General features: G+C 33.7%; 4 protein-coding genes and 1 pseudogene across 4 annotated transcripts; 3 read left to right on the top strand and 2 right to left on the bottom strand.

Moving 5' to 3' along the window:
* Window positions 1-17,968: 17,968 nt before the first annotated feature.
* On the top strand, window positions 17,969-27,943 carry LOC148629661 (protein rolling stone-like). Its single transcript, XM_088555095.1, has 5 exons — window positions 17,969-17,981; window positions 20,405-20,511; window positions 23,784-24,015; window positions 24,740-24,850; window positions 27,016-27,943. Exons 2-5 carry the CDS (start codon window positions 20,422-20,424, stop codon window positions 27,363-27,365), a joined length of 783 nt encoding a protein of 260 aa, XP_088411221.1. The 5' UTR covers window positions 17,969-17,981; window positions 20,405-20,421; the 3' UTR covers window positions 27,366-27,943.
* A 6,151-nt stretch (window positions 27,944-34,094) lies between these two features.
* Window positions 34,095-49,478, top strand: LOC148629660 (protein rolling stone-like). The gene is made up of 5 exons (XM_088555071.1): window positions 34,095-34,233; window positions 40,026-40,139; window positions 48,035-48,275; window positions 48,572-48,685; window positions 48,953-49,478. Exons 2-5 carry the CDS (start codon window positions 40,050-40,052, stop codon window positions 49,351-49,353), a joined length of 846 nt encoding a protein of 281 aa, XP_088411197.1. The 5' UTR covers window positions 34,095-34,233; window positions 40,026-40,049; the 3' UTR covers window positions 49,354-49,478.
* An 11,970-nt stretch (window positions 49,479-61,448) lies between these two features.
* On the bottom strand, window positions 61,449-69,496 carry LOC148629659 (uncharacterized; annotated as a pseudogene).
* A 759-nt stretch (window positions 69,497-70,255) lies between these two features.
* LOC148629658 (uncharacterized) lies at window positions 70,256-86,323 on the top strand. Its single transcript, XM_088555057.1, has 21 exons — window positions 70,256-70,414; window positions 70,970-71,144; window positions 71,360-71,426; window positions 72,322-72,397; window positions 72,574-72,669; window positions 73,058-73,133; window positions 74,098-74,281; window positions 74,544-74,610; window positions 75,087-75,153; window positions 76,671-76,748; window positions 77,070-77,168; window positions 77,606-77,708; window positions 78,262-78,315; window positions 79,780-79,847; window positions 80,353-80,537; window positions 80,864-80,920; window positions 81,720-81,780; window positions 83,195-83,323; window positions 84,044-84,151; window positions 84,661-84,738; window positions 85,629-86,323. Exons 1-21 carry the CDS (start codon window positions 70,355-70,357, stop codon window positions 85,706-85,708), a joined length of 1,968 nt encoding a protein of 655 aa, XP_088411183.1. The 5' UTR covers window positions 70,256-70,354; the 3' UTR covers window positions 85,709-86,323.
* A 4,568-nt stretch (window positions 86,324-90,891) lies between these two features.
* Window positions 90,892-108,000, bottom strand: LOC148629657 (rho GTPase-activating protein 100F-like). The gene is made up of 5 exons (XM_088555055.1): window positions 106,425-108,000; window positions 97,917-99,023; window positions 97,273-97,433; window positions 94,928-95,129; window positions 90,892-94,815 (listed from the first exon to the last, which is right to left on the bottom strand). Exons 1-5 carry the CDS (start codon window positions 107,845-107,847, stop codon window positions 94,766-94,768), a joined length of 2,943 nt encoding a protein of 980 aa, XP_088411181.1. The 5' UTR covers window positions 107,848-108,000; the 3' UTR covers window positions 90,892-94,765.
* Between the last annotated feature and the right edge of the window lie 5,743 nt (window positions 108,001-113,743).

The raw sequence follows: 113,743 nt of genomic DNA, 5'->3' as shown, positions 1-113,743 counted from the left end.
GTAAGTTATTTGGATAGACCAATGTAAATAATGTTGAAATTTAGAGTATTCAGATATAATTGAAGGACAAGGCTGCTCACTGTTCCTTTTAAGCTCACCCGGCCGAAAGCCAAGGGAGCTATTGCTATCACTTGGCGACTGTCGTCGTCGTCTGTCGTCGTTAACAATTTTTCAAAATTCTTCTCCTATTACACTGCTTGACCAACTGGAACCAAACTTGGTATGAATGTTTCTTAGTATCTTGCATAGAACTGATGTGGGAATTTTTGATACGCCGAAAGATATGACCGCCATTACTATATGCGTAAAATTTGCATGAATTTGTGATGCATTGATGGTAATGCATCTGTACACCAAATATCATTGACATAACATAAGGGGTTCATGTTTACATAAACTTGTCAGAAAACGTAACGTTAAGTTTGTGGACGCCGCCGCCGACGGCGGCGAAAGCAAAACCTATGTCTCGCCTTCGGCGACTTTCGTCGCAGGCGAGACAATAAAACAGAAATATAATTATTACACATTTTTCACCTCTATGGATTAACACTTTAACAGCATTATATAACTATATGCATTGAAGTCATGGCCCATGAATTCTACACAGGTAGAATATTTCAAACTAAGAGGTACAGCTTTTGACTAAACTAATTTTGCGTTAAATCAGATGTTTTTGGATTATCAGAATATAGTAGTACATTGGCCCAACAGATTCCGATTGTGTTTATTCGGACCCTTTTTACACTGGTTTATCTCGTCTTGTGTTTCATCTCCCGCTCTATGTTTTGTTGCTTACTTAACACTGAATTGTGTATATCCTTTCTTAACATTTATAATACATCTTGGAATAAGGGGAGATTCAAATAGTATCACTGAGGCCGATATTCAACACAACGTTCTAGACAACACAAATTGAAATATCAATACCATAACGCATACACTGTGTCAGTGCAATACCAATATAATAATTTTTTTTCTTATATATATCATGAATCTATGAATTTTTCATGTTATTTCTATTAATCATTCAACAGTCCATAAAATTCACTTTGGAGATCATAACATAACTTTACTTTAAAATAATGTAAAGCTGTATCCAAGTCGATGTAGCATGTCACTAAGACTTGTATGAATGAAAAACATACTAGTACAATCTCAATAACTTTTTTATTACATTCTAAACGAACTTTATGCATACATGTACATGTGCGATCACTTCTAACATCTTTTCGAAGAAGAGTTTCTGACACATTCTTACAGTCATTAGTCTCTAGAATACTTCTCTGGCTGGATTACATACAGCACATGTACATGATTACGAAAAAAAGGCGTGGCACCCGAATCCCGATTCGTACGACGGGAAGGAAGCCGTGCTATGTTTAAACTTGATTCTTTCAATTTTTACCCGACTTTTATGTATGGCATGCAGCACCAACAAAAATTATTGCCTGCCGTACTTGCTAGGCCCTTACTTTAAAGAATTTGGACTGAATTCTTTTTGGCTGCAGATCTAGACACCGGTATGATGCAGATTACCTATATATATATTGACATTTTTAAACAGTTTATACAGAAATTTTAGACCTTTATGGAACTTTAAAGTGTTCACACTCATACAATTTGAAAGAATAGGAACATTTTGAAGAATTTTGACCGAAATATATTAGTCGCAGTCATCCACATGGTAGTTATATTACAAAAAATAGCATTTGAGTCAATAATTTTATACCCTCAAGCAAATTAAAAGTGTGCGCACTCATACATATGCTGGAATACGACATTTTTGTAGAAATTTGACAGAAATATATGTCACAGTCATTCACATGATAGTTGTATTGAAAAAATAAGCATTTTAGTCAATAGTTGTAGACCCCATGAAAAATAAAACACTCATACATTTTACAAACTTTTTACTGAAATAATGATGTCACAGTAACTAATATGAAACTAACATTTTTAGTTTATGCATTTTCTACATATGAGACTACGTAGGGAAATTAGAAGTGTTAACACTCATATTCGTTGCTAAAAGTGGCATTTTGAAGAATTTTGACCGAAATATTTAGGTATCCGTCACCCATTTAATGCAAAATTGTCAATTTTAACATTTTAGAATGATTTGTGACCCTTATGTTATTAAAAGTAGCCTTCACTCAAAAAAATACTTTGTCAATCTTGAACTTCTGAAAGTTATTTGTTACAACTTTTACACTTAGAACAGAAACATAGACCTTTACTTTTACAATTAAATAATTTGATTTAATTAATATCACAGGTGTATGATAGAATGTAAAAAAAATTATACATGTAAACAATGATAATTTTTGAACGATGAGACTGGATCGTGATCGACGAAATTGGAACATGAACAACGATCGAGTGATTGTGGGATGATGGTCACGACGAGCTCTCTATATATAATAGGAAATTCAATGTAAATTTTGAAATCAAGATTTGTTTCCTAATCGGGTTATAGTTAGCTTATTTACATTAGTCACACAGTTTCATTTATTAATCGCGGACTTCCTGTTCTAAATTACGTTACACAGAATAAAAAGATTTAGTGTCAGGAACTGTCCAGGGGTATGACAGTTTATAACAGCTTTTCGTATTTTCTTTGTCACGACCCAGGACAGTTTCTGTCAGGATCTGTCAGGGAATAGGGCAAAATGTGTCCTGACCCAGGACAGCGCCTGTCAGACCCTGTCAGGATCTGTCAAGATTTTTGTGTTCTGTCTGGTGTCGTAGAGCAGAAATCCTGACAGATTCTGACAGGATTTAAGGGAGGTCAGAAGTGATCGCAACTGTAGATAGCTTAGTTAATCTATAGCTAAATAGTAAACTTCCGGGAATTTCATCACGCAAATACATGCACATGCATGTAAACCATAGTCGAATCCATGGAAGGCAGCCCGTCACATCCTAGAAAATATTGTAATTTACTGTAAATCTCTGAAACCCCCTTCCGTTTTTGGGATCTGCCCACTGTGCACACGCGACAATTGTTCTGAAAAAAAAGTAAAATTCATAAAAGTAGCATTAATTCAATATTATTTGATCATACCAGCGAACCTTGGTGAATGATACTAATACTTAACACATCAGACTGTGTACCTATTCGCTGACAGTTAAAACTTCGGACATCTTAAAAAAGAATGGCATTATTTTTAGGAAAAAGTTAACCTCACATATAATATTGCATCGTGACAGTGCGCTAATGTGTGTAAGAGTAATCAAGGGAACCAAGATTCTAGATTCTGCCCTGTTCCAGAGGGCTTTATTGTAAGAAGTCTAACGCGGTATAAATAGCCTGCGTAGTTACGGCAAGCTCTGGCATAACGTATGAGTTGTGACATGAAAAGTCCATAGGCAGGTGCTGGAACATTGTTGCCATAGATGAAAGTAAAGATGACAAAGCGGAATGAAAAGTCATCGCGTTGTCGTATATTTTTGTTAATATATTTCCTCTACCATCGATATCGAAGTGCAGGTTAAGATATGAGACTGACTTCGCAGTGTCTGTAGTATTCTTTATCTCAAGTTCTTTGGGGTAGATACGATGTATCAATCCCCGAAACTAGGATTGTTTATCTATGTAGCGGCAACTGATATCAAAGGATCTGGCTAAACGATGTTCCTTCTTTTGGATCAGATCAGCTATGAAGTCAGCCTTATAAGTGTAAAGGAATAGGTTAGCGAGTAAAGGGGCACAATTGGTTCCCATTAGAATGCCGACCGTTTGTTGGAAAACGCTCCCACCACACTGGATAAATATGTTGTCGATCAAAGATTCCAGCATTTTGAAAACATTTTCTGCGGTATATTTGTAATATATACTCAAATTTAGATCCATTTTGCATTTTCTCAGTTACTGTACATGTTTCCGCCCGATTCCTTTACATTGAAAGTGTGGGGCGGTTCAGGTGCTGACGGCTTTCCAATTGCCAGGATCTTAATACTCATACAGGATTATCACAGAAATAGAGTAGCCCACACTTAGATCATATCGAACGGGTTCGTTGTTTCTATCTTGAATTTGCCACAAGCTGAATCTGTATCCGTTTGCCAAAAATATTAAATTTCTAAAATCAATTTAAATTCATAGTTAGGTTCATTATGTTCGCCTTTTAAATGGGAACACTTACTCATTATAGCGCCTAATTTGAAATACTTTTTTTCTCGAAATTAAGTTAAAATCTGCATACCATTTTCCTGTCTCCAAAAGTGTATTTTTCCAGGGCGTATCCAGGATTTAAGTTCGTGGGGCGTCAGTAACACTTAAGGCCGAGAAAAATATTTGAGGGTTTAAGGCCGAGAAAAATATATGTTGGTAGAATAAATGAAAAATAAAGATTTCAACGAAAAAAAATCGCACCGGCTTTCATTTAATTTGGCCAATTGCGTGCTTAAATAGATGTTTATACATACAATTATAAAAATGATATCATGTTGCAGCTTGTTACGATTGTTTGGCAAGTGTGGTTCAATTTCAAAAAGATCCAATCACTTGTAGTCATCATCATGAATAGACTCAATTCTTATCCTTTTTGACCACTTGCAACACGATTCAAGTCCCGGAATAACTATCAGCCTTTCTTTCGTGGTATTTTACCTTGTATGATATAGTGGCAGAGATGCCAGCATCCAATAAAGTTCCTAGAGTATAATTCATAAAGATCTACACATAAGTATAAGTAGCCTGACTCTCCGGACACCCAATGTCTTCGCTTTACATTAACATGTATTTATTTTTTTTTAAATTTATTATTCCACATTACAGTACATTTTAACTCATTTTATGAATACCTCATTACCTATATCATCTATGTGACACTAAGTGGAAAAAAGCCTTAATGTATAAACTATATGTATTAGGTGCTAGAGGTAAAATTCGGTCAATAATAGATGCCTGTCATTGTAGTACGAAGAGTGCAGTCATATTGCATCGATGTGAATCAGAATTCTTTGATGTAATGGAGGGGTAAGACAAGGTGGAGTACTATCTGATCTTCTGTTTTTTGATTTTTAATAAGATTTGTTGTCAGATATAGTAAATGGTAATTACAAATCTGAAAATTTTCATGTAACAAGCTGCTGTCCGACTCTAGCTGGCGATATCTTATGCATCAGCACTCATGACTCCGGTACGTCTTCAAAGAGTAATCAAGGGAACCAAGGTTATAGCGGTAATTAATAGAATGTAATCCAGGGACAAAGACCAGATATGGAAAACAGACATATACAACAAAGAACATAAAGTAACTAAAATCATACATAAAAAGTAACAAAAGCAAATGAGCAACTCGGGCGCCACTAAAAACTAGGAGCATGGACCAGGTGCACCGGTAATGTTAAAAGACACTTATTTGTCTAAACAAATTTTCATGGTAAGACTTATTTCATTTTTTATGGACCCGGGACGTAAGCAACGTCGATTTACTCCAGATAATATTAATATTTTATACAAATATGACTTGCATTCGTACATTTTGGACTTTATTACCAAAGAACTATGGAAAAAATATTGTTAGGAACGCCCTTAACGACCACCAAATTTTAACATGGAAACAAAGAATCACAATGGACTCAGATTTTGAACTTTTCAGAAACATTCAAAACAGTGTTAATCTTGTCTATTTTTAGAAAAACCCTGTTTCAAAAAGGAAGGTTTGTAACTCATATCTAATTACTAAGTTTATTAGAGTAATAATTAGCAAGAATACCGGCGTTAACAAAAGTCCCCCAAGACTCATTGCAAAACTGTTGATCAAAAAATATAGTAATTATTTTGATAACACGTGACAAAGGCTATTAACAGTTAATTGCCGGAATAGATTCCTGCTTGTTGTCCGAGTTTATGCATTGTAGGAATGTTCAATTCGGCTTACATTTCAATATTTTAGAAAAAGTAGCTATTCTATAAAATACATAGTGACAACTTGATTTTTTGTTATTGCATTTTAAATTTACAAGTAATTTAGAGAGTAATTAGGAGAAGAAAAACCTACAATGAACACGATAACCAATTAAGTTAAAGGCACGTTCAATTTGATGCTTCGGGTTTAAATCTTGAACTTGCTCAATTATTAGACTTTTAATTTTTTTTACCTGATATTTCTTATAAAAAATAATCTTGAATTGAGAAATTAGGTATACTATTCCTAAGACATTCATCAATACACAAGTGTTATTTTGAAAAACTTTTGTATGTTTGAATCTTTGAAATGGCAGACCCTAGCAGTCCAATTAAACTAAGACCAAGCTCTACCAAACGCAGCAAAGTATCATTAAAACGGGAAGAATGCATACTATGCCAAACAAAAACTCCAGAAAATTTGTGCATATTTGCCAATAAAAGTAAATACACATTAATTTTTGCTCTGGAAACTCGAAAGGACGATATGATTTCCTTGATTTGACAAGAGGTACCATCAGTTCATTGTTTAAAAGCCATCAGCTCTGACATTTTTTACCACCGTTCTTGCTTAAAATCTTATTCTAGCAAGCGAAATTTACGTTCTACAAAATTTAATTATGACAAATACGACGGGGACCAAAAATACAATGAAACAGAAGAAAGAGATATAAATATTTCCTCAGTTGGTGTGATAATAAGGTCTGCCTGGAGCAAATGTTTCTTGTGAAAGAACAAGTCTTACTAAAAAAAGATCCACAAAGTAGAATCACAGGAGAGAATTTAAGATATATTGCTTACAACAAACAGACTTCGTTAATAGAGTCGATTGTTTTACATGAGCACTTTAGAGACAGTGCAATATATCATTCTGGGTGTATGACCAAGTGTTTACTTAAAACTCAAAACGATAAAATCAAGGACGAAACTGTTGATGACTTATGTGACCATAATCAGACATTTAAGGCCCTGATATCAGAGATTTCAAGAGATCTGGTAGACAATAAAAGGCATTTTTACTTTCATTTACTTTTATTGGAAACATGCAGCGGTGTTTATATACCAAATGGTCTAACAAATGTTACTTCAAGCGGTTATTTGATACAAGAAGTGTCCAATAACATTAACATTAACCGTTGATGGATAAGACACATTCCGTTCAATAGCTTAAGTCGTCTTCCAAGTTAGAAATGTTGTCCAGACTACTCAAACCAAAATCGAACGTGAAAGTTATAGGTCCTTACCAGTGAATAAACAAGTTATAGAAAGTCAGCCAATACTATTTTGGACTGGTTTCAACAGTGTGATATCAGAAAATAAGGCAATTTGTTCAACAATTACGTACGCACGAGTAGTCGATACCAAACCAAGTGATATGGCAACTATTTTTCCCACGATGAAACGATGTTTCGATATGTCACGAAAGCTTCGTCAAGTAAATTTTATTCAAACATCTGACCAACAGTTATATGCAATAGGCCAGCACGTAAAATGGTCTTCTTCACATACATTTAGTTCTCACATCTTTAGACACGGTGGTTTTCACACAACCTCCTGTTACATATCATCGATTGGTAAATTGCGAGGTAATGGAGGATTGCGCGACCTTCTAAATGATTCTAGAGTGTTTGCTGTCAACATATTCGATCAAGCGATTTCAGGTAAACAGTTAAATAGGGCCGTTCGAGGATTAATCTTGGGATATGAGGCATTTACTTTTGTCTTTTTGTCGCATTCTTTAACTGGTGGTCAGCTGAAAATCATATTGATAATATATCGGTTGAAGTGTAGGAAAACTTACTGGTATGGCATGCTGAATTTAATGAAAACTGTTATGAGAGTTGCAGACCTAAAAGCTGTTTTTGAATTACATGTATCACCAATTTTATCAAATTTTAAGAAATGGGGTATAGAGAAGTCGCCTACATTAAAGTACTGGATTATGTTTATTGATGCCGTAGGGGCGATGCTTTAAAACATTCGCGCCGAACGCAATGAATTATTGACTGTGCACCTTTAAAGGGCTTGTAGCGTGCTTCCTCACTGTTTTATAACAAGCAGAATCAACTATTCACGTTGGACGCAAGTCTATATTTAAGACATGCTGACTATGCCACGAAGTATTACTACTGCTTTATAAAATGATTTTATAAAATTTACCATTCGTCAAAAGACTAGCAAGTTCAACGCATTTGGTCAGATATGGCAACCGAAAAAAAACCACTATTATGAATTCAAAATGCGAGGGTGGAACTAACCCGCAAGAAATCTGCATTGATTAGATGGGCGCTGACTGGACAGGTTCTTGGAAGCTTTAGCGCTACAATGCGTGAAAGATGTAGATCAGTTATTGAAAGTGACTCATCACACGAAGAGTCCATGCCATACGCCATCTTCTCATCAAGATAGCAACAGGAATGCATGCATCTAAAGAAGTAGAAGATGCGTTGTTATCATGTGTAACTGAAGGCTCAAAATGGCAAAATCATTTATTGATAGGTCACTGACGATGGGTCAGCACACGAAGAGTCTAAGCCATCCGCCATGTTCTCATCAAAATAGCAACAGGAATGTGTTGTGAAATACGTTTTCACATATATTAATTATCCTGAAGTATTTTGGGAAGACAAAAATATACTTAGGGATAATGGTTTAGCATTGTCTTACCATTTAAGTTATTAATTATTATCATTTTAACAGAAGTCTGTCGCTGTTTTGACGTCTACATTTTCCGCCAAAGAAGAGTTATCGTTCTTTTGGCGTATATTAATTTTATACCAGGACTGGTTAGATGCGGGTTTAAATTCCGTGTTTTGAGTAAATTAGTCTTGTTATAGAATATTGTTGTATATAGTTATGTTTTATTCGTTCTGCATATTTGTCAGTCGCGTCAGGGTTGTGAAGGTCTTTTATTCCGCGAAATTAGTGTATTGCGGGAAATTTCATGCGTTGTCGTCAACAATCTGACGTTGGTGTTTCTACTGAAAACAAAGTTGGGAATTCGAAATTCGACTGTCCCAGGGATCGGCTGTGTCGTTCCCTTGACCTGTTTATTTGCCACGTTTGGACTTGTGGATATTTATATAGTCAACGGTAAGCTTTATAGCTCTTTTTATACACATCTTCCTGTATTTCAAGTGTTTTTAGACGGTGAATTCCGTAACGCTTTTACTTGAAGGTGCTGTTTTTGTTAGCCCAACCCCGGCCTAGATTTGATATTTTATTATTATCACTGATAATTATTTAGTGTTATATTTATACTTTTGTCTAAATTACTGACATTATACAGGTTCTTTGACTTGGTAACGGAATTTGTATATTATTTTTGGATTGTCAAAATTATATTCCTGCATAATAAACTATTCATTTTTATACGTGTTACATGCAGCTTCTACGCCCATCAGTTTCTGATTATTTCGTAGATTTCCGCTCGGTTTCCTAGTTTTACAATAAATGCATGCATCTAAAGAAATAGAAGATGCGTTGTTATCATGTGTAACTGAAGGCTCAAAAATGGCAAATCATTTATTGATAGATCACTGGCGATGGGTCAGACCACAAGTTTATATGGCCCAATTAAAAAATCTAAACTTTTGAAACATGACGAAAAAGACAAACCTTAAGTACATATCTGGATATGTTGTAAGTGTTTACGTAAATCCTGAGCTGATCTTCAAAAAGAGTAATCAAGGGAACCAAGATTCTAGCGGAAATCAAAAGAATGTAATCCAGGGACAAAGACCAGACATGGAAAACAAACACGACAATACATACAAAGTAACAAAAGTAAATGAGCAACTCGGACGTGTACTCGCGCAGGCAAATGCACGCGACGATGTAACGGTTGAAACGGTTCTGTCATATACGGTCAGCCCAACACCAACTTCGCTATTTCATGAGGACGGGACGATGCGAAAGACTAGCAAGTCGGGACTTGAGTCATTATCTGGAAGAACTTGTGTTTTCTTCCCAGACTCTTCCATTGTATGATGCAGGTAATTCAACCTTGATTAGAGATGGTATGGCTCTACTACAATCCTTGGATGCGAAAAAAATTCAAAACATTTGGTGACTTAGCAGAAGATTACGTAAAAAATCAGATGAATCTTCTATTGTTTGCATCAACCATTGTCGATGTGTTTGATCGATACGACTTTCAACACTCAATCATCAAAAGTGCTGAAAGGGTTCGAAGATCAATTCAAATTTAATTTGAGTCTTTTAGGTATAGAAGGCCGACCTATGCCCGACTGAAAAAAATGTTTATGCTCCAACAAAAATAAGCAGTCCCTTATAAAATTTCTTGTCGATTTTTCTCTCAACCATATTCAGAAAAAAAGGAGTATGCTTCAAAGGCAAAATATATATATTTTGTCGGCATGACTGAATGTCCTAATAATATAATGAAGGCTAACTGTGATGGAGTAACTACATGTGATCATCTATCATGTAACCACAAAGAGGCGGATACAACAATTATTTTGCATGCACTATTTGCTTATAGTTTGCTATAAGGCAGGACATTTTTTGTCAAACCTTCGTAAGTGTTGTTAAAACGTGTTTAAACATCTGGAATCCTGTATACAATGAGGCAATTTATTCCATAATTTAATGGCGGACGATACGAAATATTCTGAATAAAAAATTGTGAGGGTACGAATCTCAGTTATATTCGAGATTAACGCGTGTTATGGGTATGCCGATCTGCGACTAAGTTTGGTATAATATTACGTATATAAGCCGGTGTATTATTTGTCAAAATCTTTTGAAGTAATTGTAATCTATGCCGTTCTCTACTTACGGAAAGTTTTTTCTCAACCAGTCTCCTTATATACAATGTATTCTATCGATTGAGGTAAGTTACAATTCTAGTGGCGTCCAGTTGAACTTTTTCAACTTTATCGATGAGGGACTGGTTGTGACAATCCCAGATTACATGCCCATATTCCAAAATAGGTCGAATAAAACTCATGTATATTCTCTGCCAAGTATATCTATCGACAGAGAATTTGAGCTTTCTAATTATGTTTAGTCGCTTATATGCTTTCTAACGATATAATCAATATGATCGTGCCATAATCCATTGTTAACGGCGGGTGAAGTGGTTTGATTTGTTTACGTGAAATGACCATTGACTCAGTTTTTTGCGGATTAAATTTTACTGACCACCTTTCTGACCATTGATGAATTTTATCGATATCCCTACTCAGTATCTCTGCCGATTCAGCTGCATCATCTATCTCTAGATGAACACTTGTATCGTCAGCAAAAGGTTTAATAGATGCATCGATTTCGTCCACAATATCATTAATAAATATCAAAAAGAAAAGAGGTCCCAAAATAGAACCCTGTGGAACACCAGCATTTATTTCCCTCAAATCGGACTTTTTCCCGTTAAGGGCTGCTATCTGTCTCCTACCTTGAGGTATTTTAACCCAATTTAATAAATTGTCAGATATTCCATATTTTTCTATCTTAAATAATAACCCCTTATGCCAAACACGTTCAAAAGCTTTGCTAATATCGCAAAATACTACACGAACTCCCCCCCCCCCGCTGTCTAATGCCCTACTAAACTCATCTGTAATATAAAAAAGTTGGTTGATCAATGAGTCACCGCAACTAAAGCTTACTGGTTAGGAGTAATAACATATAGTTGTTTATTACTAGCATAAGTCAGTCAAATAAAAAAGTTATTTTATGCTGTCTTTTGATACATGTATCTGTTTTGATATTTGCTTTAGTTTCGTTTTCACACTTTAAACTTTACTATTTATCAGATGCTGATTTTGTTTGTCTTTATAATTTATGGTGCTTTTCTGTTACATGTATGCAGCTTTTCATAACTTTGATAAATTTATTTTGCATGTTTGTAATGTATGTCATTCGCATTAGTTTTGTTTTATGAGATTTAGCTTTATACATCATTACTGTTGTTAAACTCTATTTTCGCTTGTTAGTGAATAATACTTTAATTTGTAAATAGATTATCCTGGATATGTGTAGCCAGCCACAGGGCAACCGATGCGTCCGCAGGTGGGGGATAGGGGATCCCATGTTATTGTGCGTTGGCAGGTTATACGATATGAAAAAAAAAAAAAAATCTGACGGCGCGTACTAATGTGTGCTATGCATTATGAAAAATCCTTAACTAGTACACAGTAATTTATTCATACATGGAAATAACATGTTTTAGTCTTAATTTTGAATCCTGATAAAATAGACTCATTGTATATAATGTAGTAATTTAGATTAATAATTGTTATACATATTACACATATAGGTATGACAACACCTATCAAAATAATATTTTGTTCCTCATTTATACCTCTTTTTTTTCTATTTTAGTTTAGGTATACCTTAATACAGAATATGTCACAGCAAGTATAAAGACCACGAACTTTTTTTTTCATTAATTTCTATACTCATTCCTTGATATGTTCTAAATTGTCAAACTTGGTGAAACAGGGATCTTGTAAAAAAATGAAAAATTTTAACAATTCTATCGACTAAGTCCTTTAATTTGTTGTTAAACAAAACAAATACAGAATAAGCATTCACATCCATTACCTTTTACAACCATTTGACGTAGATAAAAACGAATGCTTATAGTTAAAAAAAAATTACTATTTTGAGTGGTGTCGAAAAACGTCATACGACGTTATATTACGTCATATATAAAACATTGAATATTGCATTCAATTCCCAATAGTAGTTGTGTACGATTATTAAAGAAGGACATTTTCTTGCTCTTTCATTGTTTTGGAAATTATATCTAAAAAAGCATTTCATTTGTTCATGAAACTACTCCTCCCAATTTTACCTCCATTTTTCGTAAAACTGGACAACCTCCCACTTTTATGATAAGTTTTACTTTAAAGTAGACACATTTTTCTTTCAAATGATGTATAAATTAGGTGTGTGTTTTTCGGGTCCATTAAAATCTTATTTTTCACGCTTAAACCGCTCCTCTAATGGGAGATATGTCTGTGCCATGTGCAGGATATCTTAGTAGTTATACATTAATTATTATTAAGTTGTAAATATTCATAACTTTTGACTAAATGTTTATCGTTGAGTACGACATGTTCCATGTGTTTTTATACCGTAGTTAAAAGCATTTGAAAAAGAATTCGTCTAAAATTCTTTACGACTTAGGTTTGAATTATATGCGGAGTGAATTTGTAAAGCAGTGTTTTTATTGTTGGTGACAAGACAAAACATGATTCTCCTTTTCATGTTCTTTAGTTAATCGCCGGATGCAGTGTATTAATGCAGTTAAAAGATTGTAATACAAAATTAACAATTTCAATCACTTTCTGTTAAAAATTTTAAAAAGGCGAATTTAGCTTTTTTGTAGGTTTATCACCCTTTGTTCTTTACCTAGTAATCATTTTGCATACATTTGGTAAACACTTTTTGTATTGAGTTACATTGATTTTATTGCTACTCGATGAATACTTCAATAAACACAAAATCAAACTTCACCATATAAATAAGTATAAGACCAAAAAACCCTTTAAAATGATTATTTTAATATTTGCATGCTGTTCACTAACCCCTTCCCCTAAAAAAACACACACAAGCCGCTAAAGTAGGTTCAATTTTTGTCTCATTTTTTACGCACCGTTGGGCGTGTTGTATGCATCGTTGTCCGCAAGTCGGAGGATATACTTACATTTTTCCATTAAATTCATTTTCAGGTCACGGTAAGTGTGGTTTTACCTATAAGCTACCAGCGCACAATAATTATATCTGTTTATCATGGATCATTTGCTATAACTCCTGAGGCATAACTTATTGTCAAACACTTCAGAGGTGAATTTTGTTTACGTTTTAAATGTACATTTGTATATGCAATTAATATAAAATCAACAAACTGTTCAGAAGCATGGGAAGATAGATGATTATAACCTTGGGAATTTCTTGTTTTCCGATTGCCGTCACTGTGGGAGGAGTCTTAGGAAGGGAGACGTTTCTTTCACCAACGTGGGCGATAAGTTTTCATATTCCAACTAAAAACTAGTGTATATTCTTAACAGACAAATACATCGAATTTGAGGAGTGGCAGATCTGATAAGTAACTAAAGGTAGAGTATGTTTGAATTGTTATATAAATAGAAATATTACGGCTTCATTCAAAAATATTATCATATACTAAAGTGAATCTAGCCGTCAATACCAGCCCACATGAAAGCCAGTCGTCAATGATATTCATGAGCGGTGCGTTCAAAAACTGAATTAAGTTATTCATATAATAAGAACGTTAAATAGGAATAAAAATTAGTAGATTTTTCTAAAATACTGTTATATTTTTTGTTTTCATAGTATATCAAGATCGGGAAGGGTTCAGGAATTTTGAAAAAGGGAGTTCTAGATGGTTTTCCGAAAAAGGGGATTCCATGCTATTTGGTCATTTTTAGCCAAATTGTCCTCGAAATTAAAAAACTTGTCCAACATAATGGGGATCCGACCCCCACCCGGTGGATCTACCACTGACTATAAAATCTTATTTCCCTTGTTTTGGTTACTATTGTTACTTGCCGTAATACAAATCAAGTGTATTAACAAAGTTGTGCAGAACTATTTTTAGTATTTTTTAATCAAACCTTCCATGCTTTCGGATAGTACACAAAATTTGCCATTATTAGGTATATTAGAAATCCGTATTGATGTTCATATGTATATAGTGTACTAGCAAATTGTATTAGTGCTTTATGTTGTCCGTATGAGATATAAGTAAGTGACGTTTTAATCACTTGTGTCGTAGAAGAAAAATTCCTGTTATTTCCGAGTTTTTTACACAATATACGTGAATAATCAAACTAGACCAGACCACAGCGAGAAGCTGTTGTTTTGAAGCATACCATTAAATTAGATATCCATATAGAAAACGGTAACTTGTTAATTAAGTTATTTGAAGGTCTATTTAAGATAACAAACCCATGTCTAACAAATACCTTTAAATAATGTAAATTCCTTACAATTATTCTCAAATCTTTGTGGAAATTAGGAACTTCAAGAGTGATTCACTTTTAGTTGTGTTCTTAACAATTATTAGTTACAATTTCTACAGTAACGGGTTTTTTGTTTTTTGTTTTTTTTTTTTTCAATGAAAAGTTCATTCATACAAATTAATTGTCTTTACATGGTTAAATAAAATACAATTTTGAAAAATGCACAGGGTATTCATGTTGTTTATCAATAGTAAACGAAATCAAGCTAACAAACAATTGGCGGTCGTATGATGTTATGGCGCACTCGTCGCGTAGTGGTCTTCGTTGTTTGGGAACATTTCTTTTCCGTGCGATACTTTTAGGTGTGGTTGGTCAATTGTTCTGAAATTTTCATATGATATTACTTACCACTAATGCAAGATTCATAATTAATTTGGACTTTGTGTCCCCTACCGTTTTAGAAAAAGGAGCCAAAAAGTGTAAAAAAAAATGGGGGGGGGGTATTAAAAGCCATGTTGAATGTTTCTTTCCGATTTCAATTATTATTCTTTGTTGTGTTCCTCATTTTATTCTGGGAAACAAATATTTCTGCTGATTTTATGTGTTTTGCATCATTTTCTAGTTATGGAGGGTCGGTCAAAGTATGGCAACGCCCCCCCCCCCCCCAAAAAAAAAAAACTCTTTTTTTTTCTTTGATCCGATTTTAAAAAATCTTTTTTATTGCATTCCCCATAAAAAAATCCCTGCCTGTTTATCAATCAGATTTCAGATATCGCTTAGGGTTTTTAAGTGATAAGAGGCCTAAGAGGTAACATAAAAAAATCGTCTATTTTACTTCTTGTCCGATTAAAAAAAATAATAATTGGATTCCTCATAAAAATAACTGCCTACATTTACAATCAAATTTCTTACAATTTTAGTTATAAGGGATCAAAGGGGCCACACCAAAAAAATCAACTTTTTTAAATTCTTGGTCTAATTTTTGTAATGGATTCCTCATATATTTTTATTAAAAAAAATCGCTGCCTGAATTTTTCATCCAGATTTTAGACAAACTACGAATTTTGGTTTATTTTTTATGGTTATGACATGATTCGAATTATGTGAAGACAGGTTTCACATTATATTTCGATAATTTCAACTGTTTTTTCTTCAATTTTATGTGGTCGACATTATGGTAAGCAACAAGAAATTCTCATTAAAAATATCATACAACCAAACAAATCAGTTAGTTTATGCCGTGAACGGTTCGTTTTACTTACATGTAATTATGTTGTATTGTAAAATAATGATAATTTTAAGATGTCCTGTGCGTCACCATGGATTCTTAACTCAAGATTTACATATGAATATTGTAGGTCAATATTGTCGTTCTTTAAGAGAATACTGCATGTGAATGAATTATTATAATTTTTCGAGGAGTACTGATTTTGTTTTTTTTTTTTTGTTTTTGTTTTTGTTTTTTTTTGTGATGCTGTCAAACCATGAATTTAACTTTCTAACGAAATGTTAAATCTCCCTTGAAATCTTTGATAGTGAAATTTGTAACCAACGAATTATAAAGCACTAAATGATTCCCAGGGGAAAAAATATAGTAATTGTGTAGAAAAAAAATGATAAAATAAAGTGCGTTTATATGTATGATATGTACTAGTCAACCTTATTGAAAATAGCAAAAATATAGAAGTGAAACAAAACTAAGAGAAATTTTTAAAGACACCATTAAAGATGATATGTCTAATGGATTGAGCAAACGTTGCTAACGAATTGAGCAAAGGTTGCTAACGAATTGAGCAAAGGTTGCTATGAATTGAACAAACAAATGTTGCTGACGGATTGAAAGAATAGAAAAATCACCAGTCAGATGAAGAGTTGAACGCAGCTTAAGATAATATGAAACGAGTAATGCGCATTCAGAACGATTTTTAACAAACGATTAATAAACATGAAAACAGTACGGAACGAATCCCAACTTTCTGTATATATATCGCGTACGATTTATTAATAAACGCATTGAAAACGGATAGTTAACGAATGGAAACAACGCATAGCAAATGTGCAACGAATTTGATTAAATTACATTGTATTTTCGAAATACATTGCATTAAAACAGTACGTTCTTCCAAAAAATGACGCGATATGAAAGAATGGAAACTGCATGGCTTTATTTTCCTATGAAAATGTTAATAAGGTTAAGAAAATTGCAGAATCTTCAATGCATGTCGCACTTGTGCGAAATCTTTTAAAAAAAAAAAACGGGTGACTATTTTTTATACTGGATTATCATACTGGTTTGCCATCGTTTATTATTTTTCTGTTAAAATAGCCTGTAACTATGGTCACAACAGTCCTACTCATGTTGATTCTTGAAAGGGCCTTTTTTAGACATTGTTTTTTTTAATATATAATTATTGACAGCTATAAACATTAATTTTCTCTAGTATCTTGTTGTTATAACTTTCACTGAAACTTTGGCATCACTCTCTTACAAGAATATCAGATCAACTACACTTATATATACATATTTATATATTATAATTTCTGAAGAAACACGCTTTCTGATTGGATAAAAAAAATGTTCATCGTCGCATAGACCAAATTTTGTATATGATTGTGACGTGATCAACCTTTTCCGACGGTTTATTTGTTGAATTTTGGTACTAAAATTAAATCATTAGGAATGTCTGTAATATTTTATCGGTCTTTTTTAAATAGCCTCAATGCTCGTGGTGCACACTTGAAAATAACCTGGTAGGCTGGTTAATTGGTGTGTTACGCAGGTTATTTAGTGCGCTACGCAAATTATTTAGTGTGCACCACTTGATATTCAGGTTATTTCTTCATAGACCAAAATATGTCACAGTCATTCTTTAAACACTCTGATTAACATTTGTTGGTAGTTGCTTTTAAATCGAATGAAGGGATAAATCGAAAAAAAACTTGCTTTTTAAACCAATGATCCAAATTTGAATATAAAATATAAAATGAAAAGATTCGTCATTGGAATGTTTGATAGTCTATTTCCGCTGCAAGTCTCACCAAATTGCGAATTAAGTAAGTTTCACTAACTTATTTTCTCAAAAGATGTTATGAGAAATCAGAAGACAACCGTAAGTACAATATTAGCTTTTTCTTAAATTTCTAGGTTGCTTTCGATTACTCAGATAGAAATGCTAAACATAAAACATGTAGTTACCTTAATAAATATTTGTAAAAGACTTACTCTGCAAGTGAAACATTAACGAATAAAGTTAGAAAGAAACTCGTATATTTAAAAAAAATATTTTATTCTTACCAGAGTGGAAACGAATGGTAATAATGTTGAAAGCGATCTGTATATAAACGGGCCTTGCTTTTTCATAACGGGTACCTAATGAGCACAATGAACAGAAATCGTTTTGATAATTTGCTATACGATTGCCGAATGTGTTCTGAATTTAGGTTACAGACCACCATGCACCATCAATTTGGAACGTACGCGTAAAAAGTCCTTCGCCAAGGTACAAAGTAGTCCGTTTAGCATGCCATTATAAAAAAAGTTGACAATATAAAAAATGAATGAACTTTTTTCAAAAAGGGAATTTTATTCTGATAATTTTGAGCCCAAAGTATGCTGCCTCAAACTTAAATAAACTAATTTGGTGGAATTATAAACAAAGGTTGTCTAAATAAAGAATTTTTATGATCCCCTAGGCTATTTTAGGGTAGATGAGTTCCAAGTGTCAGTTCTTCACTGCAAGGTAGTAAACCCCTTGTGAAATTCTGAGTGACATAGCAGTACATGTGTATGTCTCAAGTGATATATGATTTTGGTTAGGTTAAACTTAAAGTAAACTACTGAGGACCCCTTGAAAATGAGCAAATTAACATAGAGAGTAATGGGATTCTGAATTAGTGGTTTGTAGCCTGAACGTTTTCGGAAATTCGTTAGCTTTCGTCTAAATATTTTATGCTTGCACAATGCACAAAAATTCTGAAAGTTCGGAATAAATACGAATAACAACGATTAAGAACGAAAGAAAACGAATGGCAGACGAACTTGTGCGTTTCCTTGACGTCCCCAGAGCGTTAAAACAAAATTGCAGTTTGATCACAATTCATTACAGTGTAAGAGCCCTTTAAGGCCAGACTGGATATTTAGTAACCTGGTTCGGGAAATGTGTCCGTCCTTGGTGAAAGGAAACTGTTAACCAATTGTGACGGAAATAAATTGTACATAAACAACTGTTATTTTGACCTAATAAGCATTTATTTAATTGTTTGTGTCGACAAGTTTCCGAGGGTCGTCTTTGTTATGTGTGGTAAGACTACTTTAATGTACTTGTAACCTTATTTTGTGGTATTGCATATTTTTTTTTTTATATTCTGTTTCATTTAACATTCTTCTCATTGTTATCGTCTGAATATAGCTGAAATATTGCTGCTCGGACGTTAAACACCAACAAACAAACAAAATCTTCTCATTGTTAACTTTAATCATTGAACTTTGACCAGGACGCAGCTGCTCCCCTTTTTAGAATTTTCCCTGATTGAAAACTAATGTAAATCACACGATACTTATGTATATGTTGTTCTAGTCACTTCGTGAAATACTACTTATACTATCGTTTATTGTTGCCTTCGATTATTATCTTCACTGTAAAGTTGTCCTTTGTTAATGTACCAATATCAGTAGAAGTACTATTTGCACTTGGCAGTCCATACTAATAAAGATGTAAGTATACTTCTGCTTCTGCCAGATAATGACCACAATAATCGTGTCGATTATACTGTCATGATGTGGTACGCATGCCCTTCCCCTTCCCCACCCCAGAAATAAATAATTTAGTTCAGCTTTGTCAGAGAGGGTTTGAATGCCTCAACTGAGAGTCCTGACACCATACACGAAGGAAGATGGTTGTCTGAGGGAAGATATATTCGGACTGAAATACATTGTAGTATAGGGTTATTGCATGAATACTGGGGAATAATATCTCTAGTAGAATTTTATATAGCACGACTTTACGAGTGGAATATACATTTTACGAGGGATAATATTCCCCAGTATTCATGCAACAATCCTTTTATTGCATGGCGATATAATTCAATATTGTTTAAAATGAACTTTTTTCACTGATAACGCCACTTCACTATATTTGCACTAGTGCAATATGGGAATGTTTTGCACGCTGACGTTGCACTGTCAATAAATTGAATTATGACGAATGTTTCTAATATTTGAGTTGGTTATACAAGATAATCTGTTAGGCCACTTGATACTTTATTTATAAATCGCTTTGATTACTTCATATGATACTATATTTTTAAACTGATGTATCATACATTCTTTGAAACATTTTAAATACAAATTGAAAATGTGGGTTCACATTATCATTCTAATTTATGATGTTTAATTAAGGGTACAGGAGGTAACCGATCTAAAGCTATTTTCATAGACAATGATCTCTGGAATGGATCTAAAATAAATAATTAAGAAGTCATACGTTTGTATGTACATGTATTTATTGCTTGACGCAATATTTTATTGTTTCAGACAACAAGCATTTTACAATGTCATGTCTTAGTGAACTGAAGAAAGAGTTTCTGTGTGGAAACTTCGGAACCGGTTATAAGTTGCCCAGCAAGTTCGTACTAGCCCAGGTAAATTGTACATTGAGAATTTTATATGAAATGATACATTGGACGACATATCACAGGAAATCACAATTAAATCTGTAGACCAGTACACAATCTGAGGAACTTTTTTTCTCAAAAATTCATAAATTCAGTATGAAGCGGGGGTAACCTGTAGGAGGACGAGGTTGAATATATTGATATTTATTTTAAAAAAATTAATGCCTTTTACAGTATTACATCTAGGATTTATGTTCTTTATAATTTAGCAAAACCTTAAGACACGAGCTAAAACATTTAACGATGTTAAAAGATATGAAAATAAATATAATTCTTCCTTTGTATTATTACCCCTGGTAATTCATTTGTAAAAAACATTTCATTAAAATATATATATATAATGTGACGACTCAATTCGCTACACTGCTCCATCGGATCAAATTGATACAGGGAAGGTAATGTAAGTATAGAAAAATCTGAAAAATTCCTAAATATTCTAGAACTCAAATTTGCGAAGCAAATGTTTGGTCGTTCCCTCCGCGGGACTCGAACTCGTACCGCTGTGACATCTATGGCAATAGCGCCTGTACAAAGTCCAACGCCCTAAACCACTCGGCCAGCTAGGCTATATAAAAATATAGCTTTCGCTGGCCGGGTTATTCATCCTTGTAGCGTTAATCTATAGGGCTGTACCTTAGTACACGATGTATGGTAGTACGGGACAGCTCATCTAGGTGTTATTACGTGTATGTAGGATAGAGGATCAAATTAACGATACATGTCACAACAAATCAATATTATACAAGCGTCTCAGAATGTGACGACTATATTCGTTACACTGCTCCATCGGATCAAATTAACACAGGGAAGATAATGTTAGCATAGAGAGGTCTCACTGAAAAAATTCTCAACGAAGCAAATTTTGGTCGTTTCCTCCGCGGGACTCGAAGTCATACCGCTGTGACATCTATGGCAACACCGCCTGCGCAAAATCCAGCGTCCTAGACCACTCGACCAGCTAGGCTGTATAAAATAAAGCTTTTGCTTGCCGGGAAATTCCTCATCGTAGGATTAGTCTGAGGCTGTAGCTTAGTACACGATGTATGGTAGCACAGGACAGCTCACCTAGGTGTTGTTATGTACGATAGAGGATCAAATTAACGATGTTTTGCTTTGTTGCCATATGACTAAACCTCACCAAGATTCTAGCGGAAAGCAAAAGACTGTAATCGAGAGAACAAGACCAGACATGGAAAACAGACACACACATCAAAGAATATAAAATAGATAACAAAAATTAAATGAGCAACTCGACGCAACTAAAACTGGGAGCATGGACAAGGTGAACCTGTAGACAAAGCATTCTCTGCTTTTCTAGAAACATCCGCTGAGTTGCTTATAAAAAGTCAAGTCCAGGGTAGACGAAAGAGGAAAGGAAAACTATGACACGTTGAACAAATTAGTGTTCGTGGTGCAGATGGGTACACCATAACGATCAACGAGTTCATGATGACGACCATAACACTTCTGTAGTGATGACTTCAAATCTTATAGCAACATAACCCTGTTCAAGAAGCCTATTTGTTAGAGTTCTAGCGCGATACAAAAAGTCTGTGTAGTTACGACAAGCTCTGGCATGACATATGAGTTGTGATATGAGATCTCCATACACAGGTTCTGGATGGATGAAAGGAAAGTTGACAATACGGAATGAAAAGTCATCGCGTTGGTCAATAGTTTTCCTTTACCATCGATCTCTAAATGTAGGTCAAGATAATAGGCCGACTTCACAGTGTCTGTAGTATCCTTTATCTCAAGTTCTTTGGGGTAGACGCGATGTATCAAATCCCCGAAACTAGGATTGTTTATCGATAGTACGTCATCTATATAGCGGAAACTGAGATCAAAGGATCTAGCTAAACGATGTTCCTTCTTTTTGGATCAGATTAGCTATAAAGCCAGCCTCATAAGAGTGAAGGAGAACATGTCAGCGAGCAGAGGAGCACAATTTGTTTCCATAGGAATGTCGATCGTTTGTTGAAAAACGCGTCCACCTCACTGGACAAACATGCACAAAAATTCCAGCATTTTGAAGACATTTTCTGTATATTTGAAAAATGATTTGGATTATTTTTTACAAAGTATGGGGAATCTCTACCAAGAACTACATATTTGTATCTATATGGACCGTCTTTTTGGAGTAACAAAGATGTATAATGTTTTTGTTTCTTGATTTGTTCTGAGTATCTGGAATAGAAGTATAAAGAGTTGAAAAATCATAGGTTTTATCCATTTTCTTGCGTAGTCCTCCACGGCATCCATAAGGACTTTAAAGATGCAATTCCAATTTATGGAGCGTGGTTCACGGACGACATTGATTACAATATGACTTTCTCATAATGTAAACAATTGTACGTACTTCCAGTCCTCTTAATTTTTAGAGGCTCAAGCAATCAAGCATTCGTTTCGGTTTTTAGAATAATTATTGGAGACGCTCATTGTTATTTTACATTCTCTCAGCGACATATCACTTCCGGACGATGAACCTTTGCTCTCATCATTCTACATTCCAAGCAGTTTATTTTGTAAAAGGAGACAGTTTCTAGGCAATGTTAGAGTTTGTACAGCAATAACGTGCGCAACGTGGCTGCTCTCCGCTAATTCTCACGTGCATGTTGTTGTAGAGCTCTCCGCTCTCGCTGAGGCTTCACTGCAGCTTGATCTGTGTTCGTTATATATAAAAATGTAGTTTTATTCAAACTATGCTCATTAATCTGATGCTCGTGCAAGAGTACCAAGAGTTCTTAATAGGACACCTACAGTAGCAATGTTAGATCAAATGTTTCTCTATAGGTTTACTTTCTATCCCCCTTTTCAATCTATTTACAGGATAACAAAACAATACATTGAGCAAATGCCATTTTAACCAAATAAAAGTCGAGCACCATGTTTCTCTTTCAGAGCGACGTGTTCATACTACGTTTCCATTTCTTTTTACCCAAACTGATGTACTGTAACTGTTATACGTACCTAGAAGAAGTTGCTCATCGACTTTACTTTGTCCTTTTTATAGCAGACCTTTTTATTAAGTATGATCGTAACCATGTTATAAGAATAAACATATGTTCCAACATTTTTAGATTAATAACAGGTCTGTAAGTTCGTTCAAAGTTATACACAGAAAGCTCTTGGGAAGATTTGTGTATGTCATGTGTAATGTTGGCATTGACACCTATTGATGTACAGACGTTATGCTGTCAGCAAACAAATTAAACTTCTCTATATATTTCTGTTTTCAGTGTGGACCACGAATATTTTATCCAATATGGACATCGCTGTGGATCTTATATCATCTAGCGTGGATAAGTTATGATATATACGACAAATTTGAAGGCGACAAGAATGGTGATTCTGAGTATTTTTCCAAGCTAACTAACTGGGGCTATAACTTGCTGGTTATAACAAATTTTCTTGACGCTGTTATAGTTTTGTACATACACATTACAAAACAGGATATATTCGCAGACAAAGGTATTATTCTGGTATTCTGTTAACTAGATCTTATAAAGACAATATTCTATTATATGCAGCTTTATGTATTTTCTTAGGTTGTACCTTTGTGTATTGCTTGTTTGTTTATTTTGTTATTGGTTGTTTACTACTAAATGTTCGAGAAAATAAGTCATTCGAAGTTTGGAAGTGAAATAAATTGAATTACTTCCCTTTTGACAAATTGGTCATTTACAGTAATACTTAATTTTCAGTAGTCACCATATGGACACAAGTTGTGTCCCTCTTCCTGCAGATTAATTTCTTTATCTCTATGGATTAAATGCCAAGGAAACAACGCAGCGATTTCTATTCGGTGATTCTTTCCAATAAGAAGAATGGGTCTTGTAGAATTACCTCCGCGTCATTTAACTTCGAGTGTGGAATGAACTCCATGCAAAAATGTTGAATAAATCTACAGATTTTGTTTTCAAATTTATCATAAACCTTCATTGAAGCATTTTTTCAATACCAGTTTTAAGTAGGAAATCAACTACTGATTTGAAGTCACTAGCAGATATTTCATCGCATTTCAAAACTTGATAATTGCTATAGTGTTGATATTTCTTTGTTTATCAAATATGTAAGCGACAGTCGGTACGGTTCTTAATCTTTTACCCAAAGAACAGTCTTTTGAATACCACATCATAAGAATTTTTGTCTGATTTGTGTTTTTTTATTATTATTATTTATCGAACATTTTTAGACATGGACCAGAGCACACCATGGTACTTACAAATGAACTGGATTCTGTTTGAAATTATGAATACAACAGGAATCATTATAACCATTCTTTATTATGGACTCTTGGTTCCGAGTAAGTATAGACGTAAACCATTATTCCGGTATTGGTGTGGACATCTAAACTGTAGATATTTGAATCACAGAACCATGGTCTATGATTTACTGTGATAAAATATCATGAAAAAATAGTATAAAATGTCAACTCTAAAAATTTTTTTTTTTTTGGTATGTAGAGGGGTAAAAGCATTACACTATTTTTTTTTAAATTCTTAATAAAACATATTGCATAGATTTCTCTGGTTTCATATGAATGGAAAAACACTATTAGCGCAATGACTGCCTCGTCGGTCTCTGAATTAAAAGCTTTGGCGTTCGTTGATTGGAGTTTTGAAGATTCCCCGTCGTTATCTCTGCATTGGCTCGAATTAAAGTCTTTTAATCAAAGCGCCGATGGCGTTGAACCTCGGAAGTCATGAGATATTTTTAGGTATTTAAAAACTGCATAATCCGCTAATGGTAAATTTCAATTTAAATTCCGTTTCCTTTTTTTTTTGTTTCGTTTCATTTCGTTTTTATTTTGTTTCTCAATGTGTAATCTTGAAATTTTTTTTTAGTTTTAAAGAGTAATCAAGGGAACCAAGGTTATAGCGGTAATCAAAAGAATGTAATCCAGGGACAAAGACCAGACATGGAAAACAGACATACACAACAAAGAACATAAAGTAACTAAAATCATACATACAAAGTAACAAAAGCAAATGAGCAACTCGGACTCCACTAAAAACTGGGAGCATGGACCAGGTGCACCGGTAGGGTAAGCGTCCTCTGCTTTTCTAGAAACACCCGCCGAGTAGCTCATTAAAAGTCAAGTCCGGGGTAGACAAACGAGGAAAGGAAAACTATGACACGTTGAATAAATCAGTTTTCATGATGCAGATGGATACACCATAACGATCCACGAGTTCATGATGACGACCATAAAACTTCTGTAGTGATGACTGTGATGACTTCAATCTTGTAGCACCATAACCCTGTTCCAGAAGCCTATTTGTTAGAGTTCTAGCGCGATACAAAAAGTCTGCGTTGTTTCGGCAAGCTCTGGCATAACGTATGAGTGATATGAACACTCCATACGCAGGTGCCGAAGGGGTTTTGATACAGATGAAAGGAAAGTTGACAATTCTGAATGAAAATTCATCACGTTTGTCGAAAAGTTTGGTCAACAGTTTTCCAATACCATCGATTTCTAAGTGTAGGTCAAGATATGAGGCTGACTTCACAGTGTCTATAGTATCCTTTATCTCAGGTTCTTTTGGGTAGATGCGATGTATCAAATCACCGAAATTAGAATTGTTTAAAGATAATACGTCATCTATATAGCGGAAACTTTAGATTGAAGGATCTAGCCAAACGATATTCTTTCTTTCTGTTCAGATCAGTGATAAAGTCAGCCTCATAAGAGTGAAGGAATAGGTCAGCAAGTAAAGGAACACAATTTATTCCCATTGGAATGCCGACCGTTTGTTGAAAAACACGTCCATCACACTGGACAAATATGTTGTCGATTAAAAATTCCAGCATTTTGTAAACATCTTCCTCTGTATATATGGAAGATGATTTGGAATTATTTCTTACAAAGTATGAGGAATCTCTACCAAGAGCTATATATTTGTATCTAGGTGTACCATCTTTTTTGGAAAAACGATGTAAAATGTTTTTAAGTCGGGATTTTAACTAAGTATGGGGAATAGAAGTATACAGTGTTGAAAAATCATAGGCTTTAATGCTATTATATTCAGATATTAGTCTTGAACTGATTGTCTCCAAAAGATCTTTCGAATTTTTCAGGATTCACATTGAATTAATACTACTACGGGAGTAACAAGTGTTGTGGTAGGACTGCAGACCCTCTTTGACAGTTGTGAGTATAGAAGTTAAAGGTTTTGAAAGAGGTTTGGTAGCCAATCACGTGGAATCCATATATGGATATCAATATTGATACACGTACTTTCAAAAGTACCAGTCCATATAAAAGTATGACAGTGTCAATGGCAGAGTCATTCATGGTACAGCAACTGAAGAAAAACAAGACTGATTATGCGGTCCGTAACTGTTTTGAATAAAAGAAAATGATGTCTTTGGGTTTTTGACATGCATGAATCACCTTTCTGATATTTATTAAGACTTCTATATAATTATATGCATAACTCAAGTAAAAGTTACTATGTATTATTTCAGAGTCAGATCCATTGAGTATTGAATACCACGCAATCAACGTCGTGTATATCATCCTCAATTTCTTTCTTTGTGCCAAGCCTGTCCGTATACTTCATTTTATATATCCGTCAATTTTCGGGGTCTTGTTTTCAATTTGGAGTGCGATAGATCAACACTATGTGAACAAGACCTTAATGTACGGAGATTTTCTGAACTGGATTGATAAACCAGGAACTGCGGTTGGATTTTGTTTGGCTTTAGTATTTGTAGTGGTACCTATTGTACATTTCTCATTTTTTGGTTTCTACAAACTTCGAGTTTTTGTATCAGAAAAATGTTGCAGCAGGGAAGAATACGCACTACAGAACTAAGACATACCATAAAGACTTGTTTTATACATGTATTTATTTGATATTATTCTACGACAGGGTCATGTGATACTTTTTCTGTTATACACTACTTGTAATATAATTCCGGGAACGTTGAATAAAATACTCTCAGACAAATAACGATGTCATGTATATTTGATATTTCATTAAAGCGGTAAGGGACAACAAAGGATAATGTGATTAAAAATAAAAACAAATCTAGTCCTGGGGAAAATTCAATGAAAACGGAGACATTAATTACGATCAATGTAAAGAAATCTCAGAATACCTTAAGCTGTTTTAAAATGTCGATGAAACATGGCTGCATGAAAACACAGACAGCTTATACGCATACCAATCGTTCGAATTTTATTAAAATGTTAAAGAGTGCAAAGTTAAATTTTAGCTTAGTGCTTGAACACGAAAATAGACTAATCTCGTTAAGCGATTATGGGATTCGTGGTTATTAAGACCAAGTTTCGTTGGAAGTCCATGTATTTCTTTAGATTATTTTAAAACAGGTGTTTAGAATTAACCTATCGTTTTATAAAGGAACGATATTAAATGGAGTTGAATCGGTATGTGTTGTGTTTTGTATTTATTTTCTAATACTAGTACTGCCTACATCTATAACACCGTCATCACGGTCATGCGCTACGATATGAAATATTCATTTGCAATGTATTTAAAGACCTCTTGTCCGCTCATAAAACTTCCGCGAGGAAAGTTTCTGACTGTTGTGTTTCGGGGTCTTATAGGGGAATATGCTTTATTTTATTGTTTCTGTTTATCTCGACTTCATATTTTCTTTTCTGTTGGGGAACTCGCTTACGCAGGTGTTACTTTGCGAGGTACAGGGACTCGGCGAGAGGGACCTTAAACAAACCAAGTTCAATTTATAGTTCACATCTTTACTCTTGTCACCAGCTAAGTGACAAGAGTCCCTTTCGTTGAACTTAAATAGTGAAATGGTCAGCTGCCTTAAGCCAAAGTGTACATTGTCCGAAATATTGAATATCCATATTAAAACTTTCCAACAAGTATTTTATTTCCTGAAGAAGTTTAAGTCAATAAGAATAAAACTTTTTGCCCTTAAGAATTATGTAACATTGTTTTGATTTAGCAATACTTATTCTATATACCCTGACGTTATCTTTAAGACATCTCCGATGAGTATTCTGTTCTTAATTATCACTTTTATGATTATCACTTTTGCCAATAAACAATATGAATCTTATTAATACATAAAACTGACATTTGTCATCGAAAGAAATCAAATCTAAAATATTAACGAATATGTAAATTAAAAATAAAAAAATATTTCTTGACTTTGATATTCTAATTTAAACCAATCTTTCATTTAAATGCTAGGAATCTTTCAATTCATTTAATTCGTAATTTATACCCAAATTCCAACCTTAAAATTTACCCAAAGCCCTATCTCGCAGAAATATATGTTACTCATTTTCATCGACTGACCCACATGTGGTGAGACTCAAATAAACTATTGAACTCACAGTTAAAACAAAAGGATCTACTATTGATTATGTACCTTATTTTTTAGATTTATTTCTTACTTTTATAATTAATCGTTATATAATTGATATTGATTGATTATTGTACATGTATAACGTCCTAAAGTAGATATATTATTTATCGGAAGACGACAACAACTGGTCAAAACAACAAACTGTACGTACTAGTGCGACACCTAAAGTCGGATCTTTATTGTGATAGGTCACAGAAGCAACAGTCCGAGTGTAAGCATTCCACCGACTCCGGCATATTATTCTGTATCTGAGTCAACCAGTCATCGCTATATCCCATGCATACCACGTGTTTGGTGGAGATGCAGTGACTACCAGTTTTTAAGTTTTTGTTGTGACTCAGGGATCGAACCCATGACCTTCCGCACTCAAGGCGAGTTAACTACCCAAGGCGGTTCATAAAGCTTTAGGAAATTTAGTGAACACACTGTTGGACAACTACGTCCATCTCCATAGTAACTTCAGACCATTAATCAACGTATGTCGTTCAGCCCCATAGTAACTTGAGACCCTTAATCCACGTATGTCGTTCAGCCCCATAGTAACTTGAGACCCTTAATCCACGCATGTCTAAAGATTTTGATTTATTGGGTTACTGGGAACAAAATATCAAAGACGGAGCTAAAAAACCGTTGATTTGTGAAAAATTACGATAGCTTAGTTCTTGACTCTGACATGAAGGTGCAGAGAAAAAAATATATTAAGTAAGTTGTCAACTTGGTAAAAAGTGCTTGGATACAGTAGCTCGTCTGTTAGAATAAACAAGTTTTATGGTATCCTTGATTTTCCTCTTCATAAAAATCCATCGAAGCATCTTTATCTTTTTAACTTTTAATCAAGGGATGGCTTGGGCCTGGAAAAAAACAACTAAAAAATGGGGAAAGGGATATTAGATAAGACGTGAGGTTTCTCTAAAGTGAAATAAGATGATATAGTAAATTTTTATAAGATTAAAAAGACCAGTAAAATCAATGTGCTGGGTATGGCATATCAGATGTAGTGATCACAGAACTTGCGTTGTGATAGAACATATTAAATAAGGTAAGATTTTATTCCTTAATTTTGTTTTTCTTTCGGAGAGTAAACCGTTCTAATACTTATAAGTAGATTCAATTATAATTTTTCCGACACTGTCAATTTTAGAAGAATGCAAAAGAAACGCACAGTCCGTTGCATTTTTTCTTCCAGAAAGCAATTAATGTAATTTTACAAAGTAAAATGAAATGTTTAAGTGAGATGAATGTTTACATTCAAGGCTTGTTCTTGTGCTGTTCGAAATGTCTTCATCGGCTATGTCCAGGTTGGAGTGTTCCAAACTGGACTCGCTCGAACTAAAAACATAAATCGGAACACAATCTTGCGCCTATGGAGCGAACTCCGACAGACTGATTGTACTTATGGTCGCCCGAGGAGCTGACGACATCGCATAACGCCTCCCGGACAAGATCGCTACATTCGGGTCATGTACGAAATCGAACCGTTGCAGTTACAGTTACTACAGAATACACTCACAAACAGTATGCAACCAAATTCAACACAATGACATTAGACTGAGAAGCCCACGTTTTGGTTCAGTTTTGGCACTGTTACAATCACGAAAGTCTGGTGATGCAACAGACTCAGGAACTGGACACTCTATAACTGACGAAGAATATGGTTCAGTGATGAGCCTCATTTTCTGCTGCAGATCTAGAATTAATTACTCCAACAAGATAATACTAGGCCTACACAGCACGTTTATGTAAAAAAACAGACTACCTTGATCAGAAGAACATCAATGTGTTACCATGACCTTCAAATTCACCGGACCTAATTAAGTCCGAATGAACAAGCTGGATAAACGTGCGTTCATGTACAAACCTCTCCACCTCCTTACCTCAGTAACTCGATAATCTCCCCAATTATTACAACAGAAATGGCGAAAAAAATTCACATAAGAACAGTCAGGATTGAGTACATGCAAAATGTTGGCGGTATCAACTTCTAAGTCACTGGAAGAAGTATTCTTAATTATGATCAACCGATGACTATTTGCTAATAATCAGAAAGAATTTACTTTACTTTTTCTCAATTAAAAAAATCAGGTGAAAATCTATCATTGTGACTGTAAAATCTTCGCCTTTGCTCAGTTACGTTTATTTCTTTTATGTGTTATTTTTGTTATATCATGTTTTTGTGTGCGTGTCTATTTGCCTTGTCTACTCATTTTCTCTGGATTATATTCTTTTCGATTATTGTAAAAACCCTGGTTCCCTTGATTTACCTTCCGGTATGTATGTATTAAAATTGCTTAAAATCCATTATGTGTTTCTAACTTCCCAGAATGTATCTTGACTTCTCAAGGAATTGGGCATTGGAAATAACCCTCCCAGATAATGTCACATACAAACCTACTACTTTTGAAAAAGATGAAATCCTAAATAACCATATTAAGTCCTTCATGTCTTCTCACAACACCGAAGCAAAATGTGAGGACTTGCCTTACTTGTATGGGATTCCCAAACTTCATAAGAATCCATACAAAGAAAGGTATATAGCTGGATCTGCCTGCTCTACGATACACCTTGCAAAGATATTGTCCGCAGTGAAAGATGGACACAAGCTAGTGTACTAGTAGTTACAATAAAACTTACTCGCGTAGAGGCATTAATCATATATGGATGCTTAAACATTCTAAAGAGTTACTTGGAAACCTAAAATCCAGTAGTTTTTCGGAAATAAGTTCTCTTCAAACTTTTGACTTCTCAACACTTTATACTACGTTACCTAATGATAAATTGAGATCTCGTTTAAAATGATTAATTCGTAAATCTTTTGCTAATTCGAGAAACTATGTTATTCTAGGTTATAAATCTACAGATTTCTCCACAACATCTCAAAAAGGGTAAAGTGTACTACTCAGAAAAGCAGGTTTGCAGCATGCTTGATTTTCTTGATAACATATTTGTCACATTTGGAGGCGCTATTTTTCAGCAACAAGTTTGCAATTCAATGGACACTAATTGTGCTCCTCTCCTAACCGACTTGTTTTTGTATTCATACGAGACTGATTTTTTTTTTCAGAATCTCGTAAAGAATAAAAATATAGAATCCTTTAATTTCATATATTGATGAGGTATTGTCCATTTGGTAAATGGTTACTTTCAATGTATTCATCAGAGCTCGAGATAAAGGAAACTACAGAAACAGTCATCTTTTCTTGACCTACATCTCGAATTCGACAACAGTTTTTTTTATGATAAAAGAGACGACTTTAATTTTTAGTTGTAAATTTTCCTTACCTGTGCAGCGATATATATTCATCTCCTGCATATGGTGTTTATATTTCACAATTGATTTGCTACGCTAGATCAAGCACTAACTACTGTGATTTCCTTAAACGTCATAAATATCTGCATAACAGACTTCTGAATCGGGGGTATGAAGGAATGCGTCTCAAAAGGTTTTTTTCAGATATCTGTTCTTGGTTTAAAAATACTCAGTTTCTCCTAAAACAACGAGTAATGATTGCTTTTTGTAAATTATTTTTTTGTGCTGATGTGACTACCGATTTACCGTTTTGACACTCTAGCATGCAAATGTTATTTAATCACCACCGGTGTATTCACGCCGCAATGGAAGAGAGAGGTTTGACGCGCTGTAAAACCTAGATTTGATCCAGTCAGGACCATTGTGGTACCAGCTTCTAGATCCAGTGGTGTAATATATATTTTGTCCGATTTAATTTGGACTTCACTTGATCACGGATCGGGTTTTGGCGTTACCCTTACTTTTTAAAGTGTCTCGTATAGACAAGTTTTTAAGGGTTTGTTTTAGACAGGTTTAATTCACTATGATGTGATTTGGGATTTGGAATTTAGAATTTGGAATATCATATTTCTAATTTCAGTATATATTGAATGAATATCGCGATTTAAAACAACATTTTTTTTGTCAACAAACTGATTTGCATAGTTTGGTTATAGGAACTGTTGCGGCGTCATCCAGTATCATATTTTACTATCATTAATTTTGCGTACGCCTACTTTCAATTGGAGGGATAATGTTCACTGCACGGTCCACAACAATTATATGCTGTAGACGACTTATATGTATTTTATTTAAGTACCATGTGGTGTAAAACTTTGATGTTGGTCCATACAAGGTAACTTGGGAACACGTTAAAACATTTTTAAAGGTATTTTGTCAACTTAGTCCATCCTAGGGAACAGCCACTGAGTAAATAGGATATTGGAAATTATATGTGTGTGAAAAACAAACATGACAGTACAGCTTTGTTAAACTGTCGTTAAGTAATTTATAAGAGCAAAAACTTCGTCATTAGAAACGTACAAGAACTATATTAAAGTTCAGAAAGTAAAATGTCCGACATATTTTTACATCGGCAGTAGAATCGATCAAATCCTCCATGCAAGGTTACGTATGGACAGTAGTTCCTTGAATGCGCATTAATTTACGCCAAACCTTATAAATAACCCATACTGCATATGCGGTCAGTCGGATAAAACGGCACATTGTATGCAGCTATTCGATAAACGAATTTTTTTCCCTTGATCTTCCTATTCCATTAATTTCCAAAATCTTTCTTCATGGGTCAGATGCTCTAACTTTAGACCAAAACATACAACTTTTTACAAATGTGCAAAAGTATGTAACAGACGGGTAAAGATTTGTGAACACCCAAAAACAACCATTGTACCTATAATGCATTTCAATCTTCTGTTATTTTTTTTTCTCTCCATATAACATATTCTACATAAAAACATATTTTAAAAAAACTTGTGAGCGTGCCGAAGTACTCCATGTACGTTAATTCAGCAGGTCGTTGTTTTAAGGAGACTGTCTTTGTATAAGCTCTGCTTGTTTCCGAATCCTTGTCATATAATTATTGTTTTAATTGTATAATTATTGTAATTGTATTATTACTAAATAGATATATTTAAGAGCAAAATTAGTCCTTTTTAAGCTTGAACGGTATTCTAACGTTGCTATTGTTTTATTTCTTGTTACTGGCCGTTGAGCATTACCCCCCCCCCCCCCATTGCCCCTTTATTACGAAAACAAATTATAGCCGTGTTGTGTTATTAAAAACGGTTAACTACATAATCATGTATTGTGTTAGATATCTATCTATCCACCGATAATAATTTAACCATTAATAAGATTATCAAATTATTGAATGATAAAACTAACATGTTACATATACTAAACAAGTAGGATGTTCAGCTTAATACATTTCATATGGTTTAAAAACTAGAAACTGAGTACAACTCTAATTCCAGTTCAGTGAGAATCGGTCATAGTGGATATTTAATCGGTAAACGGTAAGTTCAGTAATTTGACGAATCGACAACATCATAACCTGAAGAGAGACCGTGTACCTTTTAGGAAAATCATAATTACTCTCATGACCACATGTACATACAAAAACCCGTGAGTAGTCTAATACACGACTCAGTATTGGGACTAGTCTTACATTTATTATTTCAATATTACAACGTTCTATATGATTTTTTTTCACTCAATATCGTTGAATTTATCTAGTTTGCGACTATTGTGGATGGATTAAGTGTTGTCCGAATTTGTTTAAAGAAGGCAGAGGAGATTAATGTAATTGAAGACATAATTTTGTCATATTAATCACAGTCCGAAACCAAAATTATCAATTCAGAAGTGTTTATTTGCTTTTAAACTATCAGCATGCCAATGTGGTATGTAATAAAAAGAAACTTGAATTCGTGTCATGTAGAAATCAAATTACTCATGTGCCGAGTCAATCAAGGACTATTGAAAAGGTATTTCATATAACTGGAAAATGCTATAACGAATACTTGCTTACAATGAAAAGAGCAATATTTCCAGCAAAAACATATTTAGGAAATGGAGAACAGTGAACCCATATATATAATCGTCTAAATAATAGTCAGCAATCACTCTTACGGGGTGATGGATCGTTAAAAACGATGCGAAACATAACAATAAATACAATAAACGTCTAAATATGATTAACATCACCAGAAGATGGTAAAATTTAAATTGAATATTTCGGATAACAGATATCCTTCCTCAGCATAAAACTCATAAAACTATATGAGCATAAAACTCACCAAGTTCAAAGGCTCACATAAGCAACTTATGTGAGCCTTTGATAAAGGTACAATCACCCACAGCGTACGCGATTCAGCTTCTGAATCTGTTTTGATCTTGAACTTGGTGAGTTTTATGCTCGTTAAGTTTTGTGAGTTTTATGCTCATATAGTTTTATGAGTTTTATGCTGAGGAAGGATATCTGTTATCCGAAATATTCAATTTAAATTTTACCATCTTCTGGTGATGTTAAACATATTTAGACGTTTATATATATACATATATATACACACACACACACACACACACAACAATAAGTATGGCAAATTTAATAGCTTGGTATCCCATAGCAAACAACCCCTCCTAATTACAAACATGCCCCCTGCATTGATAAACAGATACAGTCCAGAAAAAAGTCCAGTATTACATTAATACATAACACCAGAATGCAAGCTAAATATGCAAAACCCAATACCCTTAGTAATGCTACTGGGAGGTTGGGTAGGAAGCTGACAAGAGCAGCGTGTCGCCATTAACAAATTTTTGCACTAGCAGCGTGGCTCATCAAAACGAGACTGCGGGGTCGTATGGAGGCCCAGCGAAAAACCCCAAAGCATGCGCGGCAAGGTCAAACATTGTGCTAATAAAACAATTTACAAATGAATTCAATGTGGTGCACGCGTCTATGAAGTAAGTAAGAGAAAACCTGTACAAATGTGACAAGGAATGACATCAGCGGTGCAGCTAAGCTGAAGTAGGAAAACTTGACTGACAAAAACATTGGAAGTGCTTCAATATTAACCCTTTGGACGGATTTATATTGATTTTCACTACCGAAGGGTTGATCGGGCTGATTGACGTTGTCTTTGACTATCAGAAAGTTGATATATGGGTGCTGTCATCTATCATTTGAGCCGTTTTGCATATCAATCTTACTTCAAGTCCATGTATGTGTGTTGTCTGTTTACGTCTCCAAATCGATCTTCAAATAAATGTGCGTTCACTCAGCTTACGTCATTTTTTGCAGTCATGCATTTTTTTCTATAAACGTTGAGTCTTTTTGGCTTGCATGGATTTTTTACCACCCAAAGACGGCCTGGCAGCTAATAATTGAGTAATAGACAACGTCTTAACCCCACGCGGACAGAACTAATCAGGATAACAAAGGAGGGCAAAATAATAAGGTTTCTTTTATTAATTACTTTCTAATATAAATCGTGTGTTGATTTCATTAACTGTTTCCAAATATTTTATATATCCAGAAACTTTATGTTTATTTGCTTTTCGACACAGCATGGTGTGCCATTAACCAAATCATGTAGAAATCAAAGTACTCATGTGCCGAGTCAATCAAGATTCAACGACACGCTCTTGCATTTTAACCATTTTCGTTCCTAGGCTTTTCCTCCATTTTGTCAAGGTACATTTTGCGATTTTTATGCAACTGTACTGCTTATGACGTCGACAATATACTAACATCATGTACAGAGGGATACCGTGGTAGGTCAGTCGAATACAGTAAAAATGGGAACGCAAATCGGGCATCATTTGAATTGATTATTCTACAGATGCATATTTGGGATTTGTGTCTAATTTTCAAATTGACTCTCCTTGTAAAACAAAATGAAAAGATCTGCTCACTTCAAAATAATTCATACCTACATAAAATTAACATTCTGAGAAGAATGTACAGTAAAGTGTTACATTTTATCTGAAATCAACAATAAAAACGTTGTGGAGATGAAGTTTTTTTTTGTTGTTCATGGGTTCATGGTTTCACGTATAGAGTAAATCGCCTCTCTTGCAAATCTCGATACAAGTAACTACATATATTTGTTTGTTATGTATTTTCATTTTGATAATCGAAGACAACCATGAAATTTAAGTACATCTTATTTACTTGACTGTGTTTATCAATAAATTTTAGTTAAAATCTTGTTATTAACAAAATAACATAAGTTTCTGGAACCTATTTAGCGTTTAGTGAGACTGATAGTGGACATTGACTATCCAAATCTAGGATAACCACGGGCACTTGTTTCCACTATCAAATATGCTGACCGATGATGATTGGGGTTTTTTACGACCTTGAATACCCATACAATAGTACAATGTTAGAACCAACTAAATAGTGTTGGTAGCGGAGCCAAGCCTTTGGGATACCTAACCGACGAACTGATGTCCTACTAGCGGCTGGGTTATCTCATATTTCGTGTTTATATACCAGTTGGGCTGCATACATGTGTATTTGTTTGTGAGGTAACTTTTTTTTTATTCTGAATAAGTTCTTTTATTGGTAAGGCTATGTTTCATCCAAAATTTTTCAAATACATGTTTACAAGGGTAATCAATGCATACATAAAAGTCAAATAAATAAATATATTAAGCAGTATAACCCACTTGTCCGCTGATCTTTCATTATTACTTACGTAAGACACAGTGCTCACGACAGAGTCTATAAAGGATTAATGGATTTATTGCTTATTTTATTTTTTCTTTATTTTGATAGTAGGACTTTCTGTAATTGGAATATTTATACAAGTACTTAGTTTAATACCAGGGTTTTTACACTTGCATGATATTATAATAACATGCGGAGTTTTGGAAAGGAAGATTTTATTTACGTGGTAATCATACGCATTATTCTGGCTCTAGGCAAACGAGGCTTCTTCATATTTCTTGCAGGTATATTACCAGATGTATTTTTATGTGGAATATGCATTAAAGTATAAGGATAGAAAAAAGAGTGGTCAGTGTAGAATTGTTGCATCGGTGAGCAGCGGGGAATGTTTTTAAGTCGTTAAGTGGCTAAAATTGTTAGCGACTTTTTTTTTTTTTTTTTTTTTTTTCTTTGCACTCGTAATATCATTACTTTATATTTATATTCGCCTATGATTTGCATAATTAAATAATTAAATATTTATACTCCACATAATGCTTCTAACTTCATACGAGATAAAAAAAAAATGTACCTCTTAAATATCATACACGTGTGTTCGACGTATCTTTCTTGCTTGAGAACAGAAAGTTTACATGAAATGATCAGTTAGTCAGTTTCCAGATTCAGGCACAGGGGCTCGTTAAACAACTATATAGATCATATATATTAGCACGGCCCGATATCTATGAATTATCATTACCAGTTGTTTAATCTGGTTCCTAATCGGGTTCCCTGTATCATAAGCGACCCAAAGATCGCTACAACGTACCTCTTTTAAAACAAAGACTGAAGTCTTCAAAGTCGCTAATCGTCAAATATTATCTGTCACTGATTCAACATCCGAAATGGCACGAATGCGATATGCTGTAAAATAATCTATAACACAGAGGAAATATGTACTAAACATAGGGGTATAGGGAAAATATGTTAGTAATTTACCCTCAAAGTTGATGATCCGATGTGGCAACGTTTTACATGTATAACTTTAATTTGTTCCAACACCCACGTGTACTCGGTTATTATTGAATTAGGATACTATAGTTTCTAAAAAGTTGTACAACAACAAAAACTAGAGTGAAGAAAAGAAATCCTAAAATTTTCGAGGGCCTTTATTACCCATTGGAGAATAAGTAAACGCCAATATTATATACCCTAGGCTCGAACTACATCACACTCGAAAGGTGGTACCTGACAGCGTCGAGTATCATAAGTGGTTCTTCAAAAAGTTATTCACTAGTTTTATTCTTTGTATGAATAAATATTTCTATGGCATAGGAAGGTGGCACGCAATAGCAACTTAATTCATTTGTTAATCGAAGTTATTTTTAAACAGCATCATTATTATCTTGTCCACCGTAATCAATGAGTGATGATGATAGTTATTTTCTTGTCCACCGATATCATTTAGTGATGAGTACGGTTATTTGATTGTCCATCGATATCAGAGAGCGGTGAAGATCATTATGTTCTTGATAACCGATATCAGTGAGTGGAGAGATAACTATTTTCTTGTCAACCAATATCAGTGAGTGATGAGTAATTATTTTCTTGATAACTGATATCATTGAGTGGTCAACTGATATCAATGATAAAGGGAATGATTTTCTTGTCCACCGATATAAAGGATAAAGAGAATAATTCTGTTCTTCATCGGTATCAGTGAGAGATAATTGTATCCTTGTTCACCGATATCAGTGAGTTATTATTTCCTTGTCCACCCATATCAGTGAGTGGTAACTATTTCCTTGTTCACCGATATCAGTGAATGATAATTACTTCCTTGTCCATCGATATCAATGAGTGAGGAAAGATTGTACTCGTCCTTAATTGTTTCTACGACTTGAAATTAAATAGTTTCTCGAAAATTAAATGAACTATGTTTACATTAACAATAACGCAGTCACTATATTTGGGTAGAAGGTGACGTCTTGATTGATTATTAACTTTCTTTGTGGTTGTATTGTTTTTGGGTTAAGTCTCTATCTTTTTAGTGTGTGTGTTTTTTTTACCTCCGATTTTTTGCATTGCTGTACGTTTTCGTATTATTTTGTTAGTACTAAAACTGATAAAAGTTGGGCAACGTAACGAGTAGTTTATTATGTACTTTATTGTGACATAAGAATTGCAATGAAGTACCATTAAAAAATTCACGATGTACGCCTACCATTTAAAGTACAGGGTGGCTATAGACCAATACATGTAATTAATACTATCCTCTTCTCTACTTACACAAATACTAGTATTTGCTTAGTCATCTATAATCCTTGCGGCCACGAACTCCAGCTGGTGAAGAATTTTATGTAAGAAAGTAACAAGATATGGTCAAAAATTTATTTAGTTGACCTAATTGAACAGTGAAATAGGCCCATTAAATTATCTAAATTGGAATAGTTCTGAAATAGGACCGTTTTAATTTAAACGTTGAGTGTGGAATTACGTCACTGGAAACAAATACAATGAAAACAAAGTCATATTTAAATTCCGTATGTAAATATAAAGTCTTTACGCATTCAACTGAAAACTGTCCGATATGGGTGCTTTATGGTTTTGAATTTAAACTCATTCATTCTTATGCTTAATGTTTTGTAGATTTGGACTCGCTCTACGTGTAGGATGTCAAAATGTGAGGATCTGAAACAGGAATTCCGATGTCGGTCATTTTGTTTACAACATTCCTCCCCTGGAATCTTTGTACTTTCTGAGGTATGTCAAATTTTCTGTTTTGTTATTATAGATATTTTCTGTATAAACCAGATCTAAACTTGTTTTGCTTAAATTCATCATATTGTTAAACAAGATGTACATGGATATTACTATTAGACACATAGATTTCTCAGTTTCTTTGATTCTAGAATAATTATTGTCATAATTACATGGATGAAACTGGCTTCAGTGTTTAAACTAAAATGTAACCATACAGTTGAATCTATAGACAACATTTTCATTGGTTAAAGATCTTATGCTATCTTCAAGTTTTATCAGCAATATCTTAGTATTTTATATATATATATATATATATATATATATATATATATATATATATATATATATATATATAGATAGATAGATAGATAGATAGATAGATAGATAGATAGATATATATATATATATATATATATATATATATATATATATATATATATATATATATATATATATATAAAACCCACAATTAAGTGATTGCTTTTATTTTATCAATTGACAAAAACCATTGTATGATTCATATTTTTCTTTTCTTTAAAATGCTGAAAAACGGCATTCCAGTTCCAGATGTTCGTCATCGATGTAGTTGTAGGCAGCTCGAAATAAATTGTAGATTTTTTGGTTGCAAGCGTGTTAGTTCTGCCACTATCATCGTACATGTATATATTCCATTAACATTCAAAGAGCGAGAAAAAAAGTGTTAAAAGAAACCGACTCATTAAGATTTTCATCAAACTTGAGGTCGTTTTCCAAAATTAAAGTACTTCACTAAACAGAATGATACATTTTGTCATTCTAACTTTAAAGTAATAAGATGTGTTTCATCAATCGAGTTCAATGTTCAGCTCCCGAAATGTGTAATGTTTTCATATATTTTTTTTAAGTATAATTGTATTACATATTAAGATTAAATGATATAATAACAAAAACAATGGACATTATTTGTATCTATATATATATTTTTTTTACATTCATGCACTTACTTCATATGTAGGTAAGTTTTTAATTCGATTTGCTTATAAAAACTGCCCTTTGGGACTCTGGTTTTGAAGCGCATTTGAGTTGAGTTGTTATAATATTTGTTATACCATTACAATCAAAATAAAATAAGCTCATAATGTTGGCATCTCTCTATGTCAGAATGTAAGCATCTCTCTCTCAGAATGTAGACATCTCTCTCTCAGAATGCAGGCATCTCTCTCTCAGAATGTAAGCATCTCTCTCTCAGAATGCAGGCATCTCTCATTCAGAATGTAGGCATCTCTCTCTCAGAATGTAAGCATCTCTCTCTCAGAATGTAGGCATCTCTCATTCAGAATGTAGGCATCTCTCTCTCAGAATGTAAGCATCTCTCTCTCAGAATGTAGGCATCTCTCTCTTTTAACTCTACTGTACCAAGACTTCATCACAAATTTTTACTTTCCATAACTAAATACGTAGCTTGTAAAAATGTAGCGTCCCTATAAATATGTATTAACAAAAGAAGAGCAATAAATATTACTGCTATTTCTGTTGTAATATGATCTGTTTCAGATTGCAGTCTTATTGTATTAACTGCATTGTACATAAATATGTCATTTTTTTATTTTTAATTTTGCAATATGATTCGACTAAAATATCGGAAACATATAGCATGTGGCTAATATAAATTTTATTTCTATTACTGTGTATAGTAAACAGATGAATATTATGTTTTTTATCATTGGATCTTTTGTTCATAATTTTAAAAAATAATAAATCGAGAAACAGTAGCTCTTCCCCCATTCCTCATTTCACAGTATATTTTTTATTATATAAGTTGAGTGCAAAAACGGTTATTCGAAAATGGGAATAATCCAACTGTGATTAAATTGAAATATTGCATTCTTGGTAACTGCTAACTAATCACAGGTTACCTTACTATCAAAATATAATAAAAGACTGAAGTCTTCAAAGTCGCTAATCGTCATATTCTATGCCACTGATTTTGGCTTGCTTTCAACATCCGAAAATGCACGAATACGATATGCTCTAAAATCGGGGACTTCCGCTAGAATGTTGGTTTCCTTGATATGATTATTTTTTCATAACCCTGATTACCCGAATGTTTCTCAACCTATATAGTCAATTGTAATGAGCCCCTGTCTGAATCGAAAACTGGGTAATATTCAATGATAACCGATTATTTCATCTTTTTTATGTAAACTTCCCGTTCTCGTTCAAGCAAAAAACACACGTAAAACACGTGTATGATATTTAAGAGGTTCATTTTGACCTCGTAAGAAGCTAGAATTGACGGTTTTACGGCACCGATCAGCAGCATTATATGATGTAGTAATATACAATTATGCACATAGTATACGAATGAAAAGTACTGAAATTACGAGTGCAAAAAGTACCAGTAACCAGTATTCAATGGCTACATTTAAATTGGTAAATGAACTGCTATGACCAACATACCGTTAGTCAAATAAATCGTACAATTATGCTATATTGATTGGCTTGATTATGTACATTTCTTTTTGTTTGGACTTGAAAATTATGCTGTGTATGATAATCGGAAAAAATAAACTGTCCATCAGAATGGCAAAAGGGTGCTAATTCAAGAATAAATAAACCAACTACATGTATAAATTTACCATATATAGTTAAATATATCCATTAAACGCTAAAACAACTATTTTTTATTTGAAATTTCACTTACGCTTATTTGGATTAAACCTTATTTTCCATGCGACGCTTAAACTAAAGAGTGATGAACCTACTGCAATCCTCGGTTTCATATTCAACCTTTTAAGGTTAGTCACCGTAATAAATAAATTAAGACAATTAAGGTGGTTTTATATTAGAAAAAATAAACAAAAAAACTACATATTTTTAATATAAAAATTTACATAATACATGTATGTAAATCTATAATACGTGTCACAGTGGTTGTACCCCAATAGTTAAATGATAAAATAAAAGACAGTCAGCCTTATCCGTGTTAACCTTAAGCCCTGCTCTTATGAAACATTTAACACGACAGCCACCATATTTCACACAACGATAATGTTCAAAGCACTACTTTGTAATACATTTTTTTTTATTAAAATCTGATTTAAATGGAGATTAGGTTTTAAGTTTACTTTAATTAGAATTCAACTGATATGATCTTAAAAAATCTAATTGGATTATATTAAAACTTTAAAACTACACCAAACATGATTGCAAGTTAATCGTATACATGGCGCCATGACATTGAACACAAGCATAACAAACGTTTTTGAAAATAAATGCTCACAAAACAAGCAACAAGAATTTGAACGATAACGGGGAAGCTTGGACTATGTTCTGCGATTGGGTCGAAATCGTTTTCAGCTTTTCTTTTTGCAATACAGTCAAGAATTAGAGGTAGCCCAGAGATTCTAGTATATGACCGATAAAGATCTACTGCTATTGAAATATCGAAGTTCCTGTTGATGCCTAGTTAAACCAGTTTTTACATACGAGTTTCTAATGAGAAGTAACAATGGTAAAATTGAGCTGGACTTTTTGTCTTGTTTGACATTATTTTATGTTTGAAGCCACTTTTAAGGATTACATCACGGGTTTTTAGACTACTATAAAAAAAACCTTTATCACATGTATTTTATTATTTAGTCTGGAAGGTAATAGGTTTTAATTATAAAGTATTAAGGGGTTGCCTGTACATAACCTTTTTCTGTACTATTTAATAATTCACAAAAAGAGTCAAAACAAGCTTTTTTCAGTACCCGACCTTAAGTTTATGGAGAAAAGGTCAGTAAAGTGTAGTATTATGACTATTATCTCTTTACAAGACAGTACGTACATATACTTAACTTATATAATCATTTTATGTACGGTACGTTTTTTTACATGTGCATTACAGTAACCAACTCGTTCACAGAGACATCAAGTTCCTGTTAGTATTTCACCACTTGACATGCTTTGTAGATAACCTTGAGACTGTATGTTAATCAAAGTTTTCGAGTGGTTTATGGATGCAAATTTGAACCCACTGGGTAACGACATGCATGTAATCGTTTTACAGTACCCTAAATCTGTACATGTTAGTCTGCTTAAGCGGTCTTTAACTGCCCAACAACAAATATTGTTGATCCTTTCTATGTGTTTATCTCATGGTTTTATGTCCTCATTTACTTCATAAATGACCTCTACGTGTCCCTCCTCTGAACCGAATACATATAAAGCATGTTGATGTCTCCTTTTTACTCTTTTTATCGAGTCAAAGTTGATTCACGTTATCTTAATCTCTCAAACTGAAGTTCTTAATCATAAAAACTAACTTATCAAGATTTAAAACATTCTTGAAAACGGTCAGAAAATACACAGAAATAATAATCGAAATCTAGAAAATCTAAAAGTACAATAAATTAAATTAAACGATGAATCAAAACAAAAAAATGTAAATTTTAGACTAGGTGCCACGGTTGAGTTATATCTGTCTTCCCGATCCTTCAGCAATAAAAAGAACAACCTACACAAAGAAATTATGGTATGGCGGAATAAGTTATAGCATGGTACACGTCGGCAGCCATAGAACGCCTGTAGTCTTGGATTCTGTCTAGAAATTAATTTGCCCATCCCCAAAAGCTTATTTGTAAAATGTTTTGCACTCTCGAATAAATCGAACGATTTTTTTAATTTGAAATATGAAAACTTCAAACACAGAATCTGCAGCTGATTGAATGTTGAAATGAATATAAAATGGAAAACTCATGTGGTACGAAATAAGAACTAAAACTGAATTCTTTTGTTACACTAGTATAGAGTTTAGAAGTTGTCGATTTCCAACATTCTACAAATTAACCTCTTTTTCTTAACTTTTTTCTGAATTTAACACACTACGACTTAGGATTTCGATTCAGGTATTGTGTTAATTATTTAGCTAAAATAAATTCAACTCGTTAAGGCCATGAAAGGTCATCTCAAAGGAAAGTTCGTACGCATTTGGTAGTTTCAAGACACGTGTACACAATTCTTTCAAGTAGATACCTTTTTTAAACCCCCATATGTGGAATATTTTTACTTAGTATATATAAAAGTCAATATAACATCTAAAGGGTTTCTCCTATAATTTATGCGTAACCCTAGTAGGTACACTGACAACGGTACTTTATCTTCAAACTATATTTAAAAAGGATATTTTTTCATAAGGTCGAAACTTCGAAACTTCGAGAGTCTGTTTTCGGATTTACAATACCAGTGGGCGTAATAATATAGTGTATTCAATGTTGGAACTATCACTTTGGTACATGTACCTGCATATATATATATATGAGGCAAGCCAGTTTTAACAAATAACATTAAAATGTCCCTTTTAATCAACTTTATTGTCAAGCACCTGTTTGTTTGTAATAAACATATCTTTAGAATTAAATTATACGATAAAAAATTCTGTTGTAAATGCACCTTAAGGTACCACCCAGTAAACAAAGTGTTAATGATAAATCTAATGAAATTTTGTAGGTATCCTTGTTCAATCATCTTTTTAAATATTACAGTTATCACACAACTAAAACATTTTAAAAGGTAATAGTAACACTTCTTAAATGTATAAGGATGATGATAAAATATTGAGATTGTGTTAAACTGATGTTGCAGTGATACAAAATTCGTGTTGACGATTATGATGATGGATTTCTTTGATAAATCGTGATTTTGTGATTGCTAAATAGCCAGCTTGAACGTATAGTACTAAACATACTATATGTCTTACCTGTATGTAAATTAGATATTTTTTTTTCGATATCTTTTAATTCTAAAAAACACATGAAATTTAATATCTAAATAATTGTGGTTATTGTACACACACTCAGACTGTAGAATTGGTATAAGTACTCACCCTAAGGGTTGAGACAGACCGATATTCAAAATTATATTTAGATTATGTTAGTATTGTTCATTACTTAAAGTTGAGGATGAAAAACACTTTATAATTGAATGCCCATTATATGAGCTAATTATGACTAACCATGGAAATTTTCAGAAATTTTGATATCAATTTCAAATTCTATTGGAATTATTTGTAACTTCTATAAAATGGGGATAAAATAATAGCTTATGGGTTAGAATTAAAAAGATCCTCAGATATAGTTGTGCTAAATAGCTCACTTATATCACTTTTATATATAAGATCAAAATTCTGCGTGACCAGTCCCTATATTTATGATCAAATACACTGGCTCTGTCCCAGCTCATAATTGTTGTTATTTGATGTCATTTATCTATCACACTGCGTCCATATCTCTTAAGCAGTAAAGTCAATTCCATGCTCTTTCAAAGGAACTTATAATGAATAAATCTTATCATAGTCTAGAATCTCCGCGTAGCGGTGGACGTTCGTTAACTGTTGTCTTAAGATTGAATTGGAGACAAGCCAATTTAAATTCTCAAGACAATACAAGACAATACTTTATTTGATAAACCTCAGACACACAGGTGTACAAGAGGACATATACACACATTCAAACATAGTCACAACAAACAACTATTTTATAAACTACACTCAATATATTCACAATTGTTACAAATACATAAAATTACATCACATAAAAGTTTGAAATCTTTTGATGAAATGAGCGAGGTCTTTGTACACTTTAGTATGACATAGTTAATAAATTGATAAATTTGTGTTCAGTTGGATATTGTAAAAAGTAACTAGGTATATATTTTTGCTTAAGTTCTACAATTTCTCTTTTCTGACAAATGAACAGGTAATGAAATTCATCGCCTGTTCCATTTCTACATAATTGGCATGTTCGTTCATCTCGTAGGATTCCTGACCATCTCCCGGTTTCAATAGGGATTTTCAGATTTGAGCATCGGAATATAGAGATAAACAGTCTATCTGCTTGTCGTAAACGGAAATTTATCAAATCAAATCAAGATCATAGTCTTAATTTCTGATTAAGGACCCTCAAGTGGCAATAACAAATACGACATAAATGATTGAAATAATTATAGACATAATAGAACATTCAAATACGTCATATAATTATAACCATCAAATGAAGGCTCTGACGTTACAGTACCCATATATAGTTACACGTGCTAAAATGAGTCTGCATATGAACACCAATTAATAACTATAGCATACATGGATTTCCAGCAGATTGTTTTAATTGTACGTAGGTTGGATGGGTTGTAATTGCGAGAGTTAAATCAAAAGCTGATACTGACAAACATGGAAATGACTTACTCCTCAGAGTTAACTAATACTGACAAACATGGAAATGACTTGCTCCTCAGAGTTACCTTATACTGACAAACATGGAAATGACTTGCTCCTCAGAGTTACCTTATACTGACAAACATGGAAATGACTTGCTTCTCAGAGTTAACTAATACTGACAAACATGGAAATGACTTACTCCTCAGAGCTGATACTGACAAACATGGAAATGACTTGCTCCTCAGAGTGAACTAATACTGACAAACATGGAAATGACTTGCTCCTCAGAGTGAACTAATACTGACAAACATGGAAATGACTTGCTCCTCAGAGTGAGCTAATACTGACAAACATGGAAATGACTTGCTCCTCAGAGTTACCTAATACTGACAAACATGGAAATGACTTGCTTCTCAGAGTTAACTAATACTGACAAACATGGAAATGACTTCCTCCTCAGATTTAATTAGAAAACAATCAGAATAATCTCTAATAAAGAGACAACTAAACACGTCAAAAAATAAGACCAGTCTGATACAAATACTAGCGGACTCAATTAAAATTGTTACCGTCGAACCCCAAAAGAATGATGAAATGTGATAATTTAAAATTCTCCATAAAGTGATGGATACCAGGCTGACTGTCGAGGGAAAACGCTAAATAAATCCTCGACGTTTTCAAAAAAATAAGTACACGCAATAAATGTGTTATATTTCAGTGTGGACCAAGGTTACTTTACCCAGTATGGACGGGTGTTTGGTTGATGTACCACATAGCATGGTTCTGTTATGACTTTTATAATGGCTTTAAAGGTGACAATAATGGTGATCCATACTATTTAATTTATCTAACAAACTGGGGATATGTTGTGCTTGGGACGTATAATTTGGTAGACTTCATCGTTACGTTGTATGTTCACTGTAGGAGAAGCGATCTGATTCATGGATCTCAGAAGTCAGGTAATATCAGAAACTTATAATCATATGTATTTATAGTCATGTTCAATTCATTATGTATTTATCATGCCGATTTGACTCTAGAAACTCTCCAGCGTCTCAACAAAACATTGTAAAAGGCAAGCTTTAAGAAAAGGGAAATATTTTAAAAACCGCATTATATGGAAAAGTATAGACTACTCATAACAGAAAAAACAGTAGCGTTTCTAATATTGTTTGCCGGAAGTTTGCAACCAGTTTATATATTTATGAAAGGTTTTATTAGATTTGCCATCTTAATAGTTCATCCAATATTGTAGATGATGACGAGGATAAAATGCCTTGGTATATCAAGTTTCTCTGGATTATGTTTGAGATAACCAATCCAATATGTTTGCTAATCACTATAGCTTATTACGGTCTTCTTACACCGAGTACGTATACCCAAATTAATGGAATATATTTAAGTTTTACCAATATCTTAGTTAATTTTGTAAATGTTGCGTCACTTTATTTATATCATTATTTTTTAAGACGCTCTTTAATGCACGTGAGTTCGTCGTTGAGTACATGTAGCTCTTCCACTAAATTTGGTTGACGGTTATCTTGTCTCTATCAGTAAGGGCAATTTTATCTGTATTCAATATTAAGGACGAGATTTATTTCCATTATTTGTTACTTCTCATTTTCTTTCATTTCAGATAACTCGCCGTCTAGTGTTGAGAAACATGCCATAAATTCTGTTTATATTTTGCTTAATCTGTTCGTCTGTGCCAAAACTGTACGACTTTTGCATGTAATATATCCAGTTATATTTGGGATAACTTATATCGTGTTTTCTGTGATCTATCAGGTTGCAGGCAATGGTAGTGCAATTTATCCTGTTTTGGACTGGGACAAAGCAGGATCTACAATTATATATGTGGTTATCTTAGTTCTAATTGGTGTTCCAATAGTACAAGTAGTTTTATTCGCCTTATGCAAGCTACGCATTTTTGTGCATGACAAATGCTGTGAACACAGAGCTGTTCGTGAACAAACTGAGAGAACCGCTTTTACTGTTAAAAAATCTAATGAAAATGGTACAACTTCATACATGTAATAGGTTCTTAAAGGTTTTACTCCTGTCTATACAAAGAGCTAACTGTCTGCGCATGCATTAATTTCAGAGCATTTTTCTGTTGCTTACATACTGTATTTTTTTATTAAATTATTTTATTTTTTTAAGATTTTGTGACTTCTTTTCGGAAAAACCAGGGTTAATCTGCTATAAAATAAAATTGGATCTTAACAGAAACAAAGCCTGACAATGACATCCTTTCTGTGATAGCCATGTTCCCATTAAATTACTTCAGATTCTTCGGCCTGACAAAGGCTGGGTGACTGAAGTAGGGAAATTGTTGAACGGAACAAAGTCAGGAAGGATGTACATATAGTGACACCATTCCTAACCCTCTATACTACATATTAATAATATAACCCTGATGTATTATCCCTATGCCTACTTCAGTCATATCCAGAATATACCCCTCATTACCTCACACTCTTCGTATCTCAACGCAGAATTGCCTATTTCCCAATGCCAATTACAATTCCCAGCCCAACATTTCTCATTGTGTATTCAGTTACAAATTACCATTCATTGCAGCCCATTCCTCAATTATTATCCCCTAAATTGTTCCAAACTTCTCATTCCAACTAATCATTCCTTTCCCCAAGTCTTCGTTTTTGCGTTGCCTTTAAAGTATTTCAACCCCCCACGTTGTCACTTCCTATTCCCTGTTTATTCGTTCCCATTGAATTGTCCCTGCCACTTAGTCATCATTGACTTTAGCCTGGATTGAATGAAGACAATATTTTGATTTATATATGATATTCTGGCTGACGCGAAAATAAGCATTACAAAAATAACACATATGCAATACACAGTGCACGAAATGACAATATAAGAAAATGCTATATACACGATATGAATTATAACAAACAGAAATGGCAACTTGATGGTCGGCCTAAAATTTAGAAAAAATCGTTCGAAAAGCCCGCCAAACAAAGAACAAATAAGCAATAATACAACTTAATACGAAGGCCCAAAGGACGTACTACTCCTTTAGACACTGCTGCAAGCCAACGGAATACTTAAGGAATAGATACTTCCTTCAAGATCGGAACCCTAAAAGGTTAAACTACTCCTTTTCAAAGGCTACACCTTCAACTGGCAAAACCGAAAGATCAAAATAGAACACAGCCACCTTTTAATTCCAATTTATTATCTTGGTCAAATGACGTGAACTGCAACTACATCAGGTAGGCATCCAATCGCCATGAAGTTTTATTAGCTCTGAGGGTACTTCCGAGCGAAAGCTAAATTAGCAACAAATTACAAAAGAGCAAAAAGGCCCTTCAAAGTACTTTGAGATTTTTTTTCTTGCACCGTGAGGGAACGTGGGTGTTGAAAATAATTGTATATCTTCCCTTAAAGCTTATAGTACTTGATCTGAAACATTGAAACAACGAGACACAAAAGTAAGTCAATTCCAATGTAACATCCGCAGCATTCAATTCGGTAAGACGAAACGACTGGTCTTGCACATCACATAAAACGGAGACTGAAATTTTGAGTCCAAATGCCACCTAGACAAATAACCTGGGACTCTGTTTTCGCAGCCACGAATATGAACAGCACGAATTTCGAACTTGTGAACTAACGCAAGTTCACGTGTTTCTCTCAATTTTGCATGAATAAATTGCGGGCTTTGCCGGTATTTATTACTAACACTGAAACGGCATTATCACAAAACAGCTTAATTTTTGTGTTTCAAATTCTAGTATCACGTTTTAAGGCAAACCATGATGGTCAAAAGGTCTTAAAACATTAATATGCAGAATCAAACTAATTATGAAATTGGGTAATTTTCTATGAAAGAAGTCGCATCTACACCATGCATTCGATGCCAATTTGAAATCCGGATTGCACCACTCCTCGATTTGGGACACCATTGTACAGGGGTAAGAATGTATGCTGCCATTTGGAATCTTTCTTCACTTCCGATGGCACTTCTATTTCACCAACTTGCTCATAAACTGAACGAGACCAATTCAAAATTCTTGACATAAAACTTCGACCTGGTCCGACACAAGAAGATAAGAATTTTAATTTCCCTATTTTTTTCAGGACTGAATTAAGAGGGGAAATAATAACGTGAGAAAAAGGGTTTTGAAGAAACGGACTTCAATGACTCCCATTGAGCGTTCTTTTCTGACGAAAGCGTCTATTTCACTAGGGAATTGATCGGCACCTTAATGTCATTCCGCTTTGTTGAATATGCACTGGCGGCATCCGAAGGAGATGTGAATGACGACATTAGGAATGTCGAAAATATTATGCACAACAACGCATGTCATATTTCAATTCCCAAGTCTAGAAAAGGAGTAAAAATGAAAACAACTCGGAAGTCAGCCTGGAACAAGAATATAGATAGTGCATCAAAGCAGGTTAAGACAAACCATTCTGTCAGAAAAAAATGTCAGAAGGATAATGCCACAATATCAGCCTTAAGGTTGCTCAGAAAAGCTCAAACGCAAGCTTACGCTTCACAAAGGAACTCATGGGCTAAGAAAATCATGACCGCGTCATCTTCAGACACTAGACTCTTCCATAGACTAATCAAACGCGGAAGGGCCGTTGATGCGCAATTTACAAAGACACTTTGGCAAGGAGAAGAAGTATCAGAAAACAGCTGAGATATACTTAGACTCTGGAAACAGCACTTTGAAGTCCTGTGTAAACCAGATTATTAACAAGACTTTGACTATGAAAATTATGGTCTATCAAAATGGCATCCGAGGTTATAGTTGAAGCACGTGAAGGAAAGGATTTATAACTACCTCTAACACTTGATGGAGAGAAAACATTTGACAAGCTCAATCACGAAATACTATTCAACACGCTTTACTATTATGGCATCACTAGTGACACATGGATGTTTCTGAGAAACATGTATAGAGAGCTAAACATACAAGTTACTGTTAAATAGGAAAGTCAACTTTCAGACAAATTTCATATTAACTAAGGAATTCAACAAGGAGTAGAGCTATCTACCACACTGTATAAATGTTACAAGAACGCAATACTTGATAGTGTTGCACAAAGTGGGCTCGGCTGTCATGTACGTGTAGGTACCACTAACGTAGCAACGCCAACATCTGCCGACGACATTCTAGAACTAGCAAAATCGGAACATGAAATGCAGGGAATAATCGATATTATTAACCATCATACTCAAAGAGACATGGTAAGAATAAATACACAAAAATTATATATGTTACAATGCAAAAAAAAACATCAAAAGAGGAGAGGTTTAACATCGGTGAAATTCAAGTTATAAAACAAAGCACTTAGGGATAGTTCGTCATAATTTGTGGAAAATATATGCACTAGCAAGAATGACTTATGGGATAGGGATGCTGCAAATAAAAAAAACGCGAAATGGAACAACTAAAAATAGCGCAAAGGAAGCTACTCAGACAGATCCAATGACTACCAACACCGAAGTCGACGTTTTAATCGGGCTGTACCATTACAAATGGTAGTAGAACGAAATACATTTACGCTCTCGCTCCTGATGAAGGTTTTGAGATATGAATCATCCAACGACAACTAGCCATGGTAAAGAGTAAGGGAATCTTGTTTGTCAACCGAATACAGGAAGTGTTAGAAAAGTATAAAGTGGAAACTATAAAGGAGCTGATGCAGCATCCAAGATCGGAAACCCAATGAAAAAAGGAAGTAAACACTAAGCAAGAACAATACTGGTTACACCAGTGTATTATATGTAAAGATCAAGCGGCAAAGAAATCTCTGCAACATCTACAAATCCAGAACAACCCTTTGTCTACACCACAAAATATTTGGAAATGTTGGAAATTCGAGCGAGCTAGGTGAAGGCTAGGCTGAATACGCAGACGTACTGGTTACAAACAACCAAAGCCATGTACAAGAAGGCTGAAAAGATATCTGGATATGGTCCGAGTTGGCTTGTTCCAAGATGTACTTAGAAGTGGAAACATTCAACTGACGGGTTGTACAAGCGAGAACATTTCATACAAAATTGAAATGAAAAAGGTACACCACAAAAATATCGAAAGGCTAACCAGAAACTTATGCCACAATCTACACATTGAAGTTATTGAAGGAGGTTGAAAGGGGGATGGACTGACAGTGATTTTGTGTTACTTTCTATTATATGCGGTTTCATTCGGTGATTTTGTATGTGCTTCGTGTTTCCCTCGACTCCGCGACAGTAGATCGGTATATAAGTTCGGACACCAGTGGGTATGGGATTTTCTAGGATTTTTTTTGTGGGAAGACATTATAAATAATACTATTGTAAATACCACGTCGGAGCTTTTCAAATAATACCACTGCACATACATAATCATCGAGATAACTCATTGAGAAGTAGGAGTGCACAAAAATAGAACGACGGTTCATACCAGAAAACAGAACAGAATAGAAAGCAAGGGATTGTGCATGTCGATATATAGCACCAAGGGGAAACCCAAACTCAATAATCCTACATTGAGGAGTAGGAGTGCGCCAAAATAGAACGGCGGTTACATGTATGTTAGATAAACCAATTTCCTTACCCTTTATAATCGGATGGGAAAAAATTAAAGTAGTCAATATTCAAATAATAGTAAACTGGAAGGCGAAGGAATTTATTTCGTGCTCAGTAATGCATCGGAGGTGGAAAAAGCGACTTTAATCGTCATCTGCACATATATCTTTAGAGGAACTAGTTCTCAAAATTATCATTTATTAGGTCAGGATCAAACTAAGCTCCTAACCGAAATTGAGTTAATAGCGCTAACTTTAGCCTTGAAGTTTTTGAGCATGTATTCCGGGTAAAATTCGGTAGCTTCCGGATGAAGATATTTTTGGGTTAGTCACTTAAGTAACAGTCTATATCAAATTCAGACACTGCCTATGGTAAGGTGGTTCATTGTGTAGAAAAACCCACGGAGCAGACGATGCTTTTTTTGGTCTACATATGCTATATTTTATGTTACAATATTTCTATATTTAGATCTGTACTTTTGAGAAAACCACACCTTAACCTCCCACTAAAATCAACCAAAATAAAACCAAATCATGAGTGATAACTCTCGCTAAGTGATAACTTCATGTACAATCTATATAAATTATTTCTCAAAAGCGCAACGTCCAAATGGAAAACTAAGACTGCTCATGTTGTAGGTATCTTATTCTGAATAAATAAAAATGAAATCGTTAAGATTTTGACATGCACGAATCACCTAATGTCTGATAAATACTACTACTTAAGTTGGGGAAAGATTGGACATGCTTCTACACACTTGGGGTGATTTAACTGATTCTCATTGTGCCTCTAGCGAACTGCACAAAAATGCTCTACCATCCGACCCTGACCCCTGAATCACGGCGGAATTGGAAGATGCTTTATGCACACACCTGTTTTTTTATTTCGATTGAATAGTGTACAGAACCAAATATCTTCTGATCTTGAATTACTGGGAATCTTCTTGGGAGCCCAGTCCTGTTTAGATATATGATCTACATAGGAAGCCAGAACCGGTACGGGATCGTCCGACCAATCTTTCCTAACCACACGGCATAGAAAACTATTAGACCCTTCCAACTGTACAATTTGCTGTGATGCATTATCTTCTTAAGCAATTGTAGCCTACCCTGACGTTCTATTTCGTTGATGTTATCGCTCACTAGAATGATCTCCAGCTCTCCGGCGACACATCTTAAGATAAAGATCATTAACTCTTTATTCTCGTTTACAAACACATATTGCAAGGCCGATTGAGGCCACAACTGCTTCTTTACCTTGGATTTGATGCCAAACTTAACTTTACAAAAAACTACACTGAACTAAATAACTTGCAATTTGAAGTCCCACGAAATACCATGGCATCGGTTGCACTAGGAGGATTGGTATGTCAAGCTCCGTCAGCTGCATTCGTCACATTGTTTATACATGTAAAATTCGATAAGCATAAAGAGGGGTTAGTTGTCAATCCGGGGAGAAGTAAATAATATTGAATCATCTGTGAGACAGAAAATTCATATCAGTCAATAAAACTAGTGTAGTGAGGGTAGCAATAAAGAAACATGTTATGTACACCTGTCTTAAATGTGTATTGGACAGTGTCCTCGCTCTATAAAAAAGTCAATTTGCTATTCCGTGTAAAGCATATGCACAACAGTAATTGATCAACTGTGAAATGTAAACTTCAAATGACGAAGATAATGATATGTCGCCACTGAGAAAGGGGAATTCAACCATTGGAAAGTCTAAAGCATAACATTTGTCACAGTTACATGTAAACGTCCTGTGTCATCTACATGTATAAGTATATAGTAGGTTAATATCTAAGTATCAAATAGATGAAAGTGTTTCACTATTCTGATTAGTTCTCTCTACTTTCAAGTTTACAAGTGTAAATAAAATGCAAGTTAAAAATCAACTGAAATTGAAAGACTGGGATGGTGGCTTCCCTTTCTCGGCAGTATTCCTTGTAAAAAATTAGTTTCATACGAATGTAGAAACAGACTGACCAAGAGTGGGGCACAGTTTGTTCCAATAGGAATTCCATAGTCCAGGAGAAGTATCAAGATCAAGAGGCTCCCAGAAGCCTAAACCGCTCACCTTGTTAAATTTTTGCCTGTCAAAAATATCTTTAATAAGGAGATAATTTTAATTCAAAGAAGACTTTGGGAGGACTTATCATAAGGATCATCTCATCAATTGAACGTTTCATTCCATCTATTATAGTTTTCTAGATATATTTGCTGAAACTGCTAAAAACATAATTTTTTGCCTTTCAAGGTGTCATTCGAAAATTTTGATCTCCACATTTTTTGGTAGGCCTTATCATAAGGATCATGTCAGCAACTGAAAGTTTCATTCTGTATATCATAATAAGATATTGGCTGAAAACTGTAAAAATATTCTATGTTCTACTTTTGGTAAGGACAGCCATGTTTTTTGACAGAGCAAAAATCCCAACATCAGTTCTATGCAGGATACCCCAAGAAAGATTCATACCAAGTTTAGTTCTATTGGTCAAGTACTGTCAGAGAAGATTTTTTAAAGAAACAACATAAACAAGAGGCTCCCAGGAGCCTAGATCGCTCACCTTGATCAATTTTACCTTTCAAGGGAAATAAATTTAATAAGGTGTTACTTAGTTGTCCAACAATTTTGACTCATGAAGTCATAAGGATCAATCCAGCAACTGAAAGTTTCTTTCTATCATAGTTTCTAAGGTATTGGCTGAAAACTAAAACAAAACCATCTTTTATTACATTTCAGTGGCAATAACTCTTTCAAGGAGTAGTCTGACAACTTTGATCCTTTGGAGACTTTTCTAGACCATGTTCTATTTTGAGTAACGGCGGCCATGTGTTTTGAGGAATCAAAAATCCTCACACAAGTTCTATGCAGGATACCCCAAGCTGGTCCAGTAGTGTCAGAGAAGATTTTTCAAAGAAATAACATTGAAAACAGCAATAAAACGTTGAAAAATGATAATTACTCCAACATTGCTTATCAGATTAAAACGAAAATTTGACTACAGGTTGATCACATCATGCTGAACACTTTAACCTATGTTAGAATTGGGATAAACCCAACGGTTTTGGAGATGTATTCGAAAAACTACTGTCTGACCCCTATGTTCTATCTTGAGTAACGGCGGCCATATTTTTTGACGAATCAAAAATCCCCATATTGGTTCTATGCAGGATATCCCAAGGAACATTCATAACAAGTTTGGTTCCAGCTGGTCAAGTAGTGTCAGAGAAGATTTTTCAAAGAAATAACATTGAAAACAGCAATAAAACGTTGAAAAGGGCAATTACTCCAACATTGCATATCACATTAACACGAAAATTTAACTATTGGTACATCAAATCATGCTGAACACTTTTACCTATGTCAGAATTGTGCAAATCCTAATGGTTTTAGAGATATATGCCATGTTTCTTGACGGATCAAAAATCCCCACAACAGTTCTTTGCAGGATACCCAAAAAGACGTTCATACCAAGTTTGGTTTCAGTTGGTAATGACTTTTCAGAGAAGAGTTTTGAAAAATTGTTAACGACGGACAATGACGACGATCATATGAGCTAAAAATAGCAAAAACGCGTCAACAAAGATAGTAACTCCAACATGGCTTAACAGATTAAAACGAAAATTTTACCACAGATAAATCTCATCATGCTGAACTCTTTTCCCTTATGTCAGAATTTGACTGAACCTAACAGTTTTGGAGACATAATATGCGAAAAACTACTGTCTGACCCCTGTGTTCTATTTTAGTAAACGCCATGTTTTTTTTGACGGATCAAAAGTCCCCACATCAGTTCTTTGCAGGATACCCCAAGGAACATTCATGCCAATTTTCGTCCCAATTGGTGAAGTAGTTTCAAAGAAAAAGATTTTGGAAAGAAATAACATTAAAAATAGCCAAAAAAAAAAAACGTCGAAAGCGAGCAATAACTCATCATGCTGAACACTTTTACTCAGTCAGAATTTGACTATCATAGAATTTTGACTAACAGTTTTCGAGATAAATACGAAAAACCGCCCTCTGACCGCTATGTTCTATTTTTAGTGATGACTGTCATGTTTTTCGACGGATTAAAAATTCCCACTTCAGTTCTATGCAGGTTACCCCAAGGAACATTCATACCAAGTTTCGTTCCGATTGGGCAAGTAGTGTCAGTGGAGAAGAGTTTTGAAAAATTGTTAACGACGGACGACAACGACGGACGCTAAGTGATGGCAATAGATCACAAAATGTGCTAAAATGCTATAAATTATACTAGTAAACTTCCCAGGAGACATTTTAAAAATCACACACAGAAATTATCAGGACATAGTATTACTGAATTGAAACTGAAGAGGTCAAAATATTTTTTAGTGTAAACATATTTTATTTCTAAGTATAATTTTTCTATCAGTCTATATAACATTATATGAACCAACTGGATTCTCGACAAAGAGAGATATGAAATCATATAAGAGTAGTGCATCCACAATTGATAACTGACTCTCAATTGGAAAAAGTACCAGTGTAGTATGATATGAAATCATATAAGAGTAGTGCATCCACAATTGATAACTGACTCTCAATTGGAAAAAGTACCAATGTAGTATGTAATGGATTGATTATAGTGAAATGATTGAGTTCGAAAGAAAGCAATCTATCAATTTAATGAAGTAAAAGCAATGAGATAAAAATTATAGTTAGGAATAGAATATTACATGTATCAGTAATTCAGGGATGAAAACTACCAAAAAAGATAAAACACTGTAAATAATACAAATTTTAAAACTAAGAAAATCCAAATAGAAACTACAGAATAAATACATGTATAAAACGAACTTTGACTCAAACAAAGACAGGGAGCAGAGACCCTATAGGAGCACCAACAGGGTAAATCATTTAAAAAAAATGTGAAACAATACATGTAAATGATTAAGTGAGCAGAGACCCTATAGGAGCACCAACAGGGTAAATCATTTAAAAAAAAATGTGAAACAATACATGTAAATGATTAAGTTAACAAGTAAACAAAACTTCAACTTTATCTTTAATTAGACCTGAAAATTGAGCCCAAAATGGAAATTAATGATCTGAGGGAAATTATAATTGAATAACTACTCTACTTATCCCAGGTCATCTCAATAACAATTGTCTTGATAAAATTAATGACACTTTAAAAGCAGATAAAATTAATGTGTAGTCCATGCTAAGTGACACTGTTAAATATTCATTAATACAACCAGATTTTATTTTATTCTAATTGCAAGATATGAAAAGTTAATAATGACAATGTGAAATAAAAACCAACATAACTAATATGCATCTTATAAGTATATAAAATACATGTATAAACAACTTGGCAACGAGGAACTTAAATAGAATAAACAACTTCTGTGACCAAAGGGTGATAACTCTATCTACTTCTTGAGACTTGAAATGTGGGAAGTAGTATTGTGGTCTCAGTATCGTATTAATTTTCCCATAGACTTCTATAGTGAAGTGCATATTTTTCGGATTTTTTAAAAAATATGTAAATTGATTCAATAAAACTTTCACTTATGTAGCATTTCTAAGGACATGTGCAAAAATAATTTCCCGCAAAGAAAATAGGGTGAGTCCACGAAGATTGGACAGAAAAGTAGTCTTGAACTATAAATAGCCATTTTCCCAACTTTCACTTTCGTTTTGCACTCACCAAACCAACCTTTTCAGTGGAACATTTTTATGATATTATGTTAGATTTTCTTTTAAAAAAAGTTCTTCATCTTACAGTGTGATGTTTGCTCTATTTTTTAAGTCATTGTTCATGTCTTTTGACAAAACATTAGTTTGTAGAGAGGCAAAAAGAAATTGCACTATATTTTTATGGCATCCATGTTTTGACGTACACCCGCTCAGGGATATGCAATACGATACTGGTACCTTGTGTCAAAAGGTGGGGGGGGGTGAACTTTATGACAGTAAGGATACTAAAAAGGGAGTTGAGTATGATATGATACTACATGTATACATCAAAAGGGGGGTGGGAGTTAAAGGACTAACCATAAATAAACAGAGTGTTAAAGGAAACTATGAAAACTGGACTTTTCCATATGCTACCATGATTTGGAAGGGGAAATCAACTTTAATCATCAGATAGGTAAACATGGTGTGAAAATAAAGACCATACATTTTCATACAAATATGTAGATACACATTACAGGTCTACAGATGTACACAAGCATAGTGTTCAAAATTAGAACAGTAAAAAATAAAAGAAATTAAAATCATACGCACATGTACCGGAACAAGGGACTTTATATACACTCCCTGCCAGTACATTGTAAGTATGGTATTTATACTGTGTAGACAAATAAATGTAATTACATGTATAAGGAATAATCGATACGATTGGAGACATGAACAAGTGGGTATTAATTACAAGTCATAAACTAGAGTTATGACTCGGACCGGCAAAGTTGAGTCCAAGAAGTGTATATTAAGTCCCTGGGAAGTTAATTTTTTGTGTGAAAATTCTTATTAATTTATGTAAATTAGTCAAGAAAGCAGAGTCGTTCTTTGACCCCATGAATGTTGGGCCTAGGCTAGATCCATATCTCAATTTCAACAAAAAAAAAAATCTTTTTATGACCAAACAAGTAATTTAAAAATTCATTACCGACTTCATGGATATTCCTAAATTAATTATCATTTTATCATCACTTGATTTAAACCAACAAAAACACGGAGAAAAATAAATGATTACATGAATGAATTGGAAAAGATTTCAGAGCTCATGCCATTGTATTATTTTAAACATCGATGAAATGCATTTCATGGCATAACTTGAAACAACTGCTAAGTTGGACAAGTATGGACACCTCGTCAATGCTTGATATAGATTTGAATTTTTAATTGCAATTCGACATCTAACACAGGATAAGAGTTTGACCAGAATCCAAGTGGCCCCTTTTTGGCCCTTAAAAGTATCTAAATGGTTCCAGTCACAACCTTCAAATTCAATCAAAACTTTCCTTTTGGGTATGGCACCTTATGGAACAATTGCAAAGATCCATTCACTTACATGTATTGTCCACACATCAGGAAAAGCATTTTCTTGGCCCAGTAAAATTATGTGAAAGTAAACAAACTTATATTCAAGTTCCAGCACAAAGTATCTACGCACAACAACCACATGAATGACCACAAAGACAACAGTACATACCATTATGTGACACTTATTTTTTGCAGCCATATAAAAAGTACTATGAATGTTAACAGAGAAGCTTGCTTTAAACCTGTAATCAGGATTCCATTTAGATAATAGTTACGTTCACTTCAAATAGTTATGATTATACAAAAACTTGCAAACCAGCATGACCCCTTCCTCAAAGTTCAGGCAAAAAAAAACCAAAGCTTAGAACCTTATGGGAACAAATGGGCATACTTTCCAGATTTAATCCCAGAGGCAACAGCATAACTCTAAACTTTTTGGCAAAAGAGAATGAGAAGATTTGTGCAATCCCACCAGGACATGCAAGGAATAGTTTTCTTTGCTAAGCATGAGTCCTGATAGAACTTCTAAATCACCTTCAATTCTACAATTTTCAATGATTTATGGTGGGATTTTGCCCTCAGGAATCTGTCGTGAACCTAATGTTCATATAAACCATAAAAGCACTCACCACACCCTTCATTTGTGTTTTTGCACCCTCCCTAACCAAGAACCCTGCACTAGTGTGACCCACACAAAATGAAACAGAAGGACTACATATATATATATATATATATATATATATATATATATATATATATATATATATATATATATATATATATATATATATATATATCCCTAATTTCTCTGTGAATATAACATAACATAACATAACATAGAAACCTGTAATTGATAGTAAGCCAAGATATGAGAATGGCAACATCATCAAAATGATATTCATCTGGACCTGATGCCTGAAACAAAGGTATGTGTGAACTTTCTAAGATGACATCATACTCTGAATCATATAACATAACAATCATTGTAGACTTTCCTACTCCGATGCATGGAGTTAAAATCTGTTCTTTTTCTGGGTTAAGTCTTTTTTGAAGAAAAGAAAAAAACTATAGTCTGACCAATAATCTGTGGATTTATTGAATGAACATTTTATTTCACTTTTACTTCAAGAGGTTCTTTTTCTCCTGCACTACTGGGACCATCCTCAAAAGGTTGCACAATCATATCATTGTTAATAATTATGTCCAAATTTCCATGCAAAACGTCTTCATTTCCTTCAAAATGAAAGATTAAGTACATGTATTTACAAATGCTATATATATATATATATATATATATATATATATATATATATATATATATATATATATATATATATATATATATATATTACTTTAAGAAACAATAAATAAAGAACGTGCCTGATAGAGACACCAATAATTGCAAGACCCATATGGACTAACGATAAGTGTCCTTCCAATGTGTACAGACTATATACATGCACATGCTTGCCTGAAAAATTTAATAGGACACACTTTTTGATGAATAACAAAATTTTAAAATGCAATTAAATATCATCCACCACTGATTTTCACACCTCACTTCAAATACTTTTATAGTCTCAATCCTGAATAAGGTAAATTCCATCTCATTTCTTGCAAAAAAGTTGAATCCCAAATTCTACATCTTGCATGGTACCAAAGTAGAAATCATACAACAAGAATAAGAAGAAACAAAGTTTGTAGGGCATATCAACCACCTACATTGGTTGATGCTGTTTCTGATTGAAACATGTTATATTTGTATTGGACAATTAACAGTTATTGTAATTTTTTTACAAGTCATTGAATCCACTTAGTCAGTATTCGTATTAAGCCACTAGCCCAAAGCCTATGGCTAGTAAAAATTGATTTATGCTAGTGAAATATGTACTTTTCTTGTATTCAGGCTAGTCCAATCCTATACAGTCATCTGATATTTGGGCTAGTCGTTGAGAATTTTGAATAAAAGGACAACTTTGTGGAAAATCACAGATTAGACCGACATACAGACAATAAAGCTGACAGATGGAAGACGAAAAACCTTTAACGATTCAAAAGTGCTGAAAACAAAAAAATGCTCATACATGTACCTATACTTATATCTCCATATTGACCAGTCATCTTACAAGATTTATCATTGCCAAACCACCGATCTCTTCTTTCACCAGCGTGAGACTTGTCAACTTTGTAGCAGCATGATAATGCCAGTTTCCCAATGGTTTGCCAATAGCACACTGAGTTCTGTTTAAGTTAATTTTAGTGGATTAAACTTTACTTTTCCTTCTGAAACAGAAAAATCAAACAAATGTTCAGTAATAGTAAATTTTTCTATGATCAAATTAAGAGGAAAGAGAACATGTATTTTTACATATGATGCATGTACATGTATAAATGTAGCATGCATTTGTAAAACAGGCATTCAACTTACAAGTGTAGTAATGATACAGTCATAAAAATAAACAATATGTTGCACCCTACACCATGCCAAGGATACACAAAATTGACCTGTGTAAGGAAAACATGGTACAAGTTATCATGCAAAATCAATACACCAAATATCTAAGCATTGTCTCCAGTTGAAGCTGAGAAATATGTTACTAAAATTCCTATAATGCTACACAAAAAAACTGATAAGTCAATTGGTAAACAGGCAGTAGACAATCCTGAAATGGGGAGACACGGTGCAAGTCATCATGCAAAAGCAATATGCAAACTATCTAAGCATTCCATCCAATGGAAGCTGAGAAATCTGTTTACAGTTAAGTAGATAAACAGGAAGTAGATGAGAGCATGGAACCTGAAAAGGGGAGACACAGTACACATCATCATGCAAAAGCAATTTACCATTACTTTAGATTTCCCTCCAAAAGAAGTTGAGAAATCTGTTACTAAAATTTCCAAATATGCATCACTTGAAAAACTATTTAATCAACTGGTAAACAGGAATTAGATGAGTGAGGAAATGGGAGACTCGGTACAAGCCATCATGCAAAAGCAATATACCAATATTTAAGCATTCCTCCAAATAGAAGCTGAAATATTTTGCTTCAGAAAAGTTACAGGTGGACTAACTGACAGACAGATAAGGTGGTTGCAATATAGCCTCCATTAGAGTGGGGCTATAATTAGGTTATTATGACTTAAAAAATGCTGTAACTCAGTATCTCTCTGGCAAAACAGTTTTTGAATCAATAATACAGATCCAATCTTAATTACTTAATAAAGAGTAATCAAGGTAACCAGTAACCAAGGTTATAGCGGTAATCAAAAGAATGTAATCCAGGGACAAAGACCAGACATGGACAACTGACATACACAACAAAGAACATAAAGTAACTAAAATCATACATACAAAGTAACAAAAGAAATAAGCAACTCGGACTTCACTAAAAACTGGGAGCATGGACCAGGTGCACTGGTAGGGTAAGCGTCCTCTGCTTTTCTAGAAACACCCGCCGAGTTGCTCATAAAAAGTCAAGTCCGGGGTAGACGAAAGAGGAAAGGAAAACTATGACACGTTGAACAAATCAGTTTTCATGGCGTAGATGGATACACCGTAACGATCCACGAGTTCATGATGACGGCCATGAAACCTTTGTAGTGATGACTTTAATCTTGTAGTAACATAACCCTGCTCTAGAAGCTTATTTGTTAGAGTCCTAGCGCGATACAAAAAGTCTGCGTAGTCTCGGCAAGCTCTGGCATAACGTATGAGTTGTGAAATGAACACTCCATACGCAGGTGCTGAAGGGATGTTGCCACAGATGAAAGGAAAGTTGACATTTTTGAATGAAAAGTCATTACCTTTGTCGTAAAGTTTGGTCAATAGTTTTCCTTTACCATCGGTTCACGGTACTTGGGACCTCTAGAAAGGATATTACGCAGAGATTCGTTTTCGATGATGGACAAATCTCTCGTAACGACGTGACCGGAAGGACCATATTTGAATGGTGAGTTGTTGCAAGAACAGTCAGGTGGTTTAGCCTAGAAGTCCTCAATCTCGAGGTTCTGCAATAGCCTCTTATAATTGAAAACTTTGAATGCAATGGGTGAAGTACAGGAATATGAAATAACTGGTATGGATTTGTCTTTGAAATATGGGGGAATTTTGTTGGTAACGTAAAATACTATATATGATTTTATTGTGAAATGCACTCCCCTGGATTTTCATTTGTTTCATAGGTTCTAATCAAATCATTTTCACGTTAAAAATGACGGGTAACATCAAAATTATCAAACTGATAAACTGCAACAATGGTCCTTACTCGATTCGGGAATTTCAGATAAAAATGGTGGGTTAAACCAGGTTTTATGGCCCGCTAAACCTCTCGATTCCATTACAGTAAATTATCCTTAGTACATTACAACACAAAATCGGTTGTCAAAGCAGTAATAAAGAGATCAATAAAGTTTGGTATATACATGTACTGGAATGTAATGCAATACCTACAATGTATATTTTACCAATAACCAGTTGAGATCACTATATATACATGTATCACATATTAAGAAATGACTACCATGAAAAGACATTCTTCTAATTCTTTTCAGTCTGTCTGTGTTTATCAATATAGAGCTACAAAATTATAAAGTTTTTGTAGTTACATGTACATGTGCAAATGTATAGGAAAAGTGCATTTTTTCTGAACTTATCGTGTATTTTTAGTATCATAAGATAAATGGTCCTTCAATATCTAAAGACTTCATCTTTATTTTTGATATACATTTATTTCAAATTTATTTTAACAACCCCCACACCATTCAGAACAATGTTTGTGGTACACTAATACATGTACATGTATAGTTTAACAGGAACCACGCTGTACATGTGTGACTGTTTGTTAGTCTGTCTATTCCTTAGTCCACATTTCTAGTAAGCCCAACTCCACCTAAACCACTCAAGGTATTTTGATGAAATTTTATAGGAAGATTGGGCATCATAGTTAGATGTGCAAGAGGGAAAACCCGGTATTAGAATTGTCAGACGAATACAAAGGGAGACAATCCAATTAAAGGGTTTTAGTAAAATCTCATAAGCACAACTCCTTCTATAGCACTCAAAGAAATTCAGTGATATCTTTTGGAAGGTTGGACAACACACAATGTACATTGTACATGCATGTGCATTTTTGTAGATGTACATGAAGGAATATCATTTTTGTCAGAGGAACCCAGAGGAAGAAAAATGTAAAAGGAATTGGAACGTGAAACCTTGTAAACCCAATTCTCAAATACTGCTCAAAAAATTTCTACAAAACTATATCCTAAAGGTCGGCATCATTTGTAGATGTGCATGAATGAACACAATTATTGTCTCATATTTTTGTTTATCAGATGACTACTGTTAAAACCCTTGCTCTGAAGTTTTACAGAGCTAGACAGAGTGTCCACACAATTACGACTTTCACACTACATACAATACTGTTTAAGATTAAGGATTTTATATTTAAAACACCATATTGAAGTTAAGATATGGTACATTCATGTGCTTCGTTTCACAAATCTATGGAACAGCGATGAAAAATATCAATAAAGATATAGGAAAACGTCTTCATCAGGTTATTTTTTCCATAGTATTTTAATATAATTTCTGTGAATTGAGCCTATTTTCACTTTCATTATATCATGGATGTAACATTGCTCAAAAACATAAATGTAAGCCGCACGGACATGGATTCAAATATTGTATGTAATCTTTCATTAGTGTTTTTGTAAAAACTAAAGATGCATTTTGTATAACTGCATTAAAAGTGGGGACACTCCTTGCATGCATATATATCTAGTTTTATTTATGCATTCCAATTCTACATGTCAGTCAGCGACTTAATACTTATATAGATTTTAGTGGCTTTACATTTTTCGTTTTTGAGTTTACAAGTACCTCACTGTATACTCAGCACTTGCCTTCGGTGATGAATTCTACGAGTTTTCGAATTAATAAATTACATGTCTTATCAACAGGTATCATTCTTTTGTACAAATATTCCGTAAGAATAGTTATGCCTTGGTGAAAAACTCGAGGTGGAATTCCTCTGTGGAACAAAACGCCTTTGAAAAGTTGACACCGCCCTCAACTGCAGCGTTGCTTCGTTCAATCTTATGTGGTGAAATCTTTGCTGCATCTGAAAACTTTTGATTTGCAATACACAACGTATGCGTAGCATTTGCAACTTTTAACACGCTATTTTCGATACGATTCCGGGTGTCAAAAGAATAGGCCTGCAGCACCGCTAAGCTTGTCGTCAAATGCAACTAAATAGTGCTCAGAAACCTAGCCGGGGGCTAGGCGCTCTGCCTACAGAGCAACAGGGATGTTTGCCCCAGGTAGTGGAATGGGGTACTCCTGGCGTGTTACATGCTGGGGTTGTCAGGCTATAATACGGAAAACCTGACCGCAAATCATAGAGGTGCCATGTTCCTCGCACGTTAAAGAACCCTGCTGTGGTATTCGATAGGAGTAGGAACCTTTGCGCTTTTCCACAGGTGGCTAAATTGCCCGACCCTACCCATCCCTCCCTTTTATCTTGTGGCAATCAAAATTTGTTGACCCTATTATCCTTGTGTCCCATCCATTTTTTTTCATTTCATCATCATCATCACGAAATTTACTTACTATACTTCGGAATGAATGGGAATACAGAAAAATGATGAAATTTGTAGAAATGTGTTATTCTTAAGCACCGAAAGATTCTTTCAAGGCGAAGATAAATTATGGGGAAAATCTGTTCTTTAGAAATTTAGGTTTTTTGAAAGTTGATAGCCAAAATAACCGGACGCAAATTGCTTTGTTTTATTTTTTGCGCCATTGTGAATATAATATCAAATAAATCCTAGCTGTACTGAACTTTTGAGTGTCTGGTTCTGTTAATTATAACTGTGACTTAAAATTAAGGAGAAAATCCAAAGTTAAGACTATAGGGAGTGTTTTGATTACTTTTTAGATATTAGCACGCGGCTTTTGATTCTGTGTAGTATACGTAATTCTTTTAACCTTTATTTCAGAAAATGGGATAATCACTCTCAGCGTACGTACCAGCAGACAAAGCTCCCAACAACACAGTATTTGTACATTAACATTCTAATATAGGAAATAGGTGTTGACAGTTCACGTGGCAACCCATATTCAGCGCTTCTACTAAAAACAGAAGACTTACAGTATTGTCGTTCTTTTGATATAATTACTTTTTGTAATGGTAATAAAAACTTTTCATCCTTGTACGCCACACTTCCACGTGGCTAATTAAGGTCAATTCTGTGTAATCTTACCAATCACCAATGTTATTATAAACAAAACACGGGACAAGAAGATATGCTTGTGTAGTATTAAAGGTAAAGAAAATAACTTATTTTGAAAAATCACACTGGTTTTAACAAGAAGTACATTGTACTATGATGTTACTAAACTGCAAGAATTTCTGTTCGACAGTTAGAATACCTATGGAAGTAAACCGCAAGTGCGCCACCCTTAACCGATCTGATTCTATATGCACATTGAAGGTTTTTACCACGGCTACAACAGAAAGAAAAGAAAAGAGAATTGTACAGTCTGCTAACAAGTTTCCGTATTACAGATGATGTGTTATTTCTGGGTAATCCTAATGTCATGGATCTACAAAACTAGCCTGAAATTAAAGAAAACTGGCACATCTTCTTCTTCGTACCTAAACCTCAATCTATACAAAGATGACACAGGACGTTTAAAATCGAAACTTTATTTCTAATATGACGTCTTCATGTCGTCAAACAGTATATGTCGGTACAACCCCACCTTTAGCACCTGCGCACTGTCTCTTTTTTTTCGCTGTCGCTTCGAGACACAACACTCATTTAAAAAAGTTAACGCGATGATTTAACGGCTGAGAGGTTATATGATAATTTACTGATACTGATACATATACTTATTTAATAGATGGTTTACTTGGATATGTGGTTTATTTCTTAGTTCATCCAACTTCCATACGGGGAGGTTAAACGGAACAGCCGTTATTTTGGCTACATCTAGGGAAATTTTTGTCACAAAAACTACCGTATTTGTCATATTAGAAAAGAAATAATTCCTTCCGGGGTAGATTTGTACTCATTTTAACATGGATTAGCATTTATATTCTCATTTAACATCCGTTATCGCTCGGTGTTAAATAATCGAATATAAATGTAAAAATGAGTACAAATCTACCCCCTCCATGAATTATTTCTTAAATGACCAACGTGATGACTTACTATAATGTAAACATTTTTTTTTCTAAGTGGCAATATACCATCATCTCTAGCCTATAAGTATACATTTCATATTTTGTTCGTTTCTGTCGGATATATATACATGTGGTTTATACACAGACTTTCTTATTAGAGCGAGGATATTGTCAAATACGTTTCTAAAACACGAGAACATTGTACTTGTTCACACAAAATTTGTTGATATCATCATTATAAACGTTTCGTAGTCGTCATCACAACTTGAATGACCGGTGTACAGTTTCTATCTCACAGATTTCTCTATTTACTGAAGTGACAAACCACTGAACTTGAAGCTTACCAGGATTTACTCACTTGCATTGTAGCGGATGCCGCTAGCGGGGCAGGATATACTTGACCCTTCTGGAGCATCCTTTTTGCTCATATCAGAAGTTTATGTGTGCTGTCTTGTTTTTCTTCAGTTTTCATGTGTGATTGTATTTTTTTATTGAGTATGTGGATCGTCTCTATTGCAAATGTCCTGTTTTCACATTTGTAGCCATGTTTTTGGACTCTGATGACCCTGACTCTACTATATTTCCGTATTGATGCCAAATAGTATTTTCTACCGAATTTGAAGGACACTTCATTATTCCTTTGAAAACTGGAATATTTCATAGTTAATATAGTTCTTGACAAGCAGAAAAATCAGATAAATGACTTTTAAGTCAATTGCCTATAATAAAAGCATATTTTCTAGATTTCTTCCAGCGACTAAAAAATGGGTTTTCATGCATGAATCACCTTCTGTCTGATTTTAGGTGGATTTTTGACATGCATGAATCACCTTCTGTCTGATTTTTATTATGACTGCTACTTAAGTCAAGTACTAAGCACTAAAATTATTATAGAATAAGATCATAATGAGTCTTAATAATCTGATGATACTATTACACATGTTGACATATAACATGCTGTGGGGAGGTTAGCTACATTGTACGACTAAATATGTCTTCTTAAATCTAATACTCTCAAGTACATATCGTGAACTGTTTTTATATTTACCTCACCAACGAAATAAAATGTTAATTTCTATACAATTAATGTAAAGTCAACTATTACAATACTTCGTTTTACGTTTTATAGATGAACTGAATATTTATAGGACAAAAATAGACTATTAAATATATAACGTTATATGCATGGTTATCTAAACCACTCTTACAAGTAAATGTGACACTCCGGTTGTAACTTCCGCGTAGCTCCAGGTGAAATGTACATGGCTGTATAATGGGGAAAGACGGAGAATTGATTAAAGCAGTGAAATATAACGATCAACAAAAATTACAGGTAAATATCCTTCATTCATATAAATTTCAAACAGTTTAGTTTGAAGCATTATAGGACGCCAAGTTTTATTGTTTCTCTGTAGTGTATAAGGCAGTTTTTTTGATCGATAGCCTTTTTCCTTAATGGTCTCGTAGAACTATATAACAAATATTCATCCTAATCATTACACATCCGAGAACAATACTACAAATGGACAAACCGAAAATGTTGTTTTAATTCAATCTAAATTTATACACAATACATGGATTTTCTACAATCATTCAAATATAAATACATGTATCTCATACATCGCCATTTAAACTGATATTATCAATCAAAGAGATGTTTCTATAGTGAAGTGCCCCATATACAACAATAAACTCATTGTTTGTCCCATTTTGTAGTATAACAATCTAGCTGTCTTTTAGAATAGCCCACGTGAACCACTAAAATGTAGGTGGAATTAACAATATAAATGGAAGAAATCTTTGATGTTAAAAGAAAATAGCAATAAGAATTGCCTGATGACATACATGTGTACCTAGAAACTGATATCACTTTTTTTCTACTTCAAAGAAACTTCTGGTACCAGAAACACCAAACTATAGCATACGACGTATTTCCCGCGGGGATGAACCTAAGTCACCTTCCTCTCCTGGAGGCAGGATCAGAGTACAACTTGATCACATCAATATTAACTGTTCAGAGAAGGAAACTGGTTATACCCCACTTATCATAGCAATACTGAATGGTAGGATACTCAGAATAAATAGTGAAGAAAATCAGTGGATAAAAAAATCTGTCTAATTTTCTCAACTCTTAGTTCTCAGTTTAAGGGTAAAAATTTCTTCCTGGCATATAAAGATGCCCTCAAATGCTTGAAGTCTAAGTTTTTCCTGCTTAAAAAAAACAATCCTTTTATTTCATATATATATATTATTGCAGTATACTTCCTTCTTATTGCAGAAAATAAAGATATTGCAGATACACTGATTTTTCATTGTGCAGATGTAAATATTGCTGACCAGAAAGGGTAATGATTCTCCCATATATCATATTTCCATTTGCGTTAAATTGATTCATTACTCAACTTAAGGGAGAAAACTGTTATTTTTCATGGATAGGGATTTAATTTGCAATAACAATACAGAACGACATTATTGATAAAAATCAATTACAAGTTCATTGGTCTTTATACAATAACTAAGGTTACAATGGTGGGGGTGGGGGGGGGGTGGGGTGGTGAATGGTAAAATAATATCTAAATACTACAACGACTTTGTATCAGGAAGTAATATCTCTATATATACTTTACATCTAAGTACAATAAATATGTATGAAGTATAACTATGGTAAATGATTGTTAAAAAGACATTCGAAATAATTGAACACATAAATAGTTTAATCAAATGCTTGAGCAAGGTGAGCCTAAAGAAAAGGACGAGCGTTCTCTTAAAGTTAGGTACCAACCCACACGTTTATTCAGACACTTCCAATGGAAGGGATGAATTAAATGCCAAAAAAAAACAACAAATAAATAAATAAAGTAAAAGCAAAACGAAACGAAACAAAAAAAAAGACAGAAAACAAACAGTATTTTTTTGTCTTCATATGCTATATTTTACGTCATTGTAGTCATTTCTGTAGGCAGGTTTGCACTTCTCAGAAAATCAGATACAAACTAGGTCTTGCAAAGTGCCCATCCCATACACAACATATAAGTTATATCTAAAAATACTAAGACAGGTTATGAGGCGTGTAGTAATAAAAGAGAATTTTGTGGATTTTTGACATGCCAGCATCATATCCTGTCCTACTTCTCAATAAAAAAAACTCCAGTTTAATCAAGCTTTGTCAATAGATATTTCACCATAGGATTCAAATTTTAAATGAGAAATACGCTGTTTTATTTTGTACTGTTATTTTAGGAACACCGCTTTACATTATGCTGTTTTCGCTGGCAAAGCTGAGCTCGTTGAAACCCTTTTGAAAAATGGTTCCAAGGTAACTATTTATTAACATATCAAACTTTAAATAATAAACCCTTTATAACACCATTTAGAACGTTTAATTTCATCGCTTTAACTTCACTTGTTACCGGACTTCATGTAATTTAGTTTTTATAACCGAAAAAAGTTAATCTAGGCCTTTTTAAAATATTCTAATAATCATTCATTTAGGTAAATATACAAAACAGTGATGGGAATACACCGCTACACCTTGCCTGTCAGAGTGAGAAAGAAAGAAGAGTTATGGTGATGTTAAAACTTTTAAAGGTCAGTTATTATCAGAGTGTCCTGCCCCTATCTTAACAATTTCCTACAAAGAGAATATTTCCAAAAAATCTTTAAAAAATAACCTTTTTCATCAGGTTTTATTGTCCCTAACTGGCCACTTCTAATAACACATTTTAAAAGCTCTCTTCGAATAAAACCAGTATATAGGCAATAATATTTAAAAACCTTTCGTGTTGAGTGGTATGAAAAGATGGATATCATGACAGTGTATGGAAGATGGCACAAAATGTTGCTAATGTCGGCATACATGTACGTGGACTATAAAACTACTTGGACATCACTTTTCTACGTATTAAAAGTTACATTTTTATATCAAAATTCTCAAATAAAATACCTAATATTTTCTTACTTCCAATTTACTTTGCAGCACTCTGCCAATGTGTTTTTGAAGAACAAAAACCACACAACACCATTGGATATAGCTGCACAATTCGGAAAGAAAGGTAAATAATGTTTTGCAATTTATTCTTATCATAATAAGTATTTTTCACATTGTTAAAGTCAAGTAAAGTTTTATTAAAAAGTGCAAAACATATACCTGCTCATTTGCCATTGGGTACTAAACTTTACTAGTGGTGCGTTAAAAGATGATTTGTTTCTACTATATAAAACGATATATAATTAGTGAACAAACTTCTACACTAGAAAAGTAAACAAAACTCAACTGCGATGGTACACAGCCATATTAAGTACAAAGTGATCAGTCAAATCTTATCACTTATAAATATCTCCTCAATGCGGATGTACTTATGGCATCTTGTTATCCAAAGTAGGGGGATCGGATGAACAATAAATAACGGCAATGAGGATAAATGAAATGTAGTGTATGTACATGTAATCATAAATTGTATGTGTGTATATATGTGTACAAAAATTTTGAACGAAATCATAAGCTTCAGTTGTTGTAATCTAAATAAAGCATAACAATTATGAAACATGTTACAAATATATTCAGCCTGCTAAAAAAAAGTCAGCTAAATTCTGTATTTTTTGTCATTTAAACTTGTATTAAGTCATTTTCCCCACAATAATTTTTCGAAACCGTGATTCTTCTTATCCAGAAACACGTGTACATAATGAAATTTGAAACATTTATGTATTGGTATTTTTATATTTGTTGAAATGTATATACTTCATTATACAGAATTCCACATTTTTGCCAATGGACGTTAAAAAAAACCTCTTAAGTATATAATTATGCTTGTAAAACATTGGACATTTCTGTCAATATGTACAGTTAAGATAAATTTTCCGTTTACACTCACTTTACTGAAATAGAAAAATAAACGATTGTAATTGGTCCTGGCTTCTGAATCACATATATAACAAACACATATAACCAGTTTCCAAGCCATTAACATCACCATTATTCATCAAATGACAATATCTAATAATATTTACCCACAGATGCTGTCTCCGTTCTTTTGGACCATGACTCATCTTTAAGTTCCAACACTTCTGCAATTATTGAAGCTGCTTTGAGGGGATACACCGAGATTGTCCACCTCTTGTTGGACTATGGCGTCAACGCTAACTGTATCAACGACCTCAGGGAAACAGGGCCTCTCCATGAGGCAACAAGATTTCTTAGGTATGCTAGTTGCACATTCATGTCAATATCTAAACAATTATAATAAGTTGACACATTCTTCATATAGTCAAGACGAAGAAACATGGATCGTTGCGTGTTTTATCATTATTTTTCGCTGAAAAACTAGATTTCAGGTGAAATTTAAGTTGATATTAATCTAATTATGTTGAACTTTCATTTCTACGTTTGTGATAATGCCAGACATTGTATGTGACCTTATGTTCCAACTTCTGTAATCAATTGAATTTGTTTTTCCTTTCAGATTTGAAGCAGCTGAAAAATTGGTGGAATATGGTGCTAGTCCTTTATTACAAAACCCGAAGTCTGAGGTATATATGCTTTAGAATTGTAAAAAGTACAGACCATTACATTGGAGAAATTGAAACAAATAATTAAAATTTTGAATTATAAGTTGATAAGAGTATTAGATGTATAAGTCTTATTCAAATTTACCACACAAAAAATGGTTTGAATATTTATATTTACAAGCATATTATAGTGAAGGGAACAAGCAGACTACTATGTGGAATAGGTAGAAAGTAGCTCTTATATCAACTGAAAAGCAGAACTGTAAATGGTTAGATAATGATTAATATGTTACTTTTTTTTAAATGTTCTCATTTTATTAGTGTCTTGACCATGTCTCCCAAAATTATTCTCGAGATGGTAAGAATAAAAACAGCATTTTTGATAGTGTTGTGGATTGTTTGCTTTCATTTAACTTTGCAGCGATTATTAGTATTGAAATCAGGATACACATTGTCGGAAGACTTAATATAATGACTAAAATTAAAACTATTTTCAGACGCCATTCAAAATTGCAGAAAATTTACCTACATCTATTAATGGCAAGTTCATGGAATTATTCAAAGGTCTAGTATATTTATGTTGATTTATTTTAGCAAATTCAGTTAGTAACTACACTTTTATGGTGTTTCTGTAAAAAACAGAAGTGAATGAGTTGTAAGTTTGTAAGTGTTTCTGTAGTCAATGAAAAGATCACAGTAGTACATAATTTAAAAAATTAAGAAAATGACTGATTGATTGTTGGGGTTTAACTCCCGAGCAGCAATATTTCAGCTATATTCAGGCGATGAACATGAAATGATGATGATGAAATGAAAAAGGGATGGGACACAAGGGAAAAAGGGCCGACAAAATTTAGATTGCCACTAGAAAAAGGAAGGGATGGGTAGGGTCGGACAATTTAGCCTCCTGTGGCGGAGCGCAAAGGTTCCTACTCCTATCGAATACCACAGCAGAGATCTTTAACGTGCGAGGAACGTGACATCTTTCCCAACATGGTGCACCACTATAGTTTGCGGTCAGGTTTTCCGTATTATAGCCTGACAACCCCAGCATGTAACATGCCAGGGGTACCCCATTCCACCACCTGGGGAACACATCCCAGTTGCTCCTTGGGCAGAGCGCCTAGCCCCCGGCTAGGTTTCTGAGCACTATTTAGTCGCCTTTTACGACAAGCTTAGCGCTGCTGCAGGCTTATTCTTTTGACACCGGACCTGCACGGGGCATTGTTGAGAAAAAAAATTGTAGTCAATGATAACTAAATTTATATCCCACTCCCCCCATTTAATATCACGCACCTTTTGACTTCCAGATTATTTGGTACAAAATTTAAAATAAGAGGTACACAATGGTAGTATATAATAAAAAGAATGTGGAAGTTTCATTAGATTTCATTTAGTATTTATGTGTAACCCCAAATTGATTAAGAACAAAATCTAAAATAGAAGGTGCACATTGATATTATGTAATAAAGATTCCGTGAAAATTTCATTCAATTCTATTCAATTCCATTCAGTTGTGAAGTAAAAATTACGTATAGGAGATGGGACCCCCCCCTCTATGCAACGGAAGGGAGAAAGGATGGAAGGACGTCCTATCACTATATACCCTTGGTATAAACATTTTTAAAGTTGCAATACTTCTAATCCAATGATGAAACAGTGTTCAGAATAAAACTATACTAACTGCGTTTTTAAACATTTTGAATTATTTGTGGACAACACACGCTTATGGCCAATATGGGAGCGGATGGTTTGGCTAGTCATAAAACCTGGTTTGATCTTAATTTTCACTAGGAATGCCGGAACATCAGGAACTTAGTGACTTTTTTCATTTAATTTTCTGGTTTAATTTTTTACTTAACCAGTTCATGGATTATCTAATATGTTCCTCCGATTTGTGCTTATGAGTTCAGTAATTTTGTTTTTTAATTTTATTACTCAGCAAGTCCATCGTAATACATCATTTGCATAAATACAGACAACAAATCAAGAACAACTTGAAAATTAAGATATAAAAACAAGCAAATTGTGATAGATACTGTTGATAGTTTCATATACCTGCCCTTTTTTTCGTTTTCCAGACAATTCTAGAAAATTATCTCGTACGCCTCGTTTTCGCAAGACTGATATTCCTATTTCACCAACAAAAGATATTAAAGGTATGTTACTAAAGATGAGGCTCGTCCATTAAGTTTTAAAATACTGAAATGACAATACACGTAGTTTTCAATTCTAGGTTGTTGAATTAATGTGTTATGTTTTTCATAATTTTATTGTATTGTAACTGCTTACAAATATAACAAAGAGCCTTATATATCATGATAATTGAATAATTAATTGTCTTTTTATTCATCTTTTTAATGAATCCTTTATTGTCCAGTTAACACATAATATGCTTGTGTGTGTGTTCTGATAATTCTTCCTAACTATTTTTTTCTTGCATATCTGCATTAACAGATCAAGGTTTTGTATATTTAAAGATTTCCCTCTCCTGCCTACGAGGCAAGACTGGACTCAAAACACGTCAACATACTGTAATAGCTGTACTGCTGATCACCCAAACACTAACATCTTAGATGGTAAATGGGTTTTATGTCGACATTGTAAATGGTTCATCTGTCAATAAGTCAAAGCCAGAACAGTTATTATACTTTAACATATTAGATGCAATGTATATCGTTAACTCTAAAATGACAATACTACAAAAACGATATGATAAAAGAGTTTATCCGTTTACTAAAACATGATTTTGAATATCTTATGCATAATTTGTGATGTTAAAATGATTTACTGTATTTAGATCGAAGCAATATATTAGCAATCATAAAAATCAAAATGCTGTTGTTACTTACATAATTGATTACTTAAAGTGATACGAGTGACCATTGCATTATTTTCTTTTGACCACATAGACAGTGATATAACGGATATGATTATTGCATAAATTACCTTTTTATTGTATATCAAAATTTCTTTGAGTTATCTACCTTGGACTGTATATTGTATTTGTGTTCAGGTAATCTTCATACATTCTGGGTAATCGAGTCTTCGAAGTATGTCTGGACTGTATTAGATCTGAAAACAGAACATACATTGACAGGAATCACCATATATGGGTGGTATGTGATATTTTCATTAGCTATATAAGAAATCAATGTCTTTTGAGATATAAATTGAAACCTTAAATTTTAGATGATAACTATACTATGCAATGCGTTTTTTAAAGATGCCAAAAGATAAGATGTCCGTTCGATATATAAAACATAATTCATACTACACAAAGCAAATTTGTCTAAACACTTCGTTTCATGTTACAAATGTATATCAAATTGTTTCAAATGTCATATATTATTAAAATGCTAACAAAAAAAAAAGCAAACCAAGTCGAAGTATATACTATAATGAAATGAGGTAGAACAAAGATGGGAGATGAACAATGTGTTCCCTTTAGTGTGCAATTTTTTTATTGCATCCCAAAACAGAATTGAAGTGAAACTGTTAATCGGTATACGGACATTAGACCGTTTGTTACCTCACTTAATTATGTAACTTATTTATGCTAATTTACTATTATTTTTGTTGAATAAGGGCACTTCAGATATATCTAAATATTGTACACATCATTCTTATAATTCATATGCTAAATACATATTACTGTTTCCATCTTATCAGGGACAGTATTCAAATGATTGAGAGATTTGAGTTACAAAAAGGTCCAACTGTTTGGTAAGTGCAATTTTATACCGTTGATGTTATAACTAATCTGTAGTGATGAAAATAGGGTATTTATGCAAAGAGTAATCAGGAGAACCAAGTTCTAGCGGAAATCAAAATAATGTAATCCAGGGATAAAGACCAGACATGGAAAACAAACACACAGAACAAAGAACATAAAATCATCAAATAAAACATACAAAGTAACAAAAGTAAATGAGCAACGCGGACTCCACTAAAACCTGGGAGCATGGACCAGGTTCTCCGGTAGGGTAGACTTCCTCTGCTTTTCTTAGGAACACACGCCGAGTTTTCATGGTGCAGATGGATACTGCGTTACTATCCACAAGTCCATGGTGACGACTATAAATGTAGAGATGACTTCAATCTTGTAGCAACATAATCCTGGTCCAGAAGCCTAATAGTAAGAAGTCTAGCGCGATACAAAAAGTCTGTCATAAGGTATGGGTAATGATATAAACTCTGTATGAGTTTCGAAGAAGTTGACTATTGTGGAATGCATAAGAAATCATGGAAAACACTGACTTTTATTCCATTTTCTAACTTTACGATATTTTAGCTTGGAATGACCATTTGTCATATGATATTTTTACTATTCCTTTTGACTGTTGCCCAACGTTTATCATTTCGGTAATTGTATTATCATCCGTCATTATAGAGGTGTATTTTTGTTCTTCTATTATAGTTTTGCAGTAACGGAAACAAAGGCATTGTTTTATTATGTGATTATTTGAGTTATGACAGTACGTCTTCTTGAAATAATAATTTGTATCTTGAATTTTTATCAACGTTATCACATTCGAAATATTTAAGTATGCAATCTCCAAAGATAAATGTTTTCTAAAAAATTAAAAATATCGGAGTTGGAATAACTGTAAGGTATAATCATTAAATGTAATCACAGATAATACATATTTGGATTTTAAAGGGTTTTTATATCCCCACTTGTAATGCTGGGGTATATAGTGATAGGGAAGTCCATCATTCCTTTTGTTCGCACTTCCTTCTTACCTGCCGTTACACAAAGGGTTGTCCATCTCTTTTCTGTTATTCCCCCTACACCACTTTATGGAATTTAATGAACCTTGCATAGAATATCCATTACAAATTCTCATTGTGCACCTATTTATTTTTTAATTCAAATTGATTTGAAGGTTTCACATGATTCATTTATGAATATGAGGACAAATGGGGACATATCTATTATCCGTTATTCCTCCTACAACACTGAATTAAACGTAATAAAACTTTCTCATAATCTTTATTACCGTACATATTCTCATATACACCTCTTATTCGGTTTTTGATCCAATTGATTTTGAGGTCAAAATGGGGGAGTCGGTATCAATTTAATGAATACAGATTTTTGTTGTTAAATAATTAATCGTATTTTCATGTACATGTGGATAATATTCATTAAAGTAAAAAGTTCATATTTTGTTTTATTTTCTAAAGTGGACCCTGGACAACAATAGGTTGTTTCGTCTGTCAAAGGTTGGGGAGTAAAAGCCCAAAAGAGAAAGGTAGTTTTGCAGCATTTGTCAATGTTTTTTTTTTTTTTTTTGTGATTTTATTTTTCAAGTATTAAGGAGCTTATAAAACATCTAATTACTTTACTTTCTCTGTATGGTTTTGTTACTGATAAATAAATACAGTTTATACATTTGAAGGCTATTTATAAGTTGTGGTACCATCATTTTTTTTCTCGGTGAAGCTGAGACAACACTCATCTCAAATTATTCAAAACTCGTCCATTGTAGACTAAAGTATATATGAGGTCATATTCAAATATCTGGAGAGTGTTTGTCAAGCATTTTCTTTTATAAGGTAGTTAAACATTTATGACTTTGAAAAAAAATGCAGTATATGTTTACCACTTAACGACAAGCTCAGTTCTTTTTGGTTATAAGGCAAAATCAGGTAAAAAATACAGTACATTTTACCATAACCCAAGAAAGATAGGAAATATCATAGTACAGGTCCATTTCACATTTGTTTTGAATTTCTTGAAGATTTTATTTCATACAGGGGTACCACAAACATTTAAAGATTTTACAGCAAGTTCACGTTTTTGGAGGTTTCATCTTTTAGAGAATTATGGAGGCAACATAACATGCTTCCAGGGACTGGCATTGTATGGTGTTGATGATAGAATCCCTAGTTTTTTCTCAAATTTAGATATGCCAGACTATACAGTCAAATTTGTTGAAAAGGTAAGTTGAATGTGCATTCCTACTTTTTCACTCTATGTCATATTTACAAACATTACCAAACATAAACAGATCTATAGTAAATGGCAACAACGCGTATCTGAATGTATAAATATAAAATATGTATGTACACTATTATATTTTTATTTTGGAAAGAGAGAACACATTGATTATTTATTTGTTTGGGTAATTTGCATCCATTGCATAAATCGTATACAATGCTGTAAGTACTTAGCATGGCATAAATAAAACACTTATAAGAGGATTCTGTTAAGATAAAAACGTTACTATTTTGAATTTGTAATTTGCCTGTATATTACATCTTTCAGGGCTATAATACACGGAACAAATTACTTTTAATCAAAGATGATGCTCTGGAGACCATTGTAAGTTTATATATATATATATATGTCAATTTTTAGTTGCTTTTTTCCAATATATATTATGATGTTTTTAATCATATGTTTAGATGCATGGGCACTTAGTATGAATGGACTGAATGATACAATCGGATAAAAACTGATCACTTGATCACAAATGGAATAAGAAGATGTTTTTTTATACCCTACTACTTATTGCATTGCACCTTTTGGAATTTTGCTATTCATGTTGAATATTCAAGTAGCAGTCAGACACAAGGTTATTCATGCATGCTAAAATCACTGTTTTAATTCAGGGACAGTTACAGACCACATAACCAGTCTTAGTCATGCGGTTGTTTCACTTCCGAGATGAAATTTATTTAGGTTGTATATGAAATTGGCACTTTTCGTTATTGATTTTGTTGTAGTTAAAAATGAATGTATGGTTTTCTAAAAACAGATCTGAGTACAGCATAAAGGACTATCATTACGTGATAATGTATCATATGAAGACCGCAAAATCGTTGCTTTTTTTCGGCGGGTATTTTCTACAACATGAATCACCTTAACCATAGACAGTTTCTGAGTTTTATATTTATATTGATTTATACTTAATAAAATAAAAAAAAAGCAACAACGAAGACTTATTTTATTTCAATCTAACCTTGGTTGATCAATATTTATATGAATATCTGGGAATCTGGGTGATTCCAGCCTGAAATGTGATATTCTTAAACTATTCTGATACCTTTTTTTCGAAATACCTTTGGATTAAGTGTGTAAACAGATATCCAGTTCTTACCATATACATGTACTCTTTTAGGTCACTGATAGTAGTCACAAAGAAATTATTCAGTCAGCACTCGGAAGAGAAGCCAGGAAAGGTATAAGTGCCATGCTCATATAAAATATTATATTAATATTAATTTCGAGGAAATAATGACATTTAGTAGATTTGCGACTATGACTCGTACTCTTTTTTTTGACCGTGTTGTCTGTACGTGCGTCTCCATTCTGAACCCTGCTCTTCTGAAATCGCTGAATGCAATTTGACGAAGCTTACACAAACTCATCATCAAAGATGTCATTGTGCACTTCATGTTTTGTTTCCATCCAAACGAATTTTCGGGGTTACTGATGCAAAACATGAACTGTGTCATTCGTCGACAAAGGGGATCTTCTAATTTGAATTTTCTTTAAAACCACTGAATGCTATTCGATGAGTCTTTCACACATTTTCTATCACAGGATGCCTTTGTTCACTAACTGTTTTTTTAACTTTCCACAGAAACCATATAGAAAAATTTTTCCATGTGGTTCCTAGGGAAGGTCACGGTATCGCCAAGTAAGCTTTGTTTACAGTTTTCTATACCAAAACTGAAATTTAAGTGATAAGAATTTTTTTTAAGTAGGACAGCTTGAAACATTTTATTTTTTAATGACAAAGATTAATCATCCAAAGCTCTCTGGTTGAAATATGTGATCTTTCGATCAAATAGTCGCTGTGTGGGTCTCAGGAGGAGGACTTTTTATTAACTTATCACTACTTTTAATAACACTTTCAAGAAACTTAACGTGTAAACAGCGGTAAAATTCATCATACTTTTTTAAATGTAAGAATGATGTCGATATTAACAAACTTTTTCAGATATTGAGCATGCTGATTTCATACCTTATTTCATAAAAGCCAACATTTTTATACCCCAACTTGCAAAGTTGGTGTATATAGTGATAAGAGTGTCCGTCCGTTCGTTTTTCCTTCCTTTCACAGGGGGCCAATCTCTTATTCATTATTCCCCCTACACTACTAAAAGAAACTTTCATTGCATTGTTATTAAATGTTCCCATTGCTCACCACCATTTAAGATCTTGATCTGAATCAATTTAAGGGTTTCATGTGTCAGGACATGGACTCTGTCATTTGTAAATATCGGGACATGGTGGGGCTCAACTCTTATCCGATACTCCTCATACACTCCTGAATGGGATTGAATTTCTTTTGTGTGCCTCCTATTTTAGATTTTGAACCAAATCGATATGGAGGTTACAAGATGCATGTTCTCAAAGGGGTAGTACGGGGTATCAAGTAAGTGTTCATTACCACAGGTTTTATAGTTTGTTTTTGTTTAGATTTTTCAGGTAAAATCACTAAAATGGAAAAAAGCAACCCCATTCATATACAAAAGAGCCAAAAATGTTTTACTTCATTGTTGTGAAGGTAGATCTCGAATGTAGAGAAAATCTGTTACAATTCCATACCTTATATTGTAATAGACAACAGTGTTTTTTTTTCTTTAGATTTCCAAATAAAGTCACTAAAATGGAAAAAGAAACCCCCTTCATATGCAAAAGAGGCAGAATTATTTTCCGATATAGTTGTAAAAGGAGATCTTGGGTGTAGAGAAGAACTGTTATTATGTTTTGAAGGTAGGAGCTTGAACTTGTAATTTTAATGATTTTTTTTATATACCGGTATTCCGGTATTAGTCAAGTACGGTTTTAGTTTTCCTGTTACTTCAGTGTTCCATTCAAGGCTATAACATATCGGAAACTGACTGAAGGTGTGCTTTTTTCTCTATCGTAACAATTGGTGTTGCAGTATTACAAATTTTAAAATACCGAAGACACAGAGGCTTTATTCCCTGTATAGCACATGGTAGAACCTCTCGGAGATTTTACTTTTTATTTCGATAGTTTTGATTTTAGATTAAGATCTTCCGATAGATTTGATTCTAATACTGCTGATGAGAGGTAACTCCTTGAAAAAAGTGTACAGCATATCGAAATTTGCAATATCTATGATTGGTATTTTTGTAATTTTTTAATATGTATAGGTTTTTATATTGTTTATGTTGCTTACAATGCTATAATAGGCTATTTTAAGGTGACTCTTATTGTGAAATTTAACACTGATAAACTATAATTATTATATATGTATCCCATGTATAAGGAAACATTGTGCAACACTTTAATTAGTCTCCGAATCGTGTTTCAATGATAAATGTGTACTGATTTTGTGTATATTTATATTTCAGTTTCGTTTGTTTTTTTTTTCATTTACTTTTTCGTTTGTTGTTGAGTTACTTGCTGAAATCCTGTGATGTGTATTTTACTTATCAAATCTATACGAACTCTATTTTGTTCAAGCACTTGAATCGGGTGAACCGCGAAAGGAAATCTTCCGAACACACCTAGAAACTTTGGATGAAAATCAGCCATCACTTGCAACATTTTCTGGAATCTCCATACAACAAAGTAAGTCACTTAAAACAGACTTAACTCATAACCACACAGCGTCGATAGTGCAATATAAGTTATCGAAGACAAGTTGATAGGTTGCCCTAGGAAACGCGTTGTTATTTCGCCATCTGTATTTTTTAAACTGCATTGCAATGTCGTATCCCTAAACGTATTCATACAGATATCCTGTATCGAGACTTAAGGTCAAATATAAGGTAGCAATATTTTAACATATAGTGTTTACATCTGTATCACGTACGTCTTTGGTTTTTTGTGCGTTTTCTTATTCTTGATTATGTAAAATGTCAGTAGACGTATTCTTTTTTTTTGTTATTATTTGACTTTATATGTTCAATAATGAGTCATGTCTGGGTTTACATTACTAATACAATATCATTAATATACTAATCATTATGCTTGGGTATAATGCAGTAGTTTCAAAGACTTTGATGATTTGTGGCATTTCCTTGTAGTTTGTCTTTGTAGTTTACAGATTGTGCTTTGACTAAATGCTTATGTTTTAGGTGGAAAATATAGATGTTATGTTCAGGCACTTGACCACCCAGATGTGACACTAAGTGCACAGTTTGAAATAGACATTCGTATGTATTTCTAAATCAATTCGTTAGCTTGCAGCTACTGCGCTAATGGTAGACAACCTCATGTCTTAAAAAGGCATAATGTAACAAAACAAAGTGAAAATTGAAATCAAGCGAGAGACAGGAGAAAATATGTTTACAATGTTTTTTTTACGAAAACAACTCAATAATATATATAGTAGTAGTAACAAGTATTATTTCAGTTCAACAATCCCTACATCTTAAATAGTTATCAAAAAGCGCCTACTATAATTACAGTAAACTAAGAGTTCGAAATAGCTGAAACAAAGATCAAATTAAGATATGCAGGAAATTAGCATAACATGCTTTTGAAGAAGATGTGGATTATGAAACCACAAGGATGGCCAACAAAACGTCATTCAAGCTTTATACTATTGTAATTTTGTATATGCAACATAGATACAAAGACATCAGACCTGGATAGCAGGTGTCTTTCTTGACATTAAACATCATACCAAATTTCTTCTTATCATTTATCATGACATTAATTTTTGTTTGCTGTTTATTTATCCTCTTCTAATGTTATTACACAATACCGTATAGCGGGTAATTTTCGCGGGTTGCTAATTTTGACGTCTTTCAGTGGTAAAAAAAACACAAAAATTAATTTCCGCGAAACATTTACTTTTGGCTTAAGTACTTTGTGCACAATTAAGCATCAGCCAAAATAAAAAACGTCAAAATTTTTCGTATATTTTTTCCTAAAAATCGACAACTTCTACGTCTGTCAAAATAACCCGCCATACTGTATGGCCTTGTCATGTCTTATTTTAGACATTGATTTCGTTTCTAGCATGCATTTAGGAATATGTACTGTATTGATTGGTTCTATAAGTCAATATGTATTTTTTTATATTTATTTATATTCCTAGAACCAATGCTGTCATCTGATATGCAGAATGCCTTTAGTAATATGGAAAAATTGTTAGAGGACATGCAGACTAAAATCTAGCAGAACTTTTCTGACATATGCAAGTCTGATGGAATAAAAACATGATTACAAACTAACTTAGACTATAGTTGGAATAGGACTGACCTGTGAATTTCTAAGGCGTCAGATCATTTTGTGTTCACAATATTTTGTAAAAGTGGTCATTTGAGTCTATATATATGCAGGCATTTCATTGTTTTACGTCTTAGCATTTTACACTTTTACAAAAATAATTATTTATTACTTTATTTCTTTGGAAATCTCTAAGTAACTTTTTGGCCTTATGACAATTTTTGATCGCATGATTTATTGCTTTGTGATATCAATTTCAAGATCAAATTCCAGCTGCTTAAAAATAATGGATAATGTAGATAGTTCAAAATTATAGGTATATAGCATATATTGAGTATGATACACTTCCATGTAACTGAATGTTAAATACTAGTATTGAATTTTAATTCAAAAATAACTTTCCTTAAGTTAATGTACAATTTATATATGTGACCTGCGACGCATAGCATTGGCTGGTACCATATGTACCAGAGTCTAGATCATTAGCAAATTCGGAAATGCCACCACCAAGGAATGTTATAAGAATGTCATCATTTTCTTGGTTAAATAAATTAACTGAATTAAGTACTAGTTTAAGTTTTATTATTCAGTATAAAGCTGAAATGGATTGGGCAGCAGGCTAAGCCTACATAAGCCCTCTCCATGATACAAGGTTCAAAACTACAATTATCAATATAACACAATATTTGACATGAATTATTAATCAGTAGACATGTGGCATTAGGCCATGGCCATTTTGGACAATGGATTTTGAGTAACATGTGTAAACACAAGTAGTGCAATAGAATATAAATGATTTGAATTATTACTAATTATTTGTCACTATATGAAATGACCTATTGCCACTGCCTTTTATTACATAGAAACTGTAAATTTTAATTTCTGAATTAAAGTACCTAGGATAAGTACAGAGACCAACACAGTTATCTTCATCAGTATATTAATAGTGTAAATATTGTGAGAGAGAGAACAAAAAAAAGAAAGAAGAAAGGAATTTTCAAATGAAATAAAAAGGACCAAATACAAAAGTTCTCAAGGGAACCAAGGTTATAGCAGTAATCAAAAGAATACAATCCAGGGACAAAAACTCGACATGGAAAACACCTGGACATACACAACAAATAACATAAAGTAACTAAAATCATGCATACAAAGTAACAAAAGCAAATGAGCACTCGGACTCCACTAAAAACTGGGAGCATGGACCAGATAGAGAGGGAAAAATATAGATATTACAGACAATAGAAATGTAAATAATAAGCTATTTGGCAATAGCAGGAAATTTTCATTTTGATATAAATTGAAAATGAAAATATAAAGAACAAAGATGTAAAGCATATACAAATAGTAGGCATAGTTGATGCTTTGAGAAAAAGGTTTACAAAGTCACAATATCATTTAACTAGATAAAAGGGTGTCAAACAAAACTATTTGAATCTCTAATATACTGATGAACTTTTTTAAATAATATACATGTTGTTCTCATAATTCAAGTTTGGGTCAGCAAATAACAGGAGATCAAGATCAACATTTACACCAACATCTGACAGATTTTCAAAAAGAATGTTTCTAATATCAACATATACTGGGTAGTCAAAGAAGTAATGAAAATTATCCTCACACGGACTAGAGCAGTGTGGACAAGAGGGATCATCTACTAAGAAATTATGAAACAAGTGGGAAATCACTGGCTTCATTTCTCAACTGACAAAGCATGATATTTGAATTTTCTTATTCCATAGTCAAAGTGGTGGAGTATTTGATTTATATGTTTTATCAAATTTCACTTTGAATGAACTGGTTAAGGTTGGAAATAATAATATTATAAATCTCAAGAAGCTGATTCACAGTGCTATTACCAGGTTGAAACCCTGATTGATATTTAGTAAGTAGGTTATTAAACTTCATGTAATTGAAAAGGTGCTTAAATAGTATCTTCTCCATAATCTTTGAAACAATATTAGTAGGAGAAATGGGTCGGTAGTTTAAAGTATTATGAGGACTACCTTTACCCTTATAAATAGGCATAACAAGAGAAATTTTCCAAGCGTGAGGTATCCGTTTCAAACGAAGAGAGCAGTTAAAAAGTTTTGTGTGGGGTTTAAATAGCCCCAATTTAACCTCTTCAATACTCGAGGTGAAATACCATCAGGACCAGCTGGTTTGTTTTGGTCTAAAATCTTCGGATCACCTGATGTCACTCCTGTTTTTTATGGGAGTTCGTATTGCTAGTGCTTCAGTTTTTGTTTCCCTTATTTTCACTTTTTATGTTAAATATTTTTTATTCGGTTTGCTACATTGTGTATGTAGATCGTCTCTGTTTCATGTGTTCATATTTAAGCCACGTTTTTGGATTTTGAAGTAAATGAATCACCCCACTGCTGATGCTTTGGTATTTTTTTTACCTATATAATGTAAGACTCGGGTTCATGTCCTGTTCCACAAAGGTATCCGATTTCCCAATCAGGTGTGATCATATTGTGAATTTAATTCGTGTCTTGAACATTGCAAAACAAGTTCATCCTACCATGACGCGGTCGTCCTCATGAACGTGTCCAATTCGACCGCATAAACATGTCCAATTTACAAATATCTAACCGTTTATATTCGTTTGGAGCTTAGAGAGACGATAGTTTCTATACGTCTTCCCTATATAAATGTATGATTCATTAAAAACCTCTGAATACCTTGTTCGGTACTCGCCTATATGACGGGGTCGCTCTCCTAAATGTGTCCAATTGGACCGCACAAACATGTCCGATTTACAAGTATCTAACCGTTTATATTCGTTTGGAGCTTAGAGAGACCATATTTTCTTTACGCCTTCCTCATTTATGTGTGTACATACATTTTCCAGAGTTAAAATGTGTTGTAAGGACATAAATCAACAAAAAAACATACAAAAACACTTTTTTTGTTTAAACCAATACCTGTATATATGATTCGCAAAATAGTAAACAAAAAAAAAAACGAAAATAATATCAAAGGGTTGATGTAGTAATTAAAAAAGTTTGTCTTCGGTTTGATTCTAAACCGAAGTGGTATGCGCAATTCTAGAGCGTCAGAGTTGTAAACGCCATTGCAGTTCGTATTCAAAAGTGTTTTCCTCACAAAACACGCAGAACTGCTGATGTTTCAATAATTGTGGATACTCGTGAATGCATAAGTCATAATTAAAAATTAAGCACTATTTTTTCGTTTGTTGGTTGGTTTATACCCTTAAAACACATTTTAGGACTGGTTACTATATAGCTGACATACTTTGTTGTAGAAGTTATCGCTAAAATGCATCTATGAACCGTTAATCCGTAAAAACTTAGTCTTGATACAATAACAAAAAATAGAACACGCTCACAATAAAATGGTTCCCGTTGAATATAATATTAATTAAAGAATAATCCCCTAATCGAAAAAGTCAACGACGAGGGAACGATGTTCAAACCCCGCGGCACACGTTATGCTGGGAATACTAGACTCCCGTCTGTTTAAGTACCATTCTGTATAAGAATTAGGCAATGGGTGGCACATCATTTTTCTCAATTTGATCTTTTTTTTTTGCCTCAGATATATTCAATATATCTAGACAACAACCGAAAAGCTATTTAAAGTTCTCGAAGGGCATCTCTGACGTAGATATGTTTTGACTGGTTATATAGTGAAAAAGTCCGGGGAAATTTTCCCGCCATTTTTCTAGAGTGTATGTTACCTGAATTTGCCCAATCATTATTTTAATAAGGCAAACTTTACACTTTGATGGTGATTTATGGAGGTTTTGAGGTATGAATACTTGGATAATGCGATAAAATCAATGTTTTTTTTTCTTCATGTGCCACACCCTACACACATCATGCATGATTCTTAAACAAAGAGGTACTATATAAATATACAAAATATATATAACGTTGTTTCTTGTAAGATAGCTTAATAATTACGACAATGTAGTTTGTGATTTATGAAGTATCATCGGACACGTTTGTGAGATCGGATATATTTTTGGAACCGGACACTTTTATAAGTCCTACATATATACTAGATGCACTTCCGACGAGTCATTTTCTAATATATTTTGTATTTTTTTATCAATATAGCCGTTTACAGCAAATATGCTGCTGCTCATGTGTAGTTTAGAACACTCAATTAGCAATACACTTGACAATTTAACCGGAAAAAAAACTGGGGCATCATATTTTTATTGTTCACTTGTAACAAATTGTTTTGTCCAGTTTTCATAGACCTGGGTGAAATTAGGATAATAGATCTTTGCAAATACTTAGACATCTCTTGTTCTAATTATGCAAGAGTAATCGTGGGTACCAAGATTCTAGAGGAAATCAAAAGAATGTAATTCAGAGGCAAAAACCAGACATGGAAAACCGACTCACACGAGAAAGAAAACAAAATATTACATACAAAGTACTAGTAACAAAAGTATATTATCGGACTCCACTAAAAATTGGGAGCATGGACCAGGTGCACCGGTGGGGTAAGCGTCCTCTGCTTTTCTAGAAACAACCGCCGAGTTTCTTATAAATTGTATAATCCAGGGCAGGGAAAGAGGAAAGAAAAACTTTGTCACGTTGAACAAATCAGTTTTCATTGTGCAGATGGATACACTGAAACGATCTACGAGTTCATGACGACGACCATAAAATTTCTGTAGTGATGACTTCAATCTTGCAGTAACGTAACCCTGTTCTAGAAGCCTAATTGTAAAAAATTGTAAAAAGTCTGTGAAATTATTGCAAGCTCAGGCATACCATATGAGTTGTGATATGAGTAGTCCATACGCATGTGCTGAAGACATGTTGCCACGGGTGAAAGTTGACAATACGGAATGAAAAGTCATCGCGTTTGTCGTATAGTTTTGTAAATAGTTTAACTTTACCATCGACCTCTAAGTGTAGGTCAAGAAATGAGGCTGACCTTACAGTGTTTCCATGGAAATATAACCTAATAAAGGCAATAAAGTAAGAAACGTAGATTATCAATACCATGTTAAATAAATCCAAAGTGATATGTCGTCAAAGTCGACCTCAAATGTTGATTGAAATCTCATTCCAAGATGACATCACAACAAACATGAGTCAATCAAGATGGAGATCCGACGACTGCAAAATTAAAAATAATTAAAATCAACTTATTTCAAATTTATTATTTCCTATCATCATACGAAAAATACATTAAATACAGTAAACTTTCAATAATGATCATTATTCGTCTTGTTCAGCAATACAATCTAAAAGCAAGTAGAGGGGTAAAATATTAACCATTCGCAATTATCACATCTTTAAAAATAGATAAAACAATTAGACTAGGAATTCACATTTATATAAACAACTAAGTAACAGAATATGTTAACATTGAACACATTAGATAACTGCTCTTCCACAATTTATCACAAAAAATCCGAAGTACATACTTTTTTATACACAAATTGATTTCCACTTAGTCCACCATAATATCGGATTTTTACAGGAATATTTTTTAAAAATCTTCGTTTTTTATATATTGGAAATAAAGTATTGCATTTCACGAAATGCATTATGTTTGCCAACAAACCATATCTTGTTCATGATTTTTTTTTTCAGATGAAAAATTATAGCATATAAGAGTCACTTGTCCTTTTACATCGACGAATTAAGCTACATATACTTAAAATTGTTGCTACATTTACAATTTATTTTGAAAACCGAGAACTGCTTCTTTATTCTAGGATTCGCTTAATCATTACAGGGCAAGTTCAAACAAATCGTTTTCAAATGCGATTCTATTGGCGGATGTTGAAGGGTTTGCGTAAAATATTACGTAAAAAACTTTTTTGAATGAGTTGAAATGTATGAGTTGGGAGTTTTTATATCATTAAAAATGAACAGAAAATATGTTGAAAATCAAAAAGGTAAATCCGAAGTTCGATACTAAAATGAAATGCATTTCGTTAAAATGGCAATAAATGTGAAACAGGAATTCACGAAAGTTTACTAAATTAAAAAAAAAATAGGTTTTTGGAAAACGGTATCATTTAACGGGGCTTTTATTCCTCGCCTTAATCCATGTTATATCTCTACTTTTTGACAAAATATTTGGGATTCATTAAAGGAAATTCTGTCCCTGCTTACCGAAGTTTCCAAATCATGATAAGGGACAAGGAAGGAATTATGTCTATAACATGCTGAAATGGATGAATAAATTAATATCCAATTCTTGTTATTTGTATGTATACTATGACTAAATGCGGTTTCATTCAGTTAACAACGTCGAAGAATCATCAATTGGTGACGTGCATTATAAAAATTAAAAAACTGTTTTAAAAAAAAATGTATTATTCAGAACTACTTTGACAAAGGTTTATCTCTAAGATATACACCACATTGTCACACAGATATAACTATTTCACATTTAAACTATTACGACTTCAATGAAATACAAGTCAAATTTAAAGTACACTTATCCTACGGTAAATGTAAATACAGTTTTTTTTTAAATTATACTTGATGTATTGAACATGCCCTTTTGAATGAAAATTTACTAACCAAAAGTCATTGAAGTACCATTTTAATGACATAAATGACAGAAGGCAAAGACAAACTATATCTACATGAAGAACCAAAAAACCGAACAGGAAGTCCGACCCAACAAAATCGCAAGAAGCGTATGTTTATGATTTACAATAATTAGACATGACTCGGCTCTTAAAGCCGCGTTAATGGAAATGTCAACTTTATCGAATTACCGGAACTCTCCAAAACTTATGTGCTAACCTATCCCACAATTTATTAAGTTTAAGTATTGCTATATAAAAATATCTGGCAGGTTTGATTGTAAATAAAACCAGCACTTTAAATGAATTATTCATCACAGATTTCGAAAATAGAATCGTTATTTTTCTTTTGTTCTTTGTACATTGTCCCGCAGATGTTAAGTTTTTAATGATGTATTTCTTCACAGGCGACACTATTTCCACATACTGACTTACTTTTAAAATTATTATAAAAAAATAAGAAGCAGCTAGAGTTATTCTTAAAGAAAGATTCAAAATACTATTTAAAGTTGCTATACATTAAGCAGTTAAATTATTATTTTCAGTCATCAGGTAAATAAATATCAAATTTTGCAAATAGCTACGATTTAAAATATAGCATATATTTTAATTAATTGTTTAGTGTAGGTGATTTCTCAACTACCCAACCTGATGAGATTTAAAAAAGCAGTGTGTGTATCATCATTGTACCAAGAGCAAATAATTCAATAATTCAGTTTTCTACGACAACAAACAGCAAGTTGTCTGAGAAAATATGTATACAATTCTAGAATATTGTTTTTAAACTACATGTATATTGATTGACTTGAGGAGAATGAAACAAGACTTCCAATTTCCGTAGTGATTAGCGATAGTGTCTTATAATATGAAAGTCAATATTCAACAAAGATATCTCAATCAATTTCATGAAAAATGACGGAACAAAACAAATTACAATGTATGAACAAAGTATTAACCAATGTCAATAAACATCTATTAAAATCTTTCTTCATTCAACCTAATCTTCCTTAACAAGTTATATATAAAGTAACAAAACAAAATTTAATAAAATATCAATAAAATGAACACAATCAAGGAATGCTTTCCAACCAGAAAAAATCTATAGACTAGAATTATTAACATAAAATTAACAAACTGAAAAAAATAAAAAATAATAATAATAACAAACAACAATAAGTGATATGTTATCTCCAACAATTATAACAAGAGGATGACAATAAAGTATGATATGTGTGTAAATGTTAAAAATCATTTCATACCCTTATTGTGCCATGAAGAGTACTCAACTGAAAATAAACCGATCTAATTTCTTTTCTTTTTCCTGGAAAGTGATTTTCAATTTTTATTCATAACTACTATACCCATACAAGTAACAAGAGACATTGGACACTCATAAACACAAATAAAAAATGGTCAAAACGACGTCCAACACAAATTTATCAAAAACTGCTAACAAAAAATACGTATTGTATATTGAACAATACAGTTACTGACAGACTATTATAACAAGCTATATAAACAACCTTTATGATCACAAAACAATGGTAATTAATCAAAATAAAACAATTTTCAAGAATTTTAACATACATTTGTACTTATACCATTCCACATCGTGTTTCATATTCATTACTATAACAATTAACACTCCCATTTCAGTAGTAAGAACTCTATGTTAACGGCAACTTTGATGAGAGTATATTCTAATGTAAATTTCACTCCATATTAGATTTTTCGGTGAATAATATATATCTTGAAATTGCCATTGCACTTCGTACATATTTTACAAGTGTGTGTGTAGGATATTTATTTTAGGTTAAACGAAAATCTTCCATGAAATTGACCAAATTTTATCAAATGTCGTTCCAGGGAAGGGTAGAATATGTTCCTCAAGCATTTTTGTTTACCTGTCGGCCTACTTAGTTGGTCGTTCTGTATTTCTGTGAGGTACATAAAAAAGGACTATAAATGTCAAATGGAAAAAGAATTATGTCATTAACACAGCTCGAAAACAAACAAAATAAATAAATAAAAATTGTCAGATACAATCTTGCAAATGATTCTTGGTAAAAATATTGGAGCAAATAACTAAATTTAAATCAGAGAATGATACTTCCATTCACACTCAGAATAAATAAATATCACTTGAAAATTATGAAGGTAAAAGAGGATGAAAAATAATGAAGGAGGACGACAGTTTTCAAAAACCTTCAGCAAGGGTCAGGGTCTATTTAAGTAAAGAACCTATCTAAAAGATTTATGATTGGACGTTATTTGTAAAAAAAATAATTCAGAGATACCACCACACTTAACCTGCTAAATGCTATTAAAACCGGCAGAAAACACACAATTGTATTGTCTTATTTTAAAATAAAATTTAAGAGAACATTACAGATCAACGGAACTTCATAGAACTTGGATGAAGGGTCTATGTAGTATAATACTTAAAGTTGTCCTAACTTAAAGTATCATCAAGATGATTGGTTCTTTATAGAATTCTGGCTGGCAACTTTAACCATTTCTGAAATAAAGACATTAACAGTTTTTATACAAAATCAATTATGAAGTTTCATTCAAATGAGGATGTACAACATTTTCTTAAAGTTTAAAATGAATGAAATGCCAGTACCTACCATAGTTTTCTGGCCAGATTTCCAGTAAATATTTCAGCACCTCTATATGCTTTTTGAAATCCAATGATGTACCTCCAGACACTGGGGAAGGACAGAGAAGCACCGGACCAAAGCATATTGCTAAATTAACTATGTTCATTTTGTTTTTGTCGGCTTTACTAGCAACCTTCTTTAAATGATTAAGCACCGAAGCCATGGTCTCCTGTGTGGAAAAAAAAAGAATCATCAACATTATTCCAAAAATTTTTAAATATTGCACTTTTTAGGATGACATTCTGTAAATGTTATGGGCTATATAATGGTATCGTTTCTGGTATTTTTTTTTAAGAATTATTAGTAACACAATAACTTTAGATGTTTTTACATTGTATGTTCTGGTAACTTCAACATTTAATTTGAACCACAATTTAAGACCTAGATATGTCCCCACTTTCCTTAAAAAAGCAATAAAACTGGAATCGAATTAGCCAAAGGTCTGAAACATAATACAACCATCAAATTACATTTTAAAGCTTTCTCATGAATTTTAATTGAGTGCAAGAATAAAAATTTAAGGGGCGCTGAGAAAACCGGAATGTAATAAGGGACACAACAAATAAGCTTGTATTTGGTACAACCTATCAAGGTAATTTCAAACCCTTCCCACGAAGGGCCGAAGTGATTTTTGATACGAAAATTTATGAAATCCTACAAAAAAAAACATGAAAAAGGCAAAAAGACCGTCAGGACATGAACTTCATACTTCGAGCAAAAAAAACATACACACTCTACAACCGGTTCAGCTTTTTATGAAACTCTAAGACTTAAAAGCAACAAAGTCGTTCCCATAAGCAAGAAACCGGTGTGTTTTTTAAGCTAAAAAGTTTACATATGGTACAACCAATCAAGCTCAACCTGCATGAAGGGTTGCAGATTTTTTTTTTGACGAAAATTTACGAAACCCTTAAACATAAGCAACAAACGGGGAGTAGATGTACGCTAGAGCCGAAAGGATAACATTCTCTTCGCTTGTCAAGATGCAGATAAAATATACCTCAAATGGTAAAGACGAAAATGAGTGCATGAATGAAAACCTACGGGAAACAAATCGTTTCAGAAAACAGGAAGTTGATCAGTGACTGGATTGAAAAACCTTATATACGGTCTAAGACGTATCAAGACGACGCTGCATACCGAATTTTAAACCTTTCCCACTAACGGTAGCTCAGAATTATGTGATGAGAATTCATAAACCAGACGTATACTGCGTAAGGACAACAGTAAAACTTAATGTACCCCAACGTTTAGGCGTATGCTTAGAAATAAACATTGTCTTTCCACAAGAACCAACAAAGTGTATCTGAGAATAGTCACGTAGGGACCTATATATCATTCGGGTTAATATGAGATTAGTCAAGATATGAATTCAGCTATTAACAAAGTCGTAATCGTGGATTTATAGACATTATGTTAGAAGCTATTTTCTTTCCTTCTACAAAATAGAAAAAAGCAACTTTAAATTTCTCAACTTTACTATTTTTCGGCATAACCGAAGAAAATATAGTTGCAATGACGAGTTTGATCAAATGGGAAGCACTTGCAGAAGATGATGATGACACATCACTATACATCCTTTTATTGTTAGCAACAAGCCTACTTATTATTAGAATAAAGTATTGGAAAAGCAGTGAGTAGTGTCACAGGAGATTTTGTGTAAATATATTGTTGCCGATAATTAGTATGTAAACCTGCAATATAAAGACATCTGATCAATACAGGGTAGCATTACAACCAAGTCAGAATAGTGGAATGTTATTGAATAGGAATTTTCTATTTCTGTTCTAGCATCAATTATACCTAATAACTTCAGAAGTCGACGGAGCCTATTGAGCAGAGATAGGATGACATTTATCGATAAAAAGGATTCGGGAAGTGTCTTCATTACAATTATCTTGGCCAAGGTAAAAATTGCTGCCTACATGTATTGGTGTCGCATTTTTCCACTACACAAAATACTGCTCATTTGTTCATGAAATTTTCGTGTGTACATTTAAGTTAAATTTGGACTGTGTAAAAATACCACCGGTAGCGTAACTGACCTCCTGGTCTGCTTTCAAGATTAACAAATGACCAGCTCGTGGTCCCTTACAAGAAATGTGAAATCAACTTTAGTAGGATTTCCCCAGGATGGAAAATTAATACATACATGTATAAGGGACTCAGATTTTTTAAATGTATGCAATGCAAATCCTGGCTACATAAGAACTGAGTTTACCTTGTCACCTCTATAGTTCTTATAGCCAGTTGAACTAAATCCCATTTGTATCAACCTACATTCTTATTCACGCATAGACATGTACATGTACCTGGTTGGCTTTAGGAAGGCACTCTAAAATGCTCAGCATTAATTTGGCACTGCCGTCAGGGTCGCTAGGCAATCTAACACTGAGAGCATCCAGTAACATCTGATAGAGAGCATTGGTGAACAGTGGTTCTGGTAATTCACGGAGGTAGTCTTTTAAAACACCTGTTAAAAAATCTACATTTGCAAATCAGAAACATAACTGTTTTTATAACAGCTCATCAAACCATTCATTTAAAGCTACTGAATGGTCAGATTTATGCATCTTTAAACAAAGGGTACTGAATTAGCACATTATTATCAAGTTAAAATTGTAACTGATAACGTATGCATGTATTGTTTTTATGTACCTCATTCTAATGGTTACAATATATGTTTTGATATCAACCAAGATGATACAAGGTACATTTATATTAGTACAAAGATCAAAACGAAATATCACATTGAGTTAATGTTAGTGGGTATAACAACAGGTAATATTTTAATAATAAATTTAACAAGAGATTCATCTACAAATATACATCCCCTGTCTAAACTACAGGTAAGAGATCAACTCCTCTAACTATTTCTGATTATAACATATACATACAAATGTGAGTCAAAATGCTTTCCCTAATATGTATTGAAACAAAATCGACAAAAACTTACCAGTTACTACATGTATATCAGAAACATTTTCCGGGGAAAGGTCAACTGCTTTGGCATTTTTTTCGAAAGCCTCTCTAAGCTGAGCTTTTCTCCTTGCAGATGCACATAACCTGTATATGCCTACAACCTCTGTTCCTCGTTTCTCAACCTCATCGATACATTTAAGTACCAAAAGAGGAACATTTTGACCTTCTTGTCTAGTAACCGTCTCTAAGTCTTTGCCGAAAACTCCGTTCTTTCGCAATGAAGGTAATCTTTGGAGAGAAACTGATGGCTCGTGGTATAGGAGAGTGACATATAAAAGTCCTTTAGGTTCCATTTTCAACGCTAGACATTTCTTTTTCCCACTCTCAAGAAAAGAAGTCAGTAATACAGTTCCATGGAAGCAAAGTCTATGTTTGAAATTAGGATCCCAGTTATATATAAGAAATGAAACTTCCTTGGCGTCTTCTAACTCGACATCGAAAGCTTCATCCCAGTCGAAGTTAACTGCACCCGTCCTAATCATTGTTCGCGCTTTGTTTACAGAATCTACAGAGACAACACAGTATAGATCCCTTAGTGTCATTTTAGTTGATTTTAGCCCTTGTCCTGAGAGAATGTGTATACTGAGTATTCCATCCTGACCCGTTTTCTTTGATAACTCTAATCTCCTCCGTAAATCCGGACGATAAAACTCAAATTCACTATAGGGTATTTGTAAAGGTTTTCTAGAAAGCTGGAGATCCTTGAACCTAGACGTTGAGCGAGAGATATGTTGACCATCTGTATCAATAAATTTAGTCCTTTCAGTGGTAGATGAGGTAGAAGCAGAGGAGGGAATTCCTCCTCTCGACATAGAATGTATGGATGGAGGAACATATTTTGACTCCTGGTAAGAAGTAGAAAGTTCTTGCCTCCCAATTTCAGGTTGATATGTACGACTGCGTTGAGCTGAGTCAGCACTTTTGTTTCGCGCCAATCGTAGTTGTCCTGGCGTTTGAGTAGATGCTGCCTTTCGAATTGAAATAGGTGAAGATGGCTTCGCCCCTAAAATTCGTGATGGACTAATGTATGCATATTCATCTGATGAGTAATCTAAGTTCCTCGGAGATGGCACGTTAAAACCTGAAACAAAAAAGTGGAACAAGGGTCAGTTAAATATATTCCACATACATGTGCCTCTAACAATAGAAACTTTAACGAATTATCTACTATGAAAATGGCCCAGAAATTTGTGTTGTCAGAATATTGTTTATAGATTTGTACAACCATCAATCCTTTATTCGTTTTTTTGCCAATAATCAGTTTCGGATCTTTTAAGTCTGAGCAATCTGTACAATCTACACGTACATGTATATGTACAAAAATTAATATGTTAATGAGCAAATACATTTTGTATATGTTTGTGCCTTCAAAATATTATGCTGACAAGAGAAGTCTATGTGTGTGTCATTTATGCACCAGTAAAACTAGAACATTCGAAATCTTTTCTGCTAAATAAAAGTAGTTATCCCTGCTAAATTTATCTACATGTTTCATGCATCCCAAGGGCAAGTCTTTACAAATGTATCCAAATGGATCTTTTGAATTCTAGCTGGTAGTATTTATCTGTTCTGTTTGAGTCTCGTTCCAGAATCATAGAACAAATGTATTTATTATTGATTTCCGCCGCTGCGGTTACTAGCAGGACGCTAGACAAACGTTATCAATTTACGGTGTTAGAAACAACTTTAAAACAATACAACTTCGGAAGACGTAAATCCGGTAAAATGTGACGGATGAGGTGATCAAGTAATATGAATGATAATGACTATATCCGGTATACAGCGATGCAATTCTCATCACCGCTAAAATGATATCCAGGGCTTTTTCATGTATTGATTTTAGTAAAAAGTATGTCACAAATGGCAAGAATTTAATGACTAAGTATTACCCTTAGAAGATTAATATTTTGAAGTACAGTTACATGTACATGTACAAAATGCATGTACATAGTACACGATTTGTATGAGTTTGTTGCGATTTACATGTAGATCAGCGTAAATATTGAAAAAGATGAAGCAGTTACATGTAAATGCTATTAAAAACCTATGATATTTCAAGTTTTATTAAAAATTGCATGTATATTATGATATCTGTTAGAACTGACAAAATAGGTCCAAAAACATGTTCGGTTTTAACAATGTTACATGTATATCAGAATGAAGCCTGTCGAAGCTACATGCACATGTTTATTTTTACCTTTCATAATTACTGACCTCCCAAGGAGTGTAGTGCAATACTCCCCAACGATCATAAAATCGTGTGTAAAGATTGAGAAAATATACATGCAAGTGTTCTGGTGAATTAATATTATTTTACCAATAATGTTTTTATCACGACATGGCCTCGTTTTGCAATAAGCAGATTGTAAGAGTTAATATGATGGATATGGAGCACTTGTATAGCTTAAAAGAAAATTCCTGGCTTTCAAAGATGACATTTTCCAGAAGTGATCAATATTTTCTCAAATTAGTGGAAGTTTTCTTGTCATAAAATGAGATTTATGTCTAAAAGAGTTGGGAGTAAACCACATAGGAATGGCCTATAATAGACTTAAATTAGACGTGTAATGCGTTTTAGTACATCTAAATATATACATGTATGCCTAAAACCAATAGCCTTTTCAGAAATGATGTCTGTTCAAGAGACTTACGAGTAACCTTATGTGTATAAAAAATTCAACACTTCAAAAATACTCTGTGTCTATTAACATATATGGGACAATTAACACTTAATGAACCGTAAACTGCCCTAAAATAAAAAAAAATAAAAATCCTTTATTTAATTTCTTATCGACTCAGTACAGATTAACCTTAATCAAAACGTTTGGTATTTACATTGAAGTTAGAGAACCGGAAGCGCATTTCAGGACCTAAATGCTGTGACCTTCCGCGAAATCACGACTACACAGGGGCTTCCGGTTATCCAAATAATTATTTTAAACGCAGACTGCGGAGTAATCAACGTTTAATGTTGTCACAAAACCAATTAGCTTAATATATAAAATAACTAGTTATGTTGGCCAAAAGATTTCTAACCAATCAGAAGACTTATATCAAAATTAAACGGTTACATGAATGTACGTGTAGGTTAAGTATAGAGTACTTAAATGCAATGTATTATGACGAAAAACAGTACATGAACATTGTAGCTTTAAACACGAATCACGAAAAATTAGTTCTTTCATTCATGTTATGCTGGTCCCGCTGTTGAGTGTCCCCTCTTAGACCCTCAGTGAAGACAAGCAATAAAAACTGTAGTGGACAGTTGCAAATAAGACAATCACCAAAGATACATAATGACAGTCATTACTCTCCGTAAGTCTGTTCTTTGACACTGACCATTTACAAACGATCCCCATTTCCCTTTCTGTTAATCGACTTCCAATAAAATACTAGAACACGGAAAAATCGAACATCAAACAGCCTTAAAAGTGTCACGTTATCAATAAAAAATAACTATTAGCAGAGAACTTGGTGTCGGTGAATATCGATTAACTGTAATACTATACGAATGTTGTACTTCAGGCAAGGTTCGGGAATTTAACACCCTTTTTTCGGTAAGGTCCGGAATTCGTTTTCAAGTCTAATTACCCAGTGCAAAAATGTAAATGAATGACACTAATGTTCAGGAATCTTTTTTTTTCAAACCAACTGTATAACCCCTGGGTATACATATACATGTTTATGTGCATACATGTAACTCGTAGTTTTACATGTACATTTACATTTGTACACATGTAAGTGTATTGATGTTTAAGCTGGTTCTCGCCTAGTCCGAATTTCCTCCGACCCTTCAACCCTCCTCTTTATTATTTGGATATTGATATATCGGGTTGGGATCAGAACGATGTGCCATACAGAAAGATGGAGATTCAGCGGTACCCCGAGGTACCGCCATTCAACCGCTTCTTACGACTTTCAAGTTAATATCGTGCATGTCACACCTACATTACATATGCCTAGTTCGATCCCGGAATCATTTTCCTGTATGCTGTTAATACACTGTCGACAAAAATTACATTTTTATTGAAGTTTTGATTATTTCCACAACCTAGTTTTGTTGACATTTTGCTTCGTAATACAAGTGAGGCGAGCAGTAGGCGGGGAACGGAACGGTAGCAGACACGTACAATGTAATTTTCCATCGGAATTATAAATATTCTGTTGGATTCCGGTTTTAAAAATCGTTTTTATCTGTGAACAGCGACTTGTTATGATATGAAATCTGCAAACCATCATACAAATGTTTGTTTGTTTGTTGGAGTTTAACGTCCGAGCAGCAATATTTCAGCTATATTCAGACAATGAACATGAAATGGATGATATAATGAACATGAAATGATAAAAAAAAAAAGGATGGGTCACAAGGACAACAGGGTCGACAAATTTTGATTGCCAGTAGAAAAAGGGGGGATGGGTAAGGTCGGGCAATTTAGCCTCCTGTGGCGGAGCGCAAAGGTTCCTACTCCTATCGAATACCACAGCAGGGTTCTTTAACGTGCGAGGAACGTGGCATCTTTCCCAACACGGTGCACCACTATGGTTTGCGGTCAGGTTTTCCGTATTATAGCCTGACAACCCCAGCATGTAACATGTCAGGGGTACCCCATTCCACCACCTGGGGCACACATCCCAGTTGCTCTGTGGGCAGAGCGCCCTAGCCCCCGACTAGGCTTCTGAGCACTATTTAGTCGCCTTTTACAACAAGCTTAGCGCTGCTGCAGGCCTATTCTTTGAACACCCGGACCTGCACGGGGCTCATACAAATGTACACACAGAACAAATACAAATATGTATGTACATGTACATTTAGATACACATCGCTGCATTTTTTTTTAAGTTTTGTAAAAGTTTTAGCATCTCCAAAAACACCTGATTAATAAATGTAACACAGACGAATGGCAAAGATACACAATGTACAATTAAATGTACAATGTACATTACCATGAAAGTTACAATGTACTGTACAATGTACATTCTGTACCATTGCAGGGAAGGATCCAGAGGCTTATGAAAAGAGAGTGATGTTATTAATTTTTGCCAAAGTTTGGTGCAAAATTAACAGAATTTTCTGATAAAAGGGGAGATTCTGACCACATGAACCCCCTGGATCTGTCTATCTTCATATTTCCGTGCGTTTGCATGCGTGGCTACAGCATAAATTTAAAAAGAACTTTTACTATTAAGTGATGAAGAATATTATATACAATGAAAATATTTTTTCACTCAAAAGTGATTTTGTTAGTTCTTGTTTTTTTTACATTATGTACATGACTTGATGTTTTGAAAATTTGTGACAGAGCAGATGTGGTGTTCTGTTCTTAAAACTGTCTACTGTAGTACAGAGAACTGAAGATGTTGGTAGCATGTTCCACTGTATGATGGTACATGTACATTGCATATGGATAATATGAAAATTTATAAGTATCCTTCTTTGTATGAATTTGTTTATAATGGTAGGGATGTTTATTTCTGGTTCTATTGTCAGATGGTACAAGTAAATTTGTTGGGTATATTGCCAGTTGAAGGTGAATGATCTTATAAAATACTACTAGCCTCGTCTGAATATGCCCAAGCTGTAATGTTAGCCATTGCAGATGTTCTAGCATGTCTGAGACAGAACTGGTGTTATGATATCTGTAACAAGTGAACCAAGCTGCTCTGTGTTGGACCATCTCTATTTGGTTGATTTGTTTTTTATTTTGTGGGTCCTAAAGGCAGGGGCTGTATTCAACCTTGGGTCGTACTAGTGACATGTACATGTATGCTCTTTCTTTTACTGTTTTCGATGGTACTTTGGGGTTGTGTCTTAAGAAGTCCAATTGTCTGCTTGCATTTGATGTTATATTGTCTATATGTTTATTCCATTTAAGGTCTGATTGTATAGGTAGTTATTCCAAGGTATTTAGTAGATTTTTCTGTTTTCAGTGTATGCATTGAAGGATGTAGTCATTGTCAACTGGTTTCTCTTTTTGATGAGATTCTGATGATTGAATATCTGTCAGGGTGGAACAATATTCACCAGCCTTTTTCACATTTTGTTGCACTGAATCCAGGGTTTAGATCTTGTTGGAGCTTACATGCATCTTCTGCATTCTTGATGTTTTTGTAGATGATGCTATGGTCTGCAAAAAGTCTTAATGTACTGTGTTGTAAGTATTCTGAGAAGTCATTAATATATATTAGATATAATTTTAAGAAGTACAACAACTGGTTGTACATTTTGTACATTGTACATTTACATCAACATGTGTATCAGTATGAAGTTCACAACAGTTCTTTCATTGCTATTCAATAATTAACCACCATAAAGTTAATGTGAGATCATAACACCATGAACAAAACAAAACTAAGAAATGAATCTTAAATACATGTACAATGTACATTTCATTTTGTACATTGTATATACAAAAAATGTGAATAAGAATAAGAACATCCTTATTATCAAGCAAGAACCCTCAAAGGTTTTGTTTATACAATAAATGTCAGAAGTACATGTACAATGTATATCGTACAATAACTTTATTATTGTCTGTACTGGGCCTTCACAAGTTTGTGCCATTAAAGTAATACTTTAATTAGCATTTGTGCAAGTATTGGTATTTTCTTATCTAAATGTATTGTTTATTGTAAATGTTATTCACTACTTTTATTATAAAGCAATTTTTTTCACAGATTTGCACAAATTATTTCTCTTGCACTTTTCAACTAGGGATTCCTGATGACATTCATTGACGGTCAACAGTGTGACCCTTGCACTTTTCACCTTTTGCTTCATGACTACACATGTAGCCTGATTTAATGGCCCACAGTGTGAACTGACATCACATAAAGGTAATTTGCACTTTTTTATCATATCAATGTTCATCAAACTACATGTACATGTATGTATACTTGAGCACTTAAGTTCTACAGATGAATGTATTTTACATGCAAGAACTTGTATAACACAAATGTACATGTATGTACAATGTACATGTACAAAACATTGTAAAATGTACATGATGTATTAATTATTATTATTATTACATATGATTTTTGAAATGCGTTAAATAACAATACAATTACTCTAAGCACTTTACATATCAAACTCAATTAATGTTTATGTAAAAACACTTTGATACAAAAAGTACAAATTCTGCACAAATATTAAAAAGCATGTTCAACATCCTGACTTTAAGCCTCATCATTCACATGCATGTACATAATCATGTACATGTACATTGTACATGTCATTTTTATTTGTATTTACATGTAGTTTTGAACATTCAAATGTTAATCCAAAATTTGTTACATATACAATGTAGATCATTTCACAGTGATACTACTAAAGAAAATTCTGTCACAAATACTGCAAATGAACATGTGATAATAAAATATTTTTAATTTCATTCAGTTAATACATGTACAAAATGTACTTTTACATGATATCTGGGCTACATGTATGCTTTCATCTTCAAGCATCATGCTGCCATTATCACAAATCTTTTAATTTTCCCCATGCTGGGCAAGTCTAACCTTTAAATTCAAATTTTATTAACTGGTACATGTGTAATCCTGTTTGTTTTGGTTTCAATTTTATGTACACGTACATTGTACTGTAAATGTACATGTACACATACAAAATGTATGACACTTTTACAATATCATACTACAGCCCTATTTGTATTTTTTTCTGATTGTTAAATAAACATTTATTGTGAGTGATTGCCTTCATAGATTTCTTGGGAAAAATTAATATCACAGACCAACTCCTGTATTGAGACATCATCCCAGTTTGTTATTCATTTTGTTCATCTGATATTTATCAGGTTCAAATTAACATTTTTACAAAATGTACTTGTTATAAAATGCATACAATGTACCTTATACTTGTAGTCCATGTAAATGTACAAATGTACTGTACATTGTACCCATACAGTATACACAAAAAATGTACACATGTACATGTACATGTACATGTGTAGTTTCACTTTTGTAAATGTACAATGTACATGTAATGTAGGCTTCGGTAGATTTTACTCTACTCCTCCAAGATTTTTTATTTCAGTTTGTAGACAATGCAATGTACAAAATTTACTTACATAATGTACATGTAACATGTAAGCATGGCAATGTACAATTATTACATTTTTGTACATGCACATGTATATTTTACATGTAAACTGCATAGTAAAAACATGCTTTGTCAATCAGAGTATTCAGGATTGGTTTTTAAGCATTTCTTTCACATCTTTTATTTTACACCTACAAATTTATACAAAAACATCTAATTACTGATTACTTTGATGGATCAAAAATACTTTCACTCTATTCTAATGATGAAGCCTTATACATGTATGTTTAATGTCATCCTTCTAACATTGCACTTGATCAATGTTGTCGAGAAATATTAGATTTGAAAATAACCTTTCACTGCTACAGAACAGGAGCTGTATGATTCATACTTTGTCAGGGGAAAAAATCAATAAAATACCATTACCTGTTAACTCTTTGCCAGACACTTGTCGTTGCAGTTTATTTTTCTCCTGTTGCAGTTCCATTGAAAGAGTATTAAATTTTCTGAGTAATTCTTCTAATTCAGAACTACCACTATGGCTAAAGGGTAATTTAGGGACTGAGTAAATTGGATCGTCATCACTACCAGCACCAGCATAAGTTTCATAGTCAGAAGCAAAACCCCTCGGATCACCTTGGCCTCTTTGAGGGTTTGTGAACACTAACTCAGAATCAGAATTATAACACTCTGGGGACCTACTTCGCTGTGATTTCCCATATTTTCCTTTTGAATGTATCATTTCCCTTAAACCTCCTTGAAATTTCCTAGATGTTTCAACACTTTTTGATGTCATGTCATGAAAAGAAGACGATGGTTGGCCACTGACATATAATTCACTATCAGAACTTAATCCTCCACTTTTTGACTTTGAAGGAGATTTCTGAACAAATTTGCGAGGAAGACCTCCATCAGAGTACATGTATTTTAAGTATTCCTGATCACTAATACTTCCATATTGACTAGGAGAAAGATTAGGGCTATAATAAGTGACTTGATCATAAGCACTATCAGATGCATAACCTCTATATCCTACATAATAGTGTTTACTATTTGAATCTATGCTTCGAGGTAAAGATCCATCACTAGAGTTTTCACTATCTGCTTCATCAGAGAGAAGTTTAGCCTCAGCCTTATGTGGTGAGATAAAAATACTGGCATATTGTGATGAGGTAGGTCTGTCCTGTCTCTTTCGAGACTGCTGATGTTCATGTTCTTGAGTGAAAGGAGTCACAAGCTGTGCACCTTTCTCAGTCTCTTCCAGAGCAGTTTCTGAAGATGATCTAGTCTTATGAAAAACACTTACGATTGGTTTAGTCTCCTGTTCAGTAACAGCTAAAGATGGACAAGAATTATTTTTCTTATGACACTTTCTAGTTCTTATTCTGAGAGTTAATTTTTTAGGAATTGACATTAGAATTACAACATCATCCAATGACATATTGGACACATCCTTTTTGTTAATTGACAATATTTCATCTCCGATATGTAAAAGTCCATTACTGTCCGCAACCGTTCCTGTCTGTATACGAGAAATAAACACTCCAGAAGTTCTGTCCATGCCATTTCCCTCCCTGATATAGAAACCTAAAGATTGTCCTGGTCTTTTCTTTATTTCCACAGTCTGAACAGAATGTGAATTTTCCATCATGATGTTCTTTATGCCCATATCAGGTGCTCCATTAAAACCTGTCCCATTGCTTGGTGAACTCTCACTACTTACTTCATTTGTCGCCTCTTCACGTTTTATAAAGGTATCTGTTCCTGTGTTGGTACCAACTTGAGTGCCTTTTACCCGTTTGGATTGTAATGCACGCTTCTCTCTTGGTGTTAGGAATCCATGTGCCATAGAATTTTCTTCCTCCTACAAAAGGAAACAAATATATCTTTACAACAACCTTCCATTTGGGAAATGAAATGGATTAAATTAATAAACACATCCCCGTGAATCAATAACAGGAAGTGATCATCTATTGATGCATTATGTGATTTCAGCGACTTGAAGAACTCCAATCAAGAGGAGGTAACTAGTACTAAGTATGAATCATCGTCTGCTAATCGATAGTGGATTTTGCATTGAACACGAATTGGATATTAATTATTTACTGCTGAGAAATCGATTAAAGCGTAAAATACGACAATTTGCGATGTTATATATTTATCGTCGACTTTGTTACAAAACTATGCGTATATAATCAATTTTAGATAACATAATAAATTAAATAACAGATCTAGCTGAAACTGAATAAGATCTAACCATGAGACACGATGCCTTAAATAACGCGACATCAGCAGAAAAGCCGATTTGACCAGATTTCTAGGGAACAAGTATTCCTGGACAGCTTTTCTAAATAACAGCAAATATACGCTGGTTAGGTCATTGTGCGCAAAATTTGCTCAAGCTTAGCTTAAAATCATGTTACAAGTCTAAATAAATAATATGAAGCAACTTCACACGAGTGTCATGCTTTTTAGATGCCACCTCCTACACTATAAGCTTTTTAAACAGGTATAAATAGAAAAGGAGCGGATATGGTCAAAAACTTGACTTTGTTTGAAATCGAATTTAATGATATTGGCCTTGAATTTTAGTCACGGAAATTCCACAAATATTGTACGTGAAATGATTTTAATAGATAAGCTTCATTTTAATCACGTAACACATGTTGTAATACGAGGTTATTTAGGGATGGGGTTGCAACGACCGATCGTGAGAAGCTAAGCTTCTTCGGAATAACGTTTTTTTTTTCTGCATGCAGCATCTGACGTGTTCTATTTATTGCGTATTAATTGAATTTCCGTGGATTCCACTCCAACAGCATGGAGTAAATTATAAATCCTATAGAAGTTCATCAATGAACACCATGTATATCATCAGCAAACAGCTTCAACCACGTCTAAGATCAACATCTCTGATAACCAATGACAAAGCTCAATATCTGTTGGCATCATCAACTATCAATAGCTGTTTTACCAGCAAATCAACTGAAGCCTATATTGTACTCTTACAGTAAAGCAATCAACTCTGACTGGAATCCAATTTTCAATTTCTATTTTTAAAAGTCGTTATTTAGGAGCGAGTGTGAGGTTGAAATAGGAAAGAAAATTATTTCCATTGTTCGTTTGTATGTATTTCTTTTCCCAAAAACTATGATAAGAGTTATAGAAGTTTTCTTTCCTTTCTTTTTATTTTTTTCTGACGTTCAAGTGAATCGAGTCTTAATCTTGAATCCGTTCCTGATTTAGTCTTTGCTAGCTCTTGTATGTTAATTAGAAACACGATTCATACACTTTCGGAGGACAACACAAATATTTGTATGTGTAACGGTAAAAAAATTGAAGAAGTATACACTAGTACGAACTTACAGCATACATAGCAATTAGAAATAAAATACAATTATAGTTAGTAAAGACATATGCATATACATGAATCATAACTCATCATCTTGATGTGTTTAACATGGTGATGTTAAACCAAGTTTAATACCTTAATAGGCCACTAAGGTTTTTACCTACATGCATTTGCCCTTCATGTATTGAGTTTCCATCGCAAACTTTCTCCGTTTTTATATTCACAATGTCAAACATCAAATAGTTACTGCAGCAACGACAGGTAAATTACCCAATTTTAAAGATAGAATAGAACGTGGAAGGAAAAAACAGATGGTTCAGAAGCCTCAAACATAATGTTAAAAAATCTAAGGACAAGGGAGATAGTAAAGCGAATTTTAAAAAAATAGACAAGTTTTATCTTCTGTCTTTCAAATTGTAAGTATTTGGGTTGTCTATAGTGGAAATCACAAACTTCAATTAACTGAGCTTTTGTTGTGCCGCTACTTCATGGTTTTCCCTCCTTTTATTACTCTCACAACAAAATGCTTGATTCCAATCGCACACAATGATTATCGTTGTTGCATTCCTTTGGTTGGAAACATTAGCGTTCTCCTCAATCATTGATCATATAAATCAAACACACCGCCAGCACTTCAATCCACTTCTCCCAGAATATTCAGACTATGTCAATACTAGAAAGGAGTACAAACGACTGTTTAATGTCCATAATACCAATCTGTCATTATGAAATAAAGAACCCCTCGTGAAAAAAGTACACTGAAATTGAGTTAATTAAATAGCTGGTCTGTTCGTAAATTACGCTTGAGATACGTCGTGCAGGCAAAGCTTTTCAGCAACCAGGCTGCGACAAATAATGAATATGGTATATTTGGCATAAAACACACCATTTGACATTATGTCGGATTCTTTCTCTGATAATCGATTACTGTAAAACAATTATCAACATCATTAAAACCGGCATAAAGAATATTATATTAAATATAAGACTCTTGGCATTAGATTATAACACTCAACGTGCTTCTGGTGCGAAAGAAATGAAAATCTGATGAAGCCTGACAAGGCTTTTATATAACAAAATTTACATGATGTTGCGTGCATGTCTCTTAAGTAGTCGCTGACAATGCATCGGAATTTAGATTTTATTGTTAAGAATATATAATGTCTATAATGCTTATACTTGCATTTATTTTACTCGATCTCATTATGATAGGTTAGCTTTATGAAAAAGTGGGTTGCACTCATATACGATAGGCTAGCCTTTAGAAAAAAAGTGGGAATATAGATGTGTCAGACGAGTGGAAATTCAAGCCTAAAAAACACTGCATGCTTTTAAAATAAAATAAGCAACCATGAGAAGAGAAGAATTTAAGTGAACAAAAATATTAAAATGAAATACACAGAAACGAGCAGCATGAATTCAACTTAAAATGATAATAATGTTATGGTGATTCGACAAGATTAGTTCCTGGTGCACACAACCTTCAGTTTGCTATTGTGATTTTTTTTTTGTGAAACAGGAGCTAACAGAAACTAACGTATCTTGACCAGACGTACTAAATCAGCAAGGAGAAATAATTAGTTTTTTAAAACTCCAATAGTTTGTCAAAATGTTTAGAATTGTTCTTTGCTCTGTTCGTTGGGGTTTAACGTCCGAGCAGCAATATTTCAGCTGTATTCAGACGATGAACATGAAATGGATGATAAAATGAACATGAAATGATGATGAAATGAAAAAGGGATGGGACACAAGGACAAAGGGGTCGACAAATTTTGATTGCCACTGGAAATAGGGAGAGGTGGGTAGGGTCGGGCAATTTAGTCTCCTGTAGCGGAGCTCTATGGTTCCTACTCTGGGAGAATGCCACAGTAGGGTTCTTTAACGTGCGAGGAACGTGGCATCTTTCCCAACACGGTGCACCACTATGGTTTGCGGTCAGGTTTTCCGTATTATAGCCTGACAACCCCAGCATGTAACACGCCAGAGGTACCCCATTCCACCACCTGGGGCACACATCCCAGTTGCTCTGTGGGCAGAGCGCCCAAGCCCCCGGCTAGTGTTCTGAGCACTATTTAGTCGCCTTTTACGTCAAGCTTAGCGCTGCTGCAGGCCTATTCTTTTAACACCCGGACCTGCACGGGTTTAGAATTGAGACGATAGTATAAATTTTACATGTTTGAAAAGTTGTTGTTCTTGGAGAGTGTATACCGATGTTATCAATTGTCTACATTTCATCGTTTATAACCATCATCTTAAAATCATATCCCTTGAGAAGTCCGAGTAATCATACTACTTGACGTTCAAGTTACAGAAATGTCTAGGCAATGTTTCTCATACAAACAGGGTGATTTATTTCCGCACTTTCAAAAGTATTTTATTTTAATCATAAAAGTTACATAATATTTAAAAGTGTAAAAATATTTAACTTTTTGAGAATGTTCCTTCATCTATAAACTAAGTTTCCTTTAAATTTAATGACTGAAAAAAAAAAACAATGTTGCAAGTACAAGTACTTGACATTTATGGATTTGATAGTTTGTTTATTGGTTCCCTTCTTTTCCCATACATTTCCATATTATAATTTAATTTTTTTTCTCTCCTGAAGTCAGTACCTCCCAATGTACATTTTCAGTTCTTAAAATAATAAAATGATGTCAATAATATTAGGAAAAATGTTTGGCATCATATATAATAAGGTAATGCTTAATCAGATAAAAACAAAAACTCGATTGTAGAAAAAAGAACAGATACCGTCTGGTGAAACGCCACAAATGCACCACCGTATAACTTTTATAAAAACGGTAAATTATGAACATTATGTATATTTGATAGACCTTAGCTGAATTATTACTTATATTCATTGAAACTGTCACCATGATCACCGATCGGAATTACTCGGCGTTTCCGCTACATTAAAAATATCGTTTTTCTTTTTGTGTAAGGAGAATGACTGAGAATTTCTGATTGCATGATCACTAAATTACAGTTTACGCACTCTCTCCAAATAGGATGAAACTGTCTTTTGGACTTTATCTAAACTACTCGAGAATTAATGCACATGATGTATCTCTCGGATTATAACAATGTAGGTTTATGTTTAGAATCTGTCGTCAGGTTTCTGATATAATTCAAGGTAGATACGGAGTGTATCCAATTCACAAAAGTTTTAAAAAAAAGTATCATACTTTCTTTTACATAAAAAAGTCAAAAGATCTTTGAATGAAACAATGCATGCTCGCATCAGATTAAATCAAAACATAAATAACAAAAGGACAACTACTAGCATTCACTTCATTTATGTCTTTGTTTAATTACATAGAAGCACTTTACATATTTTCAGTATTCAAATTTTGCGTTGAAGTATCTGTAGATGTTAATGAGTCTTTGATTAAATTAATCAAGACACGTTTTGTATGCATATACTCTTATTCTTGACAAGGACAAAGCGGGATGCAGAGTGATCATACATCCCAAATTTCCATCCGCATTTCCTCTAAAACTGCTAAATAAAATTTGGTGAAACTGTCACATGTTTTTTATCACGTGGTGCTAATGGGTTATCCACTAGGCAGTTTTAAGCATCTAGTGATAACAATTGCCGCTAGGTAGCTTTCGTATGCAAGTGAAATGAAAACAAAGTATGATAGTCTTCCCTGTCAGTATATAGCCACTACACTATCAAGACTCCATACGATATGTCTTCTGAAGATTCAGTGTCTCAGGCAGTGTCTGTGCAGGGATCTGGGAGTAACAAGATCCTAGATGTGCAGAGTGCAGGGATTTCGGTGTGTGGACATGTCCTGAAAAGGCCGTACTGTCATCAGTCTTGCTCAACAATGGGAAAAATCCCCACTCCCTTCGTACAAATATTGATTTACCGAATGTTTGTATTTTTCTTATCCGGTTCGCTACATTTGTGTATGTAGATAGTCTCTGTTTCATGTGTTCACATTTTTGGATTTTGGCGCATTTGAATCATGTCAACACTGACGCTTCGCTATTTTTCGCCGATACAATGGGAATAAACCCAAACAGCAAAAATGATTTGATGCGACCACTAGCATGGTATTGCTAGCGTCTATACGAAAATGAAAACCCAGAGAGAAAATCCAGCGAACCAGAGTGGAGGTTCGGCATGAGGCTTACACCCCATCCTAAAAAGGTGCTATAGAAACCATAACAAGTAATATAGAATTTAAATCGGAAAATGGTCTTGTAGAGTCTTGCCTTGATGTCAACAATGGTATGACAGATAAACCAGGAAATCAGGAGACCGAGAAAAGGAAACATAAGATCAAAGTTGGAACTTGGAACGTACGTACTTTGTATGATACTTACAAGTCTGCTCGAGTCACTAAATAATAAAGAATTATGAATATGGTTATCCTTGGAA

This window comes from Perna viridis, chromosome 1, assembly GCF_037379345.1.
Source record: "Perna viridis isolate PV_CMFRI_1.1 ecotype Kerala chromosome 1, ASM3737934v1, whole genome shotgun sequence".
Lineage (NCBI taxonomy): Eukaryota > Metazoa > Mollusca > Bivalvia > Mytilida > Mytilidae > Perna > Perna viridis.
Note: the sequence above shows the minus strand (reverse complement) of the source record. Positions and strands in the feature narration are given on the sequence as shown.

Coding starts and splice junctions, on each gene's coding strand:
- LOC148629657 (XM_088555055.1), bottom strand. CDS start 107,847: ATGGCACATGGATTCCTAACACCAAGAGAGAAGCGTGCATTACAATCC. Junction 99,024..106,424: donor GTCTGGCAAAGAGTTAACAG/GTAATGGTATTT, acceptor TTTTTGTTTCAG/GTTTTAACGTGCCATCTCCG. Junction 94,816..94,927: donor AATCTGGCCAGAAAACTATG/GTAGGTACTGGC, acceptor TCTTTATTTCAG/AAATGGTTAAAGTTGCCAGC.
- LOC148629660 (XM_088555071.1), top strand. CDS start 40,050: ATGTCAAAATGTGAGGATCTGAAACAGGAATTCCGATGTCGGTCATTT. Junction 40,140..48,034: donor GAATCTTTGTACTTTCTGAG/GTATGTCAAATT, acceptor GTTATATTTCAG/TGTGGACCAAGGTTACTTTA. Junction 48,276..48,571: donor TCATGGATCTCAGAAGTCAG/GTAATATCAGAA, acceptor CCAATATTGTAG/ATGATGACGAGGATAAAATG.
- LOC148629661 (XM_088555095.1), top strand. CDS start 20,422: ATGTCATGTCTTAGTGAACTGAAGAAAGAGTTTCTGTGTGGAAACTTC. Junction 20,512..23,783: donor GCAAGTTCGTACTAGCCCAG/GTAAATTGTACA, acceptor TTCTGTTTTCAG/TGTGGACCACGAATATTTTA. Junction 24,851..27,015: donor TTATGGACTCTTGGTTCCGA/GTAAGTATAGAC, acceptor GTATTATTTCAG/AGTCAGATCCATTGAGTATT.
- LOC148629658 (XM_088555057.1), top strand. CDS start 70,355: ATGGGGAAAGACGGAGAATTGATTAAAGCAGTGAAATATAACGATCAA. Junction 76,749..77,069: donor ACCAACAAAAGATATTAAAG/GTATGTTACTAA, acceptor GTATATTTAAAG/ATTTCCCTCTCCTGCCTACG. Junction 78,316..79,779: donor CAAAAAGGTCCAACTGTTTG/GTAAGTGCAATT, acceptor TATTTTCTAAAG/TGGACCCTGGACAACAATAG.